Here is a 125,345-nt window from a genome sequence, read left to right as displayed (position 1 = left end):
GTAATTTGCGATTTAGAAGAGAGTGAATAAAATTAGCATTTTTAAATTACTTTAATCAGTTTCAAATGGCCACGTTATTTTTTAAAACATTTTAAAAACTGTTTAGTTGATTTTGTAAGGGATCTCTGCAAATCTGTTAAAGATGTTATTATGATAAATCATAATGTGTACCATAGGTAAGTTATTTCTTTATAGACAAAAAGGAGTACATGCTTTTAAGTGTAATAATTTAATTTGGCTCAAAGTTCACATTATATTCTATCAATTTTTAATCTACTTAGCAGTCGCAATTTCGACCTGATAATAAATCAATTTGTGAATATGACCTGGGGTTTGCAGTACTCACTTGTTTTGAAATAATCTACGTAATTATAACTAATTAACACACACCCTATGTAATTATAGCTAGCTATTTAATTATAACTACCAGTAACTGCTAATTGCAATTATTTCTTATTCTTAGTACTGAGCTATTTTTATACAACAATAAACATTATTGATTTGCTAGGACAAACGAATTGCTTATCTTTGCCACCGATGAATATTATTATTATTGCCGAACAACGCCTTGTCCCTGACCGTATATGAGGTCATGAGGTCCTTGGGCACATCGAAAAAAACATAGTCGCTTTGTGGTTAACCGACATGCGCTAAAAAAAAGGTGTCAGCTGAATAGTCCCTAAATTACTGTCAATTGTGGACTGTGCTATTTTTTGTTTCTATTTCACATCTGAGTGCATTTAATTGGTTTTTACTTTTGTCCGAACAGCGGCCGCATCACCAGCCAAATACCAAATCGATTTAATAAATAGGGTTTTTCCTTGTTTGCCACAACCGCAAAAATGCTGCCAACAAACAGTCGAAGAATTACATAAAGCCAATTAAGCGAATTGTGCAATGTGCACAGAAAGCGCTTTGCTACATACATACATATTTTCCAGCAATTTGCATCACACATGGAACGCTTTCGATTTCAGTTCAGAACTATGCAAATCGATGGAAATTTACGACTTTATTGCAATCCGACGTCCATGCTCCTCACCTCATTGCCAAGTCAAAGGAGTGAAATCTCTTTGATAAACACCTTTCCCGGTCTGGCTAAAAGCTCCTCGTTTTGAGGATGTTGAGCATGTGTATTGTGAACATTTTTCACATTGGGGCACACACGAAAAAAGCAATATCTTGCTACCAAGGCTAGTACGTTCCCCATAAGCCGCTTTCTTCTAGTTATGTGAACGCTCTCACGTCTTTTTGCTGGGGACATGGCTTATTTCTTTGTGGGGCAACGAAAGGTGGGCCTGCCATTTGGAAGGATAAGAACGAAGCTTCCATGGCACCAACCGCAAATGGGGCGTGGTGCGGTGCGCAGGAAGGATAACTCAGATGGCTGACTTCGCAGGTGAAACTTTTTCAAAGGAGTCACGTTGATTTTTTTCTAAAGCAATGCAAATTTCTTCATGCCCCGTTAAGATTAAATTAAATTCTTGGGGCTTGGTTTATTAATTTTCAAAAATCTTTGATTTTTAAACACAACAATATGTGCTCTTTAGACCATTTTAATCAATGTAATCAACATTGAAGCCATTGTTATGTTAAGCAATATTATATTATTAAGCAATTGTGTATAAGTAATGTTCTACTAATGATTGTTATTCTGCTCATGATGCAATCCTGAAGACAATCACACAAAATCCCATAAAAAAATTAAGTCCCATTTGAGTGACACTCGATTTGGTATCCGTTTGCTTGTAATTATTTGGTCCTGGGTGTGTTTCTTTTTTGCTGCCCTGCATTTGAAGGGGCTTACATTGATGGACATTAGGCAATTACTGAGGGAAATGATGAAAAGCCCAGCAAAGCAATTAAAGTGAACATAATCAAAATGATGGGGGTCCGAAGAGCGTTAGGATGAAGGTGGTTCGTTTCGTTTCTGGCGATGGGAATCAATGGACTTGAAGGACATTCCTCTGGGCAGATAGTCGGGCTTTGCTGATTGACATGCCATTGATTTGTCCGAGAGTTATTCGACTGGCATTTTTTAATGATGAAGGTTATTCTGTAAACTACTGCGAACATCGGGGCTCATTGGGGAAAAAGAAACACAAAAAGATATTAGAGCAAGATACATTAAAATATAATTACACTTTCGTTTAGTCCCACTACTAATCCCCCATGATTTAACAAATATATTACATTACGTTTCTTCATAAATATTTACTTTCAATATCAGCGAATTTTGATTTCTGTTTTAATTTCCTTGTCGGCCTCTACTTTGACTTCAAAGCCAGCAATTATGGGATATCCTTAATGGATTGCCATGTGCTGCCAGCCTCCTCGGCATTTAATGAAGTGTCATTTAATTTTCAATTCCATTCGCTCCCTTACGGGATGAAACACGCGCTTCGAGTTCCCTGCTCCCCACATGAACCCGTCTCCAAATCCTTCGCATCTCACATGTCAGAATTTAAATGCGACCACGCCCACGCCGAGTATCGAAACCCGAATTTCTGGGCAGGCTCCTAATGAATGTCTCTAAAAGCGTTTCGCTCGATATTCGCCTGACCGCCGACGATTCATTGAACCGTACCGTTGATAGAGATAGGGATATGGGCGGAGATGCAGACGGATACCGGGGCGGATGAGGGGAAGGACCGACATCGCCGGCGCCTGGAGAAACCCCCAAGCCTGAGGGAAACCGCCGGAGCAAACAACTCAAGTGGTTGCGGAGCAGACGAGGTCGTACTTTCCGCCACTCCTCCGAAGCCCGTGGACCAATTTCCATTATATGTACGCTGCTTTGCAAACTTAAGGTTAGTTTGGCTTTCACTAGGAAAAAAACAGGCTTTCGAAGCTTAAAATTTTTTTTATTTAATTGACAATTGAAGTTTTATTTAATTGACAATTGAAGGGGAACATTGATTTACTACCTTACCATTTGAATATAACATTCATTTATTTACAATTTAAATACATGTCAATTAAGTGTATTAGGAGCTTTCTTAAAAAATCGGAATCCCGAACAAAGCTTAAGTCTTTTGAGAAGTTTTCTTCAATAGTTGTAAATGGTAAATAATGAGAGATTCATTTTAATAATCCTCTTAGTGTACCCCAATTCCTTTGTGTACTACACAGTGAACAAACACATGGCACGAAAATGCGTTTGTTTTGATTAATTAGCAAACAATAGGGGGCTTTGTGTATGTTGGGAATGGGGCCTTCGGTTGGTTCGATTTAAGTGCGATTAGCAAAAACCTTTCAATTTGTGCTTTCCATCCAATGCCTCTTCAAGGAAATTAACTAGCAAAGGCTGATTCCCAGAAAGGTTTTGTGATTTCAGTGGTTTTTGGTTAATCAATTTAATGGGAACAAAAGCTGGCTTTAATGGCAGCAATTGGATTTAATAGATTGCGGTGAACTAAATAAGCGTTGTTGTATTTTACAATAAATGAGATCTTAGATAAAGTAATTTAAAAATATCATATAAAAAAGATATGTATTATATAATAATATGTGGCACTTATCGCTTGTCCACAATATATGTTATATATATATATGTTATCGTGTACCCACAATATGTTAGAGAAGCTCTCTAAACATTCTGAATTAAGACCCTTAACTGAAACAAAATACCAGCTGTTACCAACACCGTAATTAGGTAAGAATTTTAAAGCATTTCGCACACGTGCGTGTTTCTGGTCCTCCACATCAGCATATCTTTTTGGCCCTGAGGAGAGGCAAATTTCAACAGAATTTTCTGCTTCCATTGGGACAGAGGACAGTCAAAAAAAAAAAAAAAAGAAGGACCACAGAATTAGGTTGTGAGTAAGGGAGGAAATGGTCATGAATGAGGAGCTCAGAAATGGAATGCCCCAACATACAAGTGGCTACATCCGTTGCACGTGCGACGAACTCAAAGACTCAGTGCCCAACACTTGAGTTCGGGCCTCGGGATTCCTGGGAAAAAGGTTAAGCAGTCCAAGGACCAAATTCCGAGCTCGGCGGCTGCCTTGTTATCATAATCGAGTTTACGTTGCTGTTATTGTTGCCTTCCTGTTTGCCGATACCCGTTCGAGTGTAAACATTTAATATTAGCAATAAAAGCAAAAATTTGTCTTCGTCTCCTCCGTTGATTTTTCAACACGCGCCGTGCCGCGATAGCGGAAAATTTGAGAAGTGCGGGGATTTTCTTCTGTTTGAGTACAGCTCGATTTTCTTTCCGCTCAAATTAGTTTTCCAATTGTTTTGTTATCCAAAACCAAACGAATGAGACGCTACAATTAATCTGAATGCGGCATTTCCCTTAATGATCGTTAAAAATTATAATGATGATTGAATGATATCATTCTGTCGTACAACTAGTCTGTGAAAATGGAACATTATTTCAGGCTTGAATGAAAATAAGATGATGGCTTTTCCGTCTAATATATTTTATTTATTATGATTTCGTTGTTATGTGATATCAATTACTATAAAGAATATTAAATATTCGTCAATCCTTTTATATTGCCTTTTATCTACATATTTTATATTGCTTTGTTTATGTTAGAAAAATTAGAAAGCTTAAAATTTTCACCGCTTATAATATTTTTTCTTTTTCAATAACTCAGAATCAGCAATGCACGTAAAACGCGTTTACATCGATCTAAAGAATTTATTGAGAGGAAATGAAAAATTCGCATTCATCTGCAATTTATTTTTATATTTCATGCGGAATTCAGTATCAAACATTTCCAAATCACTGAACTTGCCATGAAAAATGCCCGCATATAATTGCCAATTCATTCATCAAAATTCCTAAACTTTTCTGGCACGCACTCAAACTGAAGAAACCGGAGACATTTCACACCTGTTACACATGACAAGGATACCCAACGAGGAAACCCAAACCGAAGGACCAACCTTTCTCTGGTTAATTAGCACAGTGTCGTCTGACAGACGAAAACTTTGTTGCCAGTTCAGTGAACCCGAATTTTCAAATCCGTCTGGGTTCAGGCGACGTGACAGGGAAAGATGGAATCACAGACCAGACCCGCTAACGAAGTGCTCGTTTCGACAGTTTATTGATCTTGAAGTGCAAATCTGACCACTGGCCATCAATCAGGGGCAGGTAAACACCTGTCGGCAACAACACGTGGAAGCCCGAAGCGTGAAGGTCGCTCCATCAATCAAAGGCTCTGACAATGTCGCCACCTCGGAGGCCCCTCTGGATGGAATTCAATCAATGTGGTACAGGTAATTTTGAAAATTCATATGTGCGATGAATCCATGACGGAATTGAATTTTCAAACGGCTGTTTGTTCTGCAGCTAGTCGGAGGAAATTTCCCAGATAAATTGGAATTTCATCTCAAATGATATGCAAAATAAACAATGATGTGGGCGGGGTATCACTCATCCGTGGATTTGCCACTGAAGCGACAGCTAACTGAATTCGAACAATCCGAACTTGGCCGAAAGTTTTCAGAGAGCCCCTTTTGTGTCAAACTTGATTAAGTTTTATTACGCCGTGGATTTCGAGGTGCCCAGCAAAATGGGCAACTAGTTGACAATCGTTTTTGTGGCGCAATTTTGGGCGTCCGGCCAACGTCAAAATGGATAGAAAACGGCTCTTCAGTATTGAATTCAATTTGGTATTACATATTTCTAACAATACAAAAAGGTAACAGGTAATGCACGAACCAGTGGCTTTTAATAAATATGTATGTATAAATGTATGTATGTATAAATATGTCATAAAAGCTTGCTACCACTCACATTTCGTTTGTCATTAATAGTACTTCGAAACATAAAAATGGAAATATCATGAGAATGAGTGGTCAAATCATTGGTGAATGCCCACAGAAAGTTTTACTATTACCTTCTACTTTAATGTAATCCTTTGAGCTTTAGCCCATTGCAACGTTCCAATTTTCCGACCCTTTTAACAATTTTACCCCGAAACACCGACCGACTGCCACTCAACATGAGTGTCACGCAAATGCAGTTAGCTTATTTTATTGGCCAATTTTCATTTACACACTTGGTTCGGCGCTCTCGGCGATAAGCAGTTGACCAGAAAAACTCGACTAAATGTTGATTTAAGCAAATTGAAATGACAACACGCAACTCCTAATTGCAGGGACACATTGAAGGGATATGGAGTCTCGGGCATGAGGACTTATGAACACTTGCGAAGCTCATGGTTTCATATTCCCATCACGTTTCTCGCCCGTCCTTGGGAATGAGATCGGTTATGGGTATGGCTGACTAGAAGCGATGCAGATTAGATTTACAGTTTGCAGCCCGAAAGGCGCTGATTTATGGCCATTTGCGGCCAAGGCCAATCGCCAGTCTGCGGTCATTGGCGCTCAACGTCTCGCGGTGAAAATACCGTTCACACAATGCCACCATTCTGGCCAATACAATGGCCATGGCCAAGTGTCTGCTGGGCGTCTTCTTCTAAACGCCGTTTATCTGAGACTAACTACTCCTTTGGGTGTCTGCCTGGAATTAGCGCCTGCCACGCCCCCTCTGTCGCCCTTCCGCATAACTCTAAATAGGATATTCAAGAAAGAGGGTCTATAAGAAATACCGATCTAAAGATACCCTCTCAATGCCATGGGAATATACAACAAAATGAAACAACTTTAATACAGCATAAACTTATTCATACCATTATTTTTTTATGTTCTATTCATTTGCGGAACTACTCTCTAATCTGTTCCTATATTTTCTCAATCCTATTAGGTTTGTAAAAGTGAGCTAACTTTCTCCTAAGATTTCATCATCTGATTTTTAGCAAGAGTATAAAAATTGAATGCTTAGTGAGGAGAGGGAACGGTCTAACCGTCTAAAAGGACAAGACGTCGCATAAAAAATTCATTCATAAAGTGGGTTTATCTTTTTCATTTATATCCATTGCGAGTCCGCCCCCTCGACGGGCGGAAAAAGGGATTTTCCACCATCTATCGCTCATGAAATTTAAGTTGATGTTTCTCGGCTCTCGCTGCTTTGACATTTTTTTTGGATTTGAAGACAACTTTTAGCGTCCTCAAGGCTGTCTTTTAATATTTGCCGGGATTTTTTTCGTCGTCGCTGTTTGAGCTTTTTGTGTGTGATTTTTATGCTCCACCTTTTTTGGCTCCTACCAAACGGTTTTTGTAGACTTTTACTTAACGCCTTATTTAAGCTTAAACCTAATTTCAGCAGCTTCGGTTATGTTTTCCCTAAATAATTGAATTAAGGAATATTTTGCACTCTGCTATTCACAGCTTTTGATCTCTCCAAGTAAAGGAATCTTAGATTTCTGTTTATTAATATTGATTGGCATTGTCATAATTAATTTGAATTAATATTCAAAATTAAATTTAATTATGCAGTCTTGCTTATGGAACTAAAATTTGAAATTGAACTTTTGCATTTTTTCCAAGGCTCTGCAAAGATGTTTCCCTGAAATCGACTCCAATTTAAGCCAGACAAATTCTGCTCAAATTATTTGATAATTGTTCGAGCACGACATGTGGCATTATTACAAATTGCGAAAGGAGGCTGACCAAAAAAAAAAAAACGCACCCAATCTGCTGACTATTTTGCACGCTTTTGACCATGTTTTGGAGCAAAGCGGCCAAATCTGGGCCAAATAGCTGGCCACAGTGAAGTTGGCCCTCTTTCACTTTGCAATTAAAACGCGACACACAAATGGAAAAACAATGTTCGCGGCTACTATATACATGGGTACAGATATAAACATATATATATGGATTTGGTTTGGATACATGAAAGTGGATATAGTAGTGTCGGAAACAGGCCGCAAGCATTTTCATTTGCATTCGGAATGGATTGCCGGACATGGAATAAAACCGTTTCCAAAAAAAAAAGTGAATGCAAGTGGTCCAGAAACAGAGAAGCGGACCAAGAACCATAAAAATTAATAACAGAAGTTGCCAGCCTCAGTGGGAACAATTAGATGGCGCCAACTGGAAAATGCCTAAAGTGGCTCAAGGGGAAAAGGGAGTTTTTCAGGTTCAAAAGGACTATTTTTAAGTGCACGCTAACTGGCGCTCTACCTTTATTATTTATTTAATTCCAAAGGGGTGATATTATTCGTATTATTTTCTTAGGGAAATGTGCAGCAAGAAAATTATAATATTTAACTAAATATATTATTTATTATTTCTTTGATCAGATCCTATTTTTTCTCGAATTTTCATATTTTTCTAGAAGCCAATTTGAGTTTAAGCTCCATCAGAAAATCAATGCAAAATTTTATGCGTAAACCAACTTTTTGCGGACAAAAAAACTTAGTATGAAGAAATATTCTTGTCGGCAACTTTTTGCACACATTGGCAAGAAGTCAGAATTTATGCATGTCAAGGCCAAATTATGATAATGTGCCACCCCACTCCCGAGTGCGATTATATTCCGTGAAAGGAACATATTGAAATTCTCAGACAAACCAATTGTCAAATTAGTTGTTCTTGTATTTCGCTGTCTGCCAAAGTAAAATTTATGTCTTATTGAACAAGGAGAACAACGAGAGACTGATAAGCATATATAAGTTAAAAAAAAAAAATGAAGGCAAGGAATTCGTGCAAATAAATTGTGTAGGTTTTTCTGCCCAGGGGCAAGTGTTTTAATTGCGCATACGCCATGTGGGCTTGCCCTGAACCTAAATCATTTTGAGTGTGTGTGTGTGTGCGTGAGCTGTAAGAGGGGTTGGTCCTGAGGGGGGGGTTGATGTGGGCGCCATTATCCGAAAGTGTCAAAGGCTGTGGCGGCGATAAAACCGTTTTCCCAGCAATTTATTTATGTCGATTTCCATTTCCATTTTGTTTTATTTCATTTCGCCCTTTATTTACTCAGCTAGCTGGCCTCGCCCTCGAAATGCGATTTGGACACGCACCATTTGCAGGACCCTATACGGACCCCCTAGGACCCTCTTTTTGAGGACCTACTGCTGTATGGATTCGGAGACGTTCCGGTTGGACTTCAGTTCGGCCCATAAATTAAACACAATTAAATTGGTTAAGGCGACTTTGGACGCGATAAACGTCAAGGATCTGGTAGGGAAATATTTGTTATGGCTGCTCTTGCCTCCAACCCCAATATATTTCAACATTTTGAGACGACTCGAACGTGTTGTAAAGGGATGCCGCATCGACAACCTGCGTTCGACCATGTTGTGTTTTGTTTGCGCGTTGCTTCTTATTCCATGAAAAAAAGAAGTAAAAAAAGGAGCAGCTCTTCCAGTGAGAGAGACTGGAAGGCCCAACGGGAGAGCCGCGAGAGCAAGTGCCAAATATTCGGAGTAAGAGCGCAACAGGATACTGCTAGTCAGCTGTTAAATATTTTGCACATAAGGAGTGCTGATAACAGCACAAAGTGCTGTAAGGTTCACAACACAAGGATAACAACCGTCGATAAGGGGTATTTCAAGAGTTGATTTTGATTGATGTGCAATAGAGTTGAGTTAAATTTCTAAATTGAAATGGATGGGTTTGAGCGTAAGACCACCAGCATGTAGTAAAAATATTTGCTTCTGGGTTTTAGCTTAAGAATGTACGAATTAAATGATCTAATAAACTCCATATATAATGTAATTATTACTTTAGTGTCACATTAATATACATATGTCTGTACAACTTATGTACAACTCAGTTAATTAAAATCATAACTTTGAAGTATTATTTTGAAAGTAATAGGTGCCGTTTGATTTCAGACTTCGTTTTTTCTTTTAGTAGGTCTTCCTTGCATTAATTTATAAAGTTGTTTGCAGTTTAAATGAATTTATTTTCAAAAGTATCCATGTTTGTCTGGCAGCAGTGAAATGTTTGACAGTCTGTCTTGGTGTTGAAAAGGGTTCGTATAGGGATAAGGCAGCTGGTCCCTTCCAGCTGCCAGGAGTATGAGCTAATGGGATTCACTATAGACAAAACAAATCTGACAGCTTGAATCAGCATTTGGTTACCTGTGAGGGATATTGGGCTTAAACTTTTAATTAGTTAGTTTAACAAGCAGCGTAATTTGTAAAAGACGCGTTGGCGAATTAATTAATAGATAAAAGCGCCACATACTGTAGCTGAAAAGGGTTTTGCCCTTGGGTAAATAAAATATCTGGGCAATCTGAATTATGTACTTAAGTGTTAGAAAATCAATTTTTACCCAAGGTCAAGCTTTGTTATAAAACAATTAGCTTATTGCCAAACCAAGCATCCGCAAACAAGTGCTTATTTTTAGATTAGTGACGCAGATGGCAAGAAATTCCATAATTTCATCCTTTCTGGTCGCAACACCTGATTTAGAAACATTTCCTTGGAACAAAAGCTTTATTTAAGGCGTGTTAGCTCACCGAATGTTGTAATAATAGTACATCACAAAAGGACGGCAGCAATTTTCCATTCCTTTGAGGGGATTCATCACAATTAGACGACGAGGATAACCAGGACACTTGTGCGGCTCGTCCACACCTCCCCGCATAATCCTGCTCCACTCATTATGGTCTCACCTGGGGCCTTCACAGTGGTAAAGGAACACGTGTCTGGCCCCGTCTGTTCTATAATTATGCACAGAGTCCTGTTTTGCTCTGGTTTTCCATCTGTGTGCATAACCAAACAGTTTATGCAAAACTCTCAGTGACGTAGACGATTCTACGTCTGTGTCAAGTGCCATCGCCCACTGTCATTCTCAGAAAACCGATGAACAAAGCATGCTAATATTTGCTTCGAATCAATTAAAATGGTCGGTCAATGTTATAATTTATAATAGGTTTTTGTTTAGCTTACAAATTGTATTGCATCTTTAAGATTTCATCTATTAAATGTTTCAGTTGTGAACTTCTTCATAATGCAATGCATATAAAATAAATTACGACATACCCATTAAGTGCATTATTATGAAACAATAATAAAGATTAATTACAGATTACATGGCTATAAAGCTGAAGTGGGATCACGACAAGATTTCAACAAGTTATAAGAGAGAGTAATAAAAATGATTTACATAAATGTAAGTAATTTTGATCAGCTGATTGCATTTACATAAATCCAATTTGTTACACAAATTTAAACATTTTATCGTCGTAATGTAATGAGTATCCTGGATTCGTTTAAATGTACGGAATACGTAGAATTTATTTCATCCTAGGGGAGTCATTTTGTCTTTTGGCTATAAAATTGTAAAATAAATTCAAAATGAAATGTTAGATTTCCCTTATACACGAGAGACTTTGAATCGAAAATATTTGGTTTTTTAACCGAACGGGATTATAGGACATATACTAACAGATCACCCAATTTTTAATCGATGGAGGAGATTTTGAGGTTATTTAAATTTAAATATAATAGTATTGGCCTTATTCTTCGGAACATAAGATATTTAAGTGGTTTGTCTATTACTCCTAAAAGATGAGCAATAGTGTTCACACATGAACACGAATATATTTAAAGACTTACAATTTTGGGCTCCGTTCATATCTTATGTAAATGAATCGAGAGCGATAAATTATATTTAGGATTTTGTTATCTAAGGCGACATGGGTGCATTGCTCAAAAACATGTAATTTAAGTGCACACTACATGAGTCAGTCACTTGAGATCGTTCCCCGCCTCCTAAAATAGTCCCTTAGTGGGAGACCACAGATAAGGTCCTCGCCGCTCAAGATAGGCAGATGTGCCCGAGCGTGGGACCTCGATAAGGCGGGGACTATTTACTTAGGCCTCTGCGTAGGCCATTTACTTTAAGATGCGATTCTCATGTCACCTATTTAAACCGAAGATATTTCCAAATAAAATCAGTTTCTTACAAAAACTCAACGAGTAAAGTCTTCTTATTTTGGGATTTTACATTTGGTCAATCGAGCCTTTAATCGACTCTGCAGTTTCCCCCTACCAAAGGTAAGGAACTCAGAGAAAGGCCAGCTCCTTTAAGCATCTTACAGCTAAAGGTAGCAAAAATAAGTAACTCTTGTTTCCCCCTACCAAAGGTAAGGAACAGAGTATAAATATAAAAAGCAAAAAGATACAAAAGAATCTTTTATGTTTTAAAACAAGCACCTTATAGTCTATAGCTAAAGGTTGCTTTGTGTACCATTATAAATTGTGGTAAGGCGTGCTTGAGGCCATACATCAGCAATTGTGAAATTAAAAAGTGCATAACAAAAGTGCCTTATAAATGCTCTAATAGCATTAAATCAGCTCATAAATAGAGTGCAGTGTATATGCCATAAGAGCATAAATTAAATAAAAAGTGCCTGAAAACAGTGCCTTATAAATGCTCTAATAGCATTAAATCAGCTCATAAATAGAGTGCAGTGTATATGCCAAAAGAGCATAAATGCCGAAATAAATGGCTAAAAAACAAAAAATCTGACTGGACTACAAAAATAATAAAACGTGCCAAAAAAAAAAAAAATCATCTTTAAACATCGACGGAGCCTTAAAGAAGAGAAGGAAGTCAAATTCAAAGGAGCCTCTACCAGCAGCAGAAGCAGCAACAACAGCAGCAGCAGAAGCAGCAACAGCAGTAGCAACAGCAGCAACAACAGCAGCAACAGCAGCAGCAACAACAACGACATCAGCTAAGTCAAAACAAGAATTTTCTGTTTATCCAAACACACATATATATATAAATACATATAAAATACATATACACGTACTATATATATTAAGAAATTACAAAAAATTTTCAAAATGATGTCAGAAAAGACTATTCAATTCCTTAAGAAGCAGTCCGAAATTATTTTGGAAATTAGAAAGTTGGAAGTAAAACCAACATTAACAGATGTAGAAATTCTAAAATTAAATGAGCTTCAAAAATGTTTCATTGCTAATCATAGCAATTTGTTAAAGATCGGCGTTGTCGATCATGAATATTTTAACGCGAAGCAGTATGATTTAATAATGATGGTGTTAGAAAAAATTAAAAATAAAAATGAAAAAATTAAGGGCGAGTCGGTAGAAAACACTTTCCCTAAATCAAACACTGTCCCTAAATCAAACCCTCCCCCTACATTAAACCTTGAAATGCGTGGTCACCCTGAAAAAGAGGGTATAGCACAAAACAACGCTTTAAAAGTAGAGCAGGCATTTCGTAATAATGTTGGCCAATTTCGAGTATATCTAGAAGATACGTCTAAACTAATAGACAGTAGTCCAGATTTCCTTAAAATAAGGAAAAATAAAATTGAATTTTTATGGCATAAAATAGATAACCTGATTGAACAGGTGAATAGTCATTTTGAGAGTTCGCTATTCGAAGAAGAAATTAGCGAACTTGAATTTGACAAACAAAATATTCTTACAGCCATTAATAGTCGACTCAGTGGCACAATAAATAAAGCTGAAATGTCGACGGTTGTTAAGGCGGAGGAGTTACCAACCCTGCCTAAAATACAGATTCCCACTTTCTTTGGTGATTCCAAAGAATGGGATCTTTTTAATGAACTCTTTACAGAGCTCATACATGTGAGAGAGGATCTCAGTCCTTCTCTCAAATTTAATTATCTAAAGTCAGCATTAAAAGGAGAAGCCAGAAATGTGGTTACTCATTTACTGCTCGGCTCTGGAGAAAATTATGAAGCCACTTGGGAGTTTTTGACCAAGCGATATGAGAATAAAAGAAACATATTCTCAGATCATATGAATAGGCTTATGGATATGCCAAATTTAAATTTAGAATCCAATAAGCAAATAAAGACATTTATTGACACGATTAACGAGTCAATTTATATTATAAAATTAAAGGCACAATTACCAGAAGATGTGGATGCAATTTTCGCTCACATAATTCTTCGGAAATTCAATAAAGAATCACTCAATTTATATGAAAGCCATGTTAAAAAGACAAAAGAAATACAGGCACTTTCTGATGTCATGGACTTTTTAGAGCAAAGGCTCAATTCTATATCATCATTCTCACAGGAAGTAAAACCTGTAAAGAAAATGATTAATAATAACAAGAATAAAAATTATAGTGACAATTGTGCATATTGCAAACTACCAGGGCATTATTTAATTCAATGCCATAAATTTAAAATAATGAATCCAGCAGAACGGTCTGACTGGGTAAGAAAAAATGGGATTTGCCTAAGATGTCTGAGGCATCCGTTTGGTAAAAAATGTATAAGCGAGCAGCTTTGTTCGACTTGTCGTAAACCTCACCACACGTTACTTCACTTTGCAGGTCATAATCCAGAAAAAGTGAATACGTGTAGAACAACAGGTCAAGCCTTGTTGGCCACGGCCTTGATTCAAGTAAAGTCGAGGTATGGAGGCTTTGAACAATTAAGAGCATTGATTGATAGTGGCTCTCAAAGCACAATTATTTCAGAAGAGTCTGCACAGATTCTAAAATTGAAAAAATTTCGGTCTCATACTGAAATAAGTGGAGTATCTTCCACAGGAACGTGCATCTCCAAGCACAAAGCGGTTATTTCGATAAGAAATTCTCCGAAAAATTTAGAAATTGAAGCAATTATTCTCCCAAAACTTATGAAGGCACTTCCAGTCAACACGATTAATGTTGATCAGAAAAAATGGAAGAACTTTAAATTAGCCGACCCCGATTTTAATAAACCGGGTCGCATTGATTTAATCATTGGAGCAGACGTATATACTCACATTCTGCAAAATGGAGTTATAAAAATAGACGGTCTCCTTGGGCAAAAAACTGATTTCGGGTGGATAGTTTCTGGATGTAAAAAATCCAAAGGAAAAGAAACCATTGTAGCCACAACAATAGAAATAAAAGAGTTAGATCGCTACTGGGAAGTGGAAGAAGAAGAAAAAGATGATATCGAGTCTGAAATCTGTGAAAATAAATTTATCAAAACGACAAAAAAAGATTCAGATGGGCGATACATTGTGTCAATTCCATTCAAGGAGGATGTCACCTTAGGAGATTCAAAGAAACAAGCGATAGCTCGTTACATGAATCTGGAGAAAAAACTAAAAAGAAATGAAAAACTTAAGGTTGACTACACTAAATTCATGAATGAATACATGGATTTAGGACACATGATTGAAGTGAGTGATGAAGGCAAATATTTTTTACCGCACCAGGCAGTGATTAGAGATTCAAGCCTTACGACCAAATTGAGAGTAGTTTTTGATGCTTCAGCAAAAACTACGAATAACAAAAGTTTGAACGACATAATGTGGGTTGGGCCACGAGTTCAAAAAGATATTTTTGACATTATTATTAAATGGAGAAAATGGGAATTTGTTGTTTCGGCAGACATTGAAAAGATGTACCGACAAATTAAAATAGATAATAATGATCAAAAATATCAATATATTTTATGGAGAAATTCTCCAAAAGAAAAAATTAAAACATATAAATTAACCACAGTCACTTACGGAACTGCATCTGCACCATATTTGGCTACCAGGGTTCTGGTAGATATTGCAGATAAATGTAAAAACCAAGTTATTAGTGCAATAATTAGGAATGATTTCTATATGGATGACCTAATGACTGGAGCTGATTCGGTAGAAGAAGCTAATAAATTAATAACATTAATTCCCCATGAATTGCAGAAAGTTGGATTCAACTTAAGGAAATGGATTTCCAACAATTCCAAAATATTAACCACTGTGGAGGACACAGGGGACAATAAGGTTCTCAATATTATCGAAAATGAATGTGTTAAAACTTTAGGACTAAAATGGGAACCTCAAAAGGATTTATTTAAGTTCAGCGTAAATTGTAATGATGAATCAAAAAATATAAATAAGCGCGTTGTGTTATCAACGCTAGCAAAAATATTTGATCCGTTAGGATGGTTGGCACCAGTCACGGTTTCAGGAAAACTTTTTATTCAAAAACTTTGGATAAATAAAAGTGAATGGGATCAGGAATTATCCATAGAAGATAAAAATTATTGGGAAAAATATAAAGAAAATTTATTATTGTTAGAGAATATTCGAATCCCAAGGTGGATTAATTCAAACAGTTCTTCAGTCATTCAGATTCACGGATTTGCGGACGCCTCCGAAAAAGCATATGCTGCAGTAGTCTATGCTAAAGTAGGACCTCATGTTAATATAATAGCTAGCAAAAGTAGAGTCAACCCTATAAAAAATAGGAAGACAATTCCCAAACTCGAGCTGTGTGCAGCTCACCTGCTTAGTGAATTAATCCAAAGACTAAAAGGATCAATTGACAATATAATGGAGATCTATGCTTGGAGTGATTCCACGATTACCTTAGCATGGATTAACAGTGGTCAAAGTAAGATCAAATTTATAAAAAGAAGAACGGATGACATTCGGAAATTAAAAAATACTGAATGGAATCATGTTAAGTCAGAGGATAATCCAGCAGATTTAGCATCCAGGGGAGTGGATTCTAACCAGTTGATCAACTGTGATTTTTGGTGGAAAGGTCCGAAATGGCTAGCAGACCCAAAAGAACTTTGGCCTCGGCAGCAGTCTGTAGAAGAACCTGTCTTAATAAATACGGTATTAAATGACAAAATAGATGATCCTATTTACGAATTAATAGAAAGGTATTCCAGTATAGAAAAACTTATACGTATAATAGCATACATAAATAGATTCGTGCAGATGAAAACAAGAAATAAAGCCTATTCATCAATTATTTCAGTAAAGGAGATAAGAATAGCGGAAACAGTTGTTATTAAGAAACAACAAGAATACCAGTTTAGGCAAGAGATAAAGTGCCTTAAAATCAAAAAGGAAATCAAGACAAATAATAAAATATTGTCATTGAATCCATTTTTGGACAAGGATGGGGTTCTAAGAGTTGGAGGAAGATTGCAAAATTCCAATGCAGAATTTAATGTTAAACATCCAATCATTTTAGAAAAATGCCACCTAACAAGCTTATTAATAAAAAATGCTCATAAGGAAACATTGCATGGAGGGATAAACCTAATGCGAAACTATATCCAAAGAAAGTATTGGATTTTCGGGTTGAAAAATTCGTTGAAAAAGTATTTAAGAGAATGTGTAACGTGTGCAAGGTATAAACAAAATACAGCTCAGCAAATAATGGGTAACTTGCCAAAATATAGAGTGACGATGACATTCCCGTTTCTTAATACTGGAATAGATTACGCAGGTCCTTATTATGTTAAATGTTCAAAAAATCGTGGCCAAAAAACATTTAAAGGATACGTTGCTGTATTCGTTTGCATGGCCACCAAAGCCATACACTTAGAAATGGTAAGCGATCTAACTTCAGACGCATTTTTAGCAGCACTCAGAAGATTTATTGCTAGACGGGGAAAATGTTCCAATATCTATTCAGACAACGGAACAAATTTTGTAGGAGCTGCAAGAAAATTAGATCAAGAGTTATTTAATGCAATACAAGAAAATATAACGATTGCAGCGCAGCTTGAAAAGGACAGGATTGATTGGCATTTTATTCCCCCGGCAGGACCTCACTTCGGAGGTATTTGGGAAGCTGGAGTTAAGTCAATGAAATACCATTTAAAGCGTATAATCGGCGACACTATTTTGACTTATGAAGAAATGTCAACTCTTTTATGTCAAATAGAAGCATGCTTAAATTCAAGGCCATTATACACTATAGTTAGTGAGAAGGACCAACAAGAAGTTTTAACACCAGGTCATTTTTTAATTGGAAGACCACCTTTAGAAATAGTCGAACCAATGGAAGATGAAAAAATCGGAAATTTGGATAGGTGGAGACTTATCCAAAAAATGAAGAAAGATTTCTGGGTTAAGTGGAAAAGTGAATATTTGCATACGCTCCAGCAAAGGAATAAATGGAAAAAGGAAATTCCTAATATAGAAGAAGGGCAAATAGTTTTATTAAAGGATGAGAATTGTCATCCTGCAAGATGGCCTTTAGGAAAGGTGGAAAAGGTGCATAAGGGGAATGATGATAAGGTCCGAGTGGCTAAAGTAAAGATGCAGGAAGGATATATCACTAGACCCATTACTAAAATTTGTCCCTTGGAAGGAATAAAGTCTGTTGACAAAAATGAGGCTGACCAAGAGCCAAAAAGACGAACTAGAGCGACATCGGGAATGTCCAAGATCGGAATCATTATGGCAATGTTGTTGTTTGTGTTAAGTTGTCAAGTTTCTAGCGCATTACCTAAAGATATAGCACCAAGATATTCTATAGACAAAATAAATAAAACCTCAGCAATATATCTAGACCCGCTAGGAGATGTTGAGATTGTGAGTACTTCTTGGAATTTGGTTATCTATTATAAAATGGATCCATATTTTAAAATGTTAACAAAGGGTAATGCGCTTATACAAAGTATGAGGAAAGTTTGCGAAAGACTTCATAGCTTTGAAGAGCAATGTAGTCTAGTCTTAGATAATATGCAAAGTCAGTTATCGGAACTTGAAGAAAACAATAAATTGTTTATGATACAGTCTAGATCTAGAAGCAAGCGTGCTCCTTTCGAATTTATGGGTTCCTTGTATCATATTTTATTTGGTATAATGGATGAAGATGATAGAGAGCAATTAGAAGAAAATATGAAGAATTTGTTAGATAACCAGAACAACCTTGATAAACTAATTCAAAAACAAACATCTGTGGTTGATTCAACTTCTAATCTATTAAAGAGAACAACAGAAGATGTTAACTCCAATTTTAGAAGTATGCAAATAAGAATTGAGAACATGACAGAAGTTCTTAAAGAAAATTATTATGTTTATAAGGAATCAATAAAATTCTTTATGATTACGAAACAGCTACACTCATTGATTGAAGAAGGCGAAAAAATTCAAGCAGGCATTATAAGCCTGTTGATTGATATTAATCACGGTAGGCTAAATACAAATATTCTCAGGCCAAATCAGCTTAAAAAAGAAATTGCCAAAATTCAGCAGAGTCTTTCGGAGAACCTAGTAATTCCAGGAAAACGGTCAGGTACGGAACTTAAGGAGGTGTATACACTGTTAACAGCCAGGGGTTTATTCATCGACGATAAATTGATCATTAGTGCAAAAGTGCCTCTGTTTAGCAGGCATCCATCCAAATTGTTCAGGCTTATTCCGGTGCCAATTCGAAATGAAGATCGGATAATAATGGTGCATACAACGTCCGAATATTTAATTTATAATTTTGAGATAGATTCCTATCACATAATGACGGAAGCCACATTAAATCAATGTCAGAAATGGCAACTAAATAAGAGAATATGCAAAGGAAGTTGGCCCTGGAATTCAGCGAATGATAATGCATGTGAGATTCAGCCTCTAAAGCCAGATAAAGCGGCGAACTGCATCTATAAAACAGTAGTCGACTCTAAAAGTTACTGGGTAGAGTTAGAAAAGAAAAGTAGTTGGTTGTTTAAGGTTCCTGCGAATTCAAAAGTCCGTCTGCAATGTACTGGCTCTCAAATTGAATTGTTTGATTTGCCTCAGCAAGGAGTTTTAAGCATTGCGCCATATTGTACGGCAAGAACCGACGATAAAATTCTAGTTGCCCACCATAACATTCAGTCCGAAAGTGAAGAATTATTATCAACACCTTATATAGGAGAAGTTAGTGAAGCGCCGAAGATTATTTGGGATCCGCTGAAACTATCAATATTAAATCATACTGAGGAATTTGAACGATTGAATAATGAAATTAAATTTATGAAAGAGAACCATCAAAAATTGAAAGATTTACATTTCCATCATATTTCCGGACATGCTGGATTAATTATTGCTTTAATACTAATGATAGTATTAATAATATATTTCATACGGAAATGTGCTGTGCAACAAAGAATGCAAGCAATAACCTTTGCAGGTCCGTTGCCAGTACTATAAATATCAATAGTAAATAAACAATAAAATAATATAACAAATAAAAATATACAGTCCACTATATCGTTGTTTAATAGAAAATGTACTTCTACATAGAAAAAGCAAAATGTTTAAAATAAGTTAATTGAGTACAAATTGTTGAATTAAAAATAATATAAACCATAATTGTAATCCAATAAAATTAAAAGCCAGAAAAACTAGGCCCTTTGAAATCTTAGTTGCAAAATAAATGAACATATATCAAATAAATACAGTCCACTACTGTTATAAATGCAACTAATATACTAATGTACATCTCAGCTTTGCTGGCCCTTTGGCAGAATGTTCACACATGAACACGAATATATTTAAAGACTTACAATTTTGGGCTCCGTTCATATCTTATGTAAATGAATCGAGAGCGATAAATTATATTTAGGATTTTGTTATCTAAGGCGACATGGGTGCATTGCTCAAAAACATGTAATTTAAGTGCACACTACATGAGTCAGTCACTTGAGATCGTTCCCCGCCTCCTAAAATAGTCCCTTAGTGGGAGACCACAGATAAGGTCCTCGCCGCTCAAGATAGGCAGATGTGCCCGAGCGTGGGACCTCGATAAGGCGGGGACTATTTACTTAGGCCTCTGCGTAGGCCATTTACTTTAAGATGCGATTCTCATGTCACCTATTTAAACCGAAGATATTTCCAAATAAAATCAGTTTCTTACAAAAACTCAACGAGTAAAGTCTTCTTATTAGGGATTTTACAAATAGAATTAGCAATTTGTAAAAAATGTTATGGCATACAATGCAAGATGAGAAGTAAAGACAACGCAGAATGTATAAATATTTAAAGCGAACAAATGGCAACCGAGATGCAATTGTCACAATCGCCAATCGAGTCAGATTAAGTGAATGAAATGAAATGTGCTGTCAAAAGAAACAGAAATTCAGGTTCGCCTCGCCCCTTTCGCAACCGATTTAATTGTTCAGCCCCTCGATGGAACTTTCACAATTTTTTTTTCAGTCGCAATTCGACAGTCAAAGGCAGGGAAAAGTTGATTTTATATGACAGGACCAATTGTTCGGATTGGTTTTTTCCATATTGTGGGGCCATCATTTATTTGATTACGCTTGGTCAAGTCAAGTTGTCATCTCCGTTTATTTATGTAGGGATATTTTTTATGTTGCCGGACGGGCTTGTTGAATGCTGAAATGGAATACATTATTTAAAAAGGACTCGTATAACGATATAAATATTCAACCTGAACCAAATTCAATGTGGCGAAGCACTGAAGAGGAATCGCGCATCAATGGTGCACTGTCAATGAAATTTAAGAGATCGCAATACCCAACCATCTATCCATCTAGCACCATTTTCGTGCGAAATTAAATTTGCACTGTGCTGCAAAAACTTGTAATGTCCTTGGCCAATTTTCGACGCTGCATAGCTAATGGGGCAACAGCAGCTGCAGTGTACTGCCTGCCTTCCTAACAGAACAAAAGGGCATTATGAAAGGAAGTTGGGTGGGGATTTCGCATAGGAATTGAAAGAACCCTCCGTCTACCGACGTGTGCATTGTGCCGAGATCCAGGCCATAAAGTTGAGCCTAACCAGGCCGAAACTAATCGCGTTTGCGGCACGGCAGACTTGACTGGCTGCTAAATTAATTTATAATAAGCGCACCTTGGTGCCTGATTAAATCTCACCCCACAAGTCAACTGGAGAGCTGCCATTGTACACAGAATTAACTTTCGGTTGTGGTTTAGGTTTCAGTAAACGAGAAACTATAGGGATTAAGCCCAAAATTTACGAATAACTACCAAATTTTTAAACTATCCGGACAGCAGTATTTCTCATTAAAACTTTAAACTATTTAACCTATTTTCATTCAAAAGGTTTTGTTAAACCTCTAATAACGTGTTTCCATGTATGTGTAATAAAATAAGATATAAGCTCTACTATATCATAACGTTTTTAAATTTAAAGCAAACAGGCAAACCGTAAATTGATATTTTGATTTATTTTAATAATGTTTTCGTTATAGATCTTAAAGGAGGCGCTCCAATCCGCGCTCACGGATCACGACTTCACGGACACCTCCCTCACCGAACCGGCGACCACCGAATCTGCGTCTACCGAATCCACGACGGCGGTTGCCGCCCCTGAACCTGCGGATCCGGATTATCCTGCGCCTGCGCCTGCGTCTGCGAGTCCTTTCTGTGGTAGTGGATGCCGTAGAGGGGGCGGCAGTGGTGGCAGTAGAGGCATCTGGCGTTGTTGGTGAAGTTGGTGATGTAGGAGAAGTGGGAGAAGTTGGAGAAGTCGGCGAAGTTGGAGAAGTCGGCGAAGTTGGAGATGTTGGAGATGTTGGGGATGTCGGCGATGTGGGATCATCAAGAGCAAAGACAGCAGCAATGAGGGCCACTAACCCCAGGAAAAGAGTTAGTTTGGAACACATCTTGAGCTGTGCCGCTGGAAAACTATACATCTTCCAAGTACATCCAGCTTTTTATAGGTCGAAATCGAAATGCTTTTGTCATCTAACCAACCAATCTGTGTTTGTTCTAACTCTTCTTGAGCTAAGACAGTTGGATGGCGAGTAAATAAAAGAATCGCTCTTTAGTGGAAGAGCTAATATCGTGTGGAAAGTTTAGCATATTGTTTAATTGGAACAATAAACGGTGTGATACACACTGTGATAAACAGTGGAATTCCGAGTACCAAAGCCAACAGCTTTTGTTCAAATAACGCGCTTACTATTGTTAGGCCATCTGTTTTCATATTATTCACCTTTTCACAATTCTTAAGATGAAATTATTCTTTATTCTTTGCACGGAATAATCACAAAGCCCAAGCAAAGTTAATAAATTCTCATAGCTGATTGGTATTGTAGTTGAAAGGCAATAGATGTTTAAATTCTAAACGGGTATCAATCTTTCATATTTTTAAATAATCTAATTTTATTCAAAGCTTCCATTTAAAATGGCTCGTCAAGCTGGAAAGTCTTTTAACGACATAACACCGTATGACACGTATAATTGTCAACTCACTCCTTAATGAATATATCCGCATTCACAAACACATTTTATGTATCCTTCAGCATACTCACAATTTGCCATGAGCTGGCAAAAATTTATCGCTTATGGCATCAACAACTGTTGCCCATATATAAATTTGTGTGTGCTATATTTATCAGACGACGCAGCATGACGCTCATTATTTTTCAGCCCACGCCTTGGAGGCTCCCGTTTTCACATATATTTGTTTATGTAATCCCATCCAGTTTCCCCCGATACGAACCCGTGGAAGCCCTTGGGCCGGGCAGCATTTCGGGCTGAAATATAATGAAAATGGGAGACTATACAAAAACATTTCGTGTTAAATATTTTACATGCAGATGGCTGAAAAACTTGCCCAACATCCTTTGTCCTGTAGCACGTGGAAACTGTGATTTCCTTCCCAGTCTGCGAAAAACGCATGTATACTTTTCGCCTGGTTACACTTGGAAAGCAATACTTAATCAATGGACTTTGTTTTAATTTGTATTAAACATTATTGTCTTATGAAAGTAATCTGATTTTGAATACCTAGTGTAATGTACAATGCTATTACCAACAGTTTCAAAAGATCTCAAAGTTCGCTGGTAGATACTTTGAAAAAACTCAGTTCTCTTTAATTGCAGTGTGATTTTTATTCTAAAGGCCATCTGGTTGTGATTGCTTAAATTCAAATTGTCAACATCTTTCAAGGGGCAGACTGTGCCTTTTTTGGGGTCGTGTGCTTCAAAGACAAGGCTCATGACTTGGCCAAAACGTAAGAATGGTGGGATATTGAGGGAGCCAGAAGTTAGAGGCAAAGTCATGCATGGATCAGCTGCTCCCTTTTTGGGCCTCCTTAGCAGCCTAAAGCTGTTTTTGCGTCTTGATTTCATGTCAAGACATTTACAAATTACGCCTGCCCCAAGGTTCACACTTGTTGGTCCACCGCGTTTGCCGCAAATCCCAATCTTACTCTTGGCCAAATCAATGGCTGCAGTTTTTCTTTTTGGCCAAAATGTCTGGCCCACTCAAAAGGTTCAAACAGTTCAAATGTCAGACCAGCAAATTGAGTGACAATGATGCGGTCGATGCCTTAACTGGAGGTTGTTTTTCTCTATTCACGTCCATTATTTCTTTGGGTCAAAAGTGATTTCGGGTCTTATTTCATTTTACCTCCAGATGCAAACGAATTTTAGATTTCTATATTGATGTAAAGATTTCTATATGGTTTCGGGGAAAATAAAATGCACACCACTTTGTTGAAGGGCACATATCCAACTAGTGTAATTTGCCTTCTGAAAATATTTTTCCAGCAAAGGCTCTGTGAAGACTTCTTGCCGGTGTAATTACGTACTAGAAAGTGGCCTTAGGAGCTCGTAATCTGCCAATTGCATGGTGAACATATTCAGGAACTACATCAGCATCATAATACCATCCCATCGACCTCACTTAGAGTGAGCCAACAATCGGGGCCAAGTGGCTGTGGCCCCGCCATTCAAATTGCAATTGAGGCGAGGCTCCTCCGCCCACGAACACATGATGGCAATTTGCTCGACATAACAAGGCGGGATTTCCCCAACATCAGTGGCTTTTCCAGGGTATGGAAAGGGAAGGGGGTAACTAGCCGCTTATTACCCCGTTCATTAATTTCCAGTGCAAATGTTTTGCTCGAATGGGCCGAAACGCCACCAGGCCATCATCATCATAGGCAGCATGAACACCGCCAGCCAAATTGGGTTAATTACCATTGTGTATGACATTTAGCCACTTTGTGCACCTACCCCCACTGCACTTTTGTGTGGTGGGTGATGTATGACATATAAAAATCGCACACCATCAGCTGAGCAATTTGCATAAGCTTTATCCACGCCACGCATCGTCGTCTGGAGCTGTAAAAACAAATGCCACGGCAAATTGGTAAATTTATAGCAAAGAGGTCCGCAAAAAAAAGAAATGGCCAAAAAGGCCAAGGGGGTAAACCAGTCGAGTTATGGCATTTTTATGAACTCAGCTTGGTCTCCTTCCCAGACGGAAAGCAATTACTCCAAGTTTGAGTCTTATTGAGCCCCAAATGGTGAGACTAGCTGGCTCATCTCTCATACGGGGTTGATTCATGGCCGTAGTTTGCATGTCTGCCTGTCTAACCTCTGACCCCCCCAATCATTAACCTTCTAAGCCCATCGCTAAGTGCCTGTCTATGATGTCTGCTCGCGTCTGCCAATATGTTTGTCTAAACAAAGAGATAAGATAACCGACAAGTTGATGTCCCGGATCAATGAGGCATTGGACAGGCGGAGAAATGCTCCATCAAGCCCACATATAAATTGGGATGAGTTTCTTTCACGTGGTCTGGCAACATTTGATCAATTTAATAAGTAAGTAGTACACAAATTCAGGGTTAAGCGTTGAAGTAGATGTTTAATATGAAAATATATCTTTGTACATGTACATGTTACAAATAAAAAACAAATAAAAAAGGTGGTATTTCCGCTGTTAGCCTGTTTGCTTAGCATTTCTCGTTGAACACCAGTGTAATTAAACAAAAAGAACCACTGCCTTTGTCTGCTTAAAACTGAACAATTTGCTATTTGTCATACAAACAAGCCAAGACCAATAAGCCATCTTCATAACACTTGCCAATAATTCACATTTGACAAACAAAGCTCTCCTATAAATACTCGTGCCTCTGACTTGACTGCCAGCAGAATGTGGTGGAATAGCACACCAGCATTTCTTCGCTCCAGGCACTCGACTCTAAATCTGTTTATGCACAACATTTTCCATTAAATTTAAAGCTTTTTCTATTTGCTTCTGGAGCACAACATGCCGTGGGCCGTCTCGAAAGCAGTGTTGACCTATATTGCTTTTCGTTTTATTTCATTTTTCCCCCCGACCCTGTTCAGTTGTGGCTGCCAAGCTCCGTCAAGTTGCCCGATGTTTGTGCACTTTTGTGCACTTTTTGCTCAACATCCTTTGACTGATTTGCTTACATTTTTGATGCGAGGCGCAAAAAGCAGCAGATTCAAATCCCGTTATGCATGTCACAGAACAGAAACTGTAGGAATGGCATACAATATTGTCCTGCGGCAGCAACAACCTACAATCCTACCATGGACCATAGACAATGCCAAATAGTACATATGGAGCTCACATGCGATGGGTTTCGACTCCATTTCGAGCCAGAAGCCCCGAGGTCCCAACTCTCCGTTGTTGATTTAAACCAATGTCAGGCTGTTGTTCGAATAGTCAAATCCCTTCATCTCACTGCCTTGAACTTCTTGGCTGGTTGGTTTTTCGTTCAGACGCGGGCATATGGCTGGTTTTATTTCAATATTTTCATGGATAAATGAACCCGCCCTTGGGTTGGGAAAACTCTGGGGAAATGCTGCCATGCTGCAAAGCGCGTCTATGCATTTTGCTTCAAATATGATTTGTGTAATTTGCCCTTCACTCTACTTGTAGTAAATCAACTTTGTTTGACTCATTTACGGCCAATTTGGCACTTCATTTGGAAAGGTATGTTAAGCAAACACTTGGTATAAATTAATTGCAAGTGCAATTGTAAATGTTTCCAGCTACGAAATGTCAGTTTAAATTACATTAAATATGGCTTTAAGCAAGGAAGTGTGACTGAAATCTTCATAACAAAATCAATTTATTTTGGCAGCAACTTGACGAATATATGACATGGCTCTATAAATAATCAAACCTTAATATCATGCCTGTTGCTAAGACAATGCATATATTGTATGTATTGGGGATCCTTTTGGCCTCAGCCTACTCAACCTCCGCTTCATTTTCCAAGCCAGTGTCCCGAAAATACCTCGCTCATTAAGTATGCCTGCTTGACTGCCGGCAAGGAGCCGGGGAAAACTGGGTGAAAACCCGAAAAGGAACCCCCATTCTGGGCTGCTATCCACTTACCCAACTCTCATGCCTTATGCAGGCTCCTTTTTATCGTTTTAATTTTCCTTTCGGCCCATCATGAATTTATATAAAATGCTTGGAACACTTCTTAAATCCCTCTGCCCTGATCTTTATTTGCTTAGCTTCCTCTTCGGATAACGTAATTTGTTGGCTCCTCTAAAAGCGGGCTTTGGCACAAATTGATTTGCGAGTAAGTTGATTTCGATTGATTTTAATCAATGAGCGCTTACGAACTGCTATTGAAAATCAGTTTAGGAAACCTGTGAGTAGTCCCTCCAGCTCCAGCACTTGGCAAATTATTTGATTATTGTGCAAGTCAATCCCGGACACTTGGTAACCAATTCAAATTAAAGTTTGTCCCCCAATATCCAGTGAAAGGAGAAGACCAAATGGAGCGTATCATTTGAATGTTTTCATGGTGGGTTTCTCTGCCCTATTTTTCGCTATTTTTTCGGGTATCATAATTTTTAAGCTCAAAGTTGCATGTCGGAATGATTCCCTTTTAACACCCAATTTTAAAATTCAAAGAGTCTTTTCTATATATTTAACTTTATTACAAGTTCCTTATGTTGTAAAATTTTTAAATCAATTTAACGTGTTAAAATTTAAATTTAAAGTTATACAATCCTTCGTCAGAAAGAAGTGTTTGCAATCATTGCAACACCTGTATAGGTAGTTTTTTTTTATCAAGTTTTTAATTTTTATCTGTAAGCGCATCAAGTCACCGCCTGAAACGTGGTTAATTTCCGCTGGCCGGAAAGCAAAATAAACAAAATCACCATAAAAAAGGGCATAACGGCAAAAATGGAAAATAAATGGGATGGGAGAGTCTGCTACGCAGCTACAAAAGGGAAGCCAGCTGAAAAGGGGCCACATTGGGGGCAAAAAACAGCCGAAATTGAAATGCAAAAAGCAACGAAAACAAAGCGTTTAGATAACCGCTAAGAGCAACAATGATAGCAACAACAAAGACGGCGGTTGGGCGACAAAAATGGCGCACAAACCGGAAATAGACAAGTAAAATCCCCACTCCCCATTTCCCTTTTCCATTTTTGGGACCGTAATGGCGGCTTAAATGCGGCATGTGTGTAGCTTCCACAAGGAAAGTTCATGGCATATAAAAATATATATGCTTTTATTTTATTTGATTTTATGCTGCTGCTCCTTTGCCATCTCCTCACAATTTATGCAAAAGCCAATGACCACAAATATTTGTACATTTTCGTATAAGTTTGTATAGTGCGACTGTGGGCTGTTACTTTGATTATTGTGCTGAGCTGGGAATTTTCTGGATGCCCTGCTTCCATTCATGCATCTGTGGCAAATTTAATGCAAAGTGATACGTGAAGACGTTCGACTTTCTCCTCGTTAACATTTGCGTAATTTGAATGACATTTTGGCGCAGGGAAAACAGACTGAACGGAAAAGGAAAAGTAACTTCGAGTGAGTTGGACCATCGACAGGGATTTGATTTGAACTCAAGTCAAAGAACTGCTTTTGTGTGTAGTGCTATGTTTCTATCACCGCTATTTGCCTGAAATTTAAGAGAAATTAGAGATAATGCTTTTCAATATTGAATAAAACGGACAGCAACTTAAATTTCTAATCAGTTTATTTTCCTAATTTACTCATAATTAATTATTAACACTAGTACATTTTGTACATCGACATGCATCTAAACTGCAGGCAAGTCACTCACTTGTGCAATTGTTCAGCAAGCAAAGAAGCCAATTTATTGATTATTGAAAGCAAAGTATGGAAAATTCAAAATCGACAGCAATAAAATTTCATTAAAATGCACAACACTAACACGTGCCCCTAACGATTTCGATCCAAACGTGAGCAACTCATTGGACCGTTTGGTAAAAGGTTGCCCAGCTCCATGATCGGAATATGGTAAATTAAGCATTTCATTAGCGCCACTTGGTCGGCGAATATGTATATTATATATAACCATCCCCGCGGGCACCACTTTCCCCTCTGTTGTCGAATGTTGGCCAGCATGTGTGAAATATCAGCAGCCAATTTATGACGCTTGCGTGGCGCTGACTTTGTTTACTAAATACCCTGGTTTACCCCCTTTCACCGCCGAGGACTGTGCAGCAAATCAAATTAAATGTAATGGGTAAAGCGATGCCACAACAGCAGTCTCTTGGTCAGAGAGAAAAGGTTCGTTCAGCAATGTGTCTAAATCAAATTAACGTCGAGATGAAAAGCTGGATGGAATGGAGGTATCACAGGGCGGATTGTATGAATGCGCATAAATTCCTGTGATTCTTACGAGCTGTGACGGCGAGTTCTAGGCAAAATGTTTAGCATTTCGCTAACAAAAAGAATATAATCAAAAAAGCCCACGTCAGCGAAATTGTCAACATTCCTGATTGCAATTAACTTTTTTTTTTTATATTTATTTATTTAGAAGCGATGAATCAATACAATGCAATAACAGTAACATAACAGCGCAATTAACATATAAAAGATAAAACCAAACCTCTCACTAATCATGTGAGGACTTACAACTATGTCTCATATTTCGAGGGGGTCTTTAGGGTTGTCCAAGTGTTTTGGCGAAACCCTTCCTTTTTAATCTCCTTAGAGGCCTAGCAGGGAGTAAGCGTCTAGCAAGTATACTGTGGTGTCGTCTTAGTCTATCACTATATCTGCTGGTGTGCTTGGAGATCTGCTCTTCCACTGTATGAAGATTCAGATCACGGTGAAGGGTAGTGCCACGTACATAGTATGGGCAGTCTGTAATTGCACGCATGGCACGATTTTGCAATACCTGAATGCGGTTGTAGTTGGATTTTGCTGCGATACCCCAGATCTGTATTCCGTACAGCCAGATCGGGGCTACGCAGTGGACGTAGACTGCTCTTTTGGCTCTCAGTGTCATGGTGCTTTTTCTGTTTAACAGCCATCGAAGTTGTTGCATCCTTTGATAACATCTCCGAGTCGTAGCTTTCAGGTGCGGGCCGAAAGTCAACCGTTTATCAAGGGTAATCCCGAGGTACTTAGCCTGTAAAGGTTGATCTAGGATTACACCTTCCAGCTCTATGGGTGCGGCGACGGGACTTAAGGTCTTCAAGGTGAAGCAGGGATTGATGGTCTTTTGCGGATTGACCTTTAAATTCCATCTTTTGCACCATGCAGCCAGAGTGGTGAGGTACTCTTGGAGACCCCTTGCTGCCTCGTTGCAACAATTAGAGCTGTACAGCAGGGCAATATCGTCAGCGTACGTAGCAAGAAGGGCCTTCCTGGGATCTGCCATATGATAGGCGTTTGGGCAGGGCAGATCTGCAGTAAATACTGAGTAGAGCAACGGTCCCAGTACGCTGCCCTGCGGAACTCCAGCTCTCATAACGCGGGGAATCGAGTAGGAGTTTCTGACCCTGACCATGAATCTCCGATCTTCCAAGTATGATTTTAGGACTCCATAGTATGGTGCTGGGAATAACTTTTTAACTTTGCTGATAAGGCCGTCATGCCAGACCCTATCGAATGCCTGTTGCATGTCAATGAACACAGCATTGCAGTATTCCTTATCATCAAAGGCCTGAAGGATATGTTTTGTCAGTCTGTGTACCTGCTCCACAGTACTGTGTCCCTGACGAAAGCCAAACTGATGATCCGGCAGGATACGACGCTCGGTCATGATGTCATTTAATCTGTTGGCAATCAGTCGTTCCCATAGCTTGGATAGCGAAGATAAAAGACTTATGGGTCGGTACGATTCAGGGCTCTCTTCAGGTTTACCAGGCTTATGTATCATTAGGATTGCTGCCATTTTCCACTGCTTTGGGAAAAACTGCACCCTGAGTATGGCATTGTATATCAGCGCCAAGTAGAGAATTGTTCGAACAGGTAGTGCTTTTAGTGTGGCATTGCAAACGTTGTCGATGCCAGGAGACTTCTTTAACGGGAGAGATTTGATAGCTTCGACAATTTCCTCAACCCTGATGGGCTTAATGGGTAGTGACATTTGCAGAGGTGTCTCTAGGCTATCAAGCGTCTCTTGATACTGCTCCGTTGTAGCGAATTGGAAGTGGGTGAACCTTGTCTCCAGATGATTTGCAAAACAATTAGCCTGCTCCTCTTCATTTTTAGCAAGTTCGCCTCCCGGACACCTTATAGGAACCTGTCTAAACGGCTGTCTTTTAAGGGACTTGGTGCATTTCCATAGCGAGTATCCAGCATCCACTGTGTAGTCCATACTAGCTAGTTTCTGCTCAAAAAAGTTGCTTCGAAGTTCTCTGAGGACGTTTCGTAGTTGCTTTGCAGCACGGTTCCATAAAAGTCGGTCCCAGGGGTCTTGAGATCGGATTGCTCGCCTTCGGAGTCTTCTTTTCTGTGTCAGAAGCTCTCTAGCCTCTCTTGTCAAGACTATCCCATATGTGGTGCCTATCCGAGGGACGGGAGAAGTAGAGACAGCCGCGGCCCTATGAATGCTTTCAGTTAGGTTGTCAACAGCCATTTCAATTTCCTCACCAGAATTAAGCGTGGTGTTCAGCGAAATAAGGCTCTCCAATTGTCGGCTAAAGGCAAGGAGGTCAGTGTGTTTGGTGACTAGCCTGGGACTTGGATTGACATGAGTACTGTCTGTCTCAATGCTAATGATAAGAGGCAAGTGATCAGAATCCAAGTCCCAGCTTTGTGTTATAGTTGCTAGGTGGTCTGGTATACCATGATACACTGCGAAATCTATGCATGAGGGCGTATGGCTGGGCACATACGGATACCTTGTCGGAGAGCCAGTTGCGAGGATCTTAGCTCCAGTCACGGACAAGGCTTCTGCTAGTTCCCGCCCGCGAGGTGAATTGCAAGTGTCGCCCCAAAGCCAGTGGCGGGCATTCCAGTCGCCACCTACCAAGTACCTTTGGCCGCAGGCGCGTATTATGTCAGTAAAATGTCTTTCCTCGATTCTAGTACTTGGGGAGCAGTAAATAGCGCTAAACTGCAGGTCCCCCAGTCCTGTGGCTACTTTTACTGATGACAATTGTATGTGGCGTGTCTCAATGACCCTTTGTGGAAAGTGGCGAAGAGTTGTCCTCACGAACACCGCTACTCCGCCAACACTATTATTATTAAGGGATGGCCTATATGCTGGATAGTACGCATATCCATATATCTTTACAGTTTCCCCTCTTTTGAGTCTTAGTTCAGTCACAAGAAGGATGTCTACCTTTTTGTTGTGCGCGAACAGCTCAACATCTTTGGCTTTTCTTGAAATGCCGTTAGCATTCCAAATAAGAATCTTTAGTGGATTCATAGGGAGGCTGAGACGTTGTTAAAAAGCTGGGGGTTAAGTTCACTCCCAGCCCATTCTTTTAACATATTCGCTAGTTCAAGAACCATTTTTTCAAGCTTTTCCAGTCGTTGATTGGTTTGGCTTTTATACTGTAGTTGTTCTTGCTGCTGCTGTTGCAACCACATAAGAAACTGTTGGTGTTGTTGTTGTTGGATCTGCTGTTGCCATTCCAGAAACTGTTGTTGTTGCTGTTGTAAGAATACTTGCACATCAGATGAGTTATTCTGCTGTGTATTCGATCGGTGTTGCTGCAGTATTTGTTTCGTTTGTGGGTTGTTTAAGCGTAGACGCTGGGCTGGTCCGTCCTTGGAGGGCGCTATTTTTGGGTATCCTTTTACTATTGTAGCATATGATACTGCTCTGTTTCCACCAGTGCCTATAGATGGTTGGCTTTGGGCAAAATTAAGCTGTGGTTGTGTCGATAACTGCTGTACTGTTGATTGGGTGTTGTTCTTGCGGTAATTGGGCTGCAAGGCAGGAAGCTCTTGCCGGTCTCTAGGAGAGTGATGATGGGTGTTCTTATTTAACCTGTTTCCATTTCTTGCAGGCCCCATAGATCTGCGAAGAAGCTCCTGATACTTTAGGCAACCTTTGAAGCTAGCCGTATGATTTTCAGAGCAATGGTAACATGTGGGCAGTGCGTCTATCGGTCGGGTGCATTGCATGGTTTGGTGATTTTCGCCACATCTGGCACAATTTGGGTGTCTGCGGCAGTATTTAGCTGTATGGCCGTACTCCTGACAACGACGACATTGCGCAATTTCAGAAGACTTTCTCATCCTTTCAATCCGTATTTTCTGTCGGCAAAGGGTCTTGACATGGTAAATTTCATTAATTTTTGCACAGGGCTTTATATTAATGAAAAAGATGTTTAGTTTTTCGTCCTTATTAGTCCTAGAACTAGGGTTGTGAATGTGGAGCACTTCGTAGCCTAAACATTTCAGATCGGCGGTTATGTCTTTGTTTGATGTACTGTGATGTAAGTCCCTTACTACAATTCTGTGTGGCTTATCTGTCAGCATTTGGTAAGTGTGAAACTGAATACCAATGTCATCCATATGGCTCACTATTTTCCTGTAAGTGTCGCTGTCTTTTGGAAATATTCTAACCGTTTCCCCTTGATTAGCTTTAACGACAACGTTATCTAAGCTTGTCTTTTCTTTTATAAGCTCAAACAGATCATTCAAGTTTCTGATATTTACAACAATTTGTGGTGGTTTTTTGTGATCATTAAGTTGATTGGCTGTATTGTGTGTTTCCTGCAAGTTTCGACCAGTATTGGAACCATCGAGTTGAGAATCATCCATATGGGCACTGTCAATATCAGCACCCTCTATCATCATGCCTTCCACGCTTTCTTCGTTAGTAGAAATATCCGTGTCCAGAATGGCAAACCTATTATTAGTGCTTATCTTCAGGCTAGTCGTAGGGGGCGAGTGTAAAACTTGGCTGCTACTCCCTCTTTTCGGGTTGGAGATGGGGGACAAGGGCTTTCCATTTTTCCTTTTACCCGCTCTCTGATTTTGGTCATTTAATAACCTTCTGGCAGCATCGCTGAGATTATCTTCTACGATTCCGGAGTTTATCAATGTGGAACTTTCCTGGTGAGTGGATCTTGTTCCAAGGCACGGGCTGCTTATTGCGGCATTTGCCATTGTATATATGGTGCTGTTATTGGCACTAGTAAATGTCACCGTTGTTGTGGTGACGCTACTGCTTTGAGTTACGCTGCTTGTAAAGCGTTGAATTGCTGATCGGCACTCGTTTCTAATCTCGTGAGGTAATTTGCCAGCTATTGAGAACATTGTTCTATGGTTACTCTGCTTATTTAAAAGCTGGGTGTCATCAGAATTGTTCTCATCCATTGTCTTAATAATAATTCTTAATATTTACAAAATAGCTTGCTTAACTGACCACAAAACAGATCAAATACGGATCAGTTTTGCTGATAAGCATAGATTTTATTGCCCCCTTCAGCGGCTTTGCGCGGGGTGAGGGGAATAAGTTGCCCGAAGGGCAGGTATCGTAGCTACACCGCACTTCGATTAACGCTTTTTGTTGTTGGCCAAATGCCGACACCGCACGAAGCAGCGCCCGAATGTACTGGTGAGTGCTATTTTAAGCACCCAAGAAATTGCAATAATAAAGCAAAATAGATCACTTTTGCATACGCGCGACACAACCGATCTCTATGAATGCAGATTTGCGACTTATTTGCAATTAACTAAATGGAAATTTAGATGCGCTTGTTGTTAAGAAACGCTGTAAAACGTATAGTATTTCAAGTCAATCAAATTGTATATACAATTCTTCATGTACTTTTAAGCCTGAAGATAGATTCTTATGTTCCGCTCTCAAATAGAATAAACAAAATGATTTGACCGTCTATTAACCCCGAACATGATTTGTTACCCAACAAACCTATCTTTTCTTTCTGAGGCAGCAGGGTGGCAAAGCGGTAACAAAACTATAAATAATATGTACGAAATATGGCGAGCAATAAGTAAATACTGGCCACGCCCATCTTCTTTCTTCCATTCACCGCCCTCATATCGTAGATGAGAAAAACTCAAGCGAAAATCATAAATCAAAGTTAATGGAGGGCGATTAATTTGTGCCCCTTTCTGACAAAGAACAACAATATACATTAATACACAGAGCTCCACAGCAGATATTCTACCTACCAATGCATTTGTAGTTAGTTTAACAAGTAGTTATTATAACTGCCTAGAATAAAAGTTTACTCAACACATTTTCTATTTGGTAGAAATTTCGAGCTATTTCAATAAATTTTCAATATGGAAATACTTTTCAATGAAATGGAAGTAAGAGTACTATGTTTTAAACTTCGCGGTTGAGCACGTTGCACAAGGTGGAAAACAAACTCGTATATCACGCACGCCTGGTCAGAGATCGAGGGAATTCTCTGGATGACAGGTGGCTCAGGTGTAAAGAGGAGTCCACCAGGTGAGGAGAGACCCGAAGAAGTGTCAGACAGTCGTTGCCCAATCCCAAAAGTAGGCAACACTTTTACACCCTGCTATCCCGATGTTGATGATGGATGGGTCTCGTCTCGCTTGCGTGGATATTTTTGGTAGGGGATCTATTACGACTCAGCTAACTGTAATTTATAATGCTAACATGTGTTACGTTACCAAGGCAATATTCGAAAAATGGCAAAGTGGCAAGCTTTTAGCTGGAGACACAAATTACTTGACTTCAATGGGGGTCCAAAGCCATAAATTAATTATGCTAAGCTATTTTATGGCGGGGGGGACCTGAAAATAATTGAGTGTCGTTAGGGCTGGCCAAGTAGTCAGAGCTAGATTAATATGAACTCTGGTTGAATTGAAAGCTGCCTTAATCCACCTAAATGCTTTTGTATATATAGTTATGTTCAAATTAAATCAAAATTTGAACGTTTTATCATCGAGCATTTAAAGAAATAAAATGTTGATCAACTTGTGAACCGAGTAAACTAACTGAAATAAATCGGAAATTTTTTGCCAATTAAAAAGAACAGAACACAGCTTTTAAAAAGGATTCTTATCTATAACTACATATTATCTTAGTATCTATTTCATACCACGAATCGACCAGCTGGAGAGAGCCTAGTTTTTTTTATACGTGATATCAGGCAATTGAAATTTAATAAACGGAATGAATATGCAAAGGGCCAATAGTGAAAAATTATCTGAGCTGCGTCAGTAGGGTTCCTGTTGGCCAAGTGGCCAATAAATGCAATCAAATGATGCCAATCGCTCTGGCGCACTTCACTTCTTCCTCTTTTTCTAAGTATTTGCTACTCTGCACTTGAGGCTTATTCCCTTCCTTTTCTGTCTTTCTGCTTCCCTCTCTGTCTGGCATTTCTTTTGTTTCACCTTGCCAATATTTGCACTTAAGTGCGACCATAAAAATTCGATGCGATTCGGGGCAGCTGTGAGGAAAGAGAAAGCATCAGGAGTGAGAAAGAGATAGATGGAAGGCAGTGAAATACAGATAGAGTGGAAAGGCGGATTTCACTTCTTTGGGGGGGTAATTGCAATTCTGTTGTTCGCTCACGTTCGCCTTTTGCCATGGCTTTATTTACACTTGAACTTAAAATTGTGGCACGCGCACGACGTTTACACGCACACACAGACACGCAGTCACTTAGGGGCACACCAAACACGCAAAAAGGGAAAACCAGGCGGACGTAAAAAGGGGGAGAGCGAGATGGAACAGGATTTCAGGATAATACGTAAGTTCAGATTCTAATAGTGGGGTTTCATGATAATTAAATTTTTAAAGTTTTCCCATCACAATTCATGCAATTTAATTATAATTCACTTTGTGTGTCAATAAAAGGCTTCTAGGTTCTTAAATAATTTAACGACTAAGAGGTCAACTAAAACATTCTTAAATATTACCCCGCATAAACGTCCATCCCTACCAGTTTACCCGTGGAAACTGGTGGCTATATGTGGTGGTCCTTCAGCCGATTTGTAATCATCGAAACGTTTGTTCAAGAACACGGACACACCTTGTCATTTATTGCACTGCAATTGAAGTTTAACTAAGAAATTGTTAAAGATTGAGTGTCGCATCGATTGTAAAGGGGCGGAAACTGAAATTAAAGCCTTTTCAGACCAGTGTGGCCATTGGACTCTTAAGGGGAAACGACCAACCACCAGACTGCTTCCCATTTTTTTTATCTTGCCTTTTCGACGATATATGAACACCGCAACGACGATCCTTAGATTTGAGAACAGCGAGTAAATACTACACAGAAAACCGAAGCGGAAAGTGTTTGGGGTAACCCTTCAGCTGCGTTTACATCAATTACTTTGAGAGTTTTTTAGCCGATGGGGGCTGAAAAATGGCGAGGGAAACGAAATGGGAATGGGAATGGGAATGGGCTATTGGAGAGCAGTTGGATTGCTGTTTTGCCTTTTCAGCGGTCGTCAGCGCAACGAATTTCAATTTAACAAATACGAATTCGAGTGCCCGCCAAAAAGGAAAATAGAAAGCCCTTAAGGATCGACAATATAGTGTGATACCCTGATGATGGAATACCCTAAAATGATTTTTATTTTTTCCAGGTATTTCGTTCCATGACACTTAAGTATGACTAAAGTATATACGTACATAGATATACAATTATTTAGATAAATGAAGCCAAGAATAAGGCAGAACCATAAACATTTTGTAGAGATCCAAATCTGTAATACTTACCTTATTGTTGATATTAATAATTGTAGCAAAATAAAATATGCTTGAAATAGTGTAACCATAATGCTTACCAACAAGTTTGGTATACGAATAAGGCCGGGTAAACAAATTCCAGCCATGTGAGAGAATGATGGGGAAATGGGTGCTGGAAATTCTGCGGTTGGGTGGCTATTCTGCCCACGGAATCAGAGGGAATTCGCTGTATTTTTGCGTGTTTTTTTTCACGCCGCGTTGCCACGTCAAAAGGAGTTGGCCAAGCATATAAATTAAATGATGGTCGGCGTTGGGTGATTGAAATTAGGCGGTCGACAGAGTGATGGATGTAAAAGTTTCGCGAATGAAATTTAAACACGTTTTTTTTTTCGGGAGGGTGGAAACAGGTCATTGCATTCCACTCGAGAGTTATATTTGGTATTTCTGCTGGAACGAAATTCTCACCACATAAATAACGTGGCAGAAGGGCAAGTTCCATAGAACCATCTAAGATATCGCCTGGACCATTTATCATTCGGGGAAATGCAGTTGGAGCCATTAGGGGAAAGTGCAGTCGGTTCCCAAAGTTATGGCATCCATGGGCCATGTGTCAATGTTCAATGGAGTCTTGTTCATGAAAGTCGTAGGGATTGGGAAAGGGGTGACTCGGAAAAGTGGAGAACATCGACGCGAATGAAATATGCCGGAAGAATGTGGTGGCATAGAACCCACAACGATGATTATGTGGCAAAGAAACAATCCATTTATGTAATCAAAGACTGAATAATGGATGCAACCTGTCACGTTAGGGATCGTTCATCGTTGTAAATGGTTTAGAATTGCGTTCATCGGAAGTATTTAAATTTTCTTGATTGATGGCTAAGCCATATCTAAATATATTGGGACATTTTATGAAGAGCACGGTGACCTTATTTAAGAATTAACGATTGCTTAATATTTTAAATTTAAATTGTAACATAAACAATCAAATCAAATTTTTCACTTAGCTCATTTAATCTGTGTTCCAAATGGTTAAGCAGACCATTCATAATTACAAACTGAACAAAGCTTTTCAAGTGGAACATCTTTCTTTCCCAAAGAATCAAAGTGAAATAAAGTACCAACTGAATTAAGTTATAAAAGTTCGTAATTGTTCGCCATCAGCGAGTTGACTTTCAATGACTCGTGAATATCGCCCTCGAGACCCTTTGTGCCCTTTACTCCCATTAGGAACATTAGGAATTAATTTTCAGGAACTTTTTAATATTCCGTAATAATTCGTGATTCTATCCGGAATGGAGGGGCCTACTATATTTTCGTGACCCTTTGGTCCAGTCGATTTTCGAGGTGCTGGAAGCCATGGACTGGTGACCTAGGCACGTGCAACTTTTCTGTGGTGAAGGGAAATTTGTAAATTGCGCATACGCCACGGTGACCCGGGTAACATGCCAGGTGTTGTAGGAGTATTCGGCATTCCAGACGGCATCCCATCAAGGCAGCAGCGGTCAACAGCAGTGTCAACAACATTTGTAGTGTGGTATTTGAAAATGGAGCTGAGGTTGCAGCCCTAGAAACATATCGGATTTTGGCAGTTCTGTTATTCTAAAGGTTCTGGAAATAGAAAAATTGAAGTGGAGCACACCTAAAAATTTGAAATAATTAGGTATACTTGGTATATTGGCTTTTGTTTGCGTATTATGATTACAAAAGTGAAAACAAGAATTTAGTTAAGACAATTTTTTTAAAGCTTTCCTGCAAACTAGGACTACTTTCTCTTTATTAAGCCCTGTAAAATGGCAAAAAAAAAAAGCCAAACAAAAACCGTGCTAACGGAAATTGCTGAACAATACGAGGAAATGTAACACGCACACACTCAATTACATGCCACACACGAGCAAGCACACCAGTCGAACGCACACCCACACACTCGCTGCCCAGACGGGCCAGCAAGGCAACAGTGTTGGTGGCAGAGTCCACAATCCATATTACGTATACGCAGCAGCAATGCTCGAGTTGAGTTGAGTTGACTTGCGGCATGTTGACAACACTTCGCAATTGGGTTAATTGTACATCGACGCGCTTTTCTACGAGCTCTCCTCCAGCCAAGTGGAAAATGGCTGAGCCCACTGCCCTTTAAATATGGGTCAATGCATTGGGCCAAACTTGAATGCGGGTGGAAATTTAAATTGACTAATTTATATTTAATATGTTTATTCTGGCAAATTATCTACTTTTCGTATATATAGAATCGAACAACATAAATAAAAAATACGTAAGGGCAAAAACATATTTTCAATTCAATATATTTGACAAGTGATTTATACCTTTTTTTTCGTTTGCGGTTTAGTTAATAAACTACATTTTCCTAAAGCGGAATAGGAGCTTATTTTTTCGAGTGCACTTTTTTTTTTTTTTTTTTTTTTTTATTTTACTTTGCTTTTATTTATTGAATCTTCTTGTATAAGAACTAACAATAAGTTTAAAAATCTTAACTATAACAAGTATTTTTTGAACAGTTGTATTATTTTTCCAACTGTTCTATGTTTAAACGGCCCTAATAATTTATTCGCTGGGTTGGTAGGTCCTTTCGCCGGAGACGGGAACGGCTGCTGAGCTGGATTAGACCTCGCGCTAGGTGGTTGGGGTGCGTGTGAAGCTTGCTATGGTATTTTTCCTTAAGTTCCGTGATTGCGTTGGTAACTGATGGGATATTTAAGTCTCTTTGGATGTTTTCACTCCGAACGTACCACGGTGCCCCAGTGATGGTTCTCAGAATCTTTGATTGTGCTCGCTGAATGATGTCAATATTGCTGTTGCTGGCATTGCCCCATAACTGTGAGCCATAGGTCCAGATTGGTTTCAATATAGAATTGTAGAGCAAGACCTTGTGATCTAGGCTGAGCGGAGAACCAGAGTTGATGAGCCAGTGTAAGTTGTTGGCTTTGAGTTTAAGTTGGGTTTTTTTGGCTTCAATGTGCCTGCGCCATGTGAGTCTTCTGTCTAGGTGTACTCCTAGGTACGTTACCTCGTCTGCTTTCGGGAGTGGTATGCTGTTCAACAAGAGCGGAGGACAGTCTTGTCTGTTTAGCGTAAACGTCACGTGCTTGCATTTTTGCTCGTTTACTTTTATTCGCCAGTCAGAGAGCCACTTCTCAATGTCGATGAGGTACAGTGCCAACTGTGCTGTAGCTTGGATAGGGGACCTTGAACGGCTAAGGATAGCTGTATCGTCGGCAAATGTGGATACCGTTAAGCGACTATTTGTAGGGATGTCGGCTGTATAGATGAGGTATAAGGTTGGCCCAAGAACGCTGCCTTGGGGGACTCCAGCCTCAATTGTATGAACAGTGGAAGTGGCAGTGTTGCACCGCACTGCAAACTTTCTGTCATAGAGGTAAGACTTTAGAAGTTTGTGTGTGCTTTCGGGTAGGGATGTTTTAATTTTAAACATTAGGCCGTCGAGCCAGACTTTGTCGAATGCTTGGGATACGTCTAAAAATACTGCTGTACAGTATTCGCGATATTCAAATGCAGTTCTTATTTCCGTTGTAATACGATTCACCTGTTCAATGGTTCCGTGGCTTTCGCGAAATCCAAATTGGTGGGCTGGGATTATATTGTGGTATATCAGATGTTGATTAAGTCGGATCAGCAGGCATTTTTCGAATAGTTTCGAAATGCATGAGAGTAGACTTATTGGTCTGTAAGATGAAGCGACTGTGTGGTTCTTACCAGGCTTTGGAATCATTATGATCTTCATCATCTTCCATCGTTGTGGAAAGTAACCAAGTTTGGTGATGGCATTAAAGAGCTTGGTTATGTAGCGAACTGCAGAATGTGGCAGCTGGATGATCATTTCCGGTGTTATAAGGTCGTAGCCGGGGGATTTTTTCGGGCTGAGATTGTCTTTGATTATTTTAGTTATTTCTTTAGGACGAAACACAATTGGGGTGTGTTGCTGATGGCGGTTTACGGGATAGGACGGTAGCGCGAATGTGCTAGTAGCCTGGTTTGGCGTGAACACATTTTGTAGGTGAGCGGCAAATGTGTTGGCTCTGTCTTCATCACTACGGGCCCAGCCACCTGATGAATTCCTTATCGGCAAAACGGTTTCAGTCGGTGGGCGAAGAGTTGAGTGGGCTCGCCACAGTGACTTTTGTTTTGTGCCTGTTGGTGTGAGTTGCTCTATGTATCGGCGCTGATCGTCGTCCTCTTCTTGTTTCAGAGCGTTGGCCAGTTTCCGTGTGGCTACTTTTAGCTTTTGTTTTGCAGTTGGGGATCTGGAAGATTGCCATTCTCTGCGTAAGCGACGTTTTACGTGGACGAGTTGCTCGATTTGTACGTTGGTCTTTTTTGAATTAATTGTATTATTTGTTATTTTGGGTGTTGCAGTAAGAGCTGCTGCAGTAAGGATGGATTGCAATGCACACGTGCAGCTCTCTATATCAGATTCAGTATTGAGTTTTGGGCTTAGCTCAATATGTGAACTTATATATTTTTTATACCTGAGCCAGTTTGTTTTGCTAGAGGTCAATCTGGTTGGTGGTTTCACGTTTTCTGCGTATCGGCGGAGGTGAATTAGTACAGGCGAGTGATCAGATGAGAGATCCGGCAGACATTCAGCTTTAACCAAACTGCGGGAAATATTTTTCGTAACTGCGAAGTCGATCAGGTCTGGCAGCTTATTGAGGTCTGATGGCCAGTATGTAGGACTCCCGGGGGAAACATGGTCAAGTTTATTAGTGGCTTTTATTATCGTCTTATAAAGCTGTTTTCCTTTTGGGTTCACAAGTCGCGATCCCCAGTGAGTATGTTTAGCGTTGTAGTCGCCTGCTGCAATGAAGTGTGGCCCTAGTGCTTGGAAGAAATCCAGGAATTGAGCTTCTAATACTGTGAAACGGGGGGGGCAGTATACGGCCGCTAGTGTAAGGAGAGTGTTGTCATCCAGCTGAATGTTGATAGATGTGGCCTGAAGATGATTTTCCGCAAATTCTTTGTAAAAGTGGTGCTTCATACGGTTCCTTATGAGTATGGCGGTGCCACCGTGTGCTTTTCCGTCGGGATGATTTGTACCGTAGAAATGGTAGTCTCTTATTTGAAAATTGTATTTGCTTGTGAGATGAGTTTCCGAAAGAAGCATTACGTCGATATGCTTCTCATGTAGGAATTGAGCTAGCTCAAGTTTGCGCTGTGAGACGCCATTGGCGTTCCACGTAGCTATGCGTAAGGTAGCCATTGTTTATTTGATTGTTGGGCTACAAGCATTTGTATCAAAAGGTTTTGATTACGCATCATGTCTTGAATGGTGGTCTTCATAAATGTCATAAATTCCATCATGCTCTGTTGTAAGGCTTGCATCATAGCTTCAGTTTTTGTTTCCTGCTGCGCAGCTGGGTGATAGTTTTGTTGTGTGTCTAATTTTGTGTGCACTTCATGTGGAGTTCGGGAGTTTTGGGTTGGAGGCGTCATACCTGATTTTAAAACGTTAGCAAATGTTGTCTTGTTAGTGTTGAATGTAGGCCAGGGAGCGAAACTAGCTGCTTTCGAGAAAATTACTTCAGGATTTGTCTCTGATGGTATCAGGGTAGCTGATCCTTGGTGTGCCCGCGCCGTGTTCATTCTTTTGTGAAGACGGATTTTCAGCTCTTTGTAGATTGGACAGCCTCTGTAGTTTGCTGTGTGATTGCCCCCGCAGTTATTACATTTTTTCTCGCATGCATTTTCTTTGTTAATTTGACACTGTTTGGAGTCGTGGAGATCTCCACAGACTACGCACACCGGGCGAAGTGTACAATATGACCTCGTGTGCACTTAACGTCGTTTTCTTTGAAAATCACTGGAAACCCTTTTGGGGGCATATTCTTCAAATAAAGAAACTCAACCAATCTCGGAGTTCTCGAGTTTATCCAGTCAGTAGTTTTCTTTATTCTCCCCACATGTGAGGGTTCTTTGGGATAGCCCAAGTGCCATAAATATGCAAATCTGTTACGTGATTTCTTTTACAGATTCTGCGATCGTAAAGCAAGCTATCAAAAAATGAAACCGTGAGTGAAATACTTTAAATGGGAACGACGTTTTTTTTGGGGTACAGCCCTATTAAAGCTGAATCTTAATGTTTTAGTTTGGTTTAAATTTATTTGTTTCCAACAATAACTAAACATTTTTGATTATTAAACACATAACACATGATTAGCAAACATAGCTTGAAATGTTTATTGTACACTGGATTTTTCCAATTAATTTATTTTATTTGATTTTAAACCACTTTCAGAACTCTCGATATATTAATCACTTTAAACATTTACTTAACCCATTTTATGCTGATTACGCCCCGCAATTAAATGTTAATTAACATGTTATACTTGCTGTGGGCTTTTTGTTTGCTTTATCAGAGAAATAATAATAAATTAAAATTCATTTAATAAGGTTGCAAATTTGCATATTTAATGCATTCGTCAGTATCCCCTGGTCAAAAATCTGCGTGCCACTAATGACTCCATACGTCTCATTTTGTCGCCAAATATCCCCTATTAAATTGCGGAAGTCATTTAAAACGCATTTAAACACCTGATTTTGCAACAACTTACAATGGGTGGAAAATAAAGGGTAATTTTAAGGGAAGCGAGGCATACGCCGCCTGTAATTTGCATCCACCTCGTGCATGTAATTTAAAACAAGAACGAACGCTATAGTCGGGTATCTCGACTTTAAGATACCTGGTAATCTGCTAACAAAAAATTAAAATTTTGAAAATTTCGGAAATAACAAAATGACAATGAAAATAATCAAAAAATGTAATGGTAATCTTTGGAAATAAACTTAAACAAATTCCATATATCTAGAATCTACATATCTATCTTCTAGTTCTTGTTGTTTTCGGCTTTTCGACTCTCACACACGCCAACAGGTACATACTTTTCAACTAATCTAGTATACCCACCCTTTTCGAGTAACGGGTATAATAAATTAATGAAGCGAGGGAAATTTACAAAGGAAACATACCAAAGGAATGGCCTTCAGGGAGGAAATCCAAGGTGCTAGGGGAGCGTTTACATTTGACACATAAATTACAGGAGGGAAGTTGCAATCAACGCCCTGGAAATGTCGGCAATTATTTTTATTGTGCAAGCCGCTTTATTAATTTAAATAAAGTTTATTGCTTTCTTAAGCCCGTTTTTCAGTTTACTACTTAGAATTATGCTTTCGATGCATCTTACAGGCCAATAAATAAAGCACAATTTCAAACATTGGCACACATTCAATTTTTACGTTTCGCCTGTTGGTAAATACAGTTCTTAAATGCTCTTTTAGATACCATTAGCCAGTCCCATAATTGTCGTTCACTCCTCAGCAGCTGACCGGCATTAAAAATGTTTTTACTGTCCAGCTCTAATAGCAGTAAAAAAAGATGACCGTAATGGAAAGAAACATGGAAAGAAGCTAGCCAACATTATGGCTGGATTTTCATACTCATATGAACAATCCTTGCCAGTTCTGGGTGAATTTTTTAGCCTTTCAAATTTTATGGCCTGGCATTAAATTGACGCCAAATGGCGTAGACAGCCAAGGAAGTGAGATGAAGGTATACATTTTATCCCGGGTTGGGTGGGCGGTTCCTTCCGCCCCAGATCCTTCTGCCACAACAATTTAATGGGCCTCAGCTAATTTGCTTTTTATTAAGAGATACCCGAGCATTCGCCACCAAGCAGAGTCAGCAGCTGCAAGGGGGCGTTGGATGAGCAGGTGGGCGTGGCACGAAAGTAGAAGGCGGGAGAGGGACGACAACAATTGCATGTCCTGTGGAGAACCTGGCCCGCATACTGTACACAAACAGCATGCGCGGTATTTACGGCTATCATCTTATTATGCTGTAACTAAGAATAATAAAAATAATATTGTTTTAAAGTTTATAAAAAGTAAACGAAAGTAATAACATTCTTTCAGAAGGTTGGGGTTGTAAATTAATTTTTCTTTGGTAATATTTTTACACATATATTTTATATTTTGTAATCCGAACATCTTATAAAAGTTGTTCAGAAACTTGCGAGGTATCACTTTCTCTTGGCCTTCTTATTCCGCTTTTATAAACAAAAAGAAAAAACGTCGGCGGCAACAATTCAATCCGAGTCATTCAACAACATTCCTCGGCATCACCCCTTTTATCGCCACTACCCTTCGTATTTTAATGCAGTTTCCGGAGCTGCAGGATTCGCCGTGTTCTGCAGTAAAAACATTTAAAACGTGTATAAATCGGGAATTTATGGGTGAAGCCAGTGCCAAAGCGGCTTTAACAGCTTTAATAAACTGCGTAAGAGCTCTTACAGAGAATAATAAATAAAAACAAACGAAATAACCGCAGCGGTTAATTAATACATTAGCGGAATTAAAGAGTAAGCTACTCTGTAAGGATTCACGAAAATTGATTAACCATGCAGCAGATCGAGTGACAACAGCAGTCCCGAAGTAAAGGAAAAACATCATTTTCGTTTTAAGTCCGGTTCACTTTCAATATATGGAATATCCAATATTAATAGCTTTTTGCACAATAACGTACCCATAAGCTTACTTTAATTTAAAGTAATAACTTAAAGTATTGTTATTATTGTCTTGTGTATTTAGATAAATCCCCCAGAATTCTTTTGCGCTTACTAAACATGTTTTAATTATCTTTCAGGTATCAAGGCAACTTATCCCCACCTCTGGAAAACTGGCGAAAACAAAGTCGCCGCCAAATGGATTATGGGCGCTTATTTATTTGGAATACAAATGCATGATAGAGCATTTCAAAGCGTTGACGTCACAGAATTGAAAACCGCGAAAAAGATTGCATTGACACTTTCATAAATCGACGGCTGACTTATTACCGATAATTGGCTGGAATTGTTATGGCCTGGCCAGCGTATTTATTTATTTTCGTTCTTCACTCCACCCGACGCACCAGATTTGTTTGTAAACAAATGTGATGCCGACATAAAAGAGGCCACCATCAAATGAAAAACCAAAGAACGATGAACATTAAACGTTCCGAATTGTGGGCATTAAAAAACCATTAACATAAAAACTAATATTAAATAATATAAACACCATGGCCAAGAAATCAGCCCGGTGGGGCGCAGCATTTAGTGCTATTATGATAGGGAAACGAACATATTTAAGGCACTGTTTCTTAACAGTGCCCAGCAAACAGGTAAACTGTTGGCCAAAAGACCACCCACTTGGCCATGTTAGGCGTTAGCAGTCGGCTGGAAATCACTTTTCGGACTCGTTTAACATTTCGGTAGCCGAGGAAAAGGTGGATATATAGCATATATATAGATACACGATACACGAACCCCACTTCGGATGAACAGCTGTTCGGCTGCTGCCTTTTAGCCACTCAATGGGCCATCATCATCATCGTATTTGATGTTAGACAGTGAATTTCTTTGGCGGCTTCAGTCGTTGCCTGTCAACAAAACGATGCGAACGTGTCCAAAAGCCTTGCTCTTGAAGAAAATAAAAATAAATACTTGAATTCATTCGCGAAACGAACTGAAGAACTTTCGATTTTGGAGTCGAGTGGAAACACTACTGGCCAAATAAGCAAACCGTTTTCTAAAAGGCAAATCATATTCAAATGCGAACCGACCAAACGTAATTTTAAAAAAGCTCGTGAATATTTTATAAACCAGACATACGCAAAAACTGCACATCAAAGAAACGTGTTCTCTTGCCCAGAAATAATCTTTACAAATCTAACGAAAAAAAAAAAAACTGCCGAAAAACGCAATTTTGCCAAGGTAAATATTATTACTGCCATATCGTACTATAAATCTCCCTTAAAATGAACTCCAAGGTACTGCTCTCTGTCGTTCGGTGCATAAACACAAGTTACGATTCCCCTAAGCCATAATACATGTATACAAAATACCAAACACAAAAACAAAAAAACTGAATAATACAAAAAGTGTCAAATTTATGCGAAGCGGTAAAAGACGACAGCCCGAAATTTATATGGCTTATGAGTTGAGTCGAGTTGAGCTGAGCTGAAGGATGGAAACCTTTCCATCTGGTCTGTGTGTGTGTGTGTGTGTGTGATTGTGCTTTAACCTCAAGGATTTTTATTTGCCTCCTGAAATACTTTGAAATGCGCCAGAATTGTTGAATTGTTTTGTTTGCGTGGGTGTCAACTGGTTTGCTTTCGTAATTGTGTTGTAAACATATTTTGTATTCGCATTTGGGCCCTCTTGCCAGGCTAAAATTCCAGAATTCCGACGCTTTGATGGCCATAATAGCATAGAGTAATTGTTATCAAATGGCGGATAATCATTTTCCCAATGCAAACATTATTTGAGTGCCTTACAAAGTTCCAAATTGGCCAGCAAGAAATCTCGTTGAGACTTTTAACTTGCCAGAAAGTTTTCGGTAATTTATTATTTATAAACTTTATTTAAAGCTTGCCTAACTATCCCACACATTCTTGCAACCAAAATCTCACTGTAAGTCCAACTTCCAAGTCTAGGATGAAAAATCATTTCGAACAAAAGAATGCTATGGGACATGTAATATTAAAGAGGCTCCGTAGTCGAGGATAAAAAGATAAAAAGAAGCAGGGATTTTTTGCCTTTGTTCCGCATGTCTTGCTTTTTGTGACAAAAAAAGGCGACCAAGCCGCATATGCCATGTCATAAAAGTGTTTCGCGAACAGTAAACGTCATAAAAACCATCCGATCAATAAGTGAATGAGAACTATTGCCAAAATTGGAAAAAAAAACTCGAATTTGTCTTCTAAATTGTTGTATCTTTACTACAAATTTGTATAAAACCGTAGCCATGCTGTGCTGTTTTCGAGTATTCACTGTACCCACATTCATTATGTAGGTGGTTGGTATATATTGGCGGAAAAGGGCTTTATGTGCCAGCGAAATGGTTTGCCAAATTTGTCAAGAAAACTGCATAAAAAGGGAATCCACCACATGTGCTGCACCCATGAAAGCAGATGGAATTCAGAATTCTTAGTGCCGATAGCGTTGCAATGCAAGTGAAACTTTCACTGCAGGGACTGTCAGAGTGAAATGCAGCATACTTTTGGGGGCAGACTGCCAAATATCTCACTAAGCCATTTTCGGTAGGGAAAAGCAGCTGCAGAAGTGGGCCATTTCACTCCCGTTTCAACAATGCAGCATCAAGACAAAAAGGCCAAATTAATAAACGACTAGAGAGGGTGCCATTGTGTGCAAGTACGGAAGGGAACCGCCTTTGGAGACCGCAAACTCAATGCAGATAATTAAATGTAATTACATAATGTGTTTGTATTTGCGACTCTTCCGAGTCCATCTACGTGTCTGTGCACTTGCCTTTGCTTGTGTGAGTAATTACGTGCTTATTGCCAGTAGCAGTATAAAAAACAACAACCCCCTGACACACAATGTAGCAACTATCTAAGCCCATGAGTTATGTTATTGCTCGATAGATAGATAGATTTTCTGTCAAAAACACCAGATAATTTTTTTTTTCAATGAAACCATTTTTTGAGCCTAATTAATTTAAAGAACAAGTTTTCTGGTTTACATTTATTCAAATTGATTGCTTCTAATTTAGTGGTATTTATATGCTCAAATAAATGTGTGCAGGTTAAAATTGATAAAATTGATGTGAAAATTGATAAAATAAAAACAGCAATCAAACATTTTACTTTTTGATTTAAAAAGCGTCGTTTTTTTGTTCAATTTTACCAATTATTTTTTAAAGTATTCAAGTTTTAAGTTTAAAATCTGCTTCACTTATAAACTAATTGGCAATATGGAATGGAATAAATGTTCCTCGTTAAACAACTTCATTTCAATTTGAGGATTTTGTAAAGGCAGCTTCCTTTATTGCAGGAATGGCTATGTGTAAATTTTAATTATCGTCAATGGTTTTCGATAAGCACTTAATCTCAATTCATTTTGGCAGAAATTGCCTTTCATTATTTTCTTTAATGTATAAAATACATCAATTGTCTTTCATTATTTTCTTTTATGTATAAAATATACCAGAACCGTTTTCATTTAAAAAGCCAAACCAACAAATTGCATTGTATTCGTTTAAATAAAAAATATAAGCCTTCCATCATGTCGTTCAACATCAGTCAAAAAACAAAAAATACTTTTGAAAAAACAAATTAAGTTCATCGGAATCGCACAAACCGCTCAGAATGAAAGTGTAATTAAACTGCAAAAACAATCTGGCGAAAGTATCTGTGTATGAGTGAATATATCTTTATTACGGCATAATGTGCTTCTGTTATTTGATAAGAGCTTATGACGATGACGCGCACGTTATTCGGGGATGGAAGCCGCACCTCTGTCCGCGCTGCGGAGTCAATAAAATGTAATTAAATCGACATTGTTATCACCAGCAGACTAACAAACACTAACACTATCGTGGTATCTGTGCATTTGTATAAACAAAACAGATAGAAATGCCTTTCCGATATTACGACTCAACAGATACCTGCTATTTCTGTCGCTTTGTGGGCCTATTAAAACTTAAATCAAAACTTTAAAGAGAAAACAAAATAGTATATTTACACCCCAAATTGCTAGGTAGTATTAAAGTTTCTATCTTAGGGGAATATTTCCCTGTATTGATAGCAAACTTTGGATCTGGTTTCTGTTATTGTTTTTGCTACCGTTATTGTTCGTGCAACCCAATTGAACGAAAATAACAATTAAAATTGCAATTTTCTATGTAGGCAGCCGATTTGTTTGGTCCACTTAGGCAACCACAATCACCAGATAGCAAGCACTTGGTTAGAAGTTCGCATTGCATTTAAATTGATTTTAATAGTTGAGCAGCCAAATGGCCAAACACTCGTCTAATAAAACAAAGCCCATTAACAGCCTAAGCGGAACAAAAAATTAAGACGTCCGATAAAAGCATTTAGCTGGAGTAAAAACAGAATTCCTTATTGAATTAGTAAAACTTTTAGCATTGAAAAAATACCTCCCTTAAATTTCCCTCTTTAAAAGGTTACTAGCGGCAAATAATGAGCTCAAAAATTGATCTAAATTGGAAAAAGAAAAGTTTGCCAGCAAGCAGCCGCAATCCAAATTAATTTCTCTCAGTTGGTCTCCAACATTGATGGAACAAAATTTCCTAACTAATTGTGCTATGTGAAATATGCAAAAAAAAAAAAAAACTGTTACAAAATGTAAAAAGTTTTACGGGAAAGAGGCCAATTAAAGTTGGCAAAAGAATAAAATAGGGCCAAAATCTGAGTTCTATTCAAATTTCATTCCTGACCCCTTAAGTTGTTTATCGCCACTTCAACTTTCCTCTCCGTATACCTCTCATTGCCCTTCTGAAGCACTTCCACTTTGATTTATAATTTTTTCGGGTTTCCTGCTGCCATTGAAATTTATCAAATGCTATCACTTGGCCTCTTCCTGTAACGCTTTTAATTGAAATTTCAGTCAAAGGTGGTCCCGAAAGCTTTTAAAAAAAGTCTAACCCAAATGGTTGGAAAACGCAAAAAAGGGATCGGGGACAGCCAAGTGGCCCCAATGAGCTGAAATGAAATTAAAAGTTTTCTCCCGGATTGCCAACCGAAATTTAATAATTTAAATGAGCCCACAATTGCGTATCGCACTTGCAACAAAATAAACGAGACTTAATTGTACTCTTCCAAGGTCAAAGGATTAAAATGAAAGTGAAAATGTATTGTATTCAATACTATTATTTGTTAAGCGTTAAATCATTTCAGTAGCATTTTGTTTACGAAGAAATTTTTCTTTTCCCTTGATCCTTACTCTACTTAACCTTTGTAATTGTGTGGCTGCTCTCAATCAGGTAAACTGATGGGAACGAACTGCAGTGGATAAGAACGTCAATTACAACTTACAATTACCCAAACAGATGCAATAACCAGAAGCCCCTATGTGTGAGGAGCTGCCTATATATGAATCATCATCTCAAAAAACTACTTTTTTCCTCACAGCAAATGAAAATATCCTCTTGACGGGACCCGTCTCCCATCGATCCCCTTCTTTTTTGCCTGCATTTTTCGACAGTTTTTCTGGGTCCACTTGCAGTGGGATGGGCTACACTTCCTTCGGCTGTCCATTGCATAATTCAGTCGAGTCCATCTTGTCCTTCTGCCTCCACTTTTTTGGAAACGAGAGCAGTGAGTGGTCAAAATACAGATTCGGACTCATACGTCAGTTCATCAAACCGAGCTCAGTTTGGCAGTCCATATGTGTTTCGTCCTCGAATTGCCCTGCCTTGCACCCAGTGCTCTAGGTGGCCCTGCATTATTGTGGTAGTTTCATTTCCAAATTGAGTCGTAGAATTCATCCACTTCTGCTTGCCAGTGGATTTCAATCCCTTACCAATTGAGACTAGCATTTAAAGCCCAAAAACATTGGCATTAGCTGAATCATTTTAATTAGAGCGGAGCTACAACATTTTTTTGGGAACACACCGAAGAAAACAATTTAATTTGAAAAAGCACAATAATATATAATATAATATATATTTTAGTTTTTAGTCACATAACTTTCTACATAGTTTAGGGAACTAAAAATGACAAACATATTATTGTTTCCATGAGTTTTTAACCATTTTTCCCAGTGTTTTTTGCGGCCACATCTGTCACGTCATCGTGTCGGGCCAGGCGGTCCTGGTTTCATGGAAATGTTGTGCAAAATTGCGGGCACACACAACAGACCGATTCGATAGGCGGTCCTGAGTTATGCGTGGATCTGTCGGCTTGGCTAAAATAGATGGGTAATGTTTGCATAATATGCACGTCATTTTGTATAGTAAATCAGTTGCGACCACTTTATGTTAATGGCTAATCATGGAACCTGTCAACGTGATATTTTGTGAATTTCGTGGAAAATAAAATAGTTTAAATATAATCTGTTATGCGCGGAATTTAGTTTTGTTGACAATTCTTAATTCAAACTGATTATATCATTGTATCAGCTTGAAAGCATTTAAACTTTTCAATAGCATATGGAACTTTTCATTGGCCACGTTTCTATCTAGCGGGCCATAAATTTATAGAATTCAATGAGAAATTTGCCGAAAATAGTAATCGCTTTTTAGTGACTAAAAAAGATAGGTGATTTACTATGACACGAGTCCTGTTCCATTTCGAAAATCTACAATACAAGCTACCCAGGGATGGGATTCTCCGTCCAGCCGATTGAAAACTTCAAAGTGCAACAAGTGTTTGGAGTCCGGGAAATTTATCGATGGCAAAACTTGTGCTCCCAGTGAATTACGACAAGTTGGTCCCTAGGGGAAAATTCTCGTGACTCCGCTTTTCCTTAACGTTTTCTTCTTTTGCCGACGAAGTCGAAGATAAATGTTAGCAAGTGGTCGGTGCTGCTCCCTTCCAATTCCATAGGTGGGGTCCTTCAGCAATGTCCTTTGAGAAAGCAAGACATCGGAGCCAGGACACGGGGACAATCTGTGTAGGTTGCGAGTGGCGGAAAAATTTAATTGTTCAGTCGGGTGACTAATTGAAAACTTTCAGCTTGAATGACGAAAATGGGAAAAAACTTGCAATGCAGAAAACATTGAGAAATTGCTGCTGAAAGTTGGATTGTCTTGTTTTTTTTTTTTTGCTTTTGTTGCCTAACAACCAGGAGAGCCCTTGTTATATAAAATCAGTAAAATGCTTTGGCAAACTATCGATTGCATAAAGTAATTCAGTGGGATTGATTATTCTTAAAATGGCATACAACGTATCCTTAATTGTTGGTGACGACATGAGATTACGATCAACAATAGAAACTTTTTAAGATACTTTGTCGAATATTCTATAATTATTGATTTTTGCTATGCCTATATTAAACCGTATGCATAAGCCAACGAATACTAATATTTCCACTAGATGTTATGCGAAATGATACTATTGCGTTGCTAACTTTATTAATCCCATCAAGAGCGAAACCATTTTTAGCATGCTTTATAGCCTCGTTCTTGGCCAGAACAATTTATGGACTCTTTTCTGCAAGAGTTTCCTGTATTCATTTGGAATATTCAGAGGCGCAGTCATCATTTTTATGGGTTCATGTTTCACTTAGCCAACAGTCGGTCGGTTATTTTGTGGTCATAAATTTTATGTCAACTTACTTAGGCGCTGTCATGTTCGAAAAGTAATAATTTTCGTGTGTTCGTTTCGGTTAAACAATTTCAATGATCTGAATATAGGGTTTTAGTTTGTGCCCATCCCAATTTTCTTCTCATATTTTTATACAGAATCATGTTTTGCTTCTGTGTCGCTGCTTTTTACGATGTTGACCTCCATTTCGACTTGTGTATATAGTATTTTCTGTTCCGATACGATTTATTTGGACACTGTCCGTTTATCGCACCATCACGTCCTGTTTCCCGTCTTCCTACAAGGAAAAGAGAAAAAGAAGTCGACAAATTTATTACAGACAATCCTTTGCTGTACATATTTTTATTACAAGTCAAAGGCCGATGATGAGGTTGAGATATTGGTGGGGGAAGAAAATTCGTATAGACTGAACGTGAACGACTTGCAACTTTGTCACATTCCATCGGCATTTTACAAGCATTCCCCATTCACATATTTTCCATTTTATTGTTCACTCATCCTACACATTTGCATCTTTTTCTCAACATCTCAGTGCCTATTGTGTGTAATAAATGTTATTTCATATTACTCTATCTTGAGGTGCTCTATTCACACAGGAATGCTTATATAGAAATGCTTATATGTAAATTCAAACAATTTAAATCTTTTTTGATTGTGATAATATACATTAACATACAATTTAGATATAGTATTTTATTTTAGTTTTTTGCCAATCATTTTTGTATTTTAAGAAGAGCATCCCTTGCTGTGAACACAAATTATTTCTTTTAACGCTGACTGTAAAATGCTATGTTCGTGTGGAAATTTAAGTAGCAATTGCTATGGAAATTTCGTATCTTTGAATCTTAAAGCATTAAATGTAGGAAAAGACCCTCAAAATGGGAATAGCTTGTTATTATTTATTATTGTTTAATTTCCCAAACCTGCTCTTAATTTCGTTTATATTTTCGCTAGTTTTGCCTGGATAAATTCTAAATCTTATTTGTCTTGAGCACAACGATTTCGTGACACAATTCAGCTCACGCACGAGCTGTAAGCCATTACCAGGATGAATATGAAAATCAAAAACGGGAAAATCCACAAGCAAATAAGCCAGCGCACTGGATATGAGAACCCACTAAGTTGTTTTATAAATTTAGCACGCGCTTTTCAGGGGTTTTCCCAGTTCCCTGAATTTTTCACACTCGCTGTCGCACTCTTAGTCCGTTTTCATTTCCATTTCCCCACTCCGACCATAGTTTTCAACCTCGTCTAGACACTGATTTGAGTTGATTTCGCTGTTGCTGGATTCAGCTCTCCCCGCTCCCCGCTTCACCGACCAGAAATTAATTTATTGTCTAAATGGTGGGTGGGAATCTCATAGTAGATATACCAAAATGGGGCGCTTTGGGCGTGACACATTGTTGACGCTGACATTAAATGTTGCTGAAAGAGCGCGTGGCTCATTTTTATTTTATTTTTATATTCTGCGTGAAAATTCATCGCCAAAAGGTCGGCTATGCCACCTTTCTAAATCGATTTTGGTTTTTTTTTTTGGGCGGCAGACCGAAGCGAAAATCGAGTTATTGAGACAACAAAAGTTGAAAAAATGAACAATATTTGTAGGCGGGAAAATAGCGTGAAGTGGACTTTAAAATTTAACTATTTTTGGCCCATAAGTGCAGTAGTTGCAGGTCATATTCATGAACGACAAAATTTAAGGAATAAATTGCACGTTTAAATCAACTAATAATTATGCTTAAAAATGAGTAGAAGATGCCTTAAATATACAAATAATAAAAATATTACTTTACTTTATTTTATTACTTACATTACATATTCATTTTTCTTAGAATATTTTTATATTATACACTTATTACTTTTACTAAGATAGTTGTGAATAATGACATTCTTACTAAAAATATATCCCATTTCTTCATTTTTGATTTCTGTTTAAAGACGTTTTATATAAATATTAAATGTACAGCATTTTTGTAATTTTTTTTGTGGAATCCAACCTCACACGTTGTCATACACACACAGACACACCCTAGGTAGCTGTAAAAGTTGCGTGTTCATGGGTCGTGGCCCGCCCCTTGCTAAGTTAACAAAGTGCCTTTCATGTAGGCGTTTTATTTTACCTTAGCATTTTCCTTTGTTTTCGTGCACTTTATTTTGGTTTCTGTGAAAAATTCATGGTAAGTGGTAAATGCCTGCTCATGTCTTTGACTGCTATTGTTTACATATTGTTAATAAATAATATTTTTAGCATCCCACTCTGGGCCGGCTTACAATTTTTTTATTTCTTTCATTTAACTCACTTAAAGCGGAGAAATGAAATTTTCGGTAAAATTGTATTTTTCCCTCAGGGGATGTGTACAAAATTGTTTTCAAGGGTAATCCAAATTCCTGGAAAATTGAACAGACTTTCAAGGCCTCTCCATTAATGAAAAATAATCCTTAAGCTAAATTTGAGTTTTCAAGTCATACAAACATAAATAAGTTGGCTTCTTCAAAGTTAGCTACTCCTCTATTGGGCCAAAACGGTTGCAGTAAAGTCAATAAATAAGACTACCCATTTTGTTGCATCGCCTTTTAAATATATTTATTTATTTTGTATTTACTTTCCAATTTTAATGCTAATTTTAATTTGTTGTCTCCCTGCTAAGTACGAGATTTATATAAATCCTGATTCTGATGTCCCTGCTATTAGCATAAGAAAGCTTTGCGAGAAATGGTCCAGTATCATCCCGACGAGCGTTCCGGATCTTTATGCCCTCCGCTTTTGGTCTATCCACTGAGGCTTATTTATGCGCGCATGTCGGCGTTAAATTGGATAATGGAAATTGGATTCGAGCCGAGGTTTTCTGGCCTAAACGAAAACGCCCGGCCCCAAGGCTGTGTTTATAACTGAAACTTTCTGTGGCAAAGTCGATGGCACTTCACTTGATTACGGGCCCACAAGGGCAAGGCCGTCAGGCGATGGCGACACGTGTGGCTCGACACCTGTTGAGGTGGGATAAATCAGGGGGAAATATTAGGAAAATACCGGGAAAGGGGGGGGGGGGAGGAGGAGGAGGAGGTCCGGGCCATCTGCCCTTCGCCAACAGCGCCTTATTAATATTAATGAGCATATGGTGGGGGCCAAATGCCAACAACCAAAGCAAAACTTTCCGTGGCCAACATCCTAGCCCCTATCTTCATCGATGGATGCCAACGTCATTTACGATGTGCGAAAATAAATATTTAATTATTTATAAATCATGACCTGGCCAAACGACAATGACGCAGCACCCGGAATCCAGAATCCGGAATCCAGGTGAGAACGTGATCTCTCCGCCGCACGATTGAGCAGATATGGACGCTTTAGCCGGATTCTAGTCGAGACCTCGAACATGGTGTAAATACATAAATTATGGCAACATATTTTGTGAGGCGTCTTGTGGTGGCAACTCTACTCTAATTCGGGTATATGTAGAAGGTAAACGTGGGGAAATTGACATCGTAACTCGTTCAATGAGAACCTAAAAAAAATGATATAAGCTTAAAGAAGGGCGTCTAGTTTAATTTATATAAGACATGGATTATATAATCAGCTTTAAGCATTTCCACCCGCTTTAAACAAACTTCAACATAAGCCACCGAAGATAGCCATTTTAATAAGTCATTAAATTCATGAAAGCATCTTAGGTTTTATTCCCTAATCCCGATGCAATCAGGGCTCAGTTGGCTGTTAGTGAATTACACTCACACGCCATTTCTTAATTACTTTGATTTTAGTTTAGTTTCTCGATTGAATGCAGCTAATCACGTTCATTCGTGAAATCGAATCATGATAGAGCTCAACAAACATTAGTTGGCCAATCGGCCTAATTCACCCATGTGCAAATGGATATATGATTCCCACCCAATTCCCTCGCATGGATGGATGGATAGGGTTGAGCTATTTTTGTGCATTTACCAATTAACTTAGTTGACATAAGCCGATTTAGCGTTTATTTGCGGTTCGAAGCTTGCCTACTAAAAGATCGAACGAAATTTTTAATTAAGCAAATGGCTTCCTCACTCCGGAAATCAAAGGAGCATATGTCGGTTTTTATGCTTGGAAAAACAAATCAACAGAGCGTTCAAAAGTTGAAAAGCCGTAGAACAGAGAGCTCCTAAGTGGAACTTAGCCGTGCCACCTCACGATAGAAGTGAAAATTTATGCCACAGACGACCAGAACAATGCCGAGCAGGAAGATGCGGAGAGAGCAAAAATGGAGAACCGGGAAAATGGGAAACTCTATGCATGACAATGACTTTGGCCAATGAGTGAGAAAGATAACAGCTAAAAGTTTGCCCACCGTGCTCAGGTGGAACAAAGGCGCTAGAAACAAAAAGCTATTTTTCACACGAAAAAAGAAAATACATTAAATTGTGTTGGGGTCTTCACTTTAGTGTTGTCTTAAATCCAACAAAGTTTTGTTAAGCAGCATCAAATTTAAATGAAAATGTAAATTGACTGAGTCCGTTCCTGGGATTAATCTCCATTCACCTTTAAGATGAAACATTAGGGCTTTGAAAATCTCAGAGGAAGTGCATAAAACTAAGCAATAAAATTACAAAAGCCCAAATGCAATGTATCTTTCTTATTGCCTTGTTGGCCCACTCTATAGTCTCACCTGCATCCACGGACATAATGCATGCTCACTGCACAAAAATATAGCAACGGTTGGCCATGTCATATTGGCTCATTACGAACGAACGATGGCCCTGCTGCTGCCAATTTTGGTTTCATCAGTCACTTGGTCATAGCGCAACCATCCGAACCCCTCCTTTTTGGGGTGTCCAAACGCAATGCACACGGAGGGAATAGCCCAAATCACATATCTTGTGCTCCACTGGCCGAATCAATCGGTAGTCAAGCGTTTTATGTCCTTTGTGAGCGGGTGTGGAAAACGGGGTCGGACTTTTGTTAGGCTTGGTGCCATCATCGTCAATGGCAACATGTTTAGCAATTGATTGCTAACCTTTTTTGTCCCGGTCAGAAGCTGGCTGTCGAGCGAACAAGACCAGACAACAGGACACACTCACTGTCAGGACATTTCTCTCTACTCTACTCCTTTTGACCATGCCATAATTATCGGCACATATGTCCGTCTAATCAAGGTGCACAGAAACAGTCCACGAAATTAGTCTTATGTCCTGCCTTTGAATATCAAAGAAGTGTTCATTTGGAGTTAAATCACGACATTATAGTTGACATTTTGAAAACAAATTGGGAAACAACAATATTCAAAACTATTCGACTATTATTGTTTTATAATTTAGCATGATTGCAATCCTACTAATAATCCTACCCAATAAGGAAGCATATGAACAAGTAAAATATTATTATATTATTTAAAACTATATTTTGGCCAAATAAATATTTATATAATACTATATATAAGAAGATGGCATAGATCGATGGTGAAAATTCCTGTCTAGCTTATTCGCTCAGTGTACCAATTACTATGTGGCTGACATCAAAGCATCTGCATTCTAGGCAATTAGGGAGCTTAATCCATGGGGGGGTTGAACTTTAACCCGATCGGGTGGCTAGGTCGTTAGGCACAGCTGGTGTTGACCCACTTAATTCGGACTGAGAAGCGATCATAAATTCCGTGGCGATTCGCGCAGTTTATCTAACTAGGATTACGCCAATTAATTAATCAACGGAAATGCTATCTGCCTTGACTTTCCTTTGAATAGTGGGGGAGTTTCCGCCCTTGCGGCTATTTCCTTTCACTTGGCCTTGGCTTGTTGTAATGCTGGCTTTTTGGCCAACGAAAAACTTGAGTTCACTTCTTATTGGAGTGTTTTTGGCCAATGTCTGCTAAAGTTTTGACTTGGCTACTGACCGAGAAGTTTGCGACCTTCGTGGAGCTGTGTAGTATATATGTATGTTTTGTGGTTTCTTCTGCCGCAAAGTTTCCATGTTTCACGCCATATGGACAACGATTTACTACAACGCTTATGTTTATTCATTTTTGACGTAGCCCGGGGTTCTTTGGAAACCTCAAAACAAATTGCTTATTAATTGTGGGCCAAAGTTTTGCGAAGGGAACTTAAAAATAAATCATTTCATTTGATAAAGCCCAATTACAGAACCTAATACATACACCTAAAATGACTAATTGACATCCATTGTGCGTATTACATAATAATGAATAATTTAAGTGATAGTTGTTTGAACTTACAGAACACTTCTTAGTATTGCGGACTCATCCCATCCAACTGTTGACTCATTTCAAATTCTATTTAATTATATTTCTGGTCCTGGCACGAACAATAAATTGAGTTTATATGTATTACGCCCCTTCTTGTGGTCTCACTTTATGAAAAAGTTAATTGCGTGTAGTTGTTGGCTTTGCTAGATGGATTTTTATTGTGCCGCTTTACTGTCTGCTTTTTTCTTCATTTTCCACTCGCCTTTCATTTTTCATCCGCCGGAAAGCGAATCATTTTTTCGCACGCTGAGCAGTGCAAAGAAAGCAAACACAAGCAAACGAGCAGAATTTCATATAGTTGATTGCATTGTCTGCAGGAAGATGTTCGCACGATGATGCAGGACATGCAGGACTAAGGACTTCGAAGCGAATGGTGTGGGCTGGGGCAGGGATAGTCTCATGAAATGCTGATAGCATGCGCTCAATATTGTCAGTAAATAATACGCGCTTGTTAGAGCCAACTGCATACCAACTAAACTGAACACAGTGAGAATAAACATAACAGAAAGTTGAATTTGCTTAATATATAATTTCATAAATTTGTCACACCAAAATTCGGATTTAAATTAAAAGTATAATTATATTAATAACATTATTTAATATAATTATAATTATATATAAAAATATATTTTTATATGTATGTTTCATTTGGTTGCTGAAAACCAGTAACTAACTAATCTTTGTGGGCTATCCAAATCTCTTCATTGCAGAAACCGCAGCGTGCAACATGTGACGTCACAGGCATAAAGTATGGAGAGCATATTAAAATATTTGCCATTTAGCTGGTTTAGCATGCATTGTTGCATTGACTGCCACATAACAAGTGGAAATTAGCAGGCAGCTACTGTAGACGAATCGAAATGGAAGGTGGATGGTGGCGAGGAGGAGGAGGAGGAGGACGTTTGGGCGGGAAAGCCATCATGGAAGGACACTCGACACCAAATGGGGCAGCTGCAAGCCACAGAAACAACAGCACAAGGACCAATATCGCGACCAACGGCTGTGCCCATTCGGGCATCCTGTTATTTGTGCTGACAGCTATGACACTAACGAGCTTAATAACGCCCACAGAGCAGCTGGCAGTGGCGCCAAATGGCACCACACTGCATCAACTGGAGTCCGTGGAGTCCGAGTCGTATCCATCCATAAATGGCACTCAGAATGAAACAATGGTGACCAGTGTGCGACCCCACCTGGACCACAGGAATCGACCGACGCAGCAGAATGGCAGTCACTATTTGGAGTACGACGATGATGGCCCGGACTGTTCGTACAGCTACAACTTCATCCTGAAGCTCATCACGATGATCCTGTACGCACTGGTCTGCATCATTGGACTCTTTGGCAACACCCTGGTGATCTATGTGGTGATGAGGTTCTCCAAGATGCAGACCGTAACCAACATATACATACTGAATCTGGCTATCGCGGATGAGTGCTTCCTGATCGGCATTCCCTTCCTGCTCTACACAATGCAGGTGGGCAACTGGCCCTTCGGCAACTATATGTGCAAGGCCTACATGGTGAGCACCTCGATCACCTCCTTCACCTCCTCGATCTTCCTGTTGATCATGTCGGCGGATCGCTACATAGCCGTTTGCCATCCCATATCCTCGCCTCGCTACCGAACGCCCTTTGTATCCAAGTTGGTTTCGGCCTTCGCCTGGATGACATCCGTGCTGCTGATGCTGCCGGTTATCCTTTTTGCCAGCACCGTGCAGTCGAGCAACGGCAATGTGTCCTGCAACATCGAGTGGCCAGACACTCAGAACTCGCACACCGACTCCACCTTCATTTTGTACTCGCTGGTCTTGGGATTCGCCACTCCACTGACTTTTATCCTGGTGTTCTACTGCCTGGTGATCAGGAAACTTCACACCGTGGGACCGAAGCACAAGTCTAAGGAGAAGAAGCGCTCTCACAGGAAGGTCACCAAGTTGGTGCTCACGGTAATAATATATGACATTTCGATTAGTTGTGGAACTAACTACTACCTGACCACTCTTGTGTTCAGTTTGATAAATATTATTATTACATTATAAATATATATTTTTTTTTGACATTTTGAATTCGACTATAAATTAATTGTTTTAAATTGATATATAGAAAGAATTTTATAATATTTATTCAATACAATTTATGGTTTTTTGATTTCTCCACAGGTCATAAGTGCGTACATATTTTGTTGGCTTCCACACTGGATTTCACAGGTAACTAATTGTATACATTACAGTCTAAAAACATTTATCTTTGTGTACTTTAAAAGGTTTTAAAACCATAAGCTATTTGCCTACTATTATCCTTTTGGATTGATTTTTAAATTATTATAGCTAAAACAAATTACGAGATTTGTGGAAATTGACATGAACTGGACTTCTTTGGCAGATCATTTGTAGATTCGCTTTTTATTGACTATTTTCCAGGTGGCTTTGATCAGCTCCGCTCCTCAACGCTGTGCATCTCGTCTGGAGCTGGCCGTCTTCCTGGCCTGCGGATGCCTCAGCTACTCCAACTCGGCCATGAACCCAATACTGTACGCCTTTTTGAGCGATAACTTCAAGAAGAGCTTCATGAAGGCCTGCACGTGTGCTGCCCGCAAGGATGTGAATGCCCAGTTGCAGCTGGAGAACAGTTTCTTCCCCAAGTTTGGCAAGGGCAGGCAATCGGAGCGTCTTCTTGGTGGCAATGGAAAAGGTGGCGCCCAGCGTGGGGCATTAACCAAGAAGAAGTGCTTGGCGACGAGAAACAACAATGCTCCGATGGCCACTACAACGACGACGACAACCACCACAACGGGCACGGATGCAGTGACCTGTCTCCAGCCGCCAGTACACCAGGTGCCAGCCGAGATCCAGGTGGGAAATCCGGCCACCGTGCTGGTGGTCAATGCTGAGACCAACAACTGTAAACCGCCCGTGCTCCACACGGACTTATAAGACCGGGCTCCCTCGATGCCCCTGGAAACGGTGGTCTTCATCGCGCGGAGGTGAGACCATCAGGTTGAGCTGGACCTCGATACGGCCATCGATTGCCAGGCAATAGCGAGGCAGCCGGAATGCTTGCTATAGGTCGCCTAAAATGATATTAACATTTTATACCAATATGGCAGAGCTTTGCAAAAACGGGTAAACTTAATCCCATTTTTATATGATCGAATCTCAGCAAGAAGAAATTTTTAAAAACCCGAATAAATAATCCTTTGTTTATTATAAATTATATATATGTAAATGTATAAGCTGTTGGTATATTTATCCCTACTAACAGGTCGAAATAGTTTTTCGAAACTTTCTCAACTTTTTACATTTTTTCATAACGAAAGTATTTAAATACTGGTTTAAAAGGAATAGTTATTAATAAATATAAGTAGCTATTTAATAAATAAACAAAGTTCTGATATAATAATAAATACCTTGTTAAGGCACTTTAAGTTGTTATAGTTCTAATGACAGAAACAGAAACAGAAACCACGAGGCAAGGAAAGCAGTTAACTGTAGCTAATATCATATATTTGCCGTTTTCGCATTTGCGAGCTTATCAGATAAGGGATTGTATAAGTTTATCATACAGCGGTTATAAGTGTGCATTATTTAATTGTCAAGTTTACATACTCCTCTAGGATAAGATTAAAACCGTTTTAGTGTTGGTATTCTAGAATAAGTTTGTGTAGCTGGTTGTGGAGCAGTTTAAAAATTGGAAAAGTATCGAATGTTAGCCAAAGGTTTAATCCTAATGTTCAAGAAAAGACTTTGGAGAGCCATTGAAATTTGTACTTAATGTCGACTATTTGCAAGGATTCACTAAAGTAAAAATCTTAACAAAAATATTCCATTAATGCAAATGATTCCATTGGAAATAAAACTTACAATGTACTCAATATAAGCTCTACAAATCGAATTAAACTGCAATGTGATTGTTAAAAACCCATGAACGGAAAAAAGGACAATTTGCATAACGATTCATAACAATAATCTTATACGAAGATTAATTAGCTGTGTATACTTTATTTTACATTAAGCTAATCGTTTTTTTAAACACATGCGTGCATTAAATCAATTGTGCATTCAATGATGATAATTTAATTCAGTGAATGCTAATGAAGTAATACCAACACACTTTGTGGCCATAAATATTAAATAGTGTAAAAAGATAGCAAACAAATACAGTTACAATAGAATTCTTCTTTATTGTTTATATAACACAAAATAGTTGTACAATAAAACTGTTCAAACAAACTCACAGTAAACTTTGACTTTGACTTAATTATTGTAAACAAAAGCCCGAATTATTGTTGGGGGGAGTGGGAAATCACTTTCTCCTAAAATGTATTTGTACTTTTGGAAGTAACGTAGGCTAATGTGTACGTTTAATAAATAAAACACAAATATGTACTATTAATTGTCCAAAAAATACAGGAAAACGAAGAAAACCACAGAGATAAATGTAACATTTTTCAATTTTAAGTGTAACTTAATTGAAGCTAATCGTAAGTGCTTAAAAATCGAAATAAAAATAAACAGTATTTTAAAAGAATCCAAAAGCCAACAGAGAATGGTTTTCTTTCCTCACAACCAGGTATCAACACAATAAATTTGTTTGTTTACTCTCGCATGGAATGGTTTTATTTCTTGATTTTATATATCTTGCTCGGCCGTGCGTGATACATAAGTATGAAATTATATAGAGTAATTGTATATCGTTTCCATTTAAAATGGAGGCGAATGGAACGAAAGAATTGTCAACATAAAAACAAAAACTATTTTCATGCTTCGTCTAATGTGCAACTTCTTTTGACCATTCTCCACATCTGCAGCATATAAAGGCAATACAAAACGGGCGTGAAATAAGGTGGCACTGGGATATAGCAAAGAAAATGCAATGAAAAACTCCGGAACATATAATGAAAGCTTCACAAGAAGCTGACTAAAGGAAAAGCAAAGAAAGCAACATAAAGTCTTGAACTGACAACCAAAGAAATTGTACTGGCAGGCAGGAAGGGAAAGTGGGAAAAACTGCCCACAGGACAATGACTTTTCCGACAGATGGTGTATTATAAAAGCAAGAAAATTAAGTAAATATTCATCTTGCAAAGGAAATGCTATAATGGTAACTCGATTATTACAAAGTTATAGAATCAAGTGCGGTAAGAATGAAACTTTTCGATCTTAAAATAACAATCCGTAATGGGAAACTTAATAATGCAATATACTCACACCTCCATATTTTCCCCAGTGCCAGAGAAAGATAGTTTTCCAATCGTTTTTCACGTCAGTCATGATGTTACTTGCACTTGTGAAAGGTCATCCTCATGCACATACATAGGTGGCATATTGATGGCCATGGACTTCATTAGCAGGCAGAGCAGGCAGATCGAAAAGTAGGGAATTATGTGCAGCTCGGCTGCATTCTGATGCACATAGCCATATGCGCGGCCACTTGGAGAGTTTTAATGGGAAATCGCAGACCGATGCGATGATGCCCCCTGCCATCTCACTAGCAAACACCAGCCAGTTGAAGTTTAAGGTCAGGGCAGAGCTGAGCTGGAAAAGCACTTACCATGGGGTCCACGCGGCTGGCTGGCAGACAGGCAAGTTATTGCCATATTGATGGAAAAAACTCAGCTGTCAGTTGAATTATGAAAACAGCTAACTACATCTTCGATCGATTCGTTATTATCTGTGCATTTTCAAAGTCAAAGTGGAGGTGTTTCTATGGCGCAGACTTCAAAGAATTGGCCAGTAAATCGTTCACATTTTGACCTAATTTATTCCCGGCTAAATACGAAATCAAATTAATGCTTCACACTTCATAAATCGGGCAATGAAAATGAACAGATAAAAAGGCATCCAGCTGGGGTGGAAACAAATTTCATACGAGGCTAAAAATAAAACCAAGTCGCTTTATAAATACATTAGCACCTCAATCAGTCGGATAATGACGTTGGCCAAACAAATACCGCACTTCAATACACATTTCAATGAATACAAACCTAAATTCGAATCGTTTAGAAGAAAAAAAAAACTGAAGGCATAGCCAGGTGGATCGTGCCAGACGCTAAAATAACACACCTATGAATTTGCGAATATGCGAATTTAAATTGGCCATGAAACGCGAAATTTGAATTGTTCCCATCATTGCTTTGTTCTTTTGTTGCGAGAATTTCATCGATTTTGTACCGACTGTTAAGTTATTTAAAAAAGTTTTTGCTTGCAAAGAAATCGCACTCATCAATAAAGTGCATATTTAATGCAAATTTGTATGCAAACTGAATAACCTCGTTAGGAGCACCCACAAAAGCGGTTGAGCAACTTTAAGCAATTCATAATTTCCCCACTGACACTTGCAGCTTTCGAGGCGGGCGGATGTGGATGTGGATGTGGAGGAAGTTTAACCCTTTCTTGCCCGAACAGCCACCGAGGAAATTGCGCAAATTTTGCCACCAAATTGAAAAGTTCTCGAGCACTTTCATCCACTTTCCCAGCCCTCTTGAGTGTGCTCCATTTGGTGGAGCTCTCGTTTTTGGTTTGTGTTTTATGATTTCTTCTTTTGTTGCTGGCTGATGATTGCCACGATTCCGATACTTGCCTCTGACCAAATTGAAAGTTTTTCCGCAATTTTTGTTTTGAGGCCACTCGAGCGTCAGGCATTTTGCACACTAAAACTATTTCGATTCACCTCTTTTACTCCGCACATCACTTCCCTGCATTTGCAAATGGCAGAAAAGTCCAAAGTCGCTGAGTTGGACCGTAAATTTTCAAGGAGTTCTTTCTTTAGCTATAGTAATTGGGCCCCCAAATGCATTTTTCATCCGAATCCTTGGATTCGATTCAAGACCAGAACGTGGCAACTGAGAAACAAATTTGATAAGCCTTTGTATGGCACTCTTTGCCATAACACGAATGATTGATGATTAAGCCAGTTTGCGAAAAAATATTAACAGCGAAGGATACAAAATACACTGCGAATGGTGAGTAAACTTAAAGGCGGTCTTTGAATGCCCTTGTGATGATTTGAATACTTAGACATAAGTGAAAAATGTTTATTTTTATTGCTCTGAAATAAGCTTAGCTTCTATTGTAGAAATCTCTAAATAACTCATAAATTTTCATAGAATACCGAATGTTGTGTTTTTCAGTCATACAGATATATCTTGATTATTTATATATAGTAGTCAATTGTACACCAGCTACTCTACCCTGCATAAGGAAAGTTCCTTTGGAAACGACAAACACGCAGCGGGCATAAAAGTCAAACTCGAATCGATCAACATTTTCGTAACACTTTTTCGACAAAGATGATGATGAATATTGGAAAGAGGAGAGATTAGGGAACCAGGCGCCAAATAGCTGGGGTACTAAGAACCCCATGGTCAGGCAGTTTCATCCGTAAACAACGCCACATGCCGTGGATTCCGTTTGCCATCTTCCTTTACTTTTCCCTTACCCATTCCTATATTTATGATTCTACTCTAGAGCCATAAAAATGCCTGAAATATGCTGCTCATATACATATACGATATATGGAGTGTTCTCTACCGGGTTCTGGTCTTCTTGGAGTAATGCTTCCAGGCGTCACCTAGGAAGAGGCGGGAAAGCCAAATCGTCCCAGCAAGGACAAGTAAATTACTAGCCAGCGGGTAAGCCTGGCGCCTCCTGCTCCCCACTGACTGTCTCTGCTGCCTTAAGGATGCACTGAAAAAATAATATACAACATGTATATTTTATATACTACATAATAATTATAACGATATGTTGTATTTCTTGAATATGTTGTGCTACAAAATATTGATGTCAATTTATTTAATTACTCCAAGAAGGATGTGAGCACAACAGGATAATGAGAATTCATCTCAGTGAGCGACTGTTCCGGACTGGCCATCAATTATAACAAGTGCTCGGCCAGTACAAATTGAAGGCGTAAATTAGCCCAGTCCCGGGAAACTGTCAGAGGACCTCGTCCCTATCCAGGATGGCCACTCCCTGGTCGAGTGGGTGTCAATTGTGCTTATTGAAAAATATGGCACGCTGTCGGGAATAGGCAATCGGCGTAAAGAGATCCCAGGAAATGTGACTTAAAGCCGTTCGAGTTCCGGGAAATTCCGGGAAAACATTTTGGCTAAGGCCTTAAACCTTAGCCGCATAAACCTAATGACAAACAAAAAATCGTTTTTCGTCTCGCATTTCAACGCCCCTGGGATGTTATCTTAATTACCCATCCACACACGCAGAACGACGAGCTTTAATGTGAGGACTTGGAGACAAGTCAATGACCTGCCCGGGATAACCATGGCTGGAACAAACCCAGTTTATTCACACTTCCGGTTTTTATGTAACGGATGGCTAATATTTTGGAACTTTGTTGTGATAGATTTTTGTTAAATACTTAGCATTTTTAAAAGTAAGGTTTTTTTCTATCCACTTCGAAATATCTGTGCTCGTGCAATGGTATTTTATTGAAATTCAATCAACAAAATGACATACTTCTAAAATAACTCAAATTGTTACTTTAATCAGAAATAGGGTATCTCATAATTGACTTATGCTTTGGATTTTCCTGGCATTACTTTTTTGCTCTTTGCTTTTCTAAGGCGACAAAACAATAATAATTTCCTGTTGGGAGCAAACTTTTTGGGCTCACACTTCCAGTTCCGGTTGATTCTGCTGGACCTGGACCAGCAGGAAAACATTAATTACATAAGCACACACCGGAAGGGAAGGCAAAGGTAGGGGAAATGCCTCACCTGCATACCTGGGATAGGAATGGAACGCAGACCAGAGCAAATCCAGGCAAACATTTGCGAACATTAGTTGCCTACTTTTCGGCACTCCCCCTGAAATTCCCGCCCTTTCAGCCAGAAAAACCAGACACTCTCCACCAACCGTCAGCATTTCGGTGTGTAATTTGAGTTTGTTGTGTTTGTCCCGCTTTTATTTCTGTTTACTTTGGGCGGACATAGTTATTTATGCCTCCTCATCTAGCCCATTTCCGCACTGGCTCTTTAGTTTTTTTTTTCTCTGAATTTTTTGTTGGGTCCTTGGGCCATTTTTCTCCTGTTCCTTCGTCTTTTTTTGGACGACAGATGAGCGTTTCATTTTCTCTCCATAATTGTGCGCTGCAGACCACAAAGATTTGCCAATTGGCCAGTGAGCAAGGTTTTATTTTTATCCCGAACTGAATGAAAACAGGCACGTGTTCTTTTTACGATGAAAAGCTTCGTAACGGAGTGTTTCACATAATGAGCTTCGATACTTTGCTCACTTTTTCCTAATGATGTGCTTGTGTTTGCACCGATGATTGTCGCATTGGCAATCAAAGGACAATTTCCTAGAATAAAGTCAATTTGCTTTATTTAAATAAAGCCTGCAATTGGAATTTATATTAGTGTTTTTTTTTTCTGTAACATCTACATGAAGCAATGCTTCAATTAATAGAAGTGAGATTTTTAAAGTTTTTATATTTTCGATACATTTCAAAATATGCCTACTAGCATACAAGCCTGGTTATTTATTCAAAATTAAACCACCATTTCATAACTTTCCAATTTTTATCGCATTCTGGAGTACATAAAGTTAGTATATAGACATTTTTAGGGCAAAAATTGGGCATTTAATTCTACATTCCATTACCAGGCTCGCAGTTGTCGAAATCTTGTCGTTAGCCGGATTCATGTATATAAGCCTAAATTAATTAAATGTTTCTTTGCTCAGTCAACAGCCAGGCGAGTGCAAATGGTGAAACAAAAATAAAATTTGTCCTGATTTGTCCTACTCTTAAAGCCAACTGAGTTTCATACCAAATTGGTATCACAATCCTCGGGACAAAGTTTCGTCTTCTGTGAATTTCGAATTAAAGCGAGTCCCCCAACAGGGAACAACAAGGGCTCTCGGAAAACACAAAAAGAAAAGGTATAGCCCACATCATTTTGAGCCGGTGCAGCCCGAATGCCAGCCCTCAAAAATATGCAAAAATAAATAGGAATAGAAGTCTTCAGCCAGCAGGGAAAACCCCAGCTTAGCAAACTCCGGTTCCGACTTGGCCATTAGTCATTATTGACACATTCTTTCCGCCTTTTTCTAGCTCAGAAGCCATTGCCCCGAGACCAAAGTCTCTTTTCTTTTTTCCACGATTTTTCGTTCTCTTTTTTTGTTGGTCGAAATGAAAGTCAGTGGCTTGCTGTCCATGTCCGAATTCGTGTTGCTCGTAAGTGATATTTCCGCTTGAGTTAACATATTGTTAACATTTTGTTTTTCCTTCACATAGTTCGGGCATTTCCGGTTGCGGATTATCTTGGTATGTCCAATTGGCAGTTACTGAAATTTTATGCTGACTTTATTTATTTATTGAACGGAAGAAATTTAAAAACAAAAATTTAACCTCAATGATTATAACTTAATATTTTAGAAAACAATTATGTTTTATGTGAAAGGAGCTAATTTTTTATTTTGAATTACATTCTGTTTGAGGGGTGTTTCCCAAAGGCGGTGATACCTATCACAATTCCCTGTCTTCGGAATTTTTATATCATCGGATATGGCAAGCGCCAGACAAAACTAAACGGAGCCAAAATCCAAAGCCAGACGCCTGCCGGCAGTTTGGCATCGAATCCGGCTTTAAGTACGGCAGCGACTACGGGTCTGAGGCTCCGGCTGCCTGTTTCCCGAATTACAGGTCAATGATGTATGTTGTTAATTTGCAGTAGCAGCAGACACTAGTGAACGTGGAGATGAATGGACGGAATTGAAGGAGGAGCCTTTTACTTATTCTGCTTTTTTCCAGAGTCCAGCCTTTTGATGTTTAATTTACTAGCAACTAGGTCAATTGAATCTTAGTTCAAAGATATTTTCAGGAGCATCTGAAAGAAAAATGACGTGAAAATAAATGGTTATAGTGTGATCTCATGATTTTATTTTAAATGTTATCTAATGCAATTAATGGTAAATCTTTTATTTTTCATACTGCTTTTAAATTTCGTGAAATTTGCTATAATGTTTTGTTATGACTGTTGTTTAATTGCCCCGACTTTTTGCTATCGCTCGAATTCTTAGAAGGAACTTCCAAATACACAGTTTTTTTTTCAGCATTTTTGGGGTCCAAACCTAAAATAAATACGGGCAGTAAAGGCTTATCCAAGCAAAGCACTGGGAATACAATTCTCGCAGAAGTTTCTTCCCAGCAAAATCAAGGGAAACAATAGCAACCGCCGAGTAAACAACAAAGCTAAAAGTGCTGAAAAGTAAACCAAAGCCAAGGCAATTGCTTAGCACATTTTGTTCGAAAGTTGTATCTCTGTGGCCCTCAAGCCGAGATTTACTTTTTGGTCAGGTTAGCGATGGAAATATTCCCAGTAATTAAATGTACAGCTGGCGATGTCAAAATAATAATTAAGCTGACAGCATAATGAGCGGGCCGCCTACTCGTGCCCATTGTTGCTCGAATAAATGGAAATTGATTGAGGGTACGCAATTGGAGCGACCGGCGCAAGCGGAACTAATTGAATTTGCCAGCAGGAAAATTAGAAAATAGGTGAGGGATCCAACGAAGGCGTCAAGGTGCCAAAGGCCGCAAAGGAGAATCCTTTGATTGCTCTGGTCAGCGGGGCCACTGGAAGGAGTAACTCGATAGGAGAAACCGACACTTTGGAGCCAAGCACGGTGGGAATTGCTAAGGCCAATGAAACGCGATACAAAAACATAAAAAACGATATTAAGACCAATTTTCACTGATTTATTTGCGTTAAATGTAATTAGAAAATTAGCGAGGAATTCAAACTTGAAAATTGCAAATTATCTAGCTACTTTTAAGGAGAAAATCCGAGGGAAAAGCAAGGTATATGTGATTTCATTTTAATAACTATTTCTAGAGCGCTTAGAAATATTCGTGGTTTGAAGAATTTCCAGCGCGCCAAATCGAAAGTTATTCAAATATCATGGCAGGTGTGGCATGCGCTTCGCTCAGAAAATCAGTGCATCTGAGACAGAACCCAGGATCCATTTCAATCACATTGTGATTGTTATGCCAATATTGTAGTTCGAAGAACTACAGCAATTTGCCAAATTGTTCGGTATGCCTTGTGTGCCATCTGAATAAATGCACTCTGCTAGCTCATTGGGCTTGACAAATGTTGCCTGCCACAAGATGCTTTTCACAGATATTAGATTTCGATGAGTTACCCACAAATCCACAAATACGAATCGAAATAAATCTCTGGCGTGAATAGGACACATTTGAAGGGCTTCTGACATAAGCAGCATGAGGTGAAAGGGTTCGAGACATAACAATAAGCTAAGGAATCCAATGCAAATATGATATCTTAGGGCAGCACTTGAGTGACCAGACTAAATGTTTGATATTGCGGTTGAGATACTTTGCCGGTCAGCCGCTCGAGCATTAGGAATCATTATTTCTGGCCAGCTCCTTTTGCCTTTGGCTGCTGCACAATCACCTCCCCAACAAAGGTAAACATTTCGATATTAAAGCTGAAACATTCAAATAATAGAGGAAGTAGCGGTTTTTGCTACCGCTTGTTGTTTGAGTGCTAATGAGCTTTTGGCTTTATTAAATCAACAAAATAAACCAGATAGAACGAGCGCCCAGTGGCAAATGAAAAACAAAAACTATATGAATCTGTAGCTTTATTAGTTTTTGGCCTCCAGCTAAAACAGGAAAATAAATGAAGTGGTATTTTTAGGGCCCGTGCAATTAATTTTGCAAATATTTGGGGCAAGCGTGGCAAACTTAAATAATAATTGGGGATAAATAGTGGAGTAACCGATCCAGCTTAATTGTGGGAATGCAAATTGAAATGCTTAGCAGTCGACTCTGCAGCTGCAGGTGCGTTCAGATTGGGGTCAGTAGAGGAGGGTGTTCCATAGTGGATTAAAATGAGTATGAAAGACCAAAGCCAATTCCCTGTTGATTAAAAACAATCAAGTTGAAAAAAGAAATTAATAATAATATTATCAAACCTCTGTTAAATAGAAAAGGCACCCTTACTAACGCATACGTCAGATAGCGCAACTATGATAAAATTAACGTTAGGAAATTACATTACTATGCCATCAAAAGAGCATCAGCATAAAATGGACCCATCCAAGATTCAATTCGAAAGAACTCGGCGATAGGAGACGTTAACAAAGCCGTCCACACGAGCCAATTTGCAGGCGTCCTCTTTGCCACAGGTAAACGGGGCACCACTGACCTGCACCATCCATCCACCAACTCGGCTCCATCCACTCAGCACCACCCACTTAACCACCCAACCACTTCACGTGGACCCGTAAAATTGCGGCAACTTCAACTCATTAAAAGTGGAGAGCTGGCAAAAAGTTCAGAGAGCCCGCAGCACGTTTCATAGAATGTGGATGTTTTTTGGACGATTCCCACAATGCGAAATGCAATTAGATGTCACCTGAATATCTGCTGCGTCCTTTTGTGATGCATAAATTAGCAGCGGGACCGCAGCTAAACAACAACAATTATGTAGAAAGTTGTCCACTAAAATGAGGCATTAAATTTGATGGCGGCAACTTTTTAATTGTCTGGCATAATTCAAACAACAGGCGAAACAGATGAATTCCAGGTGCCGAAAATGGTTAGTGCAAAGTTCTTCCGGTTGTGTTTTGCATTTAACAGAAATTAAATATTTTTGTTTTGCGTGGACCCCTTTGATAGCAAAGGTATTGCTTCTTTATTTAACCAGAATGTTTGTCAGCCCCATAATTTAGGTCTGAAAGAACGCTTTAGTCGAGTTTCTCGACTATCAAGTACGCGGTACTCAGAAAGTGCGAGTGCTAGTGCGATTTTCGTTATACAACGAATTTTTAGAATAACATTTTTTTTTTTGTAATTTAGCTTTTAAAAGATTCTTAGCTAAGCTCGCCGATGAATGAAAAGAACTGCACAAGAAGTTTGTGGCCAGAAGTTGGCCGAAACTGAAATACCCATTGCAAAATCAAAACATCTTTGAAAAGAACATAGACAGTATAAGTGTCACATATTATTTTATTATTGAAGAAAAATAAAGTCATGTCTGACTTTGAAAGAATTTTTTTCAAGTCGAAGGACTTGCGAGTCCTGTTGGCTGGCACTGCAGTTGTCAGGCTACATGGGTGCAGTCTGCAATACATTGTCAGGCCGACATTCGAGTTCGGATCCCTGAACCTGACAGAATTGACTTAAAGTGGCATGAAGCCAAGTTGGGAGGACGCCACCGCCAAGGAAATAACCGCCACTTCGAGTCCTCGTTGGCTAATTAAGTACTTGTCCAATGGGTTAAGTCCTTGAACTGACGACACTTTGCATGGAAAATGCTTGTGTGACTTGAGTTCACCTCGTGCGAGGCCAATATGTGAGTTATCTGGTGTCTACTCTCGCCGCATTAATATCCACTAATTTATTTTATGTTGTTCGTGGACACAAATATTTAAATACTTAAATTGTGCATGCAGATGCATACAATAGTTTTTTAGTGTGCAATGTGCATTTTGCATAACTAAAAATTACCAATGGCATAACTTAAGATTTACATTTATTTGCCAGTTGTATGTATAATTGCAATAGGCGAATAATGGGCTAAAAATAGTAAAGCTTGAAAATGTTGCAGTTATAGCTATTATATTTTGTAAAGTAATTTTACTAAAAATGCATTGAGCTAAATCTGTTAAAAACTTTCAAGATCAGGGTCACTTAAACAATCTCCACAACTATGTATTTAGTTCTAATGCTCGTTAAGGCTTTCTAAACAAGGGGCTGTGTGCCTTTTGTCTCGTGCTCGTCTAGACTAATTAATAATATTTCGTGCCAAGCGCTAAATTATACGAAAGCAGCCTGCGAAAAGCGGAAAAAAAACAGCAGCAACAATAAACAAAATAAATTCGCTGGCATTTGTTCCATGTTAAAATGGGAAAAAAAAATTGAAAACTGAGTCGAGAACCGAAAAAGCCCTCATTGTCTCCTGGCCCCACGAAAACTGAGATTAATACGCAGATTACAGCCAAGTTATAATTACTGGCATCCCGAAGCGAAAATGGGCGAGCAGAGCTGAGTAAATTGAGCTGTCAAGTGTGCAGATGAAAGGAGATCGTGAAATGGGTTCGATTCGGTTAACTTGGTTCAAGTCTAAAGTCGAGGTCCCTCCGGGGTTAAAGTACCTCATCCCCTGAAAAAAATACCTTATTGCAAATATTTATTTTGCTGTAAAAAAAATTGGGCAATTGAGAAACTGATTTTGGGACAATAGAGATCAACATCCTATTTGGTTTCCAAGAAGAACAAAAATGAATAACTCAGGGTTTTGCAAAAATAAAATCACGTTTGGTTCGTGTCAAAAACAGCAAAAGAAGACGTATTCTAATTGGTTTGCATTTTTTTTTTAGTTATTTAGTTCACACAAAACAAATTGAATTTTCAGTAGACTTACATATAACTTATGCGTAAACTAAATTTGCTATAATCAATTTGATAAAGACTACTGACGAACTTAACCTTTATATGCAAAAGCTAGCAAAGGTTTTGGTTGCTTGAACCATTACACATTCGTAGATAACAATTGTATGCTCTTGTATTACTTAAATAAATGCATTCTTAATATTAAGTTAACTTCTTAAATTCATAGTATTTCATATTTATTCCACAGTGAGACCATGGAAATGGCGTGTAATCGCCAAGCGAAAAGCGAAACTGAGTACCAATGTCAAGACTAATGGCGTTTTATTTTTCGTTGGGCTACGAACTCAATTAGCTGCCGTGCGTAGCGTAATTAAGTTGATGCCACGCCCAATTCGATAACCTAAACCTATTCGGGCGTCCACTACCTGCCCACGCCATCCGCCCCCCAAATGATCCAGTTTTATGCCACCTGACGTCGCCTCGCGATGTGTATGCAAATACATTATGCGAACTGCTTTCGAGCTGGCTTAAATTAATTTATCACGTGCCAAAATAAAGCAACTACCGGTGGCTTCCCCCCTCTGCATTTTTCGTGTAATTAATTAAATTCGAGTCGGAGGAGCTCCTAAAAGTTCGCCACGAACAAAAATTGTTTGCTTCGCTAAAGTTTAAGTTGTGCTCTTAAAAATTAAGTTCTTCTTTTGCAATTCCGGGGCATAAAGCTATCCGCTTACACATAATGGCGCCCCACATTCGGGCGCCCCATGTGCCCTACTCAAGTCCAACTTTCTGGGTAATTATGTCTCCATGTAAGCTCCGGGCAGCAGTCGTCACTCAGCTGGGTTTTACCGATTTTCCGATTTTCCGATTTTCCTTTTCGGCTTTTGCTTTCTATCCGAAAAGAGGAATATTAAGTATTCATTGGGAAACGCAAGAGAAAATCGGTTGAAGTGGTTGCGGGAAGTTGCCGAAAGGCAGCGTTCGTCATTTCAAATTGAATTTTTAATTTTTAAATACTTACCAACTGGCGAAAAAGAGTTGCAACTATAATGCATGGCAAAACTGTGAAAAACGTCAATGGCACTTCCAATCTAAATAAGTAATTTTTTAAAGCTTAAGTAAGGGATTTATCAGTAGACCAAATTTTGTAAACTTTTGTTGGGTAAATTGATTCTTATAAAAAGGTATTATGGGAAAAACTGAGACTTAAGGAAATTAATTACAAAGCTCATTGATACAAATTTTCAACAGTTATTATTATTGAAACACATATTACAAGTTTTCTAAAGTCTCTTAAAAAGACTAAACACACTAAAACAAATTAGGCCAAGGCAAGGTAAATGGGATCTTAGTTAAATTAGTTATTAGCTAAACTAACTTTGCAAATCCCATTTGTAATGTAATGTAATCGATGCAAAGCTAAAATAACTATTTATTTACTGAACACAGCCCGTAAAAAGTGCGTATTGAATTTCCTTCGATGTGCGAAGTGCAAGTGATTAAACAAGTAAGTGCGGAGTATTACATGTGATGATGTGGTGCTTGACGGGAACTCAATTCTCTTGGCAAGTTCAAACAGAAATCTAATTTAAAGCGGCTAGAAAGACTGAAGAGATCTGAAGAGAGACGGGTGGGAAAATGGGTAATGTGTGTCTGTGGACTGCTCATTTCGCTTGTTTACGCATCCAACTTGCCATCAAGCATACGCCAAGTGAGCCATCGCAACAGAAAGGGTCATCGGAGAAATGTTAAACTAGAGCGAACAGCTTACGTAAGTGATGGGATTTAAATGCCGGAAAAACTTAAATGGCAAGCTTAACGCCGTATCACGTAGCATCCATATTAATTGCAACGTGTAGTCGGGTATAAATAGCTCACTACCTGCCACAGCCGATCATTCAGCACTACTCGACAAGATGAACGTATTCAATGGTTTCTTGCTAGTCTTCCTGGGCCTGGCCCTCAGCTCTGTGGATGCACAGATAGCAACACGCCAGGAAACCTCGGAGGACAAGGCTTGTGGTCCCCACGCCTACTACAATTACGCCCGGCACACTTGCCTGCCATTCTAGGAACCTTTCCAAAGTGTCCTATGCCTAAAGAAATAAAACGTTAAGGTACTAAATGTACCAGAAATTAATACGCGATGTTTAAGTTAAACGGGAAAAGAGGGTGCAGCATAAAAAGAGTGGACATTACATTAATGGTAATTCTATCCTTTTGGGAGATGCTTAAGAAGAAGATCATTTACAATACTTCTTACTGTTCAGAACCATCGATTTAGGTTAAGAAAATAACTAGATTTCTTATTATGAATGAATTGGTAAGCTCAATGGGCCATTATTTGAACGACCTTCAGCAGCTACCTCATCCACACCATGACTCCGAGGAAATGTTGGCAATACGTGGAAGAGCTTTCTTGAATGCACAACTTTATGCCCCTTTCACTGCTTCGCTAATTAATTCACCCCTAAGAAGAACGGTTTCCCAGTCCCAGGAAGCTGCATCATAAACCAACTTGTAATGGCGACTGCAGTCAGGCCAACGACTCTTATAAATGATTCTTAGAAAAAGGTATTATTGGAAAAACTGAGGCTAAAGGAAATTATTTACAAAGCTCATTGATACAACTTTTCAACAGTTATTATTATTGAGACACATATTATACATTTTCTAAAGTGTCTTAATTAATTTTAGCTAACTCAAAACACTAAAACAAATTAAGCCAAGTCAGTGTAAATTGGATCTTAGTTAAATGAGTTATTTGCCAAACTAACTTTGCAAATCCCATTTGTAATGTAATGAAATCGATGCAAAGCTAAACTACCTGTTTATTTACTACACCTCAATCATTAAAATTGTTGCTAATTTGCTAAAGCAGATTGAGTTACAGCTTGAGGACACAGTCGGTGAAAAGAGTGTGTTGAATTTCCTTCGATGTGGAAAGTACAAGTGATTAAACAAGTAAGTGAGTTGTATGTTGTCCTTGTTGTCCTTGACTACCCTCTCCTCAATAAGGATCGTGGTCCCCATGTCCGCTTCTACAGCTCTTTCCTCGCACATGAGCTTGTTGCCGAGTCTTCGGTTGGATTTTACCTACACCTTTTCGCTAACATCGAATACCCTATTCTGCGGCGAGGCGTTTTCTCTATCCCTTTCAGCTTTCTGGATCCTATTGTGGAAATCTACGTGTGGCTCATCAGGTTGCGTTAGGACGATGTCAGCCGATCTCCTTTTGATGACCGAGTGAATCGACCTATTATTATATTGGATAGTGGCCAACATTACTATATCGACCGTATCACTTATGCCCTTGTCTATCCTTATGCACCTGGCTAGCTCCAGCAATGTGAAAACGCTCCACCTGTCCGTTGGAGGTACTGTTTAGTGGTGATGCATTTGTAATGCTTACACCAAAGTTGTTGCAAAGCATGGACACGATCGTGTGCGACTTCAGCGACGGTTCGTTGTCGCAATACATGGTCTTTAATAGTTCTCGAGGCGGTAGGTTGTACGATGGCAAATTAAGAAAACTTCTCGACGCAAGTGAGGAATAACTTGTTGTCAGCATAAAAAAAAATGTCTTTGTGCAAGACAGTATTGTGTGACAGTATTGGCGTTTCACCGAATTCTTGCTTCATTGGGTGCCTATCTTACTTGGCCCTCGCACAAGTCCTGCAGTTCTGCACGATCTCATTGGCCAGCTTGGATATTTTGGGGAAATAGTATTCCGACAATACCTGCTTTACTTTTTCTTGCTCTGCTCTGTATGCACTATTGTGTTCAGCAGTTAAGATTTCCCTTCTTTCTTCGAATCTGAGAACGTCCACAACGCGGTTCCTGCAATGCCAGAACTGTGTGGCTGGGAACCTCCGGGATATCTCATCCTGTACCTTTGCGAGCGTGCGAAAATCGCAATGGAAAGCGTTTACGCCCCTTGGGACGATTATGTCTACTGCCAACCAAAAGGCGGGTTCTTTGATCCGCTTCTGCTTGTTGGGGTGGCTTGACCCGCTGATGGGCACTTGCCTAGTATTCTTTTTCCACCATGCTCCTCACAAAGCTGGCAGCATACGCATATCTTTCATGGTACTATTCCACCTCTTGCGCCAGCGCCAGAGTTGACGGCAAGAACAGCTGAGAACAGCACATCTGTGAGACTACGCTTGAGTCCCGAAACCAACACACAATGTGCATCTTCGCGGAAGTTTTCACAGAGGCCCTTTGACTTTATTAGTCAACAATGTAAGTTTTTGCCGACTTCATCGTAATATTGAAGTAAAGACATGCTGCCTTGTCTCAGCGTATCCAACTCGCTCGATTACATGAACTGGACGTTTGTCGCTGTATGCGACTTATAATCGCGTCAAAGTTAAGTACTGTGCCGAAAGAAGCCAGAACAAACATACGATTCATGTGCGCCTGCAAACTCGGGCAAGCATTGATGGCATCCAATTTGCCATCAAGCATACGCCAAGTGAGCCATCGCAACAGAGAGGGTCATCGGAGAAATGTTAAACTAGAGCGAACAGCTTACGTAAGTGATGGGATTTAAATGCCGGAAAAACTTAAATGGCAAGCTTAACGCCGTATCACGTAGCATCCATATTAATTGCAACGTGTAGTCGGGTATAAATAGCTCACTACCTGCCACAGCCGATCATTCAGCACTACTCGACAAGATGAACGTATTCAATGGTTTCTTGCTAGTCTTCCTGGGCCTGGCCCTCAGCTCTGTGGATGCACAGATAGCAACACGCCAGGAAACCTCGGAGGACAAGGCTTGTGGTCCCCACGCCTACTACAATTACGCCCGGCACACTTGCCTGCCATTCTAGGAACCTTTCCAAAGTGTCCTATGCCTAAAGAAATAAAACGTTAAGGTACTAAATGTACCAGAAATAAATACGCGATGTTTAAGTTAAATGGGAAAAGAGGGTGCAGCATAAAAAGAGTGGACATTACATTAATGGTAATTCTATCCTTTTGGGAGATGCTTAAGAAGAAGATCATTTACAATACTTCTTACTGTTCAGAACCATCGATTTAGGTTAAGAAAATAACTAGATTTCTTATTATGAATGAATTGGTAAGCTCAATGGGCCATTATTTGAACGACCTTCAGCAGCTACCTCATCCACACCATGACTCCGAGGATGTGTTGGCAAGGACGTGGAAGAGCTTTCTTGAATGCACAACTTTATGCCCCTTCCTTTCACTGCTTCGCTAATTAATTCGCCCCTAAGAAGAACGGTTTCCCAGTCCCAGGAAGCCGCATCATAAACCAACTTGTTATGGCTTATTAATTTTGCATGCAGCCGCGACTGCAGTCAGGCCAACGTCATGTAAACATGTGCAGGATTCCACTGGCTCCTGCCTGTGAGAGGGGGTCCTGTGCTCGCAACTGAGAACTCGAGCCCGGAAAAGACAGCCTGATGGGGCCTCTCATCGGGAAAGTTAAAGCCTGCTCGAGGCAGATTTATTGCATTTTAATGCGGGCTCTGGATTGCACTCAATTGGTTAACTGGCCGACAAACACAGATTTAATTTCAAATATTTACTATTATCTGCGGGGAATCTTTGGACAGCGAATAAAACGTTTTTTCCGTGTGCCGCTGGCATAAAAATTATATTTACTGACTGAATGAAATTTTCCTGCTTTATTATTTGTTACGCTTTTACGTTTAATTCAGTAGCCCATATTTACTTTTCATTTAATTTCAGTTAAACTTGCAGATTGCCATTGAAAATCAAATTTTTTCGAAATTGGTGTTCCCACTTTGAATTTTGGCTTATTTTCTAATTTGCTTTTGTGAAAACAGTATTTTAATTGCCAAGTATACCTCAATTAAATACATTTGCCTGTTGTTCCATTTTGCCATATGCAGAGTTAACCGAATTATTCATGTAATTTAATTAGCATCGTCAATGAACCAATTATCATTTATGGCTCACAATTAAGGCAAAGAGCTAATAAAAATAAATTGTATTGTGCTCGAATATGGTTGTGTTAACACAAACGCAATTGAAACTTTATAATTACTGAAGAAAGAACTTTGCAATCTATTAAAAATTGCACTCAATTGTTCTCTATTCTTAGTTTGAAAATTATTTCACTCGTCTGGGCTGATCTTATCGCTAATGCCAATAAATATTCTCTGCGCTATTCATCAACCTCAAGTGCCGCCAATAATGTCCCCTTTCGAAAAACGATTCTATATTTAAGCTTCTGTTTTATGGTCATCGACAAATGTCCAAACATTGACAGCTATTGTGATAGTTGCTGCCTGTCACAACCAACTGGGGCAGACTAATAGTTGGTTTTATCCCCTTGCATCCTGTCGAGTCCTGTGGACTACGTCACAAATGAGAGCGTCATGCGAGGAGCATCCTGGACTACCATTTTCCTGAAATACAAACAAAGCATAAATTTTAACGAGCTTGTCAGGCGAAACAGGCGAGGCAACAGCCACCATGTACTTCGATATCGACGCATCATTATATAATTGACTCCCTGATGCCTGGATGTCGAATCACTTTATCACTTTGTTGTCGGCGATGGCGGAGCTAATAATGCTGATGCCCTCGATACAAGTTGCCCGATTATGATGATGCGAGGATGCTTATCTGGTGGAGATTCGCTGAATTAAGGTAATCAGGTCAACCAGTCTCGGTTTTAAATTGAATTTATATTAATAAAGTGTTGATGAGAGCTGCTAGTGTTAAAACCCCTGAAGAAAATGTAAACGTCATACCAAAATCTCACTTTAATCTGAGGCATATTTTAACATTTATTATAGGGGGCATTTATTTATCTAGCTCCAAACATAAAATTCGGGTTAGGAAGCGCAATGCATTAAATATTGTGATTTTAATTTAAAAGCTGTCGAGTGCACAACCAAGAACTTGTTGTGGCTTGACTGTGGTTCTGATACATTTAAGTATTCTGCCTTTGGCCAAAGAATTGAAAAATTTAACAACTTGTTGTCAGCTGCTCCTTAACTAGAATTCTTTGGTTTTAATCAAATTTATAATGTACACACATGGTCTATTAAAAAATTCATGTTTTCTTCATGCTGAAGTGCAATTTGAGTGTGTTAAATTTATTGAAAAAATGTGCACCAAAATTGAAACCTTTATGCAAGGCACAGTCGTTTTTCATCTGAAGTGACGTTGATTGGTGAAGTGAGTTCAGTCGAGGTCAAGTCCCTACTTCTCCTAGTATTCCTCATCCTTCACAATTTTACATCCTTGGCGCCTTTGTGGATTTCCTAAGCCGAATATACATATATATATTTTTTGAGTTAAGCCACAAAAATATGTTCTTTTTACCACACATTTGCCTCTCTTCCCTCGAGCTTGCAACTTTTCCAAGCAAATATTTGGGCTGTGAACCTGCCGCAAAGTTTTCCCTGTGACAAGAGCACATATCAAGGAGCCTCGCCGTGTGTCGGTAGATATCAAACAACGTGACTTGCCAACGGTTCTCGAGTCCTTGTTGATATTTCAAGCGCTTAAATTGATTACGCAATCTTTCGGTCCTTATTCCTTATAATTATACCCTTACCAAGGGCACACCACCATAGAACGATGAGCTTCGGCATTGTGACAACATTTTGCGAAATTAAAAAGCCAATAACTTATAAAAAGTACAGTAAATAGTTACGGATTAAAACTTAAGTTGTTAGTTAGTAGTCTATAAGACAATTTTAAAACAATTTGCCCGACTTTCCCAATAAATGATACAAAGTCTGAAGAGCATTTGAAAGCTTTTGCAAATCCTATTTCAATTTTTTGCTTTTCATATCGGAAATCGGAAATTTAATCCGTTTACTTGGCAATTTGGGCGGATGTTTGTTGTGGATTCTTTGGTTTGCGGCTCAATCATTTTAATGGCAGACTCGTGTTAGGCCTTGTTGGGAATTCATTTCATAGATACATCCACTAGAGCGCCCAGTTTTACCAGGACACGTTGTGAATCCTTTGCGGTCCTCGTTCCCTACAACAATAGTCATAAATCGACAATTTCAGTTTGATTTTTCGTTGTTGTCTTTGCGCAACATTAAAAATTAATTAAACTGTGCAAAAAACATATAAATGAAATGCAAACAGCATTTCGGTATTTGCCTCACTGCGGAAATTCAGTTAATTGATCCATTCACGCTTTGTTAAATATTTAATTTGCTTAAACTGCACTTTTAATGGTAAGTACTCTGAAATTCCGAGCGCAGAACAATTAATCTAATATCCAACTTAATTGAAACGCGAACGTAGTATCACAATATCATACTAATTAACATTTTGGAGTTCTATATGCTCAATGTTTATATACATTTTTTAAATAGGCTATTTTAAAAAACAATGTTTATGCATATGCAATTTGCTGAATCAACGCTAGCGTTATTTATCATCCAGCGAAGCCATTAAACTTATGACGGATTCTCTGCTCAAAAGAACCGAGGACATAAAATATGCTTATGCACAGATATTTGAGTTTTGAATGCGTATACGCCCCGTATGCTTGCATAAAAGCGTTCAACTTTCGCTCGGCAACTTTAAATGAAGAAAGCGAACGAGAAAAGAGAAAAGGCAGCCTAGTCCTGCATGCGACAACCAAAGGTCGTGGGGCGGAAAATCCATTTATCATACATATGTCTGCTGTCTGTATGTGCATGTTATTTTTACGACTGAAAAAGTAACGAAAGACACTTGATGCGCGATATTTACATGGCAAAAACTAGCGGCAGGTGCATGAAATAAATGATGACTCCGCAGTTGTCATTCCGCTGGCACGGAAAACCTTGAATGGCGGCATATTCAAATAACTTACGCATCGAGTATCTATAAGTTTGGCCATGGTGTTGACAGTGTTTCTGATATCACATATAAGTTTTGACTGTAAAAATGTATATGTATGTTTTCTGTGTGCTTGCCATGAATACCACTGATAATAATGGTAATGCTGATTATGAGGGAAATGATGATGATGACGATGCTCTGATCATTTGTGCTCTCTATGTGCTCATGTGTGCGTGAAAATCAGCCACGATACGAGGACAATGACAAGGATTTACCGGCTTGAATGAGCCTTCGGGATAAAACGCTAGTATGAATATTTATGCTGGCGCCTGTTTTTGTTTCTGTTCATCAGGTCTGAGAAAAGGCAGCCAATTGAATGATTTGCGGTAAGTTGGCCCATAAATTAACCAAGTTAAGTGACCTTCTCAAGTGGCTGTAACGGTTTAATCTGAAGTAAGCAAAGCTTTTACAATACATTACTTGCATGGTAAAACAAAAATGTATGTTATAATCCACTTATATTTATATAAATTGAACTAAAAAAAATAATTCGAAATTTTCATATTATCTATAAACATAGACCTCACAATGCATTACAAATTCATAATACTGCAGCCTTAAAGTTCTAAATATATTACTAGAAAATTATGTAAAATTGTATTGTATATAACGCTAAATAAATAGTTTTCAAAATTTCATTAATCGACTATGTACAATTAATGGCACCACCTGGCACTCGCAGTTAAAATCGCATAAATCAACACAAAGTTATGTTGTCATGACGACCATGCCAGACCTCTTAGCTCACCAACTCGTGTCGCTTGTCCTGTTCTGATGCGATCTGGTTTCAGTTTTGGCCAGAAACCATGTCAAACTGGCCAGAGTTCCGCCGCAAGCCCCACCAACATCCATAGAAAACGTGCAACGAATTCCGCAATAAAATCGCAAAAATCATTTTAAATGCATTCGCATATATTCGCGCAACAAACGGCTGTCACTGCGGCAACCCGAACAAACATAAGCAAATTGTGCTTTTCCCATGATATGTTACCCATCATGTCACAAATATTGAAATCGAAAGCCAAACGGTATGGTTTTTGGTGACGGTCGTTGCCCATGTCTTTGTTATGATTTAAAAAAATTTTTTTAAGGGTAAAATTGTTATGTAAACATTAAGGGCACCCGTTTTTTTTAAGTTAAACCAACGTGAAACTTTATAAAAGGAACTAAAATCTACTTAGAGAACTTAATCAACCGAAATTAAAAAAAAAATAAAGGAAGCAAATATAAAGGAAGTATAATTGTCACTTAATATAAGAACCGAATCCTCTCACGCTGCAAATTGAAAATATATATTTGATGCTATTATTTCAAAAAGGGTAGGCGTGATAATTTTGGGTGGTTTGTTGGGGTTAGAGTGGGTGTGGCAAAAAGTGTTTTGGCATATCGATAACAATTTACAAAACTAATAAAAATATGAAAAAATATTAACACGTTTTTCAAAAGTGTGGGCGTGACAGTTTTGTGCGGTTTTAGGGCGTTTTTTTTTTAGCAAATCGATAGAAATTCACAAGACTAATTAAATTATGAAAAAATATCCAAACATGAAAAATATCAAAATTTTCAAAAATGTGAGCGTGGCAGTCTTTGTCATTTTTAGGGCGTTAGAGTGGGCGTGGCAAAGAGTTTTTTTTTTGCAAATTGATGGAAATTTACCAGAATAATGCAAGTATGAAAAATATTAACACGTTTTTCAAAAGTGTGAGCGTGACTGTTTTGTGCGATTTTAGGATATTTTAGGAAATATCGCGTAACGTAAGACCAGCTAGGAATTGAATAACGAGAGGCAATAACTTGAAAAGTTCAAATCTTGTCAGAATAATGATATCTATGACAAAAGACTATCAATACACAAAATAAAGGCCCCTACGCATATAACAAATAATTTATATATTTTATTTTACAATATTGTTAAATAAGACGCACACGTATAAGACGCACGCATAAGTATGCCGACTAGTGTACATAATAATACAAATAAACATAATAAAACACAAACTTCGACTTACCTTCGCGCTGTCCGAACTCATTTTACTCAATGACAACATGAAGAATTTTAAGCACTCTGAATTACTATTGAAAATTCATTGGCTTCATTCATTCTTTGAACACATTCAGTTAGTTCATTTCGATCGCCGAATATATACGAAGTGAACGCAAAAAGAACGGGACCAACTGAATGACATGTATTCTGAATACGAAGTATAACGAATGGACAAAGAGAATGGTGTTATGCAGCCCTCTGGTGCACAAATATGCTCTCAGTAGACGTTCAACCTGAAGGCAGATCGTATCGCTTGGAGCTGTCAAGTCTAAATAAATATATTCATATATACGGGTATACATTTATAGAATGAACTACGAGTGTCTTATCGGTGTTCTAAGCTGCCTATTGGTAGCTCTCCCCAAAGGAAATTGCCACAGCATCAGTGGTTTAAATTCCACCTTGAATCTACCAGAGATTCGAGGTGACCAGTTCCTGTACTTTGGATTCGGAAGCAATATGCTGATCAAGAGAATTCACATCCAGAACCCTTCGGCGGTAAGAATTGGTCCGGCCCTGCTACCCGATTATCGATTGGACTTTGCCTTGGAATCAGCCGGTTGGAGCGGTTCTGTGGCCACCATCGTTCCCACCCAGGGTGATCATGTCTGGGGAACCCTCTGGAAGATCGATCTAAGTAATCTGCCGGATATAGACAGGTAAGTCTACGATATAGTATATGCCGTCTTGATAGGTTCCATTGTCGCTGTACTGCTATTATAAAATGTGTCTTATAAAATCACTTGAGCGTGTAAACCAATTACGAGGATCTATATTTCTTAGGACGGCTTAATTTATTTAGATTTATAATGCCTCCCAATTATATACTTTTTCCAGTCAAGAAGGCGTTAGTCAAGGCATTTATGAGCCTCGCACCGTTTACGTAAAACTCCATGGGGAATCTGAATCAACTCCTGCCCGAGCTTATCTACTGACCAAGCAGCCAGAGAGCAATCTGTACGAACTGCCTAAGGACTCCATTCCCTTATCCAGACAGCCCTCGAAAACATATCTGCAATGTCTCGTTAAAGGCGCTATTGAGAGCTCCGTTCCGGAGGATTATGTTCAGCGATTGAGGAGCATTAAGCATAATGGACAAGTTAACTCCTATCTGGAACGAAAACTGGAACTGGGAGGGGTAACCCTTTAAGTAATCAAAACATTAAATAAATTTCATAGTGCCTTTGACATTTTTATCAAAGATTTCTGAAAATATGTGGAGATTCACCTAAATAATACAATATTAATCAATACGTTTAATAACTAAATTATCGTCTTTATTGTTACACTGCAGCCATGAATGAATGAATCTTTGAATCTTTTGTAATAACATTCAAATTGTGCCATGTAATATTGCTACGCGAAATAAATCGCTTAAATCCATTTTAGTTTTATTTTACCAATAAATGTCTTCTTGTGCCGCATTTGTCATTTTTTGAATTCACAAATTCACAATTAAATTATCAGCGAATGATGATGGCTGTGGGAAAAAATTGGTCAGTGGTTCATTAGATCATTAGAATTGATTAGACAAGCGAAAATTTTAAGCACTGAAAACAGGTCCAACTACTGTGTAGTTAGTTTTCGAACTGATCGAAATTGATCATGTTTCATTTTTATTTGTTTTTGTTCTGAACGAAACTAAATTGATTAACTTTTCGCAGCATTCAAGAAACTCGCAAAGCTTTTTCATTTAAAACGATAGACGATCAAGTTAGGGCAGTGAATTTTGAGAATAGAGATCCATGTAATCATTAGAGAAATCTTGTATTTTGATTTTAAGTTTTATTATCTCAGAATGTAATGTAAAGAAACTTAACTAGTTTAGCTACAACAATGGGATATTTTTGGAATGTAAGTAAAATGCGTACTCTTCAAAAGCATTCCTAGAGAAGTTATCTTTATAATGAATTTGCAATTGCCCGTCTGAAATGTGTCTGCACTAATCAAATATGAATTGATATTTTCAACTATGTTCACATTTTTAGCTTCTAGGCTGTTCCCAGTCATTTATTTAGCTTCAAACCACTTACACCGTACGAAAATTTAAAGAAGCTAAGCCAATTCAAACTAAACTCTAGATATCAAAAAATTTTGGACAACATATTAAAAGCGAATTTAAAAACTTATCTGCATATTTTCTTAAATTATTTATTAATAATTTTCAATATACACAGTTTTGATTCAAGCTACTTTAAATTTCAATTCCAAACGATTTTAAATAGTTTTGTTACTACAAATATTTAATTAACTAAATATTTAATTAATAACGTATTAACAAAGCCATAGACGGCATGTCCATCCCTACAATCGAGAGTTTAGACAAAGCAGCTGCTATCTGTTTAACCACGTAATCGATAGGAAACTTGCCGAGCAGTGTAGCTCTACAAAAAGATGTTATCATTTTGTCAATGACATTTCCCTACAATCTGTGCGTGTGTCTTAAAAGTGTACACAAGTTTCTGTTTAATTTGAAGTGTTGACGTGTTTTATTTTCATGAATTTAAAAGTAAGTGAGATTATAACGAATTTTTGTGTGTAAAATATGAGTGAGAATACCAAGTGGGACAAAATAAAATAATGAAAGAAATGTTATTAAAGTGAACAGCTGACTTGATTTACGATTTAAAAGCTCAGCTAGAATAAGCTTTTCTAACAGCTGGGCTATTCGGCTTGAGGCGTACTAAAAGAACTATTTAAAAAAGCTCTTGTTTTATAAATTTTGTATATATTTCATTTGTATTTTGTGAAATGTTAGATTTAAACAATAAAAATTGAGCTATAAAATACTTTTATACATTATATTTACATTTATACAATTACATTTTATCCAATACACCAACCACTATCAGCACTGCTTGTTGTTCACGAGCTTGCGAAACAAGCAGTTTTAAGTTTTGGAGGTGCTGTCTTATGACCAGTGCCTCTAAAACTTGTGAGTGGTGGTAGCTTTTTTTTCTTTCAAATTTTCAACTTATTTTTGGAATATTTAATAAAACAAGCTTTCCTTCTACTTTTATACCATTTTTAGCTTCACCATTTTACTACTATGGCCACTACTTTCTTTTATTTCGGTTTCGGTAGCAATATGCTAGCCAGTCGGATTCATATACAAAATCCAACTGCAAAGAGGATTGGTGTCGGTAAATTAGAGGTAATCAGGAACTAACAAATTTTGTTGTTTTAAGTTAAATTTGTTTATAACGAATATGACATTTTCGACACACTAACAAAACTAACTATCGATGGTAGAATGCCGAATATTTCTTCTTAAATTTGGACTTAAATTTGTACTGCTTTTTTCATAGAACTTTCGGTTAGACTTTCACACTGGATCGAAAAATTGGCTAGGCGCTCCCGCTACAATTGTACCCACTCAAGGATCACATGTGTACGGAGCCATTTGGGAGATTGATATGTGCAACCTAAAGGATTTGGATGAGTAGGTTTTGCTCCGTTGTTTTTTTTTTTTTTAAATATAAAATTTTCCATGTTTCTTAGTCAGGAGAGTGTGCCCGCTGGCGTATATGTTCCGATTAGTGTTCCCGTTCACCTGTTGAACACTGATTCAAGCATTACCTGTCGTGCATATCACTTGACAAATCAGCCTCAAACAGACCTCCATGCTGGAGGTGGCCAGGAAATTATTCCACACGATCGACAGCCTTCGCAAACGTACCTTAAAGTTTTGGTGAAAGGAGCTACGGAATCCGGAGTCCCGGATGAATACATCGAATGGCTGAGAGGGATCAAGCACAATGGCAAACAAGTGCCAGCCATGGAGGCAAAACTTGAATTGGATAAAGTGCAACTTAGTTGATCAGAAGAGCTTTCGTTTTCCTGGCGGTAAAATGTATTAAAATGAAAACCTCTCATTAAATATTTATGATTTATAATATGAATTATTTTAAACTATTAAATGTTTTTTACTCCTTGCCTCTTTTAAACGTTTAGAAATCTTTACCAAGACTTTGATTACCGGTCTCCAGAAAAAAGCTTTTGTCGCAAAGCTGAATTTAATTAATTTGAATCACTTATTTATGATGATTGCCAATTTCCCGTCTGCACCCCATTCAGACAATGGCCGAAAATTTTCGCAGTGAAAAGGGAAACAAAAGTTTTGAGTTTTGGCCATCGACTGGCTCTCGCCTAAAGTGCAATTAAAGTGCAATTTAGTGAGCACTCCAAGGAAAAAGACGCTGCTTCTGATGATGATGTTCCACGAGGCTAACGAAGCTTATCCCACTGGGCGATCCCCGGCTGCTGTCTTATTAATTTAAATTTGAAGTTTTCGGCAAGAGTTGAGGCACTCCTCTTCAGAGCCCTTTTAGCACCTTTCGCTGCTGCAAATTTGCATATTGTTCGGGGAAAAGCTTTTGGCCACTTGGCGTCCGAATTGTGTGTGCCAAAGTAATAATAAACATAATTTCCTGTTTCTGGCAAACTTTTCTCTATATACCTCACACAATGAGAAATCCTTTCGATGAATATAATTAAAATTTAGTATAAAATTTAGTGTTGGAAGTTATGCTGTAATAGTAAATATATAGTACAAACAATTTTAAAAGGAACTAGATCTTGCAGAGATTAAAAAAAAATATAAATTTTCAACGTTATGTAACGTATTTTTTATAAAAGAAAAAATTAATTGCATAAATGTTATGAGCTCAAAAAAATATTTCTGTCATTTGCATGTTTTCTTTTCAGTGCAAATATACTTCCCAGTTAGCAGCTAATTCCAGTTGCACCAACTGGCAGCTGACCCTCGAGCAAAAGTTGTTGTGTAGGTGGCAAATAAAAGTCTGCCCTCTGACTTTAACAAAGTAAAAACTTCGTTTCCGAGCTCTTGTTGCGGTTTGTTCACTTTGTGCAGTTGTAAATTAAATTTGCAAACGGTCGGTAGTTTATAATCGTTTGGGAATTGAAATGCAGTCGAGTCGATTTTAAGCCAAAGTCGGAAAACTTCTGCTCCGTTGTCGGCTTCTTGGTCAAAGTTTTGGCCCAACATTTTTATTACATTTGTGGCGCCTCCGACGAGCTGGCAGCTCCTGCTTTGGCTTGACTTTGAATTTGAGTGCGATGTGCACTTGTACTCCACTCGTTCTCAGCTCGGCCATTAATTATTTAAAATGCTCGGCGCCATAACCATTTAGACGAGTCTCGGTTGCTGTAACATGTGCCAATGGCAACACCGACTTCAGGCCACAAAGTAAACGACGACACCAGGATCCAGGACACCAGGAGCAGGGACACAAATAACAACAAACGCCCTGGCGTTCTTGTAATCATAAAAGTTTACGATTTAAAAAAAAAAAACAAGGTTTGCAATGGTTGCTTCTATACACCTTATTGGAAGTGTACCATCGAAGTATAAAATAGTGGGTGAAATAAAGCACTTTGGTTTTAATAAATTTAGTTACTATGATTAAGTGCCGTCTTTACACAAGTATTTTAACCACAATTAGATTTGATTCTATCCACTAAAAAGTAAGGTGGAGGTTAAAAGTGGTAAACCAATTGTAAATACAATAACAATTGGAGTAAAATACCTGACATTTTTTAAGAACAGTCCCAACACCAATGCGATTTAATAGTCCAAGTACTCCAACTGCAGTGCATCCCGAAATCAGGATGACAAGTGACAAACAGACGCAGAGCAGCGGGCATTGAGGACACAGGACGAGAGGTCGATGAGGCTCAGCTGCTTGTGGCGCATTCTGCGGGAATGGGAATTTAATTAAAATCAAGCACTCGCGATCCCCAACCCCTCCGTCCCACACCTTCAGCCGGAGCTCAGCTCGTCGTTTAGTTTCAATCAAAGTAGCGACAAGCAAACACTCAAAAAAGGACAAAAATTTTACGCAAATTGACAACAGAAGCGACGACACCGAAAACAACCGGGGAAATGAGGCTGCGGAGCCCAAATGCCATGTCAATAAAAATAAAAACTGTTCCAGAGCGTCCCATCTTGTCAGTTGGTCGTAATTGAAACTCATTAGCGTGCATTTTAGTGGCAAGCCTTTCCCCATTCCGGCCAACCCTTTTTTCGGCGCTTTTCCCTGCTCTATGGCGCTTATGCCCCAGCCCCGGTGGGTGGCTTGCAACACTCTGAGTTGGATCCGGTTTCGGTGGTGGTTATATGTGGTGCGTGCGGTTTATGTGGTAAGTGTGTCATCATTATGACTGCCACCGAGTTTTTTTCCCTTTTTCTGTTGGACACTTAAGTGTGAGAGTGTGTTCGATATGGCCACAGGGCTTTTTTTTAGCTTTAAAACAATAAGCAAAATGCTGGAAAACAATGTGTTAAATATGCAAAAAGTTAAACAAATGGGCTAAGTGAAAAAATTGTGAACATCACTTGTGGCAAATATATTTTCTAGAAATAAATTTTATAACTTGAAAAGTAAATATCTTTTTATCAGTTCGTTGATCGCTCGTCAGAGCCCTTATTTAAAACACATATGTATATGTATAAATTGATTAATTTTCCCACTTCAATCATTTGTTGTAATCAAAATAAATAAGTTTTCTACGTTTTTCATTTAAGCCATTTAACTATATGATGTAGTTCCAGAATATTTCAAGTCGTTTGCACAATGCGACCACAAATCATCATTAATTGGCTTGTCAGTGGCACAAAGGATTAAAAAGCGCACATAACCGCATCGAAGCGAGTCCAAAACTTTTCCGATTTGACATGAAAACTAAAAAGAACCCACACACTTACCACATTTCCATCCCCCACCGAAAGCCAAATAAATTTTAATTGAAGAACTTGCCTAGTCCCTGTAATTATGCTTCACACACAAGGCGTCAAAGGCCCCATGGGACTGGCGGGGGTTAATGAAAACTATGGAAATGGAAAACCTTTCAACGGACCCAAGCTGAATTCAATTTGCCCGCCTAAGAAAATCAGCCAAGAAAAGGAACTGAACTTGATGGCACATTTGCATTTCGTCTCGAACAGTTCAAAGTGTTTAAAAGTTTCCAGCTGTTGGAAAACTATTAATTTCCATAGCAGAAACACTTTCGATCAGCGGCCTCCTTCTGGTAAAATTAAAAGGAATAAACTGGGGGAAGAGGTCAACTATCCCGAAGGGAAAATACTGAAAAATTTGTATATCCTTACATATCCTAGCACGGAGAACTGCGCACTACTCTAAAGAATCAAATGTTCTTTGAAATACAATAAATCATATTTCCAAATTTGTAGTATTGCAAATGAATAACGTTTTGATGATAGGCGGAAGCGAATGATGCCGCGGGCTGGGATGCACAAACAAAACCGAAAAATGCAATCGGAATCTGGGCGCAGACACGCTAATCAAATTAAGCGCAATATTTGGTTTTCATATTCCGGCATCCGCAGGAGGAGATCGGCTGAAATGCAACCGGCGACTGGCCGCGGGCATTAATTACACTTAAATGTTGACCACATGCCAGGATTTGACAGAGACACAAAGTCAATAACTTGGCCAAGTGCAGCCCTAATTCCGTTCCACGTGGTCCAAGTCCACTTGGCTTTGTCCAATTTCCCTTGAGGCTGCCAACGGCGGTTGCATTTTTTGACAAATTCTCTTGACACGCATGCAGTGTCAACAAGGCGTGGCACAATAGAGGCGGGGATCTGCGATTAAATCATTAAATTCATACGCTCCACGGGTTGCACTTTTCCCATTTCGCACTGCCGCACTGGACAAATTCCCACTTCATGTCGAAAAAAAAACAAAAGGCTTTTGATAATATAAAATTAAATAATTAAGAGTATTTATTACTAATGTCTTTATAAGGGCGGCAAGTTATAAGCTTGAATCTTAACCATAATAACATTCAAAAATTTATTTGCAGTGCCTTTTGATTTTTTCCCGTGCATTAGTACTTTTCCATTTGAGCTTGACCACCACCCTAGGAGATTGTCACTTGCTGATTATTTGGTTTCCGTTTTCATTAAAATGCACACATCCCTTCTTCCTACTGCACCAATGCTTGCACTGGTTTTTTGCCCTTTTAAATACAACCTGGGGTTTGAGTAAATGCTTTTGGGGCATTTTTTAATTAAACGACATGCAGCGCAGCCAGGATTTTAATGTCACCACCTCGCGCCGTGGGCGGCGATGCAGCCTTTTGTGGCACGTGCAATATGACAAATATTTTAGGCACACAATGCAGTGCAATGCTGACCAACGGATGACTAGTTCCTTTTAAGCTCCCTTCGATTACGGTTCCAATAGCTGTTTAACATTCAAACAATTTTAAATTGAATTAAAAAAAGTGTCATTTAGAATCGCTTTAAACCTTTAGAAAATAATTCATAAGACAATTTTTTCTTTATTCACCATATAATATGAGCTTAATTTGCAAGGTTCCACCTCGAAACAAAAACTTAATAATTGTCCTTTTCGTTGTAATACTATGCAAGCTTGACCCTTCAATTTTCATGCCTAGAATGGGAAAAATACAAATACATGACTGCAGGCTTGTACACTCTTTGATTAATATTGGAATACATTTACAACGCTTCGTCATGCTCCCGCACAAATGAGCCTGCATTGCAAACAGTGCATTAATGTTAAGTTAAACAAGTGAATGAAAAATAAATTTTACATTTTCATTTTGGCATTTTCGCTTAAAAGCTTTTCCGGCAACGGCTGAAAGGGTCGAAAATAAGCGAACACAGAGGGAAAAACGTCGTAACCGAAGCTTCGCTGTTGTTGGCCACGGCTGACTTCCTGCCAGATTTCCTGGCCAATCCCCCTGCCCCCTTTCTCATCTATAACACACTAAATAACCTTGTTAGCGTTTTTAATTAAAGGTGTAAATATTGATATTTACCCATGCAGACCTGTTAAAACCCCTGACGCCGGCGGCTGCTCGCGACTGGCGCGGAAATGCATTTTCGCAAAAAGTCAAATAAACTATGTGGAAATATGAGCTGGTTATTAAATACGGTTATACGCGGCTTTCGCCTTCTGTGGATAAATGCTGTGTTTTCCCGGATTATGGGAAAAACCCAGTATAGCTTGACATGAAAATACTGTAGAGAAGTAAAAAGTGCATTGTGAATACAATTGATTATTGCAAGTGTTTAACATCTAAAACTAAGGAAAACCACATAAAAAGCAAATATTATAAGTATATCACGTATGTAGTGTTGATGAGCCAAAATTAATGTTTCTTAAACTTTTACTAAGTATTAAAAAATATAAATATATATTAAAACAAAAGGCTCTATTAATTATTAATAATTTTTAAATACATTTTTAGTCACCCAATACAAATTAAAGTTAAATAAGAATTTAATTTTTATGTATATATTCAGCTCGATATTTTTGTAAATATAAATAAATATTTCAATAAGACTATAGTGTAATATTCTATTAATGCACAAAATCCGTACTCAGTCAAGCCACATTAAGCTAAAGTACACTTATGCCCGCCAACGTGTTTATCCAGTCCTAAATCCAGGACACGTTAGGAATTTTCCCCTATCACCGGAATATGCCTTGCCACAAAATGAAGCCCTCCTGACATCCACAGGCTATTAAAACGGCAAATGCACTCAAAGGCCATCCAGTACGCATCAATAACGCACACTTGACGGCCCCTCTAAAACACACATGGCTGCCATATCCACAGCGGTGCTCCAGTGTCCTGGGCTCCCAAATCGAGTTAACTCTGGCCTAAAAGCATAGCCCCACAATGTAAAAAGGACCTGTTAAGTTTTGTGCAAAAAATGTTAATTTTAATTAAGGCCTGCTATCGACACCCGAACAGACACGGTGCATTTCGAGGCACTCCACTCCACTCCACTCCACTCAGCTCAGCTCAACTCAACGGAACTCCAAAGTGCAATGCAGCGCAACTGATGCACTTTATGGACAGACCCGACTGGATTGGATTGAATTGGCTTGACCAGGTACACCGTGAAAAAAAAGCACAAGATTATATATTATTGCATTATATTTTATTTTGATTTTTTGACTTAAGTCAACAATTTATGTTCAAGAATGGTGGATGTAGTGGATATAAATTATAATTATTATTATATACTATTATATTGTACTATTATTATTATATATTATAATTATTATTATATTATTATATATTATAATAATTATTATATTATTATGTATTATAATTATTATTATATTATTATATACTTATGTATTCAAAATATTTAGTGTTGAGAATCATATGTATATAATATCATATTTTATATCTTATATTTTATATTTCTATTACATTTCATTGAGAATATTAAATAATTTGTTAGAATATTCTTCCATTCTCTTTCTTCTCATATTATATAATATAAAATATTCTAAATTTAAAACAATCTGCCTGTGTAGGGTCTGGACTGGCCTGGAAATGGGTCCGGAATGGTGCCTGCTCCCGGAATCGTGTTCATTGTGGTCGTGTCATGGACATGTGTAAACATTAACACAACATTGTTGCCCGCTCACCAAGTGAGAAGGAGCGAGAGCAGCATACAGGATAGACAGAGAGGGAAGCAGCAACGGACATTAGTTTGAAAGGCCATGCAACAATTTGTTGCATACCACACGTCGTCAGCGGCAGCCATGCGTTGCTCTTTTATAGGACGAAATATGGGGTATTTTTAGAAGGGCATCATAGTTTCGTTTTCCACTTTGCTATTAAAATGGATAAAACATATAATATAATATATTGTAGTTCATATTCACTTGTTAAAATGTAGTATACATTTAATCACAGAAAAAACGTGTGTAAGATGTTATAAAATGCTTTTCAAAGGGTATATACTAGGCCGAAGTTTCCAAATGCAAATTGCATTGCTCTTTTTTCAAATTTTTTATTTTCTCATATTGCAGGGCCACTTACAAATTTAAATTAGCGCTGGCCGAGTGAATTGCATTAGCGCGCTTTTTAATTCGCATCGTAAATATTTCAGTTCCATACCTATGAATTTTTCAGCATTTTAACGCGTTGGCCATGCCGATGATTATCCTGCGGCTTATCAGCACCCAAACAGGCTCCACGCAGGACATCCTGACCTCCGCTCTCCCCTTTTCAACGCCCCGCTTATTGAAAACCAATTAAAAAATCCTGACGCCAAGCGAGTGCGGAAATTATTGAATTATAATGCACTCGCGATGCAGGACTCGGGCCAGCTCATAAATATAAATAGATGTGTGCATTTTTAAGGATCATCGACTGCAACCTTTTACTTGGGCTTAGGGACCTGTGACTTTTTGGGAATATTTAAATTTAAGTTCATTTAGCTAATATTGTAAACAATAAACAATATTTACTTAAATATTTATTTTCAATTTATTTATTATTTATTTATTTATTTCACTACACCCATTCATCGAAATCTAATTAAATTAATCCGCACAAGTCTTGAAATGTAACACATTGAAATACGGAGCATAATGTTCACAATTCGAATGCCATCACTTTAATTTTAAGCTACACTTATGTGAAAATAATCCGGCAATCTGCTTATTGTTATTAAATTCTCATCTCGTCTGACCTCCCAGGACTCGCCTTGCTAATTGCGGCTATCGGATTACCAATGCCAAAAGCTATTTTCAATAACAAACTGAAAAGCGAAGAGTGCAAAAATGAAATTTTATAATTGGCTTTTCGGAAAAAATGCCAACGAGAGTGAGAGAAGATAAAAACAGAGACTGCTTCGCGTTGCATGCGAACATAATTAGCATATAAAATAAAAAACAAACATCGAGACTCGCCAAAAAATATTAAATTTCAAGCAATTAAAAAATGCGCAACGCCGAAAAGCGCGCTAAGGATTCTGGCCTCCACGACGAAGGAATCAAAAGGGTTGCAGCCAAGATCAAATTACGCGAAAAAGCAGTCCGAAGTGAAGACCCGTTTTTTATGTGGCTAAGACAAACAAATAAATTGAGGAATTTTATTTCTGGCCCAAGAAGCTTAGGGCCATAAACGCAATCAAAACCAATCCAATGCAACGACTCGGCAAATAGTCGTAAAGGTCATAAAAATTGTCTTAAACGAAATGAGCCATCCTCCCATCTGCAGATACCCACCCTCCCATCCAGGGTAAGTACACAATTTTTTTGAAAACTGTGAACAGAACGATAAAAATTTCGCCCTCAGCACCTGTGACCACAATTAAGCCGCGTTAAGCGTTTCCAGGAAAAATGAGGAGAAGGAAAACTTTGCCGCAGTCAAATTGAGTTAAAACTCGCCCGAAAAACTTTTCAGCGGCCAATTTTTTCTGACTTCGCCCATCGGTCGAGACTTTTACGTGCTGAAAGTTGATAATTTAATTGAAGTTGTTAACAATTTTTTCCTTTCTTCCGGGTGCAATTAAAAAAAAAAAAACGGAATTATATTTCGTAAATAGAAGGACGACCACGGTCTAGAGGTGCCTTATTAAAATTTGTTGAAATATAATTAATGTCATGCTGAATTTAATTCGCAAACTGACGAGGGTTTCTCTTCTCTGAAAAAAAGGGTTCACAAATTTAATTGAACTGATTGGAGACGGAGGTAGGCTCGATTAGCAGGTGCATATTTTTAAAAACATAATAATAAATGAAAATTGTATAAATTGCCTATTCTGATATCTAAGACCTTAATATTCGTATCTCTGCACTTAAAATGCACCTAAAAAGATTCTTTAAAATGAATTATTTTTCGACTTGTTTTTATTTCTTCATACGTTTTCCAATAAGATATACTTTTTTCCATTATGTGCACAGACTTAGTAAGTATTTAATTGATACTCAAATTATTGAATTGACGACAAGCAATCATAGCCTTCAGTTCCTTTTTTTCAATTTGACTACAATTACTTGGCAGCTAAGACTCAAACGGGAGTCAAATACTAATAATGACAGCAGGCAGGACCCCAGTCCCATTGTCAAGTATCAAATGTTTGGCCAAAGGCAGTTGGTAAAAAAAAGAACGAAAATTACCATATCGAAATCAGAAAATAGAAAATGATACCAGGAGGACACACACACACAGCCGAATTATTTGTTTGGGGAAGCGAGTCATTGCAATTATTTGCGGAATGCACTCGTAGAGGACTTTATTGAGGCGCAAAAGGAAAAAGGAAATCGAGGCGAGCGAAAATTGAAACAAAATGAACAAATCAGGCAGCAAATTTGCATGCGACAACATTTTCCGGGACCTCATCCACCGCCTTAGTCCATTTTCTGGCAAGGGAACCGGGGATCAACTTATTGGCAATTTTTATAGTTCACCAAGGGTTGCACACACTTTCGGGGAGGGGTGTGTTATTGGGGTCTCTGTGCGAATGCCAGTGCAAATTTATGTTTATTGAGGCAAGAATTTCACGATGTCATAAGAGATGCACGATGGCAAACGGAAATTCGAATATTAGTTGCTCTATAAGGTGTTGAAAAATCTCTAGAACCTACGAGTTAATTAGTTGATTCTAAGTTGATTCATTTAGCAAACTTAAAACTCATAGAACCTCTCATTCATATTACATTAATGTAAATTATATAATATTCAAACAAGTTTGTAACGCAACTGTTAGTAAGTTTGACAAATAAAAAAATACTCAATTAAAAATACTAAAACAGTCTTCCCAAACTGGTACTGTTTTGTAATATACCCTCCATCAGTTAGGGCATCACGCAATCGTACGCAAATTTGCCAGCCGCGGCTACCTTCTCCATATCATATCAATATCCCGGGGATGTCATGGCAACTTTATTTATGCAAATTTCCGAACCAAATAAGAAAAATATTTCACTTGTCCGCTCCGTGCTCTTTGCCAATTTCTTATTTAATTTTTCCGTGTTGTGTTCGCTCTGGTTTGGATTCCTTTCTTTTTTTTTTTATTTATGGCAACTAATTTGGTGGAGTGGGCGGGGCGACTCGTACACAAATCAATTCCACTACATTGAAGCAAAAATCAATTGGAATAAGAAGGAGGAGGTTTTCAAGTGGCAGACAGACAGTCCGGGAACTGAACTTGAATATCTCTGCCCGGGCCGGGCAATTATATCTGAAGGATTCGAGTGGCTCCGCTCCACTCGAATTCACCTCGCTTCACTCTGCGAGAGAACAAGTTTATCTGCTCCTGCCGATCCTTTTTCAAGAGCAGACCCACCGCCTGCAACTCAATTAAAATGAGCTCAGGTGTAAATTTTATTGAAAATGTTTAATTGCCGGGGACTTGGCATCGTCTGGTCCTGGCCTCGAACAACCCCACATCCCGACCTCACCTCATTATCTGCTCCATTATACTCGCAGCGATTTTTACTTGTAATTATTTGTTTTTGTATGTCTGACTCACACACACTGTTGCGCAATGTCCTTTGTCCCAGGATTTATTTATATATATATATATATTTATTTGCCTAAGCTGCGCCTGACATTCAGCTGACGATGACTGTAAAGCCCTCGATGCTGTTGATGCCGTTCCAGAAATCGTCTGCTCTTATGCAAGAGGAACGAAACTGTGGACAATGAGCAGCAGCTTATTTTGGATGTACAAAATCGACGAGGGGAGGTCAACAGGTAAGCCAACGAAAAAGCAAGTCCTACAATTGAAACTGTGAAAAGAACGCGCTTAGAACAAAAAATCCAAATAGGATAAGATTTTGTACATTACATTATTTTAAAGCAAATTAAATGTGTGTAGCAAATTATAAATGTTTTATAGCAGTTAATGTTATAATATATAATATAGTATATAATGTTATAAGCAGTTAAAATAATATTAATAAATGGTTAGATTTTAGTTATAAAAAGGAAATGCTCGTTTTAACCGGTATATATTAATTTAAGCGCTTAAACCTTTATAATACATACTGTATTGATCATGCCTCTGTTCTTGCGATAAACAAAGTTAATTCTTTTTTTTTACCACTTCCAAATCTGCCCTCGATACTAACTACCCCGTAGACTTGCCTACGATATCCTGCGGTGCTCGCCGTACAATTGAAGTTTACACAATTAACTTAATTGCCAATAGTTGTGGGCCCACTTCTGTCGCCAGTTAACCATCTCGCATCTGCCCTCGACTCAAGTTGTTGTGGCAACAACACTTTGTTCACACTCCGCAGAGGCTTCAGCAGATCTTTTTAATTTGAACAATTAATATGCCCGAATGTCAAACATTATCTAATGCCGAGGATGAAGTCACGTGACCGCACGAATGCAAAACAGATTTGCGTGATGAATTTATGACTGACATTGATGGGCTGCCCCGAATCCAGCAGATACTTCAGAACATGCAACAAACTGTGGCAGGGGATTCCCACATTGTTGCTCTTTTTTCACGCCCGCTCCTTTTGGCCCATCCTAGTTTTTTAACCCTTTCCTTCAGCTCGATCTGGTGCTCATCGTAAAGGGATTACGACGTGGGTCGTGTGTCTGATGTTGATTAAGCTGCTCCCATCCAAAAGGCTCTTTCGCTTTATAATTTATGCAAGTTGCGGGAAATTCGACACGCCCGCATGGTCTAAAATTGCTTTAAAGTTGGAACCCAATCGTTTGCAGGCCAAAGTAGTTGTAACCAGAGAAAAGGATTTCAACCTTATCTATATTTTAAATTATAAGTGAGTAAGTGAAGCTGCAAGCTTCGGAAGATATCTTCGCTTAAACGCAGAATTTATAACATAAGACATTCCAGTAAGGACATAATAAATATTGAGAAAATTTTCCCAGAGTGTCCCTTTTCACTTCACACATTCCCGATTCTACCGACCCCGCCACCAAGAGAAATCAAAACAAAAATCAACATGGCACAATTAATAACAAATTAACATGATGGGCTCTCTTTTGGGCGCATGACCGGAAGTGAAACCAAAACCGCGCTGGGCAACATCGATATAATGAAATGTATTTGTACAAAAATTAAGCGACAAATGCCTCTCGGTTCGAGGCCCAATTTCAGCTCATTGTGTGCTGTGTGTGAGCAGTTTGGCCCTCAAATATTTACACTAATCATTGTAAAACATATTCCTCAAGTGCCCCGTAAACCGAAACGGAAGGAAGCTAGACCAAAACAATGGAAGAGGTCTCAGGATCCCCGGGATCCCAGGTCCAGTTTCGGAGTTTCGTTTTCAGGAGAACAAGGGAAACCTGGCACGGGTCACGTGCCTCACTGCACGTGTCCCTTTTAATGACCAGCGAATTGTGAAAGGAAAGTACATACATGCATATACAGCCTCGACGATGTCTACGACGGGGAGCCTCGAAAAAATCAAAAGGTAATATTCTATAATCAAGTGTGGCGAATAGCACATACCGTACAATTATGTTCTTTTTTATTTGTATTATTTGTGTTATATTTTTTTTTGGTGCTATTACCTTAAAATTAAAACCTTTTATTAAATCTATTCACTATTAATATAAGTCGGTTAGACTAAACATTCAAACATTTTTGTAATTTCTTGAGTTGTTAATTATGTTTTAAAATAAACGTTAAGATATAACTTTTCTTTAGCCCAAATGAAACCTTATTTAGCTTTATTTCCAGGGTATTGGTGCCCTTTATTCAGACTCACAGACATATTTGTGCTATATTGAAATCCAATTCAATGAAATTGTTGCCACGCTCGAGTTCCATTAGACAAAAACCAATCACAACAGCGTGAAAAGGTGGGAAACCGTTGCCTCTGAACCACCCACTCAATTGTTGGTCAGTTGAAAATATTTCGACAATTTGCTTCATATCCTTCATATCCCCTCACCGCGTGCGGCGCACAAAGGAATATGTCAGGCATCAATTGAACTCTTTTCTCTGCCGTCAATGGACGTATTTGCCCGGACATGGCTGAGTCCACCCGTCGAAGGACCCTTTTTAATTGAGGAACTGGGCTGCGGCGTGTGGCCAGCAACCAGAAACAAACAACAACAAACGGATGACAGGCAACGCCTGACAATTGTCCTTTGGGCAGCGATGCCAGGACATGAGGATTGAACGTTGTGGGGTATCCGAAACTGAAGCTAGGAAGTGGGGAATTACATAAAAAAAAAGGCGATGAAGAGAGGCGGTGTGAATAAGCCTCCAATAAAAGCTTACAGATCATTACATTACAAGACTTGAAGTAATCAAGAGTTTTTAATTTTCAAAAAATAATCACGTTTCCCTTTAATGACGTTTGCATATTTGCATGCTAAATTATTACTGATTAAATCCAAATAAACTAATAAAGGTTTTTCGTGTTAACTCTTATAAAATATTATTTTCGTTTTACAGGCGTGACCATAATAATATAATAATAATATTTCTAAATTTTATAAAATTGTAGTTATTTTTTATTCATATAGTTTGAATTTAATTAAAAGGGTCTTGTGTTAAACGTAAAGATATTAACAATTCCGTGTTACTTTTAAGCACTCCTAATGATATTTTCACGTCAGATTCACGTAGGTAGCTTAGTCTCCTCAATATAAGACGCAGTATATCAAAAAAGTAGAGACGAAGAAAATTTAGAGACAGGGGACATGGCTTTGCCCACTTTGTCGGTCCATAAACAATTCATTTATTATCCATGCAGGCTGCTGATCTGATCTAATACTGCAGGCTTGATTTACTGGCAGCGGCTGCAAATCATCGCCCAAGTCTGAGCCCCGAAAAGGGATAAAGACAATGGTCATATGGGGAAAATATGAATATACTCACAGGAACACACACATCCACAGAACATGTAACTCCGAGGGGGTGATGTGTTCATGTAGGCATGTGCGATAAATTATCATGTGCGTTGAGTCACAAAATTTTCCCACCTCCAAACGCCGACGAGAAGGTGTCTGTAATTGGTAGTCAAATATGTTGATATATTGGATGGATTTGCTGGCAGACAATTTTATGATCGCTAAATTTATTTGATTCGTGCAGCGCACGCCCCCAAATTGAAGCCTTCATAAATTCCAATTGTTCTGCATCGAGCAAATCCTTCAAAGAAAATTTATATGTGCTGTTAAAAAACGTTTTGTGCAAAAACTCTTCGGTTTACAAAATTAAACGAGTCGAGCCACATTTTTTAGAACTAATAAATACGAGTATAAGCCAGTAAAAAGAAGGGAGGGCAAGAAAAACGGCAACATTTTTAAACAACCCCATAGACGTAAATAAATAAAAATACAATTTAAAGAATATTGCAAATAAAGTTGAACGTAAAAATTATTTTTAATGTTCTGCTTTTACTTTGAATTACTTTTAAGAAAATTGGGAAACAAGGTAAGGAAAACAGAATAAGGAATTCAGAATACTCTTAGAGATATATTACACAAATCAATTTATCATTGTACAAAAATGAATTCTTTTTGTGCGTTGTTATACATTATTAAACATTATTTTCTTTAAAACGGTTCCACAATTTTAAAGAGAATTTTATGTAACCCACAGCTTTGTGCGTACACCCCCCTCCTTGTTAAAACATTTCACATATCCCAAAGTACATTTCGGGATGACCATATAAAGTTAAACATTTCGTTATATCATTTAAATTAAAAGCTGAGCTGACAATAAAAAGTACACCATAACATTAACTCTCCTTGGAGCTCAACAATTCAAAAATTTCCATTGTATATCCTGGTCTGGTTGGGCCGTAAAACATTTAATAACAACCGAATCGGCTTTTTGATATGCCCAGCAGACATTTGTTCGGTCAACAACCCTCAACATTGGGAGTTTAAAATAAAAAAGAAATACTTGGCAATTGAAAGCATTGAATCATTTAAAAGTAACTAGTGGGGAAGAAAGTTGAAAGCACCAAAGTGGCACTTTGTCGCCTTTTATGTTTACTTGAACTGACCGCACAAAGATCCTTGCAGAATCATTCCAATTGTATCTTTTGTATGGCTTTGCATCTCCCCACGAAGAGAGTTAAGTTTGTTGTCCCTTTTTTATGACCAAACTGGACACACATAAATTTTCCTACTCGTCTCACATGTGTCGTAAGCATTTTCCCACAGTTTTCCAACGCGGGGGAGGGAAATCAAAAAGGAATTATTCCTGACCCATCGTTGGGTGGGGGGTGGAACTTGGGAGTGGTCCTGAGTTGCCTTTTGTATAATTTCCATTTAGTGTTTAAGCCAACACCTCAAAGGACCCGCAAAAGGGTCCAAGAACTGACGAAGATGAATACTCAATTTGATTTGCATACGGTTTGGATTGAGGTTCGGGACCAGACAAAAGCCTTTCCACTTGCTGACAGCCATTGGCTGACCTAACGAACCATAAATTAAACACGCTTTTGATGTCTTGGCCGGGCTAGAATGTTTATTTACTTTAGTTTGCAACACAATGTTTATCCTTAAAATTCGATTATAATAAAACCAACCCAAAAATAAATACCATTTCCGGAGGTTTTTGGTTTACATGATTGAACCTGGAAATTAATTGTAGTGTCCAGGGAATGTGGATGGCGGAAAGTGCTAAATAATTTGCATAAATTACGGTGGACCAAGGCACAAACATATCACCCCGGCAATAAATTCAAGTCAGACAGACGCCTGGCTTAAGTCATCAAAATGGTAACACCACAAAGAAAAATAGCCTGACACAAAGGGGCGAAGTTTTCGGGTAAGGAAAAATGGAAAAAGTAAATGACCAAATGTGGTTTCAAAAAGGCCACAACCCAGGCAATATTTTCGGAACCCAATTTATTCTACGTAATTATTTTCAGATTTAAAACACAAAAATATATTTAAATAAATATTTTGCATGCTCTTTCCAAAAGCATCTGTACGCAACGCCTTGAAATAATTACTCATACCCAAAATAAAGTTTGGCAACTTCGTCGCTTAGAAAAGAAGCGTTTACATCTGCCAAATGAATTATGCTGCAAATGCCTCGTTATTAATTAGACTCATTTGCCACTCGAGTTCAGTCAGAGATTGTAACCATGAAGACACCTTAATTAAATGTCTGTCTGCGGTGGATGAGTTCCAGATTTAACCGCAGAGTCAAAGTTTTTCGTCCATCCGTAGGGTGGTTGTGCCTCATTTTTGTTGCCGCTTTGTTTTTTGCCAAAATATTTGCATATGAGAGATTTTCGACTCTACCCTGATGATTGGGTTCTTGTCCCCGGAGACTTGTCATTTTCATTTCCATAAATCAATTTGTTAATTAGTGCAGCACTTTTGGTTGCCTGAAGTAGACAATGGTGGCGATTAGCCATCAGTTTTTTGGTAGATGAGACTGCCAGAAACCGAGTGTTTTGGTCTGGGGTAATTATCTCGTGAATGACTTTATATATTACAGATCTAAAAGTCGTTTAAAAGAGAATTTTATATTCTTTAAAATGGGATTAAAGTCATAAATCATAGTTACTATTTAGCACAGTAACCTGTACCAACATCAAAGAATTGCATCAGCAATCCTATCCTAAACGTATTTGGATCAACTGAAGCATAAATAAGTCCGCATATTCGTTTTCGAATTGAAAAACCAAGGTTTAGACTTGCTTATTGCATTCTACCTCCCATAAAGCCAAAGCAAAACAAACAAATAAACAAATAGAGCTGCCCAGGCAATCAACAATCGAATCTTTAATCCCATTTAGTTTGCGCATCGAACTAAAATTACTTCAATTTATTTTGATGGTCAATATAAAGGAAAAATACGTAAATAGCTGGAAATATAAATATTTTATACGTCATCTGAATGGGAAATCTTTAAAATGCAGGGGAACTTTAAGCTGCCACTTTAGTCACTTTACGAAGGGATATAAAGAGAGAAGAGACGAGAAAGTCGAAGGATGTGGATGCCATTTAATGTCACTTGGGCGCAGCCATCAAGCATAAAGCTCTTGTATCCTTCCACCTCCTTGAAAAATAACAGTTTACACAAGAAAACAAAACAGAACAGAAGCCACCCATAAATGCAGAATGGGGAACCACATGTGAAGTGTCCTGGCTTTGACTTTGACTTGAGGTGCATCCTCCAAAGTGCGCCAAAGTGAAATGCATTTCAGCAACAATTGTTGCCAGCTGTAAATAAACACGACTTGCCATGCCACGCCCCCTCTGACATGGCTGGCAAACAAAAAAAAAACAAAAACAAACACTGCAATGATAATAAGGTATATAATTTAATATCAATCTGACAGCCAAACACACACACAGAAGGCAACAAAGTGCCCCTGTGATGAGAACGATGCAACGTTTTATGCTGCAATTTCTGTTGTATCCGTTCTGGAAAGGTAAATACCCTATAATGGCTGCTACCGATTGGCAATACGTTGGATACAATGCAGAGACTTTGGGAAATTAATCCGAAAATGGAAAAACTGAGACTCACTTCCAGTGAGTACATACACGAATGTGTGTACGTGACCTTGTCATCGAAGTTAAGAATATTTAATGCTTTAACAACATTTTCAATTCAAAATAAATCAAAGAACGAAGAAAATTTAATTTTCAACAACTACATTTAAATTGGATATTATTTCAAAATCAACAAATTCTATCAAATCTTTGATTTGCGATTTTCAAACGATACTTATTTCCATGCCATTTCTTTTTAATTAATACAATATATTGTGTTTGCCAAATATACCATTTGTTTTTATCCATTTACCAATTAGAGCGAACTCTTGATAGTAGCTAAACTGTATTGATAAGGATAATCTAGAGTAAGCATATTAAGGCATTCCTTCATAATTATTATCCTTAAGAATAGGGTATCCTTTCATCACTCTCGTCTTGAAACTCGCTCTTCTGGGTGCTGCTTCCTTGTAATTTTTTCCTGCCGTCTTTTTCGTTGTTCGTGTGCTGCACATGCCCCGCCGCACTTCAGTTTTATACGTATACCTATAGATATGGGTGGTACATACATATATATGCATTGTCTGACTGTCTGGGGTACTCAAATGCCACTCTTTCGATGCGATGCGTTTCTTCCCTTGGATCCCACTTTGCTCCTTTTCACTTTTTTTTTCTATTTTGTTTGCTAACTAAATAAATGCAGTTTGTGTGTGCGCCTGCACTTGTTGTTTGTGTTGAGCCAAGCAGAACATTTCCATTTGAATGTTCTTTTAAGCGAAAACAATTCTTTTCTTTGTTTTGCCTTTGAGAATGTGAGTGAGTTTTGCAGGTACACGAGTATATGTAAGTGATTTGGCGAGCCCCGCTGATTTTGCTCGAGTGTTTAGCAAATTAGATCATGGATTTTTCCTCTGATTTCTCGGGGTTATCATCGCGGGGATATCATTTTTGGTACCCCGCCCACTCACCTGCACGCCCACGAAGGTGATTTTCTTTTGTTATGCATTCTTTCGTAGATTTCTTCGGTTGGGTTTTTATTTTACGTTTTTTATGCAGCAACTATAAAAAAGTTTTTACATTTTTTACGGCACTTATTTCAGCTTTCTCTCTTATTCAGCACTGCTCCAAACCCATTTTATTCTGTGGGTAACAAAAGAAGTTTTTTGACGGCGAGTGCATTATATTTTGGACTTACGGCGAGAAGTTGATTATGTTGATTTGTGGAATTGATTTGTCGGAGGGTAAAAAGGATTCAACAGACACTCCTTTACTCTATAAAAATTCCTGGCATGCGGTTCACAAAATGTTAACCGATTGTTCTTGCGGTCATAGGGAGTTGTAGGATGGTAAATTGATTTTCTTCAAGTACAAGAATAGTCGGGTGAGGAATTTTAAGTCTTGTTTAGTACTTATATAGTACGAATTCTTGCAAAGCTTGGATGTAAATGTTACAATTTTATTGTCATATTTTATAAATGCTTACTAAGTTGGAAAAAATTTTCTATATTTAATTTGTATCAACAATTAAAACTCTTGGCAAAGAAACGCAAAAAAAACAGGAAAAATAAGCCAAACAGGAAATTGGTCAAGGTCACGTCTAAGCCAAGGCAAGAAAAGTGAAGAAAAGGCAAAGCAAAGCAAAATCTCACATCGAATTTTTGTATAAGCCATTCGACTACTTCCCCTTTGCTGTTCGAAAATTCAGAAATTTAAAATTTGCATATGTTAGCTTTAAAAAGAAATATATATCATTCTACCATTTCTTTGTTATAAAATTAGCTTTAATGAAAATAATTTATCTTAGGTACTTCTAGCTCGACTTCCTAAAAATAAATTCTTTCCCCTTAAATTTGTTTTGTTTCATTTTCGAAAACTTTCCTGTCCTGGTTCGAAAAACGTAGGAAAACCACCCCATATAAATTCGAGCTTCAAACGTAACGGCGGGGTAAGTAACGTAATGGTAAAACGTATGTAACATGCCACAAGTGTGACGCTCTCTGCATTTTGTTTGAGGAAACGTTTACTGCACGTGATGAAAGTTGATATTGTCATCACAGAGAGGGCGACAGAGAGAGAGAGAGAAAGAGAGAAAGAGAGAGGTAGGAAAAAAGGGAGGGAAGATGGTAAAGAGAAAGCGGGCACAGAGGGTAGCTAATTCTCCCGCCGTTTCCCGGGTATAAATACGGGCGTCCTGCTGGCTGAGCTCTTCAGTCGTACGACAACTCGCCAAGAGTTCAGATCTGGAAAATCAGGAAATACCTTGCCACACATCGAAGTTAACAAGTGCCATTTTTACGTAACATTTTGAGCGACTCAAATATGGCCATTCCATTTTTCGAAGAAGAGCACGCCCCGAAATCGGAACCCAGTGGCGATCAAGTCGATAGCCCCATGGCTTTCTCCATAGACCCCGGACATGATCAAGTGGACTTTGAAGGACCTCCGTCTGCAGCAGAGGAACTCCCGCCACCAGGAGCAACAAGTGAGCCAGTTGCGCCTCCGAGTGCCGAGGAGCAACTGCTGGCCTGGAAATTCCTGGCCATCACCATGTGCAAGGTCCTGAAGCAATTTTACCAACAGCACAAGTCGTCCGGAAAATCCAGCAAACTAAAGGCCACCGTTCAAATACAACCGCAGGCGCAGTAAAAATTTCGAAAACCAACTTAAGCACCAACTAAGGCTCCTAAAAGCGCAACTTGTGATTACTTTACGTTGGTGAGAACTAGCGCAGCCCGAAAATTTCGAGAGAGAATGAGCGAGACAGTGACAGAGAAATGTGAATCAATTTCCCAAGGAAAACCCTAAAACAAGATTAACTTTTGATACATGTATTTTCTTTGCTGGAAATTAAGCACATAGTTTCTTATCCGTCGGGATACAACAAAATTTTAAAACTTTGGATAAGCGCAAATGTGATAAATAATTTTGCTAAAAAAATTTACAGTCCAAGTATTTGTTTAGTAAACTTATTTAAGTTAGTTTTACTTGTTTAACTGAATAAGTTAGATTCTCGTAGGTGGTCGGCCCAGTGCAAGAATAAGTGAACGAAAAATCCAAACATTCATATATTGGAAAATTGTCTCAAGAGATAAAAGCAAAATTTTGTAAGCAGTCGCTAGTTTTCAAATCGAAACCAACTTAGTTGATAAGTCAAACTATTCTACATGCTATAACTACAAATAGTTACAACTTTTTTACCAACAACTCTCTTGGTGTCTATTTATGGGGAAATTTAAATGATTCAACTTCCTAGGTAGAGTGCTTCTTAAACTTAGCAAATATATATGGAAATATATTTTTTAAAATTGAAACATATTTTTATATTTACTTTGCCGTCGATATATAAGCTGTGTACGTGTCAATCTAGTTTATAGATCTATTCTTATAAGCAATATGTGGCTAAGATTCCATGCGAAATAAATCGATGAAAAGGCGTTCTTCGCGTAACGAGCATAAACATAGTACAAGTTCAAAAGTAGAAATATTTACACACATAAATACTCCAAACTACACATTCTTTTAAGCAATTTAATGTAACTTAAGCTAAGTAAAGCAAATGGCATGAAATAAAAATATTATTGAATGGAAAAATACGCATTTTTAACTAGTGATGGGATGAACAATTCAAAAACGTTTATTTTCAGATTTTGGTCTGTTTGTGGTTTAGCAAAACAAACCCAAAGAATATTACATTTTATCGTCTAGAGTTTAATTCATATATAATTTTTATAACAAATGGAGCCTAACACAGCGAAAAACAAGACAACGAAATGTTAAGTGTAAATGTAAAATCATTTACAGTGAAATGTATAGTACTTGCTAATTTACCCAGAACTTTCGCTCCGTTGCTAGTCATAATAGACCTAATCATCGTTGATAATACTTTGCCACCTTGAAATGAGTGCCACTTTTACCCCTCAACCAAACAGATTGAAATGGTTACCGGCGGCAGAGATCAAAGTCGTTTTCTCACACAAACGACACTGAATAATTCCTGAAATTCTCTCATTCCGGTTTTCCGGACTCATACAATCGATGCTAAAAAATGTCGCGTGGCGCCACCCGACTGATTTTAAAATCTGCCTTTGGGCGAGGCTTGAAAAAAAGAGACTACTGAAATCTTTCAACTTTCCATTTTTAATACGCTTTGTATGGCGAATAATACGGGGAAAAGGATGCTGATGCTAAGCCGCTTTTTAATTTTCCAAAATCCAAATAGAAGATTCTTTTAAGCGCCGTCCACCATCAATCAATGAACGGACGGATCCATAATAATATCAATCAAGGCAAGAACTGGCAAAGAACAAATACCATTTGCCAAATAAACTGTTCCCCAGCCCCTGAAGATGATTTTAAAATTTTTTGATATTTTTCTTCCAGGCAGATAAGCAGAAGCCAAAGGATTTCCTTCTTTTTTTTGAAAATGCGCATTATGAGGACGGTTAACTGTCTGAATTCAATCAAATGTCCCCCCGGGAATTTGCACTTTTGTTTGCTCGAGCGTCCACACATGATATCGTATCCTTCATCCTTTGGCAACCCTTTCTCCGGGAGAAAGCGGTGAAAGGCTCAAGTGCATGTGTGTTTTGCGTGCGTCCAGCTGGGATTTCTATGGGGTGGAGTTAGGAATGGTAAAGTGACCCCCGTAAACAAACAGTTTTGGATTTTTTTAACATAAGCAACAGATTTACTTGTGCGTTTTAGAGGGTATGTGGAGGTAAATTAGAAGTAGCTAGATTATATTTGCTCAATTCTGCAACAGATACGAATTGCTTATACCAAGACAATAGTATTAATAGTATTAATTTCTTATACTGGGTATGCTCTTCATTACAGAAATATATTCCAAATTTATATTTATATCCAAAAAATTGTAATATCTTATATATTTCTTCCAATTTTAAAGAAGTACTCGTTTGTGCACTCCTTATGAAATTATTCAGTACCAAGTTGTCCGATCTACTTTAACAAAACTCCTCACTTTTGAAAAAATCTTCTACAAACAACCATATCATCAAGCATATACTTAGGTATCTGGCAATTTGAGTGCCTTTTGAGGCATTTTTAACTTAATTGAATGTACACAAACTTACTAAGCAAATCAATTGCTTTTCCTTATTTTTCCGCTTCTGTCCCGAGGGTAAGTAATGTTTGTAGAGCTCAAAGCGAACTCGAAAATATATAGAAAACAAGATTATTAAAAATATATTAGAGTTGCCTTAGCCCAAATGAAAGGGGGCAATGGTGGTTCACTTATTTTTCCTGCAAGCTCCGTTGGTTTTTATTTAGGAACGTGCTCAAGTGCAGATTCATTGCAATTTGGTTGTTCTTCGGGTTGGATTTGTGGTCATCATTAGTGTGCTTTATTAAGTGTAAATAGAAGTAGCAACTCTAGATGGGTAGCTTTAAGCACAAAGACTTTAATCCCCTCTCTCAAGGTCGCCCTTTGAGCAAAAACTGCATATGTTGCATCTTTGAGCACGTTTCGTTTGGAATTGCATATGCAGAACGAGAAAAACACGAATGAAAAATCCAGGGGACCTAGAATCGGGGCCAATTTGCTTACATCTTTTGTTTATGTTATTGCAAAGGGTTGAATGAGCAAATCTGGGTCAAGGTGAAGAAGCATTCCTGAGTGCACTCAGCCAACATAAATTGAAAGTGAGACTCCAACTTGTTTTTCGGTATGACGTTGCAGCTGCTGCTTGTACTTTTTCATATGGGATGTCAGCATGTGTGTCAATAGCTTCTTAGTTAGTTTGAGAGTGAAATTATGAAGGCTTTACCTAAATTAGATGTAAAAAAGTATATAGCGTTTAAATAAAAATCATAATAAGTTACCAAACCAAAAATTAAATAATATTAATTTCCTATCAAATTTATCGTTAGTTGGAATTTAAAGGCAACTCTTTTGTATATCTATAGTTCAATTTTGCTTACTGAAATTTGTGTAAGCTATACATAATTAATTTTATATGGATATCATAGTCCAAATCCTATTAATAACTTTCACTTGAATTGTCTTCCCTATTGCCTAATAGTTCTATGAATATTTTACAGAAATAAAGTTCATTTTACAATTCTTTCAATCGCCATTTTTATTTTCAAAATCTCAACTGATTTGAAAATTTCCATGAGCGGCACGTTACCCGGAGCTACCCACTTTGCCACCCACTTCCGTTCGATTTCAAGGACCGACATGGCTTGCACTTCATCATTACAATTAATACAGAAAGTGCAGCAGATCAAAGTGCGAATGCAAAGTGGGAGGAGTGAGTGGGCGGAAAATGGGGAAAGCGCGGACAAAAGGCGCGAAAGACAAAAGGCGGCGACAGTCAAAAGGCAAAAACAACAACCACAAGTTGCCATTGCCATGTCAAAGGTTATGACAGAAGCCAAACAATTGAAAAGTTGTAACAAACAGCAGACAGCGAAGGCAGAAGGCGAGAGGAGCGAGGCACCAGCGGAAGGAAAAACAATGAGATTTCGTTAGCTCTGGCATCAGAAGTAAAAAAAATACCTGCGTATACATATATATAATGCTTGAAAAATCACAAAAATATGGCAAGGAATTGTCAAAGCAAAAAAGAAGTAGGGATACAGATGCATAAAAAAGTTGGCAAGCAATTTTCTAGCAATATATTTTCCGCTGTTGGCCAAACTTTTCACGCGTTTTTTGATGTTTCTCCTTTGTACAAGTGCAAAAATAACAAGGAAAAATGGCGTAGAAATATTTAATGAGGCCAAAGTGCAAAAGGAACTGGTAAAAACCAAGCCAGCCAACAAAAATCTAATTTAATAATCAAATAAAATGCTGGTCAAGGGAGCGGTCTCTGGGGAAATGAAAATGGAAAAGCAGAAAACAGAGCTATGCAAATGCCGCAGATAAAGAGAAAAAATGCGATTCGCATAACTTGAGCGATTTGACAAATTTACGAGTGAGTTTAGCGGACTAATCATAAGAGATATCTTTTACCCTCTTTAAAAGCCCCACAGGCCAGTATCAACGGAAAATGGGGGTGGTGTTGGGAGGAAAGCCAGCGATGAGCTGGGAAAATGCTTTCCACTGGGATGACAACGCTTCTGTTTTTTTTTTTGTGCCTCCAGCTCTGAGTTCCCTTTGGGAAATACTCTGCTCTAGAGTAGACCACTCTAATTGGTTAATATAAAACAAATTATTTTTTAACTATCTAAGATTATTGTTTATATAAAACATCTTTACTTTTAAGTTTATAAATGGCATCGCTTTCGTACATATATTATTCTAGTTCCTGCCAAATATAAAAAGCATATTTAAGAGTATTCCACAGTGACTATTGAGCAATTGCGCGTTTCTTTTTATCATCATATTTTTTTCAGCTTTTATTTAGTATAGACATAAAAAATCGCCGAGAAAAGGAAAATCTCTTGCACATAATTTTAATGTTTATCGTCTTTTATTGTCAAACAAATTATTTTTGATATTTCTGCTGCAGGCGATGCTTCGCCTCCCCGTCGATTTTCTATCAGGTGATTCCGTCTGGGAAATGATTCAGCTGCTTCGGCTGGGGTATCCAAGGTGATTCTGAGCACACATATCTTGTAATTTGATTAGCATGTGGCAGAACTGGGAAAAAAGAAAAATGTGAAAGGGAGGGGAGTCCAAAAAATAATAATCGTAAAGAAAATCCAGGAACGACATGCTGATCTCTATCGGGCGAAAGTCAAAACAATTTAATGCATGAATAAAAAATAATTTCCTTGTGAAGACATCCTGCTGCGGAGTTTTATTGGATTTCTGTCCAAAATTAAGTTCATATGTGAGCTTGACTGTGGCGACCCCAAGGACCCAACCCAAGAAGGATCCTGCCATTCTCTTATCTTCTTGCATTTACCTCCTCCCCCTTTTCGTGTCAACATGTCGTAATACGTACATGTTTTATTATTTACCCAACATTAAAAGAAAGTTCGCAAAAAAAAAAGAATCAGCAAACACACACACTGTCATTTTGCATATGAATTAAAACGCCATAAATTAGCAAAGAGCGCTTTTGCCAATTGAACTGTTCGTCCTTTTAAGGGACGAGGGAAGGATGTCGCACAGGAAGCTTTTGTTTGCCTTGCTAATGCTGCCAAGTCTCGCCGGTTGCCGTGGATTAATTCAAAGCCGAATGGAAAACGGAAAATGAAAAACCGAATCAAAAGCAGCAGCAGAGCTCTTAATAAGCTGATTTGTTATTTATGATGTTTTCCTAATGATTTTCAAATTTTCGTTTAGAATTTGTAAATGGAGTTTGGGGAGTTCTTTCAAAAGTAATCCGTAATGGAGGTTCAGCTCGAATAGTTAAGAGACGCCGAATGTAAAATAGCAGTAATACAAATACTTAGGAAACTTTTAAATACTATAAAGAAACTACTTACTAAAATACTTTAAAAGTCGCTAGTTCTTCGGTGTTTTTTTTTAGCCACACATAAGAGATACTTATATAGTCCGAATTTAAAGATTCACTCAACTTTAATAATGCACTTAAATCAATTGAATCGAATGCGTTTAATACTCATCCCTTAAACAAGCCGACATAAATTAGTTAGTGCAGTGCAATGGCTATGGCTCCGACCCAAATCCGACTTAATACGCTTCGCTTAATTGTTTACAGCATTAACGCAAAAACCTCTGCAAATGCAATAAACAGTTCCCAGTCCCTCCGCGCCGAAATCAGGATCTAGCGACCGACCCGGTGGACAGGCCATCAATATTACATCACAACATGGCATCACATAACACGCAGTCAGACCAAAATCGCGGCGACAGGATATGCGAGTATCCTGGCTGAGGAGAGTGCGGAAATGGATGCCAGGATGGGAATGGGGATGGTGATGGTGCTGATGCTGATGATTCGGTGGCAAACATTAATCAGCGAATTATCAATGCAAATAATTTTCAACACGCCTGAATGCGATATCAATCAACGGACATCGCTTCCGCTGCAATAACCAGCGAGGACACCAACAACATCGCCATCGTGGCAAATGCATACATACATACATATGTATATCTACTATATGCACACCGAACATCCCAGTCTGGGGCACTTAACACACAATTAAGTGCAAATAATTGCGAGCGCTGCATATAAATGATTTGTTTAAGCCAACATGACGTGGGATAAATCACCCAGCATCTTCATTTTGGCACAGTGGGGCAAAATTAACGACAGTCGAGGATGTTTGAAGTAAATAGATACTGGATAGATGATAGATCGATATCAACAGTTGGCTTGTATTAGATGTGTCTTGAATAATCGCGATGAAATACAACTTTTCTATTTATTTTGTCACTTCGAATTTTGCAAACTGTATTGAGAAACTAGAGTTTACATTCTATGCAGTGTAACAGCGAAAAGGCCTACTGCGAATAATGATTTTGAATATTGCAGCGAATGCATCGAAATGACCAGTGAAGTAAGACCGTGGAAATGGGACTTAAGACCCCTGATTTTGCCACACCCCCTTCGAATCGGCTGTTCAGGCGCTTAATTAGTATAATCCGCGTTGAAATTATTCAAGTGTGCACTGTGAAATGCAATAAGGGGTGTGGCGAATCGGCAAGGAGAAAATCGGAAGTGTGTGTGCTAGTTAGTGTTCATGGCAACGCATGTGTGTGTGTCAGCCTCGCCATGATTATGATAAGATTGGCAAAGCTGCATAAATTTAATGACAGCAATTAAGCGAAGCGCCAAAGTTTTCGCAAGAAGTCTTATCAGAGGGACACAGCAGCATGAGCAGAGAATTCCAGCACAGTGCCTGTGAAAAGTACATGGCATAATTGAATACTATTAAGCCAACTTAATGCGCATTTCATTGGGCCACGCGACTCACAATTAACCCCTTCACGGCGACTGTATTCATTTTTAGTTTCAGCTGGACTTTAAACAGTATATACAGTTTTATTACCCAATTAAATAAAGATAATGAATAATCTCATATTATATATTCAACAATTTATATATGATTTAATTAAATTTAACAAAAACTATTAGTTTTAGCACAGAAAGTAATAATAGATAAAAATATATATATATACATATATTTTTACAAATCGCACAATGATGTTTTAGTAAAATGTATTATTATTTTTTATGTCCGCCGTGAAGGGTTAAATATTAAGTCGATTTGCATATGGACGAAGAACATGCATGTAAGTGTCATTAAATATGCAAATTGCAAAATAAATACACGAGCGAGACGATATGAAAAACAATTTGGTCCAAATGAGATTTATGGGGTCCAGTTGGCAGGGAATAAAAGAAAAATGTGTAAAGTGCACTTAAGCAGTCGAAAGGATTGCTTCCTGCTTTTCCCACTCCCGCCTGCCAATTCTTCCTACTGCGGTCACTTTGTGTGAATCACTGGCGACGCCGAGTCTCCAGCTCGCCACCACCCTCTGGTTTTCCCAGGAAACCGTAATGGAGTTTTCATTCAAATTATTTTCGGTCCAGCTCTGGGAAAATGCACCGATAGCCAAGGAGGCAGTAAATTGCCTGAATTGATGTTCTCTTTCCTGTTTTGGGTATTCTCTCTGCCAACTCTCTTTAGTGCCGAGTGCCACTTTTCTTTTTGGCCAAAGTCTCACATATTGTCCTGGTATAAATCAGCAGCGGAGGCGGCACTTCTGCCAAATGAAATTTCTTTAAACCTAAAGAGAAGAAAACATGGAATTGTCGATGCAACGCAGCTGCAAGTTGTTTTGGGCTCCAAATTCGAGTGAGCTTCAACAATTGTTAAAATGAAATTGTTTTTGCCAAATTTTACTTGAATAAATGTGTGTGAAATTTCATAAAAGGAAATTTCAAAAATTTACCAAACATAATGTTGAAACCATGTCGTTTTGGACCGATTATTTTGAAACATTTTTATTTAACTATTCTTGCTCACTGGAAATGTGAGCTAAAGTGAGCTCCATCTAAAGCACATTTTCCACACAGAATTTGGCAGCCAAATGGCTCACATTTCATGTTCAGGGAAACCCACATAATATATGCATGCACTCACCGAATCACACTCTTTTGCTTACACGAGTTCCGAACAATGCGAAATTTTACACATAAACATTCTTTTCGCACTTTTTGCATCATTAATTGCGATATTTATGATTTCGAACCCAAAACCAAGGGAGTCGGAAACCCTGCGACATTTTCTATGTAAATTTGTGAGGCTTTTATTGAGCTGTACGTACGTGCTGAAGGTGTCACCTCAACTAAAGGATCCACGAACAACTGCACTGAGAAAAATATAATAAAATCTTACAAAATCTTGGATTTTTAGATCCAAATGATACATAGATTTCTGATAAAATTATATATTTGTATCATATAAATAAAGCTAGGATATTTCTGGATTTTTTTTCTATACAAATTTTTTTTAAGTGCACATATATCGCTGTCGTCGTGCGGAGGCGAATGGAAAAATGTGGCTCGGGAGCGTTTGTTGTTTCAATTTCGTATAAACATGTAAATAATTTCCAGCTGATTGCGCAAATTCGTTGCGGGCTTGATTTTTATTATTGCATCCTTTGTTCTCTCTCGCTCACTCCCTGTGTTGCTGTCTCGTTTCCGCTCGAGGGGCAGCAGCAGAATGCATAACGAATTTTGAATTGCAGATCCTTTTTTTTGTGCCCTGCTGCCGTTTTGCATTTTCCTTTGGGTGCGTTGTTCGCGCTTTTGTTTTCAATTTGCAATAAGTCTGTCAATTGGCGAATTAATAAACTGGAAAATTCAGTACAATCGGGACAGATTGGAAAAGTCATTTAGGGAAACTGAGGGTAAGCAAAATTCACTTCCATCAGCCAGCATATGAGTCGAGAATTTAATTTTCTCTGCTGGTTTAAATAAATCAAAGTCACTTGTTTATAATGATGATTGATCTTAAACTAAATATATATTATTAAAATTTAAAGTATGTTAAAAAATTTAACATAAAATACAGCTAAGCTTTCTAACTAATATAAAAGCCGTAAAACATCTCCTTGACTTCCGAACTCTCACCTCATTATGTAAATTTGCAGAAAATTAGTCATCCCATTGCTATTTTATGATGTCAAGTTGTTAAATTTAAAAAACTGTCAGCGGGCACGAAAAATTAGCCTGATCCTGTCCTTTGCTAAAATTATGCAAATTCGCAAATTTTACGACTGGAGCAAGGAAAAATGAGGCTTTGCTAAACAATTTTACGACTTTCCAATAGGCAAATTTGCGACTTCACCTCCTAATTAGCCATATAGACTGGGGACACGCGAATAGAATCGTAAAATTATAGGCACGTGCAGGGCCAGAGAATTTTTCCACCATCTGTCCGCTTGGAAAAGGCGCACGTCATAAATGTTGTACGACAGAAAAGTTCATAAATATGACTTTAAAGTTAAATGAAATGATTAGTGACGGTTGAGTGCAAAATTTTTGCATCTCTCATTTGGCTGCAGGCGCGATAAAAATGCAATAAAATACGCGACTGGTAATAAAAAATAAAATTCATTTTGATTTTTACAGGGTTGACGAGCTGTTGACGGAGTGGAAAAATCAATGTAAACGGGTTGTAAAAATATGGGAAAGTAAAATGATAGGGGGCCACTATTTTGCATGAAAGGGTGCGATTTCGGAGGTTGGATTTTTTTCATGATAAAGGAATGAATATAAACAAACTGTTGTGTAACCTTTTTTGCAAAGCAACTGAGGTGGAAATGCAAAATTTTGTTATAAATTTTAGGATTTAATCTAAGCGCCAGATTTAATGCGCTTAAAGTAAAACTTTAAGTCTTACCTAAAATAAAATATAACTAGTATGATTATTTTTAAAAACATTTTTTATACATAAGTAAGCATATTGATATACAATATGTCACTACTATGTCAGCAGAAAAACAATAGTTGAAATCAAAAATAAAGTTAGTTGAACGTACGTTCCTTACGTGTCCTAAATTTTCTGCGGCATTTGAAAATGTCCTGCAACAAATTGGTTTGCCCTCATACAACAAAGCCACTAACTAGCTAGTATCGAAAACAATTCCCCCCAACATAATTTGACATAATTTATGCAACGCTCGGCCAGTTAATCAAATTGCAGAGTGCTGGAAAAATTCCTTTGGAGGCATGCATCCATGCAGCGGTCGAGGGAAATTGCAATCAAATCAGCTGCCGGTCCGCAGGCCAATCTAATTCAATTTTCAAAGCAAATTCGTGTCATGCCCCGCACACAGCAGCGATATAAACACAAATAGAACGTCACGCGCTGCAAAGCCGAAATTAAATTCCCCCAGAGTGAAAGGAAGAAAGAAAATGCCAGGAATAGACACCATGGCACATGTGGCCAAAAAAGCGTTCGCTCCTGTTGGTCAATTTTGGCTTAGACAACGGAAGTAGAGGAACAGGCGACCAGCAGCAGGTGCCAAAACTGACGCCTGACGGAAAAATTGTTGGTCAAAACACTCGCACAAAGGCGGCCAGCTATAAAATGGCAAAAAAAAAACACGTTCGAAATATATGTTGGGCTTATTGCGACTAAAACATACCTGGTACTGTCTATATTCCTATGATCCTATCTTTCACGTACTCGATCATTATTACATCATACTGAGGAACTGGCAAAATTAAAGCAATTGTATTGTATTATTATATTATTTACTAACACTTATGGCTCTCATAGCCACTTTAACAAATTCTTTACTTGTTGCATGACAGCCCCATGTCCTTGCCACCTTTGACTCTTCAAATACTGGGTGCACAACGAAAGAAATACAATAACTAAAAGAAAAGCACAACAGGAGCGAAATAAACTTAGCCCTGACGAATGTGCGGCCAACCTGCCTGCTTGGCCACAGGTTGGTCAGATCTGGTCAGGTTGTTTTCGCAGAATGTACGGGTGTTTTGTGGGTGGATAGATGGAGGCTGGTGGTGGTAAATCGTTGGGTGCTTGAAATGGGCGCCGCAACATGCTGTGGTCACTCGGGAAGGGAAGGGAAGGGAAGAGTGAAGTGGAGCTTATAAATCTCACACACCCACTGCGAACAAAGAGGGGAAAACAACCATTGCAATCGCTGGGCGGAGTGCAACAATGAAATGTGCAAAATATTGACAGGCCGGAAAATGCGGAATGGGTGAATGGAGTCGATATGGGGCTGAAAGAAAAAGTGGCAGCAACACAGGAAACCGAGGCACGAAATGCACTGGCAACATGCGACTGCCTGTTACAATTAAAACTTCGGATAGAGTGCCCCACAGTGGGAAATTTGCTTTTAATGGGAGCCGTGATGTGCAACATTTAAAATATTTTAACTAATTGAATGGTAAAAAAAAAGATTGTATGATCAACAGTTCCGGATATTGTTTATTTCTTATCAATTGCCTTGTAACCAATTCTCTTCTCTAAGTTGTATTATGGATATAATCATATTCACATTTTTTTAATAATATACATACGGATTGAATAGAAATAATAATAATGTAGGGTGTTTATGTATTTCATGTAGCACGCATATCACTTTCTGGTTGGTCTGCTAGAAGTAAAGCCCACTGCAAGGATACAAGGAAAGTGATGGGGATGCCAGGACCAGGACCCTCTTATGTAATGCAGAGGACAGCAAGCTGGACACTCGACAACCTGTGACGCGTCATTTGGCCGCCCATGATTTCGTGGACAAAGGACGATGGCAGGGGTGGAGCAGCTGCAATTTTCCTCGAATGTTTCGGCTGGCATGAATAAAGCATCCTTGTACGCTTGTTATTAATCCGACATGATTGGCAGCAGCGAAATGGACAACACACACACTCTCCATCACAAACGAACTCCCCCACATGCACCGCCGAAAAGGACACAGGTGGATGGATCCAGTGTCCTGTCATCGGCCCACGAATCTCGAAAGAGACGCCGACAAATTTGTTAATTTATTATGCCAAAGCGACGCGGCGGCGTCGAAAAGGCAACGATTTTGACCCGACTCCCTCGGCATCATTTAGCACACCCACCCAATTGAACGCACACACAGAGATACAGATACGCCCACCCACACAAAGATGCCAAAAGTTTCCTTTTAGGGTTTGGACTGCGGATTTTCTATCCAGCTCATTTGGCTAGCTGCATGTCAAGTGATTCCAACTAACGCAAATCTCATTTTGAAACAAGAATGTTGAGGAAGTTCGAAACAGCAACGACTAGGAGATACCCTTTTAATTGAATTAAAACTGCATAGAATGAGCACAAATCAATATTTCACTAGTTTAGTTTTTAAAAAGCTTATTACTCTTTAAATACTAAATATTCCTTACTTATCGATACAATTTATCAGACTCACTTACAAAATAAATAATATTATAATTGAGTAATATAAAAGTTAAAAAAAAATTATTGTGTATATAAAGCGATTGTGTTCTTCAAAGAAGTGTAGCATGGGCAGCTGCAACTTTGTTGCACAGATTACAGTTTTGTGCCCGTGCGGTCAGAGTGTCCTTTTTAATAAAGGCAGTCGGGCAGCGGTCGCCAGGAAATCGCAGCTTCACTGCCACATCCTGCTCCGCCTGGTCATACAAATTAAGCCCCCGTGTTCAGTTCTGTTCGGTTTGTTTGTTTGTTCGCCTGAGTCCAACACCATGGAAAATGGACTGCGGCATCGTGTGACTTAAAAGTGAAATATTGCAATCAGTCAATGGATTTCCCCGATGCTGTCCTCCCGTGAGTAGGCTTCGATTTTAATTAAGGAATTAGGCAGAGTTCCAGCGAACGTGAAGTGAGCAGGCGACACTCTCGAAAAGCTCATTAGGGTGCCACTCCCTTCCGGGCGGAGACTTGATTTAGCCTAAAGTTGGGGGAATTACATCGTGGATTGAGTGCATCAGACATAGTTAAAAGTGAATGGAATATTCCATCCACAGGGCGAATGGTAATTACGTAAAATACGGAAGGGGAAGTATTAACCTTCTAGTTTATATGAGTGCTAATATTATATATCTAGTGCTAAAGATAAAATTATAAGATAAGACTTAACAATTAATATAAATCTAGTGCTAAAGATAAATTTTATAGATAAGACTTAACAATTTTATAAAATTATTTTAAAGATATAAACGAATTCTTAAATTGTAAGATATTTTGAATTGTTACCTTAAAGTATTAGTCAAAGGATCAATTAATCTATTTTTACTTGGAAGACCCCTTGCTTATATAAGCAGCAAACCCAGATGAAAGTCAGAAACCACACAATCGTCCAACAATACCTCGAATTAACTTTGATTAAACATTGGCCAAATGGATCATCAATAGCTTCAGGTTCGGCCAAAACACCTGAGAGCGCACAGGCTCATCCAAAAACACACTGCCAAGTGCCCCCAAACATTTGTAGAAAATTTCCAACGTTTAATAATCGAACTGGAAAACAGTATGAGTTTGCTGCGGAGAGGGGACATCAGAACGACAGCAACAGAAATTACACAAATGTTGAAGGGGTGCGGAGGGAACGAAAGGGGTTAGGAGGAGGCATTTAGAGGGCCACTCAGCAGGGACTGATGAGAGTTGCAATGCACTCAAAAAAATCATTTTAAATATATTTGGTTTTTTTCCGATTTATGCGTATGCTCAGAGATCACGGTTTTCATAAAAATTGTATTAATTGAATTTAAACTATGTTTAAAAAAAAGTTTTAATGAAAAGAAAAAGGATTTTTATAGACCTTTAAGTAACATTTTTAGCAAACAAAACCTGTTTGAAACCTGCTTTGAATTCTATAAATCCGATTTCCATTAAACCATAACACCACTAAACAAATCTAAGAAAATTTCTTTAGTGTAGCTAGAATTTGGATGGGATGATACAAAGTGAAGTAAGGTAATGTGGGTGGGAAGTCGGGTTTGTGTGGTTGGCACACCCAAAGTGGCATTAGAGATTTATCAAGTGTAGCGTGACGTGGCATGGACTAAGTCACAGGATGCACTCCCATCCCCCTTCTGCACCCATTCTCCTCTACAAAATCCCACACGAAAGGACCATCTACACACACTCACACTTGCATTACGTGTAGCGTAACAAATGTACAAAAACACGTAAACTCGGTGGAAGGACCGAGTTGGTAAGGAAGGATTCGGCTGCTGCCAACTGCAGGCAAAAGTGGAAATGGAGCCGGGACACTTTGACTATTAAGCAGTTGCGACAGGACACGGTAGTCGCAATTGGGAGCTGCTCACATTCGATACCCTCTAACCGAACGTTTAAAAGGTTATTGTATGCGAAAGCCAATCAATTATATTATCTTGAAAATTATAAATTACGTAACTTATGAAAAGTATTGAAGGTTATTTCAAAGCTCAACTCGATATATTAGCATATTTATGGAACCAATAAAAACAATGAATCAATGTATACATGATAAATGATTCTATAAACAAACTGCAAAAAAAATAGTTTTATATTCAAAACGAGTTACATATGGAAAGAAAATATTCATATTAAGTATTTTTAGTAATTCCTTGTTACGGATTACACGGTAGTAGACAATTGGAATCTTTACATTTCCTTCGAAGTTCTACATCCCCATAATCTTCATCGTCCTGCCGCTTTTTCTTCCACTTCTGCGGGGCTATTCGATGACAATCAATGGTTTTTGGTCTGCTGCACATACTGGACCCGAAGTTGACTCAAACTGGGAAACAGAGGAGCTGAGGCTACTTGTGCAGTCCTGCGAAGATGTGTATGCATGAGCATGTGTGCCGTGTCCTGTTTTTGGGTCCAGTTGTTGGTGCCACGCTTCATAAAGGATTCAAATTCGAGTGCATCCAGCGGAGCTGAGTGGAGTGCCTGGTCTAATTCCAAATAAATGAAGTGTATGGCAAACAATGTGGTCGGAATTGGGCAGGAGGACTCCTCAAATCTGCTGGACAAACTTTATCGTTCTTCACAGGCGAACACCAACAGTGTATGGCATGTCCAGTTCCTCTCAATACTTTTCCCTTTGTGGTTCCTGGTGTCTGCTGGCACAAATGCATTTCGTTTTTGCTTTTTTCTAGTTCTGAGTATTCCCCCAAAAATTAATAAACTCTAGCCACCGTACAACATTGGACCCTGCGGGCCATGTTACTTTCGGACTCCTTTGTGGCTTTGGTTGATGTGTCTATCTGGGCCTAACTAATTAAAAAGTCAACAAAAACCAATCATAACATTGTGTTGACAATTTTTTCGAGATAACTCTTACCTATCGGCAGACTCCATTAGCTAAAACAGACACGTTTTTAAAGACATGTTCATAAACATCATAGGACACAACTGAACATTTAACAATTAGTAATTTACTTGCTTGTGG

The 125,345-nt window shown here is 38.4% G+C and overlaps 7 protein-coding genes and 6 long non-coding RNA genes across 19 annotated transcripts, besides 6 other annotated features; 9 read left to right on the top strand and 4 right to left on the bottom strand.

The window, feature by feature from the left end:
• Positions 1-11,390: 11,390 nt before the first annotated feature.
• Positions 11,391-20,493: a mobile genetic element.
• Positions 20,494-21,730: 1,237 nt separating this feature from the next.
• CG32198 (uncharacterized protein) lies at positions 21,731-22,200 on the bottom strand. Its single transcript, NM_168767.2, has one exon. The coding sequence runs from the start codon at positions 22,184-22,186 to the stop codon at positions 21,776-21,778; it is 411 nt and encodes a 136-aa protein (NP_730339.1). The 5' UTR covers positions 22,187-22,200; the 3' UTR covers positions 21,731-21,775.
• A 6,885-nt stretch (positions 22,201-29,085) lies between these two features.
• Positions 29,086-34,203: a mobile genetic element.
• Positions 34,204-39,589: 5,386 nt separating this feature from the next.
• Positions 39,590-42,990: a mobile genetic element.
• Positions 42,991-46,618: 3,628 nt separating this feature from the next.
• Positions 46,619-64,039, top strand: AstC-R2 (Allatostatin C receptor 2). Of its 4 annotated transcripts, none has more exons than NM_001031964.2 (4): positions 46,619-46,961; positions 60,222-61,460; positions 61,674-61,721; positions 61,935-64,039. In NM_001031964.2, the coding sequence occupies exons 2-4, from the start codon at positions 60,372-60,374 to the stop codon at positions 62,445-62,447; spliced, it is 1,650 nt and encodes a 549-aa protein (NP_001027135.2). In that variant the 5' UTR covers positions 46,619-46,961; positions 60,222-60,371; the 3' UTR covers positions 62,448-64,039. The 4 variants fall into 2 exon arrangements, with proteins under 4 accessions (NP_001027135.2, NP_001303398.1, NP_001262015.1 ...); NM_001275086.1 differs by having other exon boundaries at positions 61,935-62,674.
• A 5,913-nt stretch (positions 64,040-69,952) lies between these two features.
• lncRNA:CR44673 (long non-coding RNA:CR44673) lies at positions 69,953-70,354 on the bottom strand. Of its 2 annotated transcripts, NR_124986.1 has the most exons (2): positions 70,266-70,354; positions 69,953-70,216 (listed from the first exon to the last, which is right to left on the bottom strand). It is a non-coding gene; the product is annotated as a long non-coding RNA:CR44673 (long non-coding RNA). The 2 variants fall into 2 exon arrangements; NR_124985.1 differs by having other exon boundaries at positions 69,953-70,354.
• Positions 70,355-73,236: 2,882 nt separating this feature from the next.
• Positions 73,237-73,299: a mobile genetic element.
• Positions 73,300-73,496: 197 nt separating this feature from the next.
• Positions 73,497-73,878, bottom strand: lncRNA:CR44672 (long non-coding RNA:CR44672). Its single transcript, NR_124984.1, has one exon. It is a non-coding gene; the product is annotated as a long non-coding RNA:CR44672 (long non-coding RNA).
• Positions 73,879-76,791: 2,913 nt separating this feature from the next.
• Positions 76,792-77,033, top strand: Met75Ca. Its single transcript, NM_168765.2, has one exon. The coding sequence runs from the start codon at positions 76,812-76,814 to the stop codon at positions 76,965-76,967; it is 156 nt and encodes a 51-aa protein (NP_730336.1). The 5' UTR covers positions 76,792-76,811; the 3' UTR covers positions 76,968-77,033.
• Positions 77,034-77,884: 851 nt separating this feature from the next.
• Positions 77,885-79,351: a mobile genetic element.
• A 206-nt stretch (positions 79,352-79,557) lies between these two features.
• Met75Cb lies at positions 79,558-79,798 on the top strand. Its single transcript, NM_143723.3, has one exon. It carries the CDS (start codon positions 79,578-79,580, stop codon positions 79,731-79,733), a length of 156 nt encoding a protein of 51 aa, NP_651980.1. The 5' UTR covers positions 79,558-79,577; the 3' UTR covers positions 79,734-79,798.
• Positions 79,799-85,073: 5,275 nt separating this feature from the next.
• Positions 85,074-85,476: a mobile genetic element.
• A 536-nt stretch (positions 85,477-86,012) lies between these two features.
• CG4306 (uncharacterized protein) lies at positions 86,013-87,219 on the top strand. Its single transcript, NM_140781.4, has 2 exons — positions 86,013-86,457; positions 86,636-87,219. The coding sequence occupies exons 1-2, from the start codon at positions 86,108-86,110 to the stop codon at positions 86,946-86,948; spliced, it is 663 nt and encodes a 220-aa protein (NP_649038.1). The 5' UTR covers positions 86,013-86,107; the 3' UTR covers positions 86,949-87,219.
• Positions 87,220-88,151: 932 nt separating this feature from the next.
• Positions 88,152-89,712, top strand: CG32196 (uncharacterized protein). Of its 2 annotated transcripts, NM_168764.3 has the most exons (4): positions 88,152-88,307; positions 88,830-88,952; positions 89,107-89,240; positions 89,300-89,712. In NM_168764.3, exons 1-4 carry the CDS (start codon positions 88,296-88,298, stop codon positions 89,616-89,618), a joined length of 588 nt encoding a protein of 195 aa, NP_730334.2. In that variant the 5' UTR covers positions 88,152-88,295; the 3' UTR covers positions 89,619-89,712. The 2 variants fall into 2 exon arrangements, with proteins under 2 accessions (NP_730334.2, NP_001262014.1); NM_001275085.1 differs by lacking the exon at positions 88,830-88,952.
• A 1,913-nt stretch (positions 89,713-91,625) lies between these two features.
• On the top strand, positions 91,626-91,975 carry lncRNA:CR44671 (long non-coding RNA:CR44671). Its single transcript, NR_124983.1, has one exon. It is a non-coding gene; the product is annotated as a long non-coding RNA:CR44671 (long non-coding RNA).
• Positions 91,976-92,375: 400 nt separating this feature from the next.
• Positions 92,376-92,777, top strand: lncRNA:CR44670 (long non-coding RNA:CR44670). The gene has a single exon (NR_124982.1). It is a non-coding gene; the product is annotated as a long non-coding RNA:CR44670 (long non-coding RNA).
• Positions 92,778-107,304: 14,527 nt separating this feature from the next.
• lncRNA:CR43280 (long non-coding RNA:CR43280) lies at positions 107,305-108,446 on the bottom strand. Of its 2 annotated transcripts, NR_124981.1 has the most exons (3): positions 108,225-108,446; positions 107,998-108,169; positions 107,305-107,575 (listed from the first exon to the last, which is right to left on the bottom strand). It is a non-coding gene; the product is annotated as a long non-coding RNA:CR43280 (long non-coding RNA). The 2 variants fall into 2 exon arrangements; NR_048295.1 differs by having other exon boundaries at positions 107,305-108,169.
• Positions 108,447-109,233: 787 nt separating this feature from the next.
• skl (sickle) lies at positions 109,234-110,615 on the top strand. The gene has a single exon (NM_079415.3). The coding sequence runs from the start codon at positions 109,349-109,351 to the stop codon at positions 109,673-109,675; it is 327 nt and encodes a 108-aa protein (NP_524139.1). The 5' UTR covers positions 109,234-109,348; the 3' UTR covers positions 109,676-110,615.
• Positions 110,616-119,920: 9,305 nt separating this feature from the next.
• On the top strand, positions 119,921-120,652 carry lncRNA:CR46215 (long non-coding RNA:CR46215). The gene has a single exon (NR_133268.1). It is a non-coding gene; the product is annotated as a long non-coding RNA:CR46215 (long non-coding RNA).
• The last annotated feature ends 4,693 nt before the right edge of the window (positions 120,653-125,345 follow it).

This window comes from Drosophila melanogaster, chromosome 3L (assembly GCF_000001215.4).
Source record: "Drosophila melanogaster chromosome 3L".
Classification (NCBI taxonomy): Eukaryota; Metazoa; Arthropoda; class Insecta; order Diptera; family Drosophilidae; genus Drosophila; species Drosophila melanogaster.
This window is presented reverse-complemented; position numbering and strand designations above follow the sequence as displayed.

Coding starts and splice junctions, on each gene's coding strand:
- CG32198 (NM_168767.2), bottom strand. CDS start 22,186: ATGTGTTCCAAACTAACTCTTTTCCTGGGGTTAGTGGCCCTCATTGCT.
- AstC-R2 (NM_001031964.2), top strand. CDS start 60,372: ATGGAAGGTGGATGGTGGCGAGGAGGAGGAGGAGGAGGACGTTTGGGC. Junction 61,461..61,673: donor TCACCAAGTTGGTGCTCACG/GTAATAATATAT, acceptor ATTTCTCCACAG/GTCATAAGTGCGTACATATT. Junction 61,722..61,934: donor TTCCACACTGGATTTCACAG/GTAACTAATTGT, acceptor ACTATTTTCCAG/GTGGCTTTGATCAGCTCCGC.
- Met75Ca (NM_168765.2), top strand. CDS start 76,812: ATGAACGTATTCAATGGTTTCTTGCTAGTCTTCCTGGGCCTGGCCCTC.
- Met75Cb (NM_143723.3), top strand. CDS start 79,578: ATGAACGTATTCAATGGTTTCTTGCTAGTCTTCCTGGGCCTGGCCCTC.
- CG4306 (NM_140781.4), top strand. CDS start 86,108: ATGAACTACGAGTGTCTTATCGGTGTTCTAAGCTGCCTATTGGTAGCT. Junction 86,458..86,635: donor AATCTGCCGGATATAGACAG/GTAAGTCTACGA, acceptor TACTTTTTCCAG/TCAAGAAGGCGTTAGTCAAG.
- CG32196 (NM_168764.3), top strand. Junction 88,953..89,106: donor TTGGTGTCGGTAAATTAGAG/GTAATCAGGAAC, acceptor CTTTTTTCATAG/AACTTTCGGTTAGACTTTCA. Junction 89,241..89,299: donor AACCTAAAGGATTTGGATGA/GTAGGTTTTGCT, acceptor CATGTTTCTTAG/TCAGGAGAGTGTGCCCGCTG.
- skl (NM_079415.3), top strand. CDS start 109,349: ATGGCCATTCCATTTTTCGAAGAAGAGCACGCCCCGAAATCGGAACCC.